The sequence below is a fragment of the Heptranchias perlo genome, chromosome 4, assembly GCF_035084215.1.
Source record: "Heptranchias perlo isolate sHepPer1 chromosome 4, sHepPer1.hap1, whole genome shotgun sequence".
Taxonomy (NCBI): domain Eukaryota; kingdom Metazoa; phylum Chordata; class Chondrichthyes; order Hexanchiformes; family Hexanchidae; genus Heptranchias; species Heptranchias perlo.
This window is the reverse complement of record NC_090328.1, coordinates 26,393,675-26,506,417: the sequence shown is the minus strand read 5'-3', so window position 1 is coordinate 26,506,417 and position 112,743 is coordinate 26,393,675. Positions and strand designations below refer to the sequence as shown.

At 43.7% G+C, this 112,743-nt stretch overlaps 1 protein-coding gene and 1 long non-coding RNA gene across 3 annotated transcripts; one reads left to right on the top strand and one right to left on the bottom strand.

Moving 5' to 3' along the window:
• Positions 1 to 11,447: 11,447 nt before the first annotated feature.
• LOC137320795 (uncharacterized) lies at positions 11,448 to 50,300 on the top strand. 2 transcript variants are annotated; one of them, XR_010962648.1, is made up of 3 exons: positions 11,448 to 11,723; positions 22,420 to 22,563; positions 50,001 to 50,300. It is a non-coding gene; the product is annotated as an uncharacterized lncRNA (long non-coding RNA). The 2 variants fall into 2 exon arrangements; XR_010962649.1 differs by lacking the exon at positions 50,001 to 50,300 and adding an exon at positions 42,155 to 45,213.
• On the bottom strand, positions 22,826 to 67,835 carry slc30a5 (solute carrier family 30 member 5). Its single transcript, XM_067982637.1, has 16 exons — positions 67,389 to 67,835; positions 62,557 to 62,679; positions 60,906 to 60,972; positions 50,222 to 50,307; positions 48,862 to 48,949; positions 41,259 to 41,346; positions 40,994 to 41,070; positions 39,686 to 39,856; positions 35,571 to 35,859; positions 34,385 to 34,593; positions 32,782 to 32,939; positions 32,105 to 32,234; positions 31,595 to 31,832; positions 30,044 to 30,270; positions 27,846 to 27,974; positions 22,826 to 24,989 (listed from the first exon to the last, which is right to left on the bottom strand). The coding sequence occupies exons 1-16, from the start codon at positions 67,457 to 67,459 to the stop codon at positions 24,819 to 24,821; spliced, it is 2,322 nt and encodes a 773-aa protein (XP_067838738.1). The 5' UTR covers positions 67,460 to 67,835; the 3' UTR covers positions 22,826 to 24,818.
• Between the last annotated feature and the right edge of the window lie 44,908 nt (positions 67,836 to 112,743).

The window sequence follows — 112,743 nt, the reverse complement described above, 5'->3', positions numbered from 1 at the left end:
AGGGAAGAGAGGGAGGGAGAAGGAGGGAAGAGAGGGAGGGAGAAGGAGGGAAGAGAGAGAGGGAGGGAGAAGGAGGGAAGAGAGAGAGGGAGGGAGAAGGAGGGAAGAGAGAGAGGGAGGGAAGAGAGAGAGAGAGAGGGAGGGGAGAGAGGGAGGGAGGGAGAGGGAGGGGAGAGAGGGAGGGAGAAGGAGGGAAGAGAGAGAGGGAGGGAGAAGGAGGGAAGAGAGAGAGGGAGGGAGAAGGAGGGAAGAGAGAGAGGGAGGGAGAAGGAGGGAAGAGAGAGAGGGAGGGAGAAGGAGGGAAGCGAGAGAGAGGGAGGGAGAAGGAGGGAAGCGAGAGAGAGAGGGAGGGAGAAGGAGGGAAGCGAGAGAGGGAGGGAGAAGGAGGGAAGCGAGAGAGGGAGGGAGAAGGAGGGAAGCGAGAGAGGGAGGGAGAAGGAGGGAAGCGAGAGAGAGAGGGAGGGAGAAGGAGGGAAGAGAGAGAGAAAGAGGGTGGGAGAAGGAGGGAAGAGAGAGAGAGGGAGGGAAGAGAGAGGGAGGGAAGAGAGAGGGAGGGAAGAGAGAGGGAGAGGGAGGGAGAAGGAGGGAAGAGAGAGAGAGGGAGGGAGAAGGAGGGAAGAGAGAGAGAGAGGGAGGGAGAAGGAGGGAAGAGAGAGAGAGAGGGAGGGAGAAGGAGGGAAGAGAGAGAGAGAGAGAGAGAAGGAGGGAAGAGAGAGAGAGAGGGAGGGAGAAGGAGGGAAGAGAGAGAGAGGGAGGGAGAAGGAGGGAAGAGAGAGAGAGAGGGAGGGAGAAGGAGGGAAGAGAGAGAGAGAGGGAGGGAGAAGGAGGGAAGAGAGAGAGGGAGGGAGAAGGAGGGAAGAGAGAGAGGGAGGGAGAAGGAGGGAAGAGAGAGAGGGAGGGAGAAGGAGGGAAGAGAGAGAGGGAGGGAGAAGGAGGGAAGAGAGAGAGGGAGGGAGAAGGAGGGAAGAGAGAGAGGGAGGGAGAAGGAGGGAAGAGAGAGAGAGAGGGAGGGAGAAGGAGGGAAGAGAGAGAGAGAGGGAGGGAGGGAGAAGGAGGGAAGAGAGAGAGAGAGGGAGGGAGAAGGAGGGAAGAGAGAGAGAGAGGGAGGGAGAAGGAGGGAAGAGAGGGAGGGAGAAGGAGGGAAGAGAGAGAGAGAGGGAGGGAGAAGGAGGGAAGAGAGAGAGAGAGGGAGGGAGAAGGAGGGAAGAGAGAGAGAGAGGGAGGGAGAAGGAGGGAAGAGAGAGAGAGAGGGAGGGAGAAGGAGGGAAGAGAGAGAGAGAGGGAGGGAGAAGGAGGGAAGAGAGAGAGAGAGGGAGGGAGAAGGAGGGAAGAGAGAGAGAGAGGGAGGGAGAAGGAGGGAAGAGAGAGAGAGAGGGAGGGAGAAGGAGGGAAGAGAGAGAGAGAGGGAGGGAGAAGGAGGGAAGAGAGAGAGAGAGGGAGGGAGAAGGAGGGAAGAGAGAGAGAGAGGGAGGGAGAAGGAGGGAAGAGAGAGAGAGAGGGAGGGAGAAGGAGGGAAGAGAGAGAGAGAGGGAGGGAGAAGGAGGGAGGGAAGAGAGAGAGAGAGGGAGGGAGAAGGAGGGAAGAGAGAGAGAGGGAGGGAGAAGGAGGGAAGAGAGAGAGAGAGGGAGGGAGAAGGAGGGAAGAGAGAGAGAGAGGGAGGGAGAAGGAGGGAAGAGAGAGAGAGAGGGAGGGAGAAGGAGGGAAGAGAGAGAGAGAGGGAGGGAGAAGGAGGGAAGAGAGAGAGAGAGGGAGGGAGAAGGAGGGAAGAGAGAGAGAGGGAGGGAGAAGGAGGGAAGAGAGAGAGAGAGGGAGGGAGAAGGAGGGAAGAGAGAGAGAGAGGGAGGGAGAAGGAGGGAAGAGAGAGAGAGAGGGAGGGAGAAGGAGGGAAGAGAGAGAGAGAGGGAGGGAGAAGGAGGGAAGAGAGAGAGAGAGGGAGGGAGAAGGAGGGAAGAGAGAGGGAGGGAGAAGGAGGGAAGAGAGGGAGGGAGAAGGAGGGAAGAGAGGGAGGGAGAAGGAGGGAGGGAGAAGGAGGAGAGAGGGAGAGAGAAGGAGGAGAGAGAGAGAGAGGGAGGGAGAGAGAAGGAGGAGAGAGAGAGAGAGGGAGGGAGAGAAGGAGGAGAGAGAGAGAGAGGGAGGGAGAAAGAGGGAAGAGAGAGGGAGGGAGAAAGAGGGAAGAGAGAGGGAGGGAGAAGGAGGGAAGAGAGAGAGGGAGGGAGAAGGAGGGAAGAGAGAGAGGGAGGGAGAAGGAGGGAAGAGAGAGAGGGAGGGAGAAGGAGGGAAGCGAGAGAGGGAGGGAGAAGGAGGGAAGCGAGAGAGGGAGGGAGAAGGAGGGAAGCGAGAGAGGGAGGGAGAAGGAGGGAAGCGAGAGAGGGAGGGAGAAGGAGGGAAGCGAGAGAGAGAGGGAGGGAGAAGGAGGGAAGAGAGAGAGAAAGAGGGTGGGAGAAGGAGGGAAGAGAGAGAGAGGGAGGGAAGAGAGAGGGAGGGAAGAGAGAGGGAGGGAAGAGAGAGGGAGGGAAGAGAGAGGGAGGGAAGAGAGAGGGAGGGAAGAGAGAGGGAGGGAAGAGAGAGGGAGGGAAGAGAGAGGGAGGGAAGAGAGAGGGAGGGAAGAGAGAGGGAGGGAAGAGAGAGGGAGGGAAGAGAGAGGGAGGGAAGAGAGAGGGAGGGAAGAGAGAGGGAGGGAAGAGAGAGGGAGAAGGAGGGAAGAGAGAGGGAGAAGGAGGGAAGAGAGAGAGAGAGGGAGGGAGAAGGAGGGAAGAGAGAGAGAGAGAGAGAGAGGGTGGGAGAAGGAGGGAAGAGAGAGAGAGAGGGAGGGAGAAGGAGGGAAGAGAGAGAGAGAGGGAGGGAGAAGGAGGGAAGAGAGAGAGAGAGGGAGGGAGAAGGAGGGAAGAGAGAGAGAGAGGGAGGGAGAAGGAGGGAAGAGAGAGAGAGAGGGAGGGAGAAGGAGGGAAGAGAGAGAGGGAGGGAGAAGGAGGGAAGAGAGAGAGAGAGGGAGGGAGAAGGAGGGAAGAGAGAGAGAGAGGGAGGGAGAAGGAGGGAAGAGAGGGAGGGAGAAGGAGGGAAGAGAGAGAGAGAGAGGGAGGGAGAAGGAGGGAAGAGAGAGAGAGAGGGAGGGAGAAGGAGGGAAGAGAGAGAGAGAGGGAGGGAGAAGGAGGGAAGAGAGAGAGAGAGGGAGGGAGAAGGAGGGAAGAGAGAGGGAGGGAGAAGGAGGGAAGAGAGGGAGGGAGAAGGAGGAGAGAGAGAAGGAGGAGAGAGAGAAGGAGGAGAGAGAGAAGGAGGAGAGAGAGAAGGAGGAGAGAGAGAAGGAGGAGAGAGAGAAGGAGGAGAGAGAGAAGGAGGAGAGAGAGAAGGAGGAGAGAGAGAAGGAGGAGAGAGAGAAGGAGGAGAGAGAAGGAGGAGAGAGAGGGAGAAGGAGGGAAGAGAGAGAGAGAGAGGGAGGGAGGGAGAAGGAGGGAAGAGAGGGAGGGAGGGAGAAGGAGGGAAGAGAGGGAGGGAGGGAAGAGAGAGAGAGAGGGAGGGAGAAGGAGGGAAGAGAGAGAGAGAGGGAGGGAGAAGGAGGGAAGAGAGAGAGAGAGGGAGGGAGAAGGAGGGAAGAGAGAGAGAGAGAGGGTGGGAGAAGGAGGGAAGAGAGAGAGAGAGGGAGGGAGAAGGAGGGAAGAGAGAGAGAGAGGGAGGGAGAAGGAGGGAAGAGAGAGAGAGAGGGAGGGAGAAGGAGGGAGAGAGAGAGAGAGGGAGGGAGAAGGAGGGAAGAGAGAGAGAGAGGGAGGGAGAAGGAGGGAAGAGAGAGAGAGAGGGAGGGAGAAGGAGGGAAGAGAGAGAGAGAGGGAGGGAGAAGGAGGGAAGAGAGGGAGGGAGAAGGAGGGAAGAGAGAGAGAGAGGGAGGGAGAAGGAGGGAAGAGAGAGAGAGAGGGAGGGAGAAGGAGGGAAGAGAGAGAGAGAGAGAGGGAGGGAGAAGGAGGGAAGAGAGAGAGAGAGGGAGGGAGAAGGAGGGAAGAGAGAGAGAGAGGGAGGGAGAAGGAGGGAAGAGAGAGGGAGGGAGAAGGAGGGAAGAGAGGGAGGGAGAAGGAGGAGAGAGAGAAGGAGGAGAGAGAGAAGGAGGAGAGAGAGAAGGAGGAGAGAGAGAAGGAGGAGAGAGAGAAGGAGGAGAGAGAGAAGGAGGAGAGAGAGAAGGAGGAGAGAGAGAAGGAGGAGAGAGAGAAGGAGGAGAGAGAGAAGGAGGAGAGAGAGAAGGAGGAGAGAGAGAGGGAGGGAGAAGGAGGGAAGAGAGAGAGAGAGAGGGAGGGAGGGAGAAGGAGGGAAGAGAGGGAGGGAGGGAGAAGGAGGGAAGAGAGGGAGGGAGGGAAGAGAGAGAGGGAGGGAGAAGGAGGGAAGAGAGAGAGAGAGAGAGAGGGAGGGAGGGAGAAGGAGGGAAGAGAGGGAGGGAGGGAGAAGGAGGGAAGAGAGGGAGAAGGAGGGAGAAGGAGGGAAGAGAGAGGGAGGGAGAAGGAGGGAAGAGAGAGGGAGGGAGAAGGAGGGAAGAGAGGGAGAAGGAGGGAGAAGGAGGGAAGAGAGAGGGAGGGAGAAGGAGGGAAGAGAGAGGGAGGGAGAAGGAGGGAAGAGAGAGGGAGGGAGAAGGAGGGAAGAGAGAGGGAGGGAGAAGGAGGGAAGAGCGAGAGAGGGAGGGAGAAGGAGGGAAGAGAGAGAAGGAGGGAAGAGAGAGAGAGAGAGAGTGAGAAGGAGGGAAGAGAGAGGGAGGGAGAAAGAGGGAAGAGAGGGAGGGAGAAAGAGGGAAGAGAGAGAGAGGGAGGGAAAAGGAGGGAAGAGAGAGAGAGGGAGGGAGAAGGAGGGAAGAGAGAGAGAGGGAGGGAGAAGGAGGGAAGAGAGAGAGAGGGAGGGAGAAGGAGGGAAGAGAGAGGGAGGGAGAAGGAGGGAAGAGAGAGAGAGGGAGGGAGAAGGAGGGAAGAGAGAGAGAGGGAGGGAGAAGGAGGGAAGAGAGAGAGAGGGAGGGAGAAGGAGGGAAGAGAGAGAGAGGGAGGGAGAAGGAGGGAAGAGAGAGAGGGAGGGAGAAGGAGGGAAGAGAGAGAGGGAGGGAGAAGGAGGGAAGCGAGAGAGGGAGGGAGAAGGAGGGAAGCGAGAGAGGGAGGGAGAAGGAGGGAAGCGAGAGAGGGAGGGAGAAGGAGGGAAGCGAGAGAGAGAGGGAGGGAGAAGGAGGGAAGAGAGAGAGAAAGAGGGTGGGAGAAGGAGGGAAGAGAGAGAGAGGGAGGGAAGAGAGAGGGAGGGAAGAGAGAGGGAGGGAAGAGAGAGAGAGGGAGGGAGAAGGAGGGAAGAGAGAGGGAGGGAGAAGGAGGGAAGAGAGAGAGAGGGAGGGAGAAGGAGGGAAGAGAGAGAGAGGGAGGGAGAAGGAGGGAAGAGAGAGAGAGGGAGGGAGAAGGAGGGAAGAGAGAGAGAGGGAGGGAGAAGGAGGGAAGAGAGAGAGGGAGGGAAGAGAGAGAGAGAGAGAGAGAGGGGGGGAGAAGGAGGGAAGAGAGAGAGAGAGAGAGGGAAGAGAGAGAGAGAGAGAGAGGAGGAGAAGGGGAGTGTGTCCTTTACACAGTGCAACCCGCCCGCGGTGCATTGGTGCTTCGTTTGGTTTAGGCCCCCTTGAAGAAAAGGGGAGGAGGCTAGAGTGTCACTTTATTTTAAAAAAACACAAATCAAATAAATAATTTTCATCATTCTGATGGGGTCAGTGATGCACTCCAGTCTGCACTGCGGTGCCCACCGGTCGCGGAAATAGGGCTCGCTGCTGCCTGGGGTTCTTCCAGCAAAACAAACGGCTCTCAAATCACTTTTAAATACACGGCGGCTCACTTCCGAGGACAGTCACGTATCGGGGTTGTGGAAAAGTGACCCCTCTACGCTGTACAAATAATTTTTAGAAGCTGAAAATCTGAAATCAATCATAATACTGGAACTTTCCTCCCCAAAAATAAGTCCGGTTAACATTTCGGCTCTGCACCCTTCATCGGATGCTCTGTTGCAAATAAATAAACCCTCAGTTCTGTTCATTATGAGTGCCTCTAAAACATTATCTGAGATTGCCATTCAATTTATTCCCATCAATCAGAATAAGTAACCACATTATTAGGCGTGAATTGTTCCAGGGTATTGTCGGGGAAAAAAATCACCGGGTTACTTTTTAAAGCTGAACAAATGATGCTGCTTCCTGTCTATAGGGAAATAAATAAATTTTGTATCAAAAGAAGTTTCAGTTCAGTGCATCGTCAGAGGTACTGTCTTTTGGATGAAACATTAAACCAAGGCCCATGGAAAAGATCCCTTGGTTTCAGAGTATCACAGTGGGGCCATTCGGCCCATCGTGCCTGTGCCAGCTCTTTGAAAGAGAACCTAAGAAATTGGAGCAAGAGTAGGCCTTACAGTCCCTCGAGCCTGCTCCGCCATTCAATAAGATCACGGCTGATCTTCTACCTCAACTCCACTTTCCCGCCCTATCCCCATATCCCTTGATTCCCTTAGTATCCAAATATTCATCGATCTCGGTCTTGAAAATGCTCAACGACTGAGCATCCACAGCTCTCTGGGGTAGAGAATTCCAAAGATCACAACCCTCTGAGTGAAGAAATTTTTCCTCATCTCGATCCTAAATGACCAACCCTTTATCTTGAGACTGTGGCCTCTAGTTCTAGACTCTCCGACCAGGGGAAACAGCCTCTCAGCATCTACCTTGGCAAGCCCTCTCAGAATTTTATATGTTTCAATGAGATCACTGCTCATTCTTCTAAACTCTAGAGAATATAGGCCCATTCTACTCAATCTCTCCTCATTGGACAACCCTCTCATCCCAGGAATCAATCTAGTGAATCTTCGTTGCAACCCCCCCCCCTCCCTAAAGCAAGTATGTCCTTCCTTAGGTCAGGAGACCAAAACTGTACACAGTGTTCCAGGTGTTGTCTCACCAGAGCCCTATATAATTGCAGCAAGACCTCCTTACTCTTCTATTCCAACCCCCTTGCAATAAAGACTAACATACCATTTGCCTTCCTAATTGCTTGCTGTACCTGCATGTTAACTTTCTGTGATTCATGTAAAAGGACATCAACATTTCTTAGCCTCTCACCTTTTAAAAAATATCCTGTTTTTCTATTCTTCGTACCAATGTGGATAATTTCACATTTCCCCACATTGTACTCCATCTGCCTCCTCCACCTTCTCGCCCACTCACTTAACCTGTCTATATTCCTTTGCAGCCTCTTTGCGTCTTCCTCACAGCTTACTTTCCCACCTAGCTTTGTATCGTCAGCAAACTTGGATACATTACACTCGGTCCCCTCATCTAAGTCATTGATATATATTGTAAACAGCTGAAGCCCAAGCAATGATTCTTGCAGCACCCCACTAGTTACAACCTGCCAACCCGTTTATTCCTACTCTCTGTTTTCTGTCCGTTAATCAATCCTCAATCCACGCAATGATTACCACCAATCCCATGAGCCCTAATCTTGTGTAACAACCTGTGTGGCATCTTATCAAATGCCTTTTGAAAATCCATATATACTACATCCACTGGTTCCCCTTTATCTACCCTGCTAGTTACATCCTCAAAAAACTAATGGATTTGTCAAACATGATTTCCCTTTCATAAAACCGTGTTGACTCTGCCTAATCATATTATGATTTTCTAAGTGCCCTGTTACCACATCCTTAATAATAGATTCTAGCATTTTCCCTACTACTGATGTCAGGCTACCTGCCCAAAGTTCTCTGTTTTCTCTCTCCCTCCTTTCTTGAATAGTGGGGTTACATTTGCTACCTTCCAATCCACGGGGACTGTTCTAGAATCTAGGGAATTCTGGAAGATCAAAACCAATGCATCCACAAGAGCTATCCAATTAGTCATAATATACAAAGAAGAGCAGGAGAGTTCTCCCACTGTCCTAGCCAACATTCTTTCCTTAACAAATAATACTAAAAATATTAATTTGCCATTTGTTTAATCAAATTTGCAGCATCTGCAGTTATTTACTTTTCATTTATTTCATTTGCTGTTTATGGGATCTTGCTGTACACATACTGGCTGCTGTGATTGCCTACATAAACAACAGTGACTACACTTCAAAAGTAATTCATTGATGATGATGTCAAAGGTGTTATATAAATGCAAGTTCTTTCTTCCCTAAACAATCTTCCCTACCGTAAAGATTCTTCCCTAGATGAAAGGGCCTGACACCACAGCAGATTGTGTCAAGCACTCCATATGCCCCAAACATGAATACAGGTATGAGCACCCTGTAAGCAGTGAGTTTGAGGAGGATGATTTACAAGTCACAAACAAGGAAGAACAGCAGAGGAAGATGAAAAATATGGCCCACAATGTATATCTGCTTGTATGGGGAAGGGATTGTTATCCTATTGGGTCTACCTTCAGATGGGAGTTAATGCAGGAGCAGAAGGCAGTGAGCACATCCTTTGAGCTTGCCAGAAGAAGCTTGCAGCAGCTGGTGCGGAGTTTGCAGCAGTGCACCTCCAATTTCACTCCATTCCCGTGTGAGGGATTTATGGAAATACAGAATGCAATGGAATGACTGGTGTCTTCATGGCCATTAACAGGGAAACCCAAAGCAAAAAGGGATCGAGTACAGATCAGCTTTCTCTTACAAATGTGATGACTGGGGTCATTGAGACTTTGGTTATGTACTTACAGTAGTCTGTTACTCCTGGACTTGGCAGGCTGGGAAATTGTTTGAAAAAAGCAGTGACAGTGGGTGTATCACGCATGGGAGAGACCAGATGGACTGCTCTCATGCAGGTTGTTATTTATCCAGCTGGGGGTGCCCAGTGTTGGGAGCATAACAGGAGAAGGATCCAATGAGATGGCTGCCTCTCAGAGTGGCAGCATAGCCTTCCACTCCAGCCAAACCTCTCAAAGCATTGCTGAAGTGCAGGTATTGCATTGTCAAAATGTGGCTCCAGCTGCTGTAGGACCAACACATCACCCTGCACCCAGAGATCAAGGCCATGGGCATCCTAACAGAGCTGCTCCACACAACAGCACAGTTCTTCTTCCCACTTGGAACATTTAAACACAGCCTTAGGTTATGAAGTAGGACAAACACACCATATAGTATCATTAAGGGGAAGGTGAGATTAGGGCTTGGAGCACATTTGCAATGTGAATAGCACCAAATAAACATTGCTCTTTTTATTTGTCTTTAGTGTCGATAGTGTTTGCCGGGTAAACAGATCGTAAATGCTAGGAGGAACTAAAAGATGTTAATTTATCTTGAGTGGAGGGAATGTGCAGCATGTTCTTAGATTACAGAGTATGGCTTTTCATAGCAAAAACAAAATTGGTCAGTGGCAGGATGCGTCTATTACGGGAAGTAGTTCTCGGTCACAGAGTTCCACACCAATCTACCTGCCCAAAAACTTATCCCTCTATGTCACCTTTCTGCTCTTTGTCATCCTCTTCCTGTGGGCCTCCTTGTCGTGCCGCATGCTCATTCCTCTTTGAGTGGCATAATTAAGCAGTATGCAGCAGGCGGGGATGATTTTGGGGACCTTGACTGGACTGTAGCATCCTGCCTGAGCGGTTCACACAATGGAATCGTAACTTTGACCATGGTGTGCTCCATAATAATTTGAGTGATGGCATGAGTCTCATTGTATTTTCTCTGCTGCTTTGTGGTCATTTCTATCTGGGTTCATGAGCTGTAAAGGGTAGCCCTGGTCTCACAACATCCAACTAAGGTCACAAAATCAATTTAACCATGTAAATGTAGGTTTGGCTTGCCTGCCGTGCAGACTTATCGGAGCGCATCAGGCAAGCTAACCTCCACACACATTTCTCCGATTGGCACTCCTGTCAAGCGAGACTGGGAGCAGAGTTTTAAAAATTTCAGGTTTATAATGCTTTCCTTATTCAGTTTCTAATTTAGGACTTCTGCACAATTTCAGGGTAATTTTACCGATTCACGTGCCTAATGCAAAGTTACGCCTGCCGAGAATGTATCTCAAGAATTTGGGCATGTTCATCAACCAGCCCCACAATTTTCTAACCATTAAAAATGGAAAATCATGGTGCGCATGAGCGTGGATTCCTGGTATGAGCTCCTGGCAGAGGAAGCTCTGTGCCAGGATTATGAATTTGTAAAATTATCCCTTATGCTTTGGTTTTACAATTGGTGATTTTTGACATCACTGCAATCTTTTTATGATGTGGAGATGCTGGTGATGGACTGGGGTGGACAAATGTAAGGAATCTTACAACACCATGTTATAGTCCAACAGTTGGACTATAACCTGGTGTTGTAAGATTCCTTGCAATCTTTTTAAGAAGAGTGGACCAATCAATCTGATATGTCCTTTTTATTTAAACATATTATTGTAAAAACAAGAAAGAATTGCATTCATCTTTTTAACTTTTTCCAACAATTTAAGGCCACATCACAGGCAGAATTTTGACTTCGAGCCGGGAAGGGAGTGGCGGGCGAGGGGGGCTGGGATGGGGGTGATTTACGGGTGAGAAACCAGGAAGGTAAGTTGGCAGGTTGCGATCATGACCTAATGAGGCCAATAAATTTTACTTCTGGGCTTTGCGCCCAGTAGCCAGCCTGATTGACAGGTTTGCTGGCTGTCGGGCAGGAAGGCCTGCGGTAGCAGGCCGCAGCCAGGGATCAGAGGGAGGGAGGGATCATGGGCCAGGGAGGAGATTGGATGGGCCGGGGGAAAAGATCAGGAGCCAGGGAGGGGATTGGATAGGCTGGGGAGGAGATTGGATGGGCTGGGACTTGGAGATCAGAGGACTGGGAAGATCGGGGGGCCAGGGAGGAGATTTGATGGGCCGAGGAGAAGATCAGGGGGTCAGGGAGGAGATTTGATGGGCCGGGGAGAAGATCAGGGGGCCAGGGAGGAGATTTGATGGGCCGGGGAGAAGATCAGGGGGCCAGGGAGGAGATTGGATGGGCTGGGGAGGAGATTGGATGGGCCAAGGCTTGGAGATCAGAGGGCTGGGAAGATTGGGGGTCTGGGGAGAAGATCGGGGGGCCGGGAGGAAGATACGATGGACCGGGACTTGGAGATTGGAGGTCGCTGGAGGTAGAGTGAAGAGTCAGAGCTAGGTGGGGGTCCACCGTGGTGGGCGGTCCACCATTTGGGGGGGGGAGGCCAATCGTGGGGGTCCTGTCGGCCAGGTGAGCTTGTTGGACCTGGATGAAGCATCCCTGCTCCTCCGGGCCCACAAGCAGTGCAATAAAGACACTCACCTCATGGATCCAGCCCTTCCTGCCTGAAGTGTATTGGAAACGATGGGAAACCCTAATAGGTAAAGTTAAATTCATTTTAATTTTCCATTACACAAAATATTAAGTACCTCAAGTATCTCAATGAGGTACATTGCCCTTTTAAGTATTGGTCCTCCAGCTTTAAGTGGGGGCGGGACTTCCTGGTGTCTGCTGTCCACACGCAGATAAACCAGCCTGGGTTAAACTCAAAAGTGGGCAAGTTGGAGCCGGGATGCGGTCCCGCTCCAAAAAGCTGTTATTTTAATCTCCCCCCCATTCTTGGGGGTTAAAATTTACTCTTGTGTTTCTCGCTTTGTAGAAACATTTCACACTGGTAAACCCAGCTAAATCGACAAAAAACAGATCGAAGGACTCAGGCTTGATTCAGTGATATCGGCCTCGTCCTCTTACACTGTTCCAATGAAGCTCACTGGAAACTCAAGGAACAGCAACTCATCTTTCGATTAGGTATTTACAACCTTCGGCAAACTACATTGATTTCAATAACTTCAGATCATAACCACTGCTCCCATTTCTTTGAACAGTAGGTGTTGGTAACGGTTCTGCTGTTGCCATTTACAGCTCCTCTGGATTCATCTTTTGTTTCTTAACTTGTCCCATTACCACCCTCCTTGCCTTGCGCCATCATCCCTTTTGTCATTTAATCACGCCTGCCCTCCACCCTATCAGAGACCTTCCCCTTTTGTTCTTTCCTCGCCCCCCACCCCCCGCCCCTTTCCCTGGCTCTGTACTTGCTTAAAAACTGTTTAATCTTCAACTTTTTCCAGTTCTGACAAAGGGTCATCGACCTGAAACTTTGGGCCCGATTTTAGCACCCGCTATCGGGTGCGTTCTCGGCGGGGGGGGGGGGCCTCAAAAATCATGAAATCCAGGAGCGGGACCGGATCCCGCCTCGATCCCGCCCACTTCCGGGTTCCCCGCTGACGTGCCGGCGTGCACGTGCAGCCCCCGCTGGTGGGAATCCCGCAGGCAATTAAAGCCAGCGGGATGCCAGTTGAGAGTATTTATTTAGCTATTTCAGGTCATTAACTGACCTGATTAAGGGACTGTGTGTGATTTTGGATCAACATGGGACTGTTTCCCACACTGGGGGAAACACTCCCAGATCGAATGGACATGTTGCAGCTGTCAGCCTGTGGCAGCTGCAAAGGTCCATTTGACAGGTGAGGGGGGGGGAGACCCTCACCCATTGCAGGAGGCCACTCTGTCACTTGGGACAAAGTTTGGCCTCCACCACCCTCCTCCTGACGGTCAAAGTCACCAACCTGCACTCTTATCCCGGGGTCCGGAGACATGTACCTACCTTGCGGACCCCCTCAGATGTACATCTTGCGGATGGGGGCCGCCGTAGCTGCAGTCATGACCTCCTTGGAGGGCGAACAGCATCACCAGCCTCACCAGCCACGCCGTCCACCTCTGACACGTGGAGCTCCACAACAGAGTGCTGTGACACATCCACCTGTACAGCAGGAGGGAGGGCGACCGCAGAGAGAGATGCGTCGCAGAGGGCACTACCCTCGCCACAGGGTCCACAGACCGAGGCTCAGCCTCCTGGACCTCTCTGAGCAGCAGTGCACACGGAGGCTCAGAGTCACTCGACATGTAGCCGTGGACATCTGCAGCCTCTTTCATGCCGAGCTGCTCCTGGCTGGCCCGTGCACCATCTTCCTACCTGTCGCTGTCAAAGTCACCACTGCCCTCCCGAACTTCTCCGCCACAGCCTTCCAGGGTGCAACCGGGGACATCGCCGATGTCTCTCAGTCGTCTGCGCAGAAGAGCCCTGCAAATACACCTACACCCACTCTGCAGTGACACAATGTGTGGCATCAGTTGTGGGTCCTCATAGTGATACCCAGGAGCGGGCATTATTGCACAAACCGGACAGGATTCGCGAAGGCATGGCAGTAGTGGTGCCAATATAATGTGTGATGTGAGTTGTTCTGAAATTCAATATAAGTAACAACCATGACAAACCCTCAAACACCCTTGTGCATCCCCTTCATGCTCATGACACGTTTGTCTTACGCTGCCTACTGCACATAAGTGATGCATGCCCGGTGGCAGGTTGAGTGAGGCTGGCCGTGAGAGAGATGCACGAGAGGGTGAGTATGGGATAGAGCCATGAGATTGTATGAGGATTGGGTTGCGTGGTAGTGGCAGGATGAGTACTGGCGAGGTGAGTAGGTGCAGGTAAGATGAGGATGGGGTTTGAGTGGGTATGAGGGGTGATGTGACAGAGTAGTGTTGGCAGTGCCGAAGGAGATGTGGGGTGGGGGCAGTGATGTGGCAGATGGAGTGTAGGGGAAAGACTATGTGTACTCACTTTGGCTGACCTACTGAGGTCATTGGAGCGCCTCCTGCACTGTGTGCAGGTGACCCCCTCTGCCACCTCGAGCCAGGCCTTCCTGGTGGTGGAGGCGGGCCGTTTCCTTCCGCCTGCCGGGTGGAAGATCTCCGTCCTCCCCCTCCTCCTCACCCCATGTATTGATACCTGGGGTGAGGCATCATTAAACTGGGAGCAGCCTTCCCCCTGGGCTGCTCCAGGCAGTCATCTTTGCTATTGGTTGCAGCATCTGTCAGTGGGGGATTGCCCCTTTAAATAGAGCGCCTCCAGCTGACAGATCTTACTGCGCATGCGCAGCCCGCCCGACGCGCAGATCAGCAGCGGGGAACCCGGAGGAGCAGGTAAGTGAATCCAATTAGTGGGTTGCCTGCTACGATCGCGCGGGAAACCCACTAATTTCACCGGGCGCGTTACCCACGCGCCCGCTTGCCCACCCGCCGAGAACCCGCACCCCTGCTAAAATCGGGCCCTTTAACTCTATTTCTTTCTCCACAGATGCTGCCTCACTTGCTGAGTACTTCCAGCATTTTCTGTTTTTATTTCAGATTTCCAGCATCCGCAGTACTTTCCTTTTGATTCAGTGATATAATTCCTGCCTCTGAACCTGAAGGATTCATAGCCCCACTCCAGAGACTTGGGCACATAATCTAGCCTGATACCTCAGTACAGTACTGAGGGAGTGCTACATTGATGGTGCCATCTTTCAGATGAGATGGTAATCCGAGGACCTGCTTGTCTCTCAGTTGGACATGAAAGATCCTATGGCACTATTTGAAGAAGAGTAGGGGAGTTTTCCCAGTGTCTGGGCCAACATTTATCCCTCAACCAACATCACTAAAAAAAAAGGTTGTGTGGTTATTATCTCATTGCTGTTTGTGGATCTTACTGTGTGCAAATTGGCTGCCTCGGTAACTACACTTCAAACGTACTGAATTGGCTGTAAAGTTCTTCGGGACATCCTGAGGATGTGAAATGTGTTATATGAATGCAAGTTCTTTCTTAAAACTTAATTTACACAAATATTTTAAAAACAGATCATCTTTTATTATCTAAATTAGAACAGAAATGATAGACTGGCAGTTAATGGAGAACACATCAATCTGTGATTAACATGACACACTCACTGCAGCACTTGTGAGTTATGCAACTTGAATCATTCAGTGGCTGACCAGCCAGATGAGATAGATGATGTGATTTATGAGGTGTGGTAAACACAGAGAGCCGTTTAAGGCGACAGTTAATCTTTTGACTGCTAAATGTTGGAGAGTGAGTTCCAGGAGATGTCTTGTAAATTAGATACTAGCTCGTAATCATGCTAGGATGATGCATATGGCAGTCCAGGGCCTTCTCCATGGCTGCCTTTCGCAAGCTTTCGTTTGCTATCTGTTTTATTTTCTCACTTTCTCCCTCCTTCACTTCTGTAAATTGCTTCTTCTATCTCCTTTCTTTAGTATTTCCCACTCTTTCCGTGCAAACCACACACTTCCTTTCTCTCTGTCTGTTATTCTCTCGTGGGATGAAATGCTGTTGTAGTGATATCGTAAACCCATTCTATCTGTATGGGTTCATGATTTTGCTCAAAATACAACAAAAGGAAGTCTTCATGAATGCATTTACAATGCCACCATGCACAAGTCCTAAAATTGTGAGACCCTGCTACCAGGGCAGAGTCTTGCTCAACTGGAGTGAAGATTAGAAAATTGGGTGTGGAGGTCAATTGATTCTAATGGATGGAAAATCAGCACAAGTCGAACACACTAATCTCCACACCTGATTCTCCAGGCTCACAATTTTCAGAGCTGCAGTGACCAAAGCAATTCTTCCCCTCTGTCTTCCTCTATTCCTCTCGTATGCCTTTTCTCTATATATCATATCATCGTAGTATCATAGTAGGTACAGCAGAGGAAGAGGCCATTCAGCCCATCCTGCCTGTACCGGCTCTTTGAAAGAGCTATCCAATTAGTCCCATTCCCCTGCTCTTTCCCCATAGCCCTGTAAATGTTTTCCTTTCAAGTATTTATCCAATTCCCTTTTGAAAGATACTATTGAATCTGCTTCCACCATACTTTCAGGCAGTGCATTCCAGATCAGAACAACTCGCTGCATAAAAAAATGTTTCCTCGTGTCGCCTCTGGATCTTTTGCCGATCATCTGAAATCTGTGTCTTCTGGTTACCAACCCTTCTGCCACTGGAAACAGTTTCTTCTTATTTGCTCTGTCAAAACTGTTAATGATTTTGAACACCTCTATCAAGTATCCCCTTAACCTTCTCTGTTCTAAGGAGAACAACCCCAGCTTCTCTAGTCTCTCCACATAACTGAAGTCCCTCATCCCTGGCACTATTCTAGTAAATCTCTTCTGCACCCTCTCTAAGGCCTTGACATCCTTCCTAAAGTGTAGTGCCCAGAATTGAACACAATACTCCAGCTGAGGCCTAACCAGTGTTTTACAAAGGTTTAGCATAACTTCCTTGCTTTTCTACTCTATGCCTCTATTAATAAAGCCCAGGATCCCATGTACTTTTTTAACAGCCTTCTCAACTTGTCCTGCCATCTTCAAAGGTTTGTGTATGTACACTCCAGGTCTCTCTCTTCCTGCACCCCTTTTAGAATTGTACCATTTAGTTTATGTTGCCTCTCCTCACTCTTCCTACCAAAATGCATCACTTCACACTTCTCTGTGTTAAATTTCATCTGCCATGTGTCTGCCCATTTCACCTCTGTCCATGTCCTCCTGAAGTCTGTTACAATCCTCCACATTGTTTACGACATTTCCGAGTTTCGTGTCATCTGCAAACTTTGAAATTATATCCTCTATACCCAAGTCCAGGTCATTAATATATATCAAAAAGAGCAATGGTGCTAATACCGACCCCTGGGGATTTTACACTTTCCTTTCCTTCTCACCTCACAGGGAGACTTAAGCCAAACCCAGGACTTAGATTCTCTGGTAGCTGCAGAAAAAGGATGGAGTGGTGGACCAGGGCCGACCACTGGGAGGGTGGGGCATCACAGGTCAGGAGGGAGCAGAGAGCTGGAGCCTAGGATGCAGCAAGAGGACTGGAGCCTGGGCTAGGACACATATTAATGATATGATCTAAACTCCAACAAATGCTATGAACACAATATTGCAAATTATAAAAGAAATGTAGGGCAGAAATGCTGAAACAATAGATACAAAGGTGCAGAACAGACGGGTGAGGACAACTTTGTTTATAATGTAACCATGGGGGTAATTTTAACTCGGAGCCGGGAAGGGGGCGGGGCTGGTCTAATCCGAGAAGTCCTTACGATTTAAACGTAAGGACTTCTTTTATTTTTTTTTGTTGGTTTGCCATTTGACCAGCCGGCCTAATTGACAGGCTGGTCTCAATTGGACAGGAGCAGAGCAAGGAAGAGGATGTGAAAAGGTATGCCTTCAGGTAAGTATGGATGGGGCGGCATGGATGGGCACGGGGGCATAGGGCACCTGTGGGCATGGGGGCACCGATGGGCATGGGGGTCTTGGGGGGGAGTGGGTTATTGAAGGAGTCAGTCATGGAGGGGAGGGATCGGGGGTCAGTCAACAGGGGGGGGGGGTGATGGGAGGTCATTGCTGTGGTCCGCGATCATTGGGTTAATCGGAGATTGGGGGGGGGGTCCTGCAATTGTTGGGGGGTCGCTGCAGGTTAGCTTGTTTTGCTGGGAAGCACTCCTGCTCGTCTGGGCCCACAGCAGTGCCAGAAAGGCATTTACCTGTGGTTTTGGGCCTTCTCGCCTCCTTTCGCATGGCGTGAAGGAGAAGGCCCGGGAATCCTGGCCCCCAGGGGTTGAAATTGGAGATTTGAAAATGGGAGGCCCGCAGCCTCCTTGAAAGGTTTTAGTGACCAACCCCTCTCCTGGGAGCGGGTTGGTTGCCCGCCCCGGTGAAAACCGGAAAATTGCAGGTTGGAGGCAGGTCTGAAATTGATGCGATTTTCAATGCCCCGCCCCCAACACACCCGTTTTCCAAAGTTAAAATTCTGCCCCATATCTATTGTCATGGTATATACAGTGAAACCTTCACATAAACTAAAATACAGCAAAACTCAGATTATAAAGTAAAACCAATAGCCAAATATACTCATTATCGTCCTATAGGGAGCTCCAAAAGGGAACAATATAGCACATTTTATTAATAGTGAATGAAAGAAAAAGAAATCGTAATACCTACACAATGGCGCCCATTGTGTAGGTATTACGTGGACTCCTAAGGACCCAAAATGGCGCACACACATTTCCAGCGTGATGTGCGCAGGACGCCATATTGGTAAAGGCGTTTGCGCACGTGCACTTAACGAGTGCCGGCAGCACGTAAAGTTGGGAGATTATGTGGTAGATCAGTATGCAACGCTGACTTAAAAGGACAGATGCTATTTTGGAGCTCTACTGTTTTAACCTCACACAGCTGAACAGGTCTTATAGGGCATGGAGGACCTCCCACCAGAGCTATTTAAAGGGATCATGCAAGAGTTACAGGTTAGTTGCTGGATTATTGCTTCTGGCTGCTGATGCATTTATACCTGTTTTTGGAGGTCTCCTATACTTGAATATTAGGACGAGGGGACATAGCCTAAAAATTAGAGCCAGGACTTTCAAGAGTGAAGTTAGGAAACACTTCTACAAGCAGAGGGTGGTAGAAGTTTGGAACTCTCTTCTGCAAATGGCAGTTGATGCTAGCTCAATTGTTAATTTAAAATCTGAGATTGATAGATTTTTTATTAACCAAAGGTATTAAGGGATATGGGGCTAAGGTGAGGTATATGGAGTTAGATAACAGATCAGCCATGATCTCATTGAATGGTGGAGCAGGCTCGAAGGGCTAAATAGCCTACTTCTGTTCCTATCTTCCTATGTTCCCATAATAAAGTTTCAATACTCTACAGGGAGCGGGCTGGCTAGCTGACAGGCAACAGCAAGGGCACTGACGGAGTGGGACAGGAATGATATCATCCTGCGAGAGGACAGCAGGTTCAAGTTCCATGGAGCCACTGCCACTTGCTGCCTCCTGTTATGCGCCACCTTCTCCTGCAAGAAAGCGGGAAGTGCGAGTGTCCTGCAAGATGTTTGGGTGATGTGGCTGTCATGGTTGAATACTGCCAGTGTGTGTGACCTGTGAGTTGTGGGTGTGCGGCTTGCAACAGTGGTAACGTGTGAGGGTGAGATGAAGCATCTGATTGGAAGAGTTGAGTACTGATTGAAATAGTTTGATGGAAGGTGATGGAAGGTGTAGTGCTGAGCAACATTTATTCAATGTTTTGAAGGAACTCAACAGTTTGTAAACATAAGTACGGGACCTGCACCTGTGTTTTATGTGTGCGATTTCTGATTTCCATTCAGACAACATTCAGACTTGTAACTTATATTTTGAAAATATAAGAGTCCTGCAAACTTTGAGCAGCCAAGGTGTTGCTCATTAAAAATTCCAGAGTTCCCAACGTCACCATATTGCAGCACAGATTCAGAGATCACCAGGCAGCGAGAATGTTGCGTGTCCCAGCGCCCGTTTTCAGGGTTTACTCAATTTAACCCCCCTTGTATTTAAACAACACCTTTCACATGCTCAGGATGTCCCAAAACACTTCCTAACCCCAATGACATACTTTTAAAAAGCCTAAGCAGGTCCATATATTTTGTAATGTCTTTTAAATGGTTACAGCAGTTGTATCTTTTTATTTATGTTTATATGAACAATGATTACTTTTCAGTTCTGAATATTAAAAATAGCAACTTCTGGAACTCTACTATTATACAAGTTTGGAGGGAGCTTTTTACAACTGCTGATTTTAAAATGTTTTACCAAAAGGTTCTGCTCAAAAGCATCAAGTATTGTTGCAGAGATATTTGGTAGTGAAGATGAAGAGATTAGAAGTTTAAACTCAAGACCCATGTGGAACACCACTCACCACATATTTCCAGTTTAAGAAATCCTATCCCTACCCTTTGCTTTCTATCCTCTAACCATCTCTCTTAATTCAATGAGCCATTATCTTTTCTGTAAGTGTTTTATGTGGTACTTTATCAAATGCTACTTGAAAATACACAAACAACATTCACCATTTTTTTTATTCTTACACTGAATCTAATTATATTTTGGTCACTGCCTCCCAAATATTCCCCTACCTTTAGATTTCACTACTGGCTCTGCTTCACCACCCACAACCAGGTCTTAATAGTGCTTTATGCCTTGTTGGCACAACAAATTGACTGAGAAAACAATCCTGAACACATGCAAAAAAAAAGCCCTCCCCTTTCTCACTACTATTTCTGTAACCCAGTCTATTTTTGGATAATTAAAATCTACAGTAATGACTCTATTGTTACTACTTGCCTCTCTAATTTATCTACAAAATTCATTCTCAATTTATTTTCCACTGTTGGTGATCTAAAATATACTTCCTTGCCATAAGTCACCTCAAAAAAAAATTCTGTTTAGACCATTTCTCTATTTATATCGTTACACTAGTACTATCTAATTAATACAGCAATTCTCCTTCCTTGCCCATTCTTCCTGGAATATGTAATTGTCAATCCTGTCCCAGATGCAGCTTTGTTCCTTTTACTGGTCATGATTTTCTATTTTAAGCAATGATTCTAGTTCCCCAATTTTGTCTCTTTTACTTTAAGAAAAAGAACTTGCATTTATTCAGCACCTTTCATGATCTCAGGACACTCCAAAACACTTAATAGCTAACAAAGTAGTTTTGAAGTGTAGTTGCTGTTGTAATATAGGGAAATGCAGCAGCAAATTTGCACACAGCAAGGTCCCACAAACACCAATGAGATAATGACCAAATAATCTGTTTTTTGATGGTGTTGGTTGAAGAATAAATATTAGCCAGGACACTGGGAGAACTTCCCTGCTCTTTTTCAAATGGTGCCATGGAATCTTTTACATTCACCTGAGGACAGACAGGGCCTTGGCTTAACATCAGTGAACAGAAGGCATCTGACAGTGCAGCACTCCCTCGGTACTGTACTTTAAAAAAATAATTCTCAGTATATGGGTGTCACTAGTAAGGCCAGCATTTATTGTCCATCCCTAATTGCCCTTGAGAAGGTGGTGGTGAGCCTTCTTCTTGAACCACTGCAGTCCGTGTGGTGAAGGTTCTCCCACAGTGCTGTTAGGTAGGGAGTTCCAGGATTTTGACCCAGTGATGAAGGAACTGCGATATATTTCCAAGTCAGGATGGTGACGGTGTTCCTATGCACCTGTTGCCCTTGTCCTTCTAGGTGTGGTAGAGGTCATGAGTTTGGGTGTTGCTGCAGTCCATCCTGTGGATAGTACACACTGCAGCCCCGGTGCACTGGTGGTGGATGGGCTGCAGATCAAGCAGACTGCTTTGTCCTGGATGGTGTCGAGCTTCTTGAATGTTGTTCCAGCTGCACCCATCCAGGCAAGTGGAGGGTATTCCATCACACTCCTGACTTGTGCCCTGTCGGTAGTGCAGAGGAATTGGGGAGTCAGGAGGTGAGCCACTCGCTGCAGAATACCCAGCCTCTGACCTGCTGTAGTAGCCACAGAATTTATGTGCCTGTTCCTGTTGAGTTTCTGGTCAATGGTGACCCCCAGGATGTTAATGGTGTGGGATTTGGCGATGGTAAGGCTAATGAATGTCAAGTGGAGATGGTCATTGCCTGCACTTGTGTGGCGTGAATATTACTTACCACTTATCAGCCCAAGCCTGGATGTTGTCCAGGTCTTGCTGCAGGCAGGCATGGACTGCTTCATTATCTGAGGAATTGCAAATGGAGCTGAACACTGTAATCATCAGCCAACAGCCCCACTTCTGGCCTTATGATAGATGGTCATTGATGAAGCAGCTGAAAATAGTTGGGCCTGGGACGCTACCAGAGTCCTGGGACTGAGACGATTGGCCTCCAACAACCACAATCATCGTCCTTGACTCTAGCCACTGGAGAGTTTGCCCCAATCCCCATTGACTTCTTGGTGCCATACTCGATCGAGTGCTGCCTTGATGTTAAGGGCAGTCACCCTCACCTCATCTCTGGAATTCATCTCGTGTCCATGTTTCAACCAAGGCTGTAACGAGGTCTGGAGCCAAGTGGTCTTAGCAGAACCAAAACTGAACATCGGTGAGCAGATTATTAAGTGCCGCTTGATAGCACAGGTGACCACGCCTGCTATTACTTTTATGATGACTGAGAGTAGGCTAACAGGATGGTAATTGGCCACGTTGGATTTGTCCTGCTTTTCATGGACAAGACATACCTGGGTAATTTTCCACTTTGTCTGAAATGTCACCCTAGATTTTATGTTTAAGTACTTGGAATGTGGCTTGTACCCACTAAGCTAAGGCCGACAAATACACATTGATCTACATGCATTTTAGTATGGATTCCCTAAATTCCTACAATGGAGACCTGGTTCTGAATTTTAGTTTGTCTACAACTAGGCAAGGTTAGCTTTCTACAATGGATGAATTTCAGTCATTAATGTGGTATATCTTGGCAACACATTGCCCATCTCTGATGCAGGAAAATAGATGGGACAACCCTACACTTAAAAAAACATGTCTCTAGTTGGCTAATATACAGCACTATACAACCTGCACTTGATAATGAAAGAATATTAAAAAAAAATTCTGTTTCTATCTGGTTTTAATTTCAATTAAAAAAAATCAACTTTAACACATCCTAGTGGATCTATTGTAATCATGAACTTATGACAAATATAGTGCTATGTCTAAATTGTGTGTTGACTTCTGACTATATAGGTAGCAGTGGCTACTATTCATACGAGTCTTAATGCTGTCATCAGGCTACTTGACAGTGTGGGCATAACTCATGGAAGCTGAGCCTATCCTTAACTGGAGTCTACACATGGGCATTTCCCAAAAGAGCTGCCGGATAGCAATCAGGAGCAGGAACCGTGACCAATTTTCTCCTCCCTTCCACAGGATTGGTAAGGCCTATTAAAGCAATCATGTTCTAGCAGCTAACTCTTGATACCTGAAGATTGAATCTGGAACTTTCCTGATTTGTTACTCATTGCATAAACTTGAAGTGTCATTGGGAAGCCACAGTTTAGAATCTCAATTTGTGGAATTATTGGATGGCTGCCATTGTTTTCGAACATAGCTTCCAGAACATATACCATATTTCTGTATTAATTTTTTCTCTTTAAAAAGCATGCCTTAAATACAAATACCGATTCAAAAAAATGATTAATCTTCAAAGTATATTAGTTATTACATTCAGCTCAATCTTTGCATTCTATGTGTGCTTTAGTTCATCAATACATAATGCCAATAAACTGAGATGATCCCATCATCCTTCACAATTGACCGTAATAGAATTATTTCGCTTACTGTCGACACAATTAGACAGATCATGCTGAATAGGTTTGAAAGTTTCAAAACAAACACCAATTACTTCATGGAAACAGGGCATGAAATGTCATAAGACAGGCTGTATAAATATTACCTAATCATAACTGTGGGCCAAATATACTTCTGAATGTTTTTCTACTACTATTAGGTACATAGAATTTGATCATAATATAAAATCTGAAGCAAGAAAACATTTGGGGCATCAAGCCCGCTCCATCCAGAGCCCATTCCTTCTCTTGCATCACCTATTGACCCCCTAATGTAAGGGGAAAATGATCAGTGATATGGATATCTCTATTCCTCAAAATCACTCTGCATCAAAAAAAAATCAATGAAAATTCTGATGCCAATAAAGAGCTTCGATACCTTTTCTTGTTTCATTCTAATCCAGGTACCTTTCCTTTTGCACAAACTCGACATACCCTGATAAGCTCCGACATTTGTAAGTGGGCAAGTATTGGGAAATAATGTCAAGTAATCCAAAAATTGCTGCAACTCAATGTTACTTTGTAGTTTTCTGCACTGCTGTTCCATTTGGGACCTCAAAATAGTACAAAACTGAATAGATGAAAGGGAGCTTAATACCTTGTTTACAGAAAAGGTGCTTCTATATTTCTGAAACACATTTAAAAGATAGCCATTTTCAGTAGCAACTAAAATATAGCTTAATGTCTTACCAAATGTCACAAAGAATATATTAATTGGTAGTTCTCATTTTAAGCTCTGAAAACTCCAATATCTGTTGCTTTAAAGAGAAACTTTCTCCATGGCTATCCTCGTAACTATAATATTAAAAGACTGGACTCTCAAAGGAGACTCAAGTTAAAATCCAGTTGGGTTTCTGCAGAGATTGATTCTGACAGGTTTGACTGGGTCATCTGGGAAAAGGTGGGAGTGAAATGGGAAACCCATCTCAAGGGCCATCACTTCCCTCCATTACCAAAGTACAACTTTAGTAGGTTTATCAAGAAGTGACTGACATCTATGGAGATATCAATGAGCCAGATAGTCCCACCCATCCAAGGAGAGCTTAGATTGAGGAAAAAAAACTAAACAAAATTTTAAATTGCATTTGCCCAGGCAACGGAATCCTGTAGATAATGAAGAAAAGTACGTTTACTGAATTCGGTAGGGTGGTTAGGTGTTTTTTTTTGTTTTTGCTTTATGAAACACCTTATTAAAAATATAGGCATAACAATAAATTCAGTATTTTCAACACACTCATCAATTCAGAGATACAAAAATTCCACAGGATTTGCACATGAAATAGGTGCAAAATATAAACAAAACAAAGACAAAACTGGTAACACCAGTTAATCGTTGGTCCATCATTAACAAGATAATTCCACACAAGACAAAACTGGACACAATTTTAAAAATGAGCACAAATCTCATTCAAATGGTTGAGTTTCTATGCAGTTCGATCCATCTTGAAACCACTATTTTCTAAAAAGTCATTTAGAACACCCATCTAATCTTTCCATGACATACCATGCTGTACATAAAGGAAATTATAAATCTAATACTTACAGCTGAAATGTAAACATCAGGTCAACATCCTGTATACACAATGTATTTAATGCTGAAATTTTCCATTTTACTGCTATTGAAAGTTCAGATCTAGTGTTCAAATTTCTGTTCACTAATCCATAACAAAGAAAAACTTCTTTTGTTTTTAAAAAGGAAAACTGTTCCAAATCAAATATATAATGTGTACAATTCTGCAAAGTTTTGTTTAATAAATATACTATATATAAAACCCTTGGTACATTGAAGTGTAGGCGCTCCTATTCTGTAGTTTCCAGGCAAAGGTTTTTCCTGGGTTTGGTCACATGATATAAGTACCATCTTTTAAATATTTTACGGCTTCCATTTGCTGCGTCATAGCGAGGATATCCTGGAAACCTGCACTTAGGCCCGACATATGCTGGAAGTACGACTCCTTCTCCACCTGAACTGACAAGTTGTTTACTCCAACATCTTTTAAAGCGGCTGTCACCTGATTGCAGTACAAAGAAATGATATAATCCATAAATGCAAGTTAAAATAATATTTTAAAATTCCTTGATAATACACTTTGTGTTTACGACAACTTCAAATATAAACACAGACAAAAATCTCTCAAGATTGAGCTTTATGTTTTAGACTAATCCTATTACCCAAAAGAACTTGAGGTTTTTTTAATCTATTCTCAGGGGATGGGTAATGCTGGTAAGGTCACATTTATTATCTATAGTTGCCCTGACGTGGTGTTGCTGGGCCTTCTCCTTGAACTAGTGCAGTCTGTGCACTGATAATTCTCCCATGATAGCGTTAAGTAGGGAATTCCTGGATTTTGAGCCAGTGATATATGTCCAAGTGATCAACAACTTGCAATTATGTAGTGCCTTTTAGGAAAGAGGGAGCGAGAGACAGGGCGAGCGGGGGAAGGATACGGCTGGGGGTGGGGGGTGGAGAGGAAGAAGATGACGGGGTGGGGGGGGGGGGGGGGGAAGTAGAGATGCATCTGTAGGAATCTGTTAGCGTTTGGAGGTACAGTTCCAAGGAGGTTTGATTCGCGATGAAACTTTTGCAGTTGGCTAGGTTCTGGATGAAGTGTTTCATTTGTAGGTAGTGGTTGTGGTCATATTTGGGAGTTGGATTTTGCGTGCCAGTTGCTTAAAGGGATAATCTGGCTCCAGTCAAGGGACGAGCTTAACCTGGCGATGTTTCTCTTGTGCTAGGTTTAGGATGCACCCATGGTGATTTAGTCTGAGGAGAGAGCCAATAGGACCTGTGGGATTTTCAGAGAAGCACAGGTATCTTTCCAAGCTGACAGGAATAAAGGAAAGCCAGCACAGATTTGTTAAAGGCATAATCGTGTTTAACAAACTTGATTTGAGTTTTTTGATGAGCTAACAGAGAGGGTCAATGAGGGCAAAGCGGTTGATGCGTGTATGGACTTTCAAAAGGCGTTTGATAGAGTGCCACATAATCAAAATTGAAGCCCATGGAATAAAAGGGTGAGTGGCACCTTGGATGCGAAATTGGCGAAGTGACAGGAAACAGAGAGTTGTGGTGAACGGCTGTTTTTCGGACTGGAGGAAGGTATACAGTAGCATTCCCCAGGGGTTGGTACTAGGACCGCCACTTTTTTTGATATATATTTGTGACTTGGACTTGGGTGTCCAGGGCACAATTTCATAAACTGCAAATGACACAAAACTTGGAAGTGTAGTAAAGAGTGAGGAGGATAGTAATAGACTTCAAGAGGACATAGACAGGCTGGTGGAATGGGCAGATGAAATTTAATGCAGGGAAGTGTGAAGTGATACATTTTGGCAGGAAGAATGAGGGGAGGCAATATAAACTAAATGATACAATTCTAAAGGGGGTGCAGGAACAGAGAGACCTGGGGGGTATATGTGCACAAATCTTTGAAAGTGGCAGGACAGGTTGAGAAAGCGGTTAAAAAAGCATATGGGATCCTGGGCTTCATAAATAGAGGCATAGAGTACAAAAGCAGGGAAGTTATGTTGAACCTTTATAAAACACTGGTTCGGCCACAGCTGGCATATTGTGTCCAATTCTGGGCAGCGCACTTTAGGAAAGCTGTGAAGGCCTTAGAGAGGGAGCAGAAAAGATTTACTAGAATGGTTCCAGGGATGAGGGACTTCAATTACGTGGATAGACTGGAGAAGCTGGGGTTGTTCTCCTTAGGGCAGAGAAGATTAAGAGGAGATTAAGAGGAGATTTGGTAGAAATACTCAAAATCATGAAGGGTTTAGATAAAGTAAATAAAGAGAAACTGTTCCCATTGGTGGAAGGGTTGAGAACCAGAGGACACAGATTTAAAGTGATTGGCAAAAAAAACCAAAGGTGACATGAGGAAAAACTTTTTTTTTTATGCAGCAAGTAGTTATGATCTGGAACATGCTGCCTGAAAGGGTGGTGGAAGCAAATTCAATTGTGGCTTTCAAAAAGGAATTGGATAAATACTTGAAGGGAAAAAAATTGTAGGGGAATGGGACTAACTAGATTGCTCTTACAAAGAGCCGGTACGAGCTTGATGGGCCAAATGGCCTCCTTCTGTGCTGTAACCATTCTATGATCCTATGAGTGTTGTCGCAGTCTGGAGCATTTCTCTGGAAACACACTCTAGCCAGACAAATCCACCCACACATCCAGATTGCCCCAAGGGAAGGTAAGAATGGGCCAACTGGGAACACTGTCTTAAACCATCAAAGATTCTCCTCTGCTTGACTGGGTTACAAAAGACTCAGAGGGCAACGACCTGGCATCTTACGAGAATCTCCTACACATCTCTCCAGCTCAGGTGAAACCTTCGGGACTACACAAAATTAGTCTTACCCTCTGAGTTTACCTGAAGCTGTATCAACAACTTCAATGTGTCATTATATTCTGTAGCTACTGTGTAACAAGACTACAGTAACCTCACAAAACGCAGGTTAAAAAAACTGGATTTGTTTTAATGCTTTATGCAGGGGGTACTGAACATGTGGAATGGACTACCTAAGGAGATACTAGGGCAGATGGTGTGTTTTTGATAGTATTAGCATTAGTTTTTGGGACTGCCCAGATAGACTTCAGTTTTTCGCAGTCCTGTACTTTCCCATGTTCCTATTCATTCTAGGCACTAATATAACATAGCACAAGATTTCTACAGCAAGGTATAAGTTATTGGATATGTCAGTAGTTGAACAAGTTTTAATTTACATAATAGTAGGTCATGTGACGGAAATAGCAAAGTTAAATAGTCAAGAAAAAGTGAGTGTACATTAAATTGTTTTATATTAATGCTTTCTTGAAAAGCACGACACTAGAAATGCAGTACATAGAATAAGCAGCACTATACCTGCTGTACAATTCTCTGCTCCACAACATCTGGCATGACCTGTACATGTATGGTTCCTGCTATCACACTGGCTGAGTGACGCCAGAAATGAGGATCTCGATAAGATAGAACACCTTCAATTTTCTGGATCTGAAATCATTTGTACATTCAGAAAACAAATTTACTCATTTCTTTTAAACATATTCAGAGACTTCTGAAATTTTCAAAACTTTACTACTTGAACTGTAATGCACCAATGTCTTTGTGGAGAGGGTAAATAGAGCAGTAGGAGAGGATTCAACCTTGTATGGTGGGAGAATGGAGAAAATATACCATTCAAGTTTAAATCCTCTCCCACCACTCTATTTACTCTCTCCACAAGTACATTGGTACATTACAGTTCAAGTGAAGTATATCCCTTTGGTATAGCATTCCTTTCTTCCAGAATTTGCTCCAATGTCCCAAGAATGTGAACCATTCTCTCCTGCACCAGCCTTGCAGGAATGAGTTGACCGTCCTAATCATTTCCTTCTTAACCTCTCCAGATTGTGGCATGGAAAGAAATCTGGAGATTACTACTCTTGAATCTTGGTTTTCCATCTGATACCTAATTCCATAAACTATCTCTGCAAGACCTGAAACATACTTCTTTCTACATCATTGGTTTCAACATGGACCACAACTTTTCGGTACTCTTTCCTCCCATCCCAAATATTTTCCACCTACTCTGTGATGTGCTTCATCTTGGCACCAGGGAGGCAACATGCTACTTGGGACTCTGGTTATGGCTATAAAAATAAAGGCTGTTTATTCTCCTGACTACAGAATCTCCCACTATCACCACTCTCCTAGTATTATGATCTACCTGCCTCCCAGTGTTCCTCAGGAATACCCTCCTCTAAGTCACTGACCAGCCCACAGTTGTCAGATACCACGGATCTATTTGACAGCTTCGATAACTCAGGGATTTCCTACAATTCTGTCTCTCTCTGTTGATCCTGCAGATGGCCACTGACCTCTCTTTCTACATAATCCCTGCATCCTGAACGGTTTAGCACTGCATTTTGAGTGACCACAGGGAGGGGGAACATTACTATTGAGAAGGGTGTGTACGCAAGAAAAAAATACATTGAATGTAAATTTAACTAATCTTTTTTAAAAAAAATTCTCCTACTAATTGCCCTACCTAGGACCAATCCCATTGCTTTGTCAGTGAACTACTTCATAATGATACTGCAGATCAGCAATGTTAACAGTCCTGGATGCTGAGTTGGAAGCAACAGCAATATTAAAATTCATGACCATTCAAGCCAATCTAAACAACTAATATGGCTAGCAGCTGTTTGCTGCCTTCTAGAGTCATGTGCTGGCTATTCAGAAAGTTGAAGTATGGATTATATTAACTAAAGTTTCTAAGTAGATTACTGTTTTAAAAAAAACTGTTAAAAAAAATTTCCCTGATGGTAACATTTTCCTTTAATGTTACCAAAGTGATACATTGTTATTTTTTGATGTTGACTGAAGTATTCAAAGTATAAAGATGACCACGGGTTTTAGGTCATTCAGTTATGATGGCAGGTTGAGGAAGCTAACTCTATGCATGTAGTTAAAGGGAGGGATAATGAACAATTTTTTTTTTAAAAAGGTAACCATTAAGATGTATTTAGAAGCACTATAAGAAATGACCAGCAGAGAATAATTACAAGACAAAAACAAAACTGAAGAAATACCTTCTTCATATTTTTTGAGTTGTCAACTTACAGAACGGACTGCCATCTGTGTAATAAATGCTGACTTGGTCAAAGCATTCAGAAGGAGCTGGTTCAATTCTCAATTCAGTAGTATGTGGAGGAATATGGGTTTAAAGTAGGGATAAGATTTTTTTTAAAATGGCTAGCTTTAGTTCTGAATCAAAACTTGGATGATTGAACAGCCTAGAGGGGCTAAATATGTTTCTCGCTCCTGGTTTCATACATCCATTTATAAAAATGTGAAACAACTGGCAAAAGTCCAATAACAAGACTGCCTACAGCTATTGCAAAAAAAAATCACTACATGTACTAGATCACTGCTGTGTAATTTGGCAACTTGACTTCACTATTACATGCAGTCATACTGCCAGTAATCACTGTTCAATGTTGCATTCAGCAACTATGGCATTTTATGATAAAATATAAAATTTTCTGTAGTTGGATGCTAGGAAGGAAACAGATTCTGACCTTATTTAGAGCACTACTGAGTTGTTTCTCATGTTCTGGTGGGGTCCGTAGCAGCAACAACTGACAAGCATCTTTCATAAGCGGGATGACACTTAGAAATATTAACACAGCAATGAAGAGGGAGCAAATAGGATCAGCAATTAGCCATCCAAATTGACGAATTAGAAGAGATGAGATGATTACTCCAACGCTGCCCAATGTATCCGCCAGCACATGCAGAAATACTCCTGCAACAGAAAATTTATTACAAAGGGATGGAAAAGACCAATGAAGTCTATTTGACAGTCTAATGTCTGGGAAATATGTTCCATGATACCCGTCTACCCCTCCATCAAAATAGTGCCACGGGATCTTTTACATCCACCCGAGAAGGCAGACTGGACTTCGGATTAACACCTCATCCGAAGGACAGCACCTCCAACAGTGCAGCACTCCCTCAGTATTGCACTGGAGTGTCGGCCTAGATTCTATGCTCAAGCCTCTGGAGTGGGACTTGAACCCACAACCTTGACTCAAGAGTGCTACCAACTGAGCCACGGCTGACACCTTCAGGATCAATGTAATATTCTTCCAAAATAATCAGTGACATCATCAAGCAGTATTGAAATGATGCATCCAATATTTAAAAATAAACTTAATTTCCCAATGGCTTAGTGGATTTATCCAATGAGTTGCTGAGTTATACAGACACTTAGGAGAGAGTCATCAGCTTCCGAGGAGAGAGGGAGGGGGGGAGAGAGAGAGAGAGAAAAGAAAAAATGAACTTGCATTAAATTAGAGACTTATCATCCTCTGGATATACCAAAGCACTTCAATTCCAACTAATTACTTATGAAGTAGTCACTGCTATGTAGACAAAAAAGTGAACTCCTCAGCTAAGTGGTAAATAATACACTTTTACATTCTGGTAGATTTTTTTTTGAAGGGTGAAACTTCTTCTTTAAAAGGGATTTGTATTTTTCTCTTTCCCAACGGGAGTGGAGCGGCGACCCCTCCCCATTGTATCCGGCCAGCCCCCCTGGTAGGGGACTGAGAGTCAGGCTAATGACCTGGCCACATAAAGGATCTTCATTACAGAAAAACCCAGAGCATGTTCTGCTGGATGTAAATGCAGTGGAAGGAAAGAGCCGTTTTATAAGCCATTAGGCACACGAGAGAGAAGTTGAGCTCTTGAAAAGACCTGGAATCATCTTTAAAATACACAAAAAAGTAGCCTAGCTGATAATCTAATGTCTTGGTAACATGAAATACTTGGTAATACACCCTTTTAGAAAAAAAAAGGTTTGGGGAGCAGGCACGTGAGTAGGATTAGATTAGATGGCTCGCAGAAAAACACCGGCAAATGTACTGTTATGCTGTAAAATCCTATGATTCATGGCTCTTAGTTTAACTTGAGTGCTCTTACACACCAAACGACTTCATAAAAATAGGGTATAGCCTTTTCTTATAAATGCATTATAATGGTTTTTTAAAAAAGCATGTTTTATGCCTAAATTACTATTTTTATGGTTATATTCGGCAGAAACTTCTTCAACTGCACTAACACTTTACCTCTCATATTAGCATTCATTCCTCCTCCTGAAGATCCATGGGAGTGCCCGTGGTTGTGACTGTGGCTGTGGCTGTGGCTGTGGCCATGTCCTCCATGTCCGTGGTCGCTGTGAGAATGTCCATGCCCGTGGCCATGCTCATGTGAAGGACAGTTACTTCGAGAACCGCCATGGGAATGGGCGTGGCTAAAGGCACAGATACCAATCAGGTTCACTATAAGACCCCCAATGGAGACTGGCTGTACAAGATTAAGAAAAATGCAAAGGAATAAATACAGTTCATTGCAATATTGGAATTAATGCCTGTTTGAATTTACAATGAAAGACATCAACTTCTGGAATAAATATGCTTTATACTGAAACTGATTATATCACAACACAATATTCACTGTACAGTATTAAATAATAATCTTGAAATCAAGAATTAAATACTACTTCTACTAAACTGGTAAAGTAAAATCATAAAAACACTGCCTATACATACACCCAAGAACTGTTAAGGAACACCCACCGTTAACATTTCAGTGTCTATGTCTGGAGGATCAAAGACTCTTGCCACAGACTCAACAAAAACAAAAAATGCTATAACCATTAGGAAAAGTCCGTTAATAAATCCAGACAAAATTTCAAGGCGACCGTATCTGCAGAGAGGAAAAGAAAAATAGTTAAAATTTAATTTGTTTGATAAATCACTATCAAGATCAACAAGTATTGTAATTACAATACCAGGATCAAATACAGTATTCTACAAATGTAAATAGAGTAACTGCACCATCATGTCATATTACACGTCACAACACTCCATTTTGATATAGCAATTTGAGACCAATTTTTCAATAATGTGCTTAGCAGGGTTTCATGTTAATGCTGCAACATCTATGCCAAAAAATGTCTCACCACACTACCAATAAGTAGATTAACTGGTCATTCATCTCATTGCTGTTAGTGGGAACTTGCTGCCTGTGAAATGGCTGCCACATTTCCCCACATAACAACAGTAGCTGCACTTCAAAGTGCTCAATGAACATGAAGTGCTTGGAGATCCTTCTGAGAGTTGAACTAAGGCACCATAGAAATGCAAGTTTGTTCATTACCCTTTTGTTTTTAAATTGTGAAAACAATACCACTCTTTTCTATACTTGTACGCATTAGTGTTAAAGGGTAAAGATCAGCATTAGGAAAACTAACCCATAAGAGTAAATTCGAGTTGCCTTCCATCTGGTCATTAGGGCTGCAAAGAGGCCCAAGACTAGTGCTGAGCAGTCAAATAGCATGTGGAAACCATCAGAGATAAGGCCAAGGCTGTTTGTCCACACACCATAGAACAATTCCACAAATGTGAAGGCCTAAAACAGAAAGAAAAAATGCCTCTCAATGGATTGTTTGTTCAGATCCAGCTTAATGCTGAAGAAAATTGCTCATTCTATGAATTACAATTTTTATTTTCTTACAAATAACTGAATTACGACCTTAAATATCAGGAATACATGATGCAATTGGGCAAAAATGTCACAAAATATCTCTAGGAAGAGTCAAGGTACAACTACCAGAAGGTAATCTTCTTTACAACACCACAAAGATCACCTACTTCCATCTCCGTAACATTGTCTCCCTGCATCCTGACGTCAGCCTATCTGCTGCTGAAACCCTCATACTTGCCTTTATCACCTCAATATTTGATTATATCCAGTGCTCTCCTCAATTACCTTCCATCCTCCATCAACGTCAGTTGATCCAAAACTCTGTTACATGTGTCCAATGCCACACCAAGTTCCAGACGTCTGTCATGCCTGTCCTTGCTGATCCAACACCTTAAATTTTAAATTATCAGCCTTATGTTTAAATCCCTTCATGACCCCACCCGTTCCTATCTCTGCAACCACCACCACCATCACACCCCCACAAACTTCTGTGTTTCTTGTCACTTCTCTATCTTTGTTCCAAAGTTGATGGTTGTCCCTTGGACAGCATAGGCCCCACATTCTGGAATTTCCTCCCTAAACTCCTTTGACTTTCCGCCCTCCCCTCCTTCAAAACCCTTGTTTAAACCCACATCCTTGATCAAGCTTTTGCGTTCATTTTTCCTTTGGTTTTTGTGAATTGCCTTGGGACATTTTTCTCGGTTAAAAGTGTTATATAAATGCAAGTTGTTGCTAGTGCTGCTGCATTTGTTCACTCTTCCCAATAAATCATATGATCTCAAGGGGTTACTGGAGTCAGAAAATGCCTGGAGATCAGCTGAAGCAGCCTTTTAAAAAAAATTATTGAAGAGTCTAGGTAGAGAACTAATGCCATAGTGCATCATGGTTGAAAAGAAGTTAAGACAAGGTAAAATTGTATTTTTAAATTTGTTATTGGGATGTGGGTTATACTGGCACGGCAATGTTTATTGCTCATCCCTTGTTGTCCTGAAGGCATTAAGAATGATCAACACATGGAATATAATGAAAATCTGGAATTATTTAAGAACCAGTTAGATGATGCAATGGGGGGACCTTGGGATCTTTTGATGGATGAACCATGATGGGCTGAATGAGTTTCCTCATCCATAATTATCTGGTGATGGGGCTCAATATAACGTGTGCAATGAATGACAATGTTAAATCGCAGCAAAGTTTAAAAAAACAAAGTCAATTTCCAAACCAAAGTTCTGTAACCCAAGCAAGATTCTGGCTCATACATTAGCATCTTATTCAAAGTTGCTTAATGGCATCTCCTTGTTCATAAAATAAGAAATGTTCTGTTATTTCAAATGTGGAAAAAGAAAACCATGAAAACGTGAAATACTCACTAGGTTAAGGCAGAGGAAGTAGAAGATCTGTCTAGAGTCGTACTCTTCCAGGATTTGTTTCAAAGACTCTTTGATAAACCTGGGCAGTGACTGGGAAGTATGCTGCAAGGCATCACCCATGAAGTTATACAGTGGGGTACCTTCAGGTGAGTAACCAACTAGGGTACCCTTCTGGCCTTTCTTGGAAGGCGAGGATAAGATGCTGGCAGCTGGGGAGAGAAAAACACAGGTGAATTAAACAAAATCCTTTTGTAATTCAATCTTTACGAAGGTATGCATATTTGTCACATTTTTTTCAATTTCTCTAAAACTTGAACTTTCCTATTTCTGTGATCAACACTGACTGTCCATAAAGGTGAGGTATAAAAAAAGTCCCAAAGCTCTTCAAATACAACAAATTACTTATGAGACTGGCAAGGTCCCACAAACAATAATGTGATAAATGACCAGTTAATCTGTTTTTTGGTGGTGGTGTTTGAGGGAGGAATGTTGGTCAGGAATTCTGCATCGGACCACAGCAATACCTTATTTTGGGTGCTGAGGCACACTCCATGCAAAGAAAAACAAAGTTTTCCAGAAATTACATTCCTGAATTTCACCACAAAATTTTTCCCCTTCAAAAAAATACTTGTCTTGTGCAATTACACAAATGGTTGTACTCAGAGGAAAATTGAACAGATCATAGCAGTTAACTTACTATGAAACTAATGACTTCTGTGCAAATATTTCTCAAAAACTAATGATCTGAAACTTTAAAAATAATGGAAACAAAATGCTAAAAAATTGGAGATTTTTTTCCATTGGAATAGAGAAGGTCAAAGAGGATCTAAGAAAATTGTTCAGAATTAAGAAGAGTTTTAAATGGATAAACAGTGAATGATTGTTTCCACTGGTTGCAATTCTCTGGGTAATAAGGACAAAGGCTAAGGATGATCACTAGAAGATGAAGGGGTAAGTTAGAAGAAATGTTTTCACACATGAGTTAATAGCACATCATTTAAAGGGAAATTGCCTAAGGGTTGAAAAAGAAAATATAAAAAGATATAAAGAAAGGGGAAGGAAATGGAATTCAAATGAATAGCTCCAGCTAAAAACCAAGCAATGGCACAAGCACAATGGGCCAAATAGCCTCATTCTGTGCTGAAGTTTCTATGATTTTACGATGTCTGAAAACAAGAGTACTCACCTAGTATAAAGAAAATGGCACTAACCACCACTCCACCTGACAATACATGCTCAGTACTGTGCTGCAGGGTTTGTTTGTTGATCACACGTAGCTGATCAGTTATTGGATGTGTCCAGAAATTAGCAAGAAGTAGGGCACCAAAAAAGACCAGAATTGAACCATATTGTGCACACTTTGAAGCTTCCATCTTGGCTGAACATATAGATTCCACATAGAAGTCCAATATTAGCACACAGAAGATGACAGTCCCAAATGGCAGGATAAGGGAAGACCAGGATTCTATTTTACTCTATAACACAAAGATAAAATATCTAATAAGGTCTGTGTCATTATTATTAAAGTTACTATAACAGGGCACTGTTAGAGCCATAATTCACTGTAAATTTCAACGGTGCAACGCTATACACGATTTGGCTATTGAAAGTGCATCTGTTTGAATTATCTATAAATAAAACTTTTTTCTCTAGTTTTTTTTAAGCTAGACTGGTCCCTCCAGGCAGATGTGCTGCAACTGATCATAGATCTACCCAAGAAAAAGGTCTTAAAACATATCTTATTTTAACAGTACAAAAACTGCACTCATGCAAACATGTTTTTTTATTGTATGTGCAGTTTGAAAACTTTCTTTAGATATGTTTTCATCCATATATAAAAGAGTCCCCACATCCCAAATGTGTATGGCTAGGTGGTTTTATTTGGGTGCCATGGTTCTCCCTCCTAGAGGAGGAATAATCACTTCCACAGCAAAAATGGCTAGTTTAACTAACAGAAAGTACTGTGTTCATATTTTCAGAGCTGCCTTTTAGTGCAAATCTAAGAACAATGCAGACATTGCTTTAGCTCCTGGGCATTTACAGCCAGTGAACTGCCAAAATGTACACATAATTTTAATGGCGTCTCTTAATACTACCAGGTGCCCTTATTTGCAATTCCCAATTTGAGGCGTCTAATCATAGAAAATTTATGGCACAGAAGGTGGCATTCCATCGTGTCTGTGCCGGCCGAAAATGAGCCACCCAGCCTAATTCCACTTTCCAGCATTTGGTCCGTAGCCTTGTAGGTTATGGCACTTCAGGTGCATATCCAGGTACTTTTTAAATGAGTTGAGGGTTTCTGCCTCTGCCACCTGTTCAGGCAGTGAATTCCAGACCCCTACCACCCTCTGGGTGAAAACATTTTTCCTCAGCTCTCCTCTAATCCTTCTACCACTTACTTTAAATCTATGCCTCCTGGTTATTGACCTCTCTGCTAAGGGAAATAGGTCCTTCCTATCCACCTATATCAAGGCCCCTCATAATTTTATACACCTCAATTAAATCTCCCCTCAGCATCCTCTGTTCCAAAGAAAACCCCAGCCTATCCAATCTTTCCTCATATCTAAAATTCTCCAGTCCTGGCAACATCCTCGTAAATCTCCTCTGTACCCTCTCTACTGCAACTACATCCTTCCTGTAATGTGGTGACCGGAACTGTACGGAGTACTCAAGCTGTGGCCTAACTAGTGTTTTATACAGTTCTAGCATAACCTCCCTGCTCTTACATTCTGTGCCTCGGCTAATAAAGGAAGGTATCCTGTATGCCTTCTTGACTACCTTATTTACCAGTCCTGCTACCTTCAGGGATCTGTGGTCATGCACTCCAAGGTCCCCCACTTCCTCTACACCTCTCGGTATCCTACCATTTATTGTGTACTCCCTTGACTTGTTTTCCCTCCCCAAATGCATTACCTCACATTTCTCTGGATTGAATTCCATTTGTCACTTTTCTGTCCACCTGACCGGTCCATTGATATCTTCCTGCAGTCTACAGCTGTCCTCCTCACTATCAACCACACGGCCAATTTTTTTTATCATCTGCAAACTTCTTAATCATGCCCCCTACATTTAAGTCCAAATCATTAATATATATCACAAAAAGCAAGGGACCTAGTACTGAGCCCTGTGGAACCCCACTGGAAACATCCTTCCAGTCACAAAAAGACCCGTTGACCGTTACCCTTTTCTTCCTGCCACTGAGCCAATTTTGATCCAACTTGCCACTTTCCCTTGGATCCCATGGGCTTGTACTTTTTTGACCAGTCTGCCATGTGGGACCTTTTCAAAAGCCTTGCTAAAATCCATGTAGACTATATCAAGCGCACCAGCCTCATCGACCCTTCTTGTTACCTCCTCAAAAAATTCAATCAAGTTAGTCAGATACAACCTTCCTTTAGTAAATCCGTGCTGACTGTCCTTGATTAGTCCGTGCCTTTCTAAGTGACGGTTTAGCCTGTCCCTCAGAATTGATTCCAATAATTTGCCCACCACCGAGGTTAGACTGACCGGCCTGTAATTACTTGGTCTATCCCTCTCTCCCTTTTTAAACAACGGTACAACGATGGCAGTTCTCCAATCCTTCGGCACCACGCCTGCATCCAGTGAGGATTGGAAAATGATGGTGAGAGCCTCTGCTATTTCCTCCCTTGCTTCTTTTAACAGCCTGGGATACATTTCATCCGGGCTTGGTAATTTATCTACTTTCAAAGATGCTAATCCCCTTAATACTTCCTCTCTCACTATGTTTATCCCATCCAATATATCACACTCCTCAACTACAATCTCTGCATCGTTCCTCTTGTTTGTGAAAACAGATGCAAAGTATTCATTAAGAACCATACCAACATCTTCTGCCTCCATACATAGGTTACCTTTTTGGTCTCTAATAGGCCCTACTCTTTCCTTAGTTATCCTCTTGCTCTTAATGTATTTATAAAACATCTTTGGGTTTTCCTTGATTTTACTTGCCAATATTTTTTTATGCCCTCTCTTTGCTTTTTTAATGTCCTTTTTAATTTCACCCCTGCACTTTCTATACTCCTCTAGGCTTTCGGTTTCTGACATAAGCTTTCCTTTTTTGCCCCATCTTACCGTGTATTCTCCTTGTCACCCAGGGGGCTCTAGATTTGGCAGTCCCACACTTTTTCTTTGTGGGAACTTGTTTACTCTGAATCCCTTGAATCTTCCCTTTGAATGCCTCCCACTGCTCTGACATTGATTTACCTCCAAGTAGCTGCTTCCAGTCCATTTTTGCTAAATCACTTCTCAGCTTAGTAAAATTGGCCTTTCATCAATTGAGAACTTTAACTCCTGTTCTATCTTTGTCCTTTTCCATAACTATAATCTAACTGAATTATGATCACGACCACCAAAATGCTTTCCCACTGCTACTCCTTCCACCTGCCCAGCTTCGTTTCCTAAAACTAAATCCAGAACTGCCCCCTCTCTTGTTGGGCCTGCTACGTGGTATCTTTCTTTTAAATTGTGATTATTGTACAGCATACGAACATAAGTACAGGACGTGAAATTACCCTGCGGTTCATCTGGCTGGTCTTAAACACCAATACCTGTCGATCGTCAATTCCCACAAATACCAATTTAATCCTTCCTTAAACTGTCTCCACTGTTTCCCGGGAAGTCTATTCTCCATAACAATGTGCACTTATATGCTGCCTTTAATGTAGAAAAATGTCCCAAGGCACTTAGCCGTGAAGGAAGCAACAGACACCAAGCCTTAGCGAAAGAGTTAGCTCAGTTGACGAGATAGGTTCTTGAGAAGGCTTTTAAAGGTGGAAATAGAGGTAAAAAGGTGACGGGATTTACAGATGGAGTTCCAGAAGGTAGGGCCAGGACCGTTAAAGGCTCTGCCACCAATGGTGAAATGGAGAAGGGGGATTCAAAGGCAGCCTGAGTCAGAGAACATGGGAGAGGATGGAAGACTGGAGATGATTGCGTAAGGTGAAGGTGTGTACAAGGGTTTTGACAGCAGTGGGGGTGAGGTAGTGGCAGGGGCAGAAGCAGGTGATGTCATGAAGGACGAAGTAAGTGGTTTTGGTAATTTTATAGAATAAGGGGTATAAAGCTCATCTCTGGGTTGAACAGGACACTGAGATTGCGCACATCTTGTTCAGCCTGCGTGAACAGTCAGGGAGCGGGATGGAGTCAATGACAAGGGAACAGAGGTTTTGCACGATGAAAATGATGTACAGTTTGTTATAAGCCAAGGTGGCTTAATATGCATAATTTGTTATAAGCCAGCAAGCCTCTTTGCCCTGGTAAATGTATTCTATGCAGTATTACCTCTGTTGTTGCAGTCAATATGATTACCCATGGAAACAATAAGAGGGTTGAAATTAGAGTAGATAATGTATGCAGGCGTTTGGCTCCACCAACATCCACGGACAGCTTTCTGGAGGCTGTATGAAAACCAACCTTGAAACACAATGACATCACGAGTAATAAAACCCCACCCTAAAAGAGACAAATTAAGAATTAATGAGATGGAGAATTTCCATTGACATTGATCTTTGAAAAAGAAAATGCAGGATGCAAATTAAAGTCCCACATACTGAATCTGGACTGGTTTTTATGTTTCTGTTTCTGAAACAAATGACCACAGCCCACCTTAAAAAATGCTATTTTTGCCATCTCTTTAGGTCTAGCACTTTGTGCATCAGTCTCTGGCTGAGACAGTGGAGTGGCAACCTGATTAGTCCTGATTTTTACTAATATCATTTTTAACTAGCTGCTGGGAGGTGAGCAAAGGTGACTAGGATTTGTAGGAGAACATTCAGTGCTTCCCCTGAATGGGATGGCCAAGATAGGTAGCTCCTCACACAGGAAAATCAATGGCACAAATCTGCACCCTCCCATTCTATAAACAGAGTACTGATTGCATAACTATTTTAGCTCACTAGGCTAATTCGTGCACCGGAAAGCTAGTCATATGAACAGCTGGAGAGAACTACAGATATCACTAGATTCATTAAATGTATTAGGGCTGACCCGCCACAGTCAACACCACGCATGGCCAATTATATTTTAACTGTGGTATGGCAAAATGGTCTCCTACTATAGATTGAATGCATCAGTTTCATACTCATGGAAATGAAGCTTACCCATACTTCATAGTGAGAGTGAAATCACTCTGTTGTTACAGTAGGTTATACAGCTTGAGATTTCACTGAGCAGTATGCAAGCTCTGACTCCATTAGTACAGAAATGACTCTCAACTTGTAAAGGTACTGGGAGGGAACAGGGGAAACAAATAAGAAAAAAGTAAACAGTGAAAAACAGGCTGGCTACGATGCCCGCCACACTTTACCTAAACCCTATAGATAACACTGAGTATGCCACGTATACTATGGAAATGGTAAAATATTACATATTTTTTAAAAACTAAGTTTTAGTAGTTGGAAAAAAATCAGAGGTTGGTTTCGAAATTTCCAGTATTAGACCTCATTTGACAATTTTGAATATTTAAATTAAAATGTGTAAAATGCCAGTTGCTTAAAATGTTTCAGCATTGACTTTATTAGGATGACAGACCATTAATATGAACAAATTGCTAGCTGATGCCATCCATGCTATTACAAGAAAATGCATTACCTTGTGATCTGCTACCCCAAGAAGAGCGATGGCTGTGTATAATGCATGGGTTAAAGCACTGTCATGATGTCCCTCAGCTACATGGCAGAATTAGGTCAAGAAACAAAACATACTTGAATTTAAAATACTGTCTCAATAACTCAATCATTTCATCATTCAACAGCAAGGTAAAAGATTTGTTGTCCAATTAATGAAAAAAATATAAACATACATCTTACACACACACACACACTCAACACTGTAGTTATTTAGTCAAAAAGGATACGGTGTTCAGCCATCTTGGCCATTAGGTCATCATTGTCAAACAATAATAAACAAATGACAGCAATAATGAAGAATGCAGCTCCTCTTATCTATTGATGGGAAAAAAGTTTATCTATTTAGATTAATAAATTGTAAATTCCCCAGTTTAACTTTACTAGAAGAAATTCTTTAAAGCAGTGGCTTTCAAACTTTTCTCGTTAGAGGACCCCTTACAAATATTGACACACTCATAGGGATCCCTTGCCCTAAAGACTTCCAAAACAGCACCTGCTGCAGAAAGGAAAACAGTGCTTTAATGGAGAAAACATTATTAGTATGCAGCAACTCAAATAATGTGCTAGTAAACTGATAATACAGAAATCTTATGAGCTTGTGTAATCCAGGAACCCTTCAAAGGCCCCTAGGGTCCAGGATCCGTAGAATGAAACCGTATGTTTAGACTACTGTTTTCAGTAAAGAATGCTCCCCTAATGGCTGAGTAAGTTTAACCAGTGAGTTGCTGAGTCATACAGACCAGGTAGATCCCTGTTCTGTGAAAAGTTAGTTGATCTCGGCTAAGATAGCAATGCGGCAAAGCAATTGACCAGAGTTTCGCGCTTGACTGGTATCCAGTGAACTCTCCTGGAAGTGTACATGTGGACTTTGGGTGAGGAAAGGATCAGGCACGATGTCTTTTCATGTTGAACAGTTTAAATACTCCAACTGTCTAGGCTCACACATGAAAAATAGCTACTTGGACAAAATAGTGGAGGATTGGAAGGAGTCTACATCTTCAGGAGAACGAGGAAGAAAAAAAGAATATTCAATTCAGAAAAAATAAATTAAAAGGATATCCAGCCCTTTCATTGTTCAGATAATATTTAAATTGAGATGATCTATTACTTTTTCCATCAACAGATCGAGGGAGCGGGAAGCCTCTTAGTGAAGTACAGGACAACACCCAACAGAAAACGCAACTGGCATCATAAACCATGTGTCCAAAGCTTGAATGCTTTAGGTTATGTGAATTTTTCAACTGGACATTACCTTGAAGTTTGATGAATGACACCCCATATTATCCATAAACCAGATGTTCTCTTCCACCTAGAAGGACAAGGGCAGCAGGTTCATGAGATCACCATCATCTCCATGTACCCCTCCAAGTCATAGTGGGATATATATCGTTGTTCCTTCATTATCACCGGGCCAAAATCCTGGAACTCCCTACCTAACAGCATTGTGGGAGTACCTTCACCACAGACTGCATTGGTTCAAGAAGGTGGCCCATTAACTCATGGGCAACTAGGGACGGGCAATAAATGCAGGCCTTGCCAGCGACATCTAACCCCGAAGAACGTTTAAAAAAAAACTTACCAGTTACATTGGATAATGAATTGGATTTCTTTGCCACTAAGATTAAGACAATCCATTCAGATGCCTCTACTGCTACTCCTCCCCCACATCAAGCCAAATCACCCCCCAGGCTTCCCTTGCCTTGAACCCTGGTCTCTCTCTAGCTTCTCTCCCATTTCCCCTCATGCCCTCTCCAGCTTATCTTGATAATGAGAACTACTTTCTGCTCCAGGTGACCTCATTATTATTGAACTTCTGTCCACTCAATTTCCCTTCCAGGCCCCCATGCTATCTGACATTATAAATGATTCCCTCTCCTCAAGTACTGTCCCTCTCCCTTTCAAAACCGCTGTCATCACCTCCTTCAAAAAACACATCCTTGACCCCTCTGTTCTCGAAAACCACTGTTCCATCTCCAATCTCCCTTTCCTCTCCAAAGTTCTTGAACAGATTATATTTTCCCAAATCCATACCCACTTTCATGTAGCTCCCTGTTTGAATCTCTCCAATCAGATTTCGGACCAGCCACAGCATCGAAAGGGCCCTAACCAAAGTCACAAATGACATCCTTTGTGACTGTGATAAATGATCCTTCCTCGACCTCTGCAGTCTTTTGACAAGGTCACCCATACCATCCTCCTCCAGTGCCACTTCTCCATTATCCAGTTCAGAGGACTGCCCTTGCTTAGTTCCACTCTTACCCACCCAATTGTAGCCAGAGCATCTCTACAAATCTCCACTTCTAGAGGCCCGCAAATATCTCTTCTTCCTCATCTGAGATTTCATCCACGGGGTCAGCCTCCACATGTACGCAGACAACATTCAGCTCTACCTTTCCATGATATCTATCCATCCAATGCCTTTGTGTTGTCAGCCTGCTTGTCCAATACCCAGTCTTGGATGCAATTTCTTCCAGTTAGACACTGGGAAGGCTGAAACCATTGTCTTTGGCCCCCAGCACAAACTTCGCACTCTTGCCACCAATTCCATCAATCTCTCTGGTCACTGTCTTAGGCTGAAGCAGACTGCTTCCAACCTCAGTGTCCGATTCAACCCCAAGATGAGGTTCTGAATCCATATCCTCTCCATTACAAAGACCACCGACTTCCACATCTGCTACATTGCCTGCCTCTTGAGCCTATATACCACTGAAGCCCTCATCCATGCCTGGTCACCTCCAGACTTAACTATTTCAATGCTTTCCTCGCTAGCCTCCCATCCAACACCCTCTAAACTTTAGCTTATCCAAATCTCTGCTGCCCATATGTTATCCTGCACCAAGTCTCGCTCATCCATCATTCCTTTTGTTGTTGGCCTACATTGGCTCCAGATCCCCACTTTAAAATTCTCAAATTCGTATTTAAATTCTTGCGTGGCCTTGCCCTTCCCTATCTCTATAACCTCCGTCAGTTCCCTAGACTTTTCCGTTACTCTAATTCTGGCCTATTGTGTACCCTCCCCCTCTCTTAGCCCCAGCATTGGCGGTCGTGACTTCAGATGCCAAGCCGCATTACTTAGAATTCCCTCCGCCTCTCTCTCACCCTTTAAGATGCTCCTTAAAACCATCTCTTTGACCAAGCTTTTGGCTACCCTTCCAAATATCTCCTTTTGTTGATTACATATCTGAAGTGCCTTGGGATGTTTTCTACGTTAAATGCACTAAATAAATGCAAGTTGAATTAATCGAAGGATTTACCACCCAGTGCATTTATTTTTATTCGTTCATGGGATGTGGGCGTCGCTGGCGAGGCCGGCATTTATTGCCCGACCCTAATAAAGTACAGCTGGCAGCACTCTCAAGGCTTGGTCAGATGGTAGTGGGCACGAGCCCCACACCAAGAATTGAATGTATAATATAGGTTAAGCGTCCAGTGCAGTTCTGAGGCAGTGCTGCAGACAAAGGTTTCATCCTTCGAATGAGATGTTAAAATGTGATCCCTATGACACTATTCCAAAAAAAAACTTCCTCCCTCGACCAACACTACCAAAAAAAGAAAGAAGCAATGAAGAGCCTTGTATATCTTGATGCAGAAATAACACACACTATCCATAAATACAACTGTTAAACTTGTACTTGATTATTAACAGTTTGTAATTGGTCCCAGAAAATGAGGACGTTCTTCATACTGGAATATCCAAATAGAATGAAGAAAATGAAACATATACATTGCATTATGAAAGTACAGAACACAGTAAAGGCAGTAATACAACTGCAATGTTTGGATGATGCATTACTCAACTTTTGTTCATACTCTCTGAATGTGTTACATGTGGTTACAATGAAAATTATTCATGCTGAATTAATAGACAGGAAACTAATTAATGTACAAACCATAGCATCCTGATCAATTTGAGGTCTCATATTATACCATTATGACCATTAGAGGGTAGACAATGATCTAATTATTAAGATGCAGTTACTGAACTTGTCCAATACATTAAATGTTCACCCTACTAGCCGATAAGATTTCAAGGATTTAATAATTTAGCAATCTCTCATAATGCCATTTTACTTATCCACTATTCCACATTTGGTTGTTGAACAGTTATGAATGATATAATTCCTCAAAACAAGTCAATCCATTGAAATTAACATAAATGTACTTTAATTGAAATAAATTAGTTGACAGATTTTATACTTGTGTACTGTGTAGAATTCATGCTTACCAATGCCAGATACTGATTAATGTGACATTTATTTCTCTCTCACAGGTCTAAATTAGGCTGATCATATGACCATTTACATGAATTAAATGATGTGAATGTTTGCACGCCTCGGTAAACACATAATTCAGAAAACCGGTTGTATTGACATCCACCACTGGAATGCAAGAATTCTTCAAAATGGCAGCTAAATTAAGTTTATGGGCAATTTTACTTTTGTAGTTTTAATAAAATATTTTTTTAGACCTAAATATTTGTAACTACCTCTAAAATAGTGAAATACCATATCAAAAACAAAAGTTCTCCACTTTTTTGTTTTAAATTTAATGTAGTTACTTAGCCTTATTCCAACAGTTTATAAAGAAATAGTTCAACACACACACTTACACAGTTTCTAGAATCCTTTCACCGCCACAAATGCATTTGCTCAATTAACATAAACTCCAGAAACCATTTGCATAGAATCATAGAAAGGTTACAGCATGGAAGGAGGCCATTTGGCCCATCGAGTCCGTGTCGGCTCTATGCACGAGCAATCCAGCTAGTCCCACTCCCCCGCCCTATCCCCGTAGCCCTGCAAATTTTTTCCTTTCAAGTACTTATCCAGTTCCATTTTGAAAGCCACAATTGAATCTGCCTCCACCACCCCCCCAGCAGTGCGTTCCAGTTCATATCATGTGGCAAATGAAATTCAATGTAGATAAATGTGAGGTCATCCACTTTGGATCAAAAAAGGATAGAACAGGGTACTTTCTAAATGGTAAAAAGTTAAAAACAGTGGATGTCCAAAGGGACTTAAGGGTTCAGGTACATAGATCATTGAAGTGTCATGAACAGGTGCAGAAAATAATCAATAAGGCTAATGGAATGCTGGCCTTTATATCTAGAGGACTAGAGTACACGGGGCCAGAAGTTATGCTGCAGCTATACAAAACCCTGGTTAGACCGCACCTGGAGTACTGTGAGTAGTTCTGGGCACCGCACCTTCAGAAGGACATAATGGCCTTGGAGGGAGTGCAGTGTAGGTTTACTAGAATGATACCCGGACTTCAAGGGTTAAGTTACGAGGAGAGATTACACAAATTGGGGTTGTATTCTCTAGAGTTTAGAAGGTTAAGGGGTGATCTGATCGAAGTTTATAAGATATTAAGGGGAACAGATAGGGTGGATAGAGAGAAACTATTTCCGCTGTTTGGGGATTCTAGGAGTAGGGGGAACAGTCTAAAAATTAGAGCCAGACCTTTCAGGAGTGAGATTAGAAAACATTTCTACACACAAAGGATGGTAGAAGTTTGGAACTCTCTTCTGCAAACGGCAATTGATGCTAGCTCAATTGCTAAATTTAAATCTGAGATGGATAGCTTTTTGGCAACCAAAGGTATTAAGGGATATGGGCCAAAGGCAGGTATATGGAGTTAGATCACAGATCAGCCATGATCTTATCAAATGGCGGAGCAGGCACGAGGGGCTGAATGGCCTACTTCTGTTCCTATAACCACTCGCTGCATAAAAAAGTTTCACCTCATGTCACCTTTGGTTCTTTTGCCAATCACCTTAAATCTATGCCCTCAGGTTCTTGATCCTTCCGCCAATGGGAACAGTTTCTCCCTATCTACTCTGTCTAGACCCTTCATGATTTTAAATACCTCTATCAAATCTCCTCTCAATCTTCTCTGTTCCAAGGAGAACAACCCCAGATTCTCCAGTCTATCCACGTAACTAAAGTCCCTCATCCCTGGAATCATTCTAGTAAATCTTTTCTGTACCCTCTCTAAGGCCGTCACATCTTTCCTAAAGTGCGGTTCCCATGAACCGGACACAATACTCCAGTTGTGGTCGAACCAGTGTTTTATAAAGGTTCATCATGACTTCCTTGCTTTTGTACTCTACGCCTCTATTTATAAAGCCCAGGATCCCATATGCTTTTTTAACCGCTTTCTCAACCTGCCCTGCCATCTTCAATGATTTGTGCACATATACCCCCAGATCTCCTCTGTTCCTATACCCCTTTTAGGACTGTGCCCTCTAGTTTATATTGCCTCTCCTCATTCTTCCTACCGAAATAGAGAGTCATAGAGTTATAGAGTCATAGAGTTATACAGCACGGATAGAGGCCCTTCGGCCCATCGTGTCCGCGCCGGCCATCAGCCCTGTCTACTCTAATCCCATATAGAGTCAAATGTATCACTTCGCATTTTTCTGCATTAAATTTCATCTGCCATGTGTCTGCCCATTTCACCATTCTGTCTCGATCCTCTTGAAGTCTATCACTATCCTCCTCACTGTTCACTACACTTCCTAGTTTTGTGTCATCTGCAAATTTGGAAATTGTGCCCTGTACACCCAAGTCATTAATATATATCAAGAAAAACAGTGGTCCTAGCACCGATCCCTGGGGAATACCACTGTACACCTCCCTCTAGTCTGAAAAACAACTGTTCACCACTACTCTCTGCTTCCAGTTACATAGCCAATTTTGTATTCATGGTGTTACTGCCCCCTTTATTCCACGAGCTTCAATCTTGAAGACAAGCCTATTATGCGGCACTTTATCAAACGCCTTTTGAAAGTCCATATACACCACATCAACCGCATTGCCCTCATCTACCCTCTCTGTTACCTCATCAAAAAACTATCAAGTTGGTTAAACACGATTTGCCTTTAACAAATCCGTGCTGGCTTTCCCTAATCAATCCACACTTGTCCAAGTGACTGCTAATTCTGTCCCGGATTATCGTTTCTAAAAGTTTCCCCACCACTGAGGTTAAACTGACTGGCCTGTAGTTGCTGGGTTTATTCTTGCACCCTTTTTTGAACAAGGGTGTAACATTTGCAATTCTCCAGTCCTCTGGCATCACCCCCGTATCTAAGGATGTTTGGAAGATTATGGCCAGTACCTCCGCAAATTCCACCCTTTCTTCCCTCAGCAACCTAGGATTCTTCCCATCCGGACCGGGTGACTTATCTACTTTAAGTACAGCTAGCCTTTCTAGTACCTCCTCTTTATCAATTTTTAGCCCATCCAGTATTTCAACTACATCTTCCTTTACTGAGACTCTGTCAGCATCTTCTTCCTTGGTAAAGACAGATGCAAAGTGCTCATTTAGTACCTCAGCCATGCCTTCTGCCTCCACGAGTAGATCTCCTTTTTGATCCCTGATCAGCCCTACTCTCCTCTTACTATCCGTTTACTGTTTACATGCCTATAGACTTTTAGATTCCCTTTTATGTTAGCCGCCAGTCTATTCTCATTCCCTCTCTTTGCCCCTCTTATTTCCTTTTTCACTTCCCCTCTGAGCTTTCTATATTCAGTCTGGTTCTCATTCGTGTTATCAACCTGATACCTGTCATTTTCTAGTATATATTACCGTTTTCTGATTATGAAGAGAGAATTTTAGAAAATGGAAAGATCACCAAGTTATACCATCATTTGAGGACAATTTGCTAGGCAGAATCTAATGCAGTTATGAAAATGTTTAAGTAACATGTGTCTATTTATCTTATCAAATTTATTTTAAAAATTACAGAATTTATTCCCTAAACATATTCTTCATGTTTTTCTAACAACAGAAATTACACAGACTGCATTAGTTACTGATGCACAGTACCTTTGCTGGGCCTCCATCAGAGCTTGTGAACAGCACGCCAAGCAGTGAAATGACAACAATATCACTATGTTCAAACAGAAGTACTGTTCTGTCAAGAGAAAATATAAGAATGGACATTTTTAATACTCCAAGTGTTTCATTATCAGAGCAGAGCAGTTCCAAATCACACTGGCATATCAACACACTGTACCACAGAATAGTGGAGCAGGTTCACATTCACATCATTTTCCAAAAAGATAAAATCTGTGATTTCAACTGGATTATCATAGGAAAGCCTCAAATGGATGTGAGGACGCTTCCCTACAGGAAGGAAAAGAATGTTAAAAAACAAATCAACCAAAAAAACAAAACTTGCAAATTTCCTTGTACCCTGCTAAACAAGAGGCATTTGCAAAAGCCTGCAAGCAAGTCATGCTCCTCGGGCATGGACAGATGCATGGCACAAGAGGACCTAGAACTGGGGGCTGGGGGGGTGGGGAGAAGAAACTTACAAAAAAATGGCAAGAGTCACAAAACTAGGAGAAATTCTAGTTTAACAACTTTGCAGCATTCATATAGCACTGCAGTGTTTCAAAACAGAAATCGCTGCAGTTTCCCACTTATGCATTTATTAGCCTACAAATTTCCTGAATGAATGGGAGGAAAATCGTGGGCTGGCAAGCGCACAAGTGGAAAACTCTGGGCTTTAATTCTAATGTCCAAGAATATGAATTAAAGAATGAGTTAATAGGTCACAATTGTATTTATTAACTAAAAACATTAAAATCTATCTTCCAGAAGCTGTACAACACAGAATGTGCGACAATATTTCAAAAGATGGGTGCTCCATCTAAAACAGCTAAGAACTGAAACAATTAATCGGTTAAGCTTGGTGGATTCAAGTGACAGACAGTGCAGAAATTCAAACCTATGATTTTCTGGCTAGAGACGAGCTAACTGCACTTACTTGTTTTAATGCGTTTTTTTTATTCACAGGATAACTCGAGAAATAATTCAAAACTTGGGATAGATTCTAAATTATCATCCTTAAATATGACAGCTTTTAAATTGGTCAATAAAAATAATATAAAATGCAAAATCTGCTATTACAGGTTATTGTAATTTTAATTTCTCATTGTCTCCTTTTTTTTTGCTCCTAGGCTTCCATCAATTTTGCTCTGAACCATCCACCAAAAGACAGTCAACAATATACCCAGTGATGACCCTCGATTTTCTTCCTTCACATGGGAAAAACCTGGTCTGCACACAGTGCTTCTCCATTATGTGGCTGAGACCAGGGCAGTGTCAATATTACGTCATAATTCCAAGCATTAGGACAAAAACTGAGAATATTTTCAGTAAATAAAAAGTTTTCATTTACCTCAAGGGGCCACAAAGCGTGAGTCCAAAGAACCACAATAGCAAAATAATGCAACCAGCAACTGCATGTTTACCAATCTTGACCCACTGCAAAAAATAAAAATATACATTTCAGGAACGTAAAGACAGCTGTTGTGCATTTTCATTTAGCTCAGTCTGTACGAAAGTAGATTTTACTTCTAATAGGTTAATGATTACTATATAAATCACTGCAATTGATGGTATTTCTTCAACGAAGTACGCCTACTGCATCAGCTCTTTGACAGAAGGTCACGACTAGTTAATCTAACAACCATAACTTGGCAGGCCAGCAGTTTTAAAGGTCAAAATATGAGGCTTGCCTCAGGTGGAAAGTATTTGAAATCTTCTAGACTAGTGGAATTTTGCTAAAGCTAAATCTAAATCAAAATCTGATGCTTGCCTCAGGTGGAAAATATTTTTGACACCTTTAGACCGATGAGGTTACCAAAGCTGAATGGAACTTAGGATTTCTTTGACAAGTGTAGCTCTCCAAAGCCAAAAAGACACCACTCAATTTTGCACAGGGAAATCCCTGTTTCAAAAATATCAAAAAAAAGATACTGTATGTTCTTATAACATAGCTTCACTGTTAAGATTATTTCACAGGCTATTGCTTTCCATATAAATACATGGCTTGAAAAAGGGCACAGAAGGAATATCATCAAAATTGGCTGAAGATACCAAATTAGAAATATTGTAAACAGTGAAGAAGATTTCCATGAATTGCAGGAGGGTATAAGGGAGTGGGCATCCTTGTAATGGGACACATTAAACTCAGTGACTTGGATTGGGACAAAAAAAAGGCCTAGATTCTGCAGCACAACTGCAAAGGGGCAGCACTAACATTATTTTATCTTATAGAAAATTTAACCTAGAGATGGGAAATGTTCAGCTTTATAAAAGTGTAGGCAGGACTGATAAGCATCAGAATTTGCAATACTGTTTCAGAGATTAATTAAACAAAGAGAGCACTGTAAAGAGAAATATGAGGAGGTAATTATCTTAATCAGATCTGCACACTACATAAAATAAATGAACTTCTGCTAAAAATGACATGGGCTAATGCTCTACTGGAATGATTTTTTTTTAAATGAAACTAATTTCTACACTATAAATAGTTAAAAAAATATTATGCAAGCAAGACAAGTTGGGTTGGCCACCTTTACTTCTAATTATAAACCCACACTACTTCAAGGTAAAACCTTCATTTGCCTGGCTCCCAAAGGAAGCAACAGAATTATCTCCCATGGGGACTTCAGGGTTTATGATACCCAAAATAAATTAGAAGCAAGGTAAAACGACAGAAGATCAGTGGGAGGTGTTCAAAAAAGAATTTAACGTGATACAGAACCGGTTTATACCCATAAGGGGTAAGAGCTCTACTAGCCAAAAAAACCAGCCATGGACGACAAAAGTGGTAAGGGACAACATAAAATTAAAAGAAGACGCATACAAAATTGCAATAGCACATATCCTGGCGACTGGGAGAGATACAAAGAACAGCAAAGGGTGACAAAACAGATAGTACGAGCTACAAAAGGGAGTACAAAAAGAGACTTGCAAGGGATATCAAAAGTAACACAAAAATTTTTTACAATTATATTAGCAAAAAGAGGGTGGTCAAGAGCAATACGAGCCCCTTAAAAACTGTAAATGAAAATAAGGAAATGGCAGTTAAATAATTACTTTGCATCAGTATTTATATGGCTGGTCCAGTTAAGTTTCTGGTCAATGGTGACCCCCAGGACGTTGATGGTGGGGGATTCGGCGATGGTAATGCCGTTGAATGTCAAGGGGAGGTGGTTAGACACTCTCTTGTTGGAGATGGTCATTGCCTGGCACTTGTCTGGCGCGAATGTTACTTGCCACTTATCAGCCCAAGCCTGGATGTTGTCCAGGTCTTGCTGCATGTGGGCTCGGACTGCTTCATTATTTGAGGGGCTGTGAATGGAACTGAACACTGTGCAATCAGCGAACATCCCCATTTCTGACCTTATGATGGAGGGAAGGTCATTGATGAAGCAGCTGAAGATGGTTGGGCCTAGGACACTGCCCTGAGGAACTCCTGCAGCAATGCGCTAGGGCTGAGATGATTGGCCTCCAACAACCACTACCATCTTCCTTTGTGCTAGGTATGACTCCAGCCATTGGAGTGTTTTCCCCGATTCCCATTGACTTCAATTTTACTAGGGCTCCTTGGTGCCACACTCGGTCAAATGCTGCCTTGATGTCAAGGACAGTCACTCTCACCTCACCTCTGGAATTCAGCTCTTTTGTCCATGTATGGACCAAGGCTGTAATGAGGTCTGGAGCCGAGTGGTCCAGGCGGAACTCAAACTGAGCATCGGTGAGCAGGTTATTGATGAGTAAGTGCCGCTTGATAGCACTGTTGACGACACCTTCCATCACTTTGCTGATGATTGAGAGTAGACTGATGGGGCGGTAATTGGCCGGATTGGATTTGTCCTGCTTTTTGTGGACAGGACATACCTGGGCAATTTTTCACATTGTCGGGTAGATGCCAGTGTTGTAGCTGTACTGGAACAGCTTGGCTAGAGGCACAGCTAGTTCTGGAGCACAAGTCTTCAGCACTACAGCCGTGATGTTGTCGGGGCCCATAGCCTTTGCTATATCCAGTGCACTCAGACGTTTCTTGATATCACTTGGAGTGAATCGAATTGGCTGAAGACTGGCTTCTGTGATGGTGGGGATATCGGGAGGAGTCCGAGATGGATCATCCACTCGGCGCTTCTGGCTGAAGATGATTGCGAATGCTTCAGCCTTGTCTTTTGTACTCACTTGCTGGACTCTGCCATCATTGATGCCCTAACTATAATCTTCCAAGAAAGGTGAGAGGGGGAACTAGGGAATTATAGATCAGTTAGCCTAACATCTGTTGTCAGGAAATTACTAGAGTCTATAATTAAGGATAGAGTGATTGAACACCTTGAAAATTTTTAGTTGATCAGAGAGAGCCAGCATGGATTTGTAAAGGGCAGGTCATGACAAACCTGATTGAATTTTTTGAAGAGGTGACTAAAGTAGTGGACAGGGGAATGTCTATGGATGTTGTTTATATAGACTTCCAGGAGGCATTCGATAAAGTCCCTCATAAGAGATTGTTAGCTGAAGTTGAAGCTCATGGAATTGAGGGCAAATTATTGACCTGGTTAGGAAATTGGCGGAGCGGCAGGAGACAAAGAGTAGGGATAATGGGCAGGTACTCAAATTGACAGGATGTGATCTGTGTCCTCAACTATTCACTGTATTTATTAACGACTTAGATGACACAAAGATAGGCAACTTTGTAAGCACATGGAAGCATAAAATAACAGAGTGATATTAATAGATTAAGTGAATGGGCAAAACTGTGACAAATGGATTTCAAAGTAGGCAAGCGTGAGGTCCTCTACTTCAGACCTAAAAAGGATAGATCGGAGTACTTTCTAAATGGTGAAAAGCTCGAAACAGTGGAGGTCCAAAGAGACTTGGAGGTCCAAGTACATGCCATGGACACATACATAAAATAATCAAAAAGGCTAATAAAATGCTTGCCTTTATATCTAGAGGACTAGAATACAAGAGGGTAGAAGTTATGCTACAGCTATACAAAGCCCTGGTTAGACCACACCTGGAGTACTGTGTTCAGTTCCGGGCACCGCACTTATAGAAATATTGACCTTGGAGGGAGAGCAGTGTAGATTTACTAGAATGATACCTGGACTCCAAGGGTTAAATTACGAGGGGAGATTACACAAGCTAAGGTTGTATTCCCTGGAATGTAGAAGATTAAGGGGTGATTTAATCGATGTTTTCAAGGTATTAAGGGGAACTGATAAGGTAGATAGAAAAAACAATTTCCGCTGGTTGGGGAGTCTAGGACTAGGGAACATAGCTTAAAAATTAGAGCCAGGGCTTTCAAGAGTGAGGTTAGGAAACACTTCCACATTCAAAGGGTGGTAGAAGTTTGGAAAACTCTTCCGCAAACGGCAGTTGATGCTAGCTCAATTGTTAATTTCAAATCTGAGATTGATAGATTTTTGTTAACCAAAGGTATTAAGGAATATGGGGCTAAGACGGATATATGGAGTTAGGTCACAGATCAGCGGTACAGGCTCGAGAGGCTAAATGGCCTACTCCTATTCCTATGTTTCTATAATGTGGAGATGCCGGTGATGGACTGGGGTTGACAATTGTAAACAATTTTACAACACCAAGTTATAGTCCAGCAATTTTATTTTAAATTCACAAGCTTTCGGAGGCTTCCTCCTTCCTCAGGTGAACGTTGTTGGATAACAACGTTCACCTGAGGAAGGAGGAAGCCTCCGAAAGCTTATGTTTCTATAAGTGTTTTAGTTTTCTTGGAAATAACCCATTTATTCTCTTTCAAGAGTCAAAAGTACTCACCAATGACTCACTTTTTAACAGCATTGCCTTTTTGGACTCAAAAATACCTAGAGTGTAGAAGGTTTGTCATCAGTCAGAGGACTGATCTTAATATCTTATTTTTCACTGCTTTACTCATCAACTGTTATGCAATTCTAGAAGTAGATGTTAAACCGAGGCCCTGCCTACCCTCTCAGGTGGACTTGAAAGATCCCAGGGCACTATTTTGATGAGTTCTCCCCAGTGTCCTGGCCAATATTTATCCCTCAACCAACATCATTAGAACAGATTAACTGGTCATTATTGCTGTTTGTGGGATCTTGATGTGCACAAATTGGCTGCCACACACAATGACCATACTTCAAAAGTACCTCATTGGCTGTAAAGCATTTTGGGGTCGTGAACGGCACCATATAAATGCAAAATGCAAGTCTTTCTTTCTTTCAGTCGCAGCAAAACCAGTCTGCATGCATACACTGGTGCTGAAGGAAACACAACTTTAGAGATTACCAAATAACTTGGAAATTCTGTGGACTGCATGGACAGGCTTGGTATCTGTGATATTGTGCCATGGTGTAAGTAACAGAAAACACTGCAACATGTAGATTTTTTGGCATAGCTAGATGTGGGAATACTGGATTATAGATTAATTTAAAGTGTTCACACTCCTATTATCGGTCGCTACAATCCTTCTGTGACAACTAATGGATGTTTACTCATTAATAAATCTGCATTAGTCAATTTCCTTCACTGATGCTCTTTCTCTATACGTAGAAGCAGTACACATGTATGAAGAAAAAGTAAAACAATTGAAATTTAGAAGCTACTTATCCAAACCGCACCAAATTAAATTAGGTAATTTGAATCCTTTTACCCACCCTCGTCATAAGAACTGGACTGTTGATAGGAATTGGAGCATTCTTTATACAATATGCACTATGACCACATTCTTTATTGTTTAATATCATATCCATCAATATGCTACACATTTCAGTTGATACAGTACAGAAGGGCACTTTGACAGTATGCACATCACATTGGTTATATCTAACTTGTTGATCTCAATTTATTAACAGTATTTTTTAAAACTTTAATGGCAATTTTACATTGAGTTTACAGAACAGAAAACAGGCCATTCATCTGAACTGGTCTATGCCGGCATTTATGCTCCACACGAGCCTCCACCCTCCCTACTTCATCTAATCCTATCAGCATACCCTTCTATTCCTTTCTCCCTTGTGTGCTTATAGCTTCCCCTTAAATACATCGGTGCTATTTGCCTCAACTACTCCTTGTGGTGGCGTGTTCCACATTCTTACCACTCTTTGGGTAAAGAAGTTTCTCCTGAATTCTCTATTAGATTTATTAGTGACTATTTTATATTTATGACCTCTAGTTTTGGACTCCCACACAAGTGGAAATATTTTCTCTATGTCAACCCTATCAAACACTTTCATAACCTTAAAGACCTCTATCAGGTCACCCCTCAGCCTTCTGTTTTCTAGAGAAAAGAACCCCAGCCAGTTCAGCCTTTCCTGATAAGTATATCCTCTCAGTTCTAGTATCATCCTTGTGAATCTTTTTTGCACCCTCCCCAATGCCTCTCTATCTTTTTTATAATATGGAGAACAGAGCTGTGCACAGTATTCCAAGTGTGGTCTAACCAAGATTCTGTACAAGTTGAACATAATTTCTCTGCTTTTCAATTCTATCCCTCTGGAAATGAACCCCAGTGCTTGGTTTGCTTTTTTTTAAGAATCGCCTTATTAACCTGCGTTGCTACTTTTAGTGATTTGTATATCTGTAGCCCCAGATCCCTCTGCTCCTCTACCCCATTTAGACTCTTATTAACCAAGCAGTATGTGGCTTCCTTATTCTTCCTACCAAAATGCACCACCTCACACTTATCTATATTGAAATTCATTTGCCAACTACATGTCCATTCTGCAAGTTTATTAATTTTTTCTGGTGTTTTTACGCATTCTTCCTTTGTATTAACTACACCCCCCAATTTGGTGTCGCCTGCAAATTTTGAAATTGTACTTCTGATTCCCAAGTCCAAATCGTTAATGTAAATTGTGAACAACAATGGTCCCAGCACCGATCCCTGTGGAACACCACTTTCCACCTTTTGCCAGTCTGAGTAGCTACCCTTAGCCCCTACTCTCTGTTTTCCATTTTGTAGTCAGCTTGCTATCCATTCTGCTACCTGTCCCCTGACTCCACATGCTCTTACCCTAGTCATGAGTCTACAAGGCCTTTTGAAAATCCAAATATATTACATCAACTGCATTACCCTTGTTACTTCTTCAAAGAATTCAATAAGGTTGGTCAAGCATGACTTTCCCTTCTGAAACCCGTGCTGACTACTCATGATATTTGCATGTTCTAGATGTTTTCCTACAAGTTTGAGTAAAGATTCCATTATCTTTCCTACCACTGACGTTAAACTAATTGGTCTATAGTTCCCTGGACTTCTTCTATTTCCCTTTTTAAATATAGGAATCACATTAGCTGCCTGCTGGTCCTGACACTACTCCCTTTTCTAATGATTTTTTATATATATGTAATAGTGCCTCTCCTATCTCTTTCCTAACTTATTTTAATATATGCAGAGGCAATCCATCTGGACCAGGTGTTTTATCCTCTCTAAGTTTGATTAGTTCATCAATTATCTCCCCCTTTCTATCTTAAATGTCTTTATATCTTTTTTGATCTATTTTTCTAATGTCATGCCCACCTTATTAGTCTCCCTGGTAAATACTGAGGCAAAGTAACTATTCAATATATCTGCTATTTGCATTTATCTTGCACATCCCTTTGTGGCCAATATCTTGATTTTTCTTTTGCTATTTATGTGACTGTAGAATACTTTACTATTTCTTTTGATATTTCTTGATAATTTAATTTCGTAGTTCCTCTGCTTTCCTAATTTTTTTAAAAAAAACTTCTTTCCTAAACTCTTCGTACTCCCTTTTGTCATCCTCTCCTTTATTATCTAGGTACTTAAGAATATGCCTTGCTCTTTAGTTTCAATTTTACCTTTATCTCTTTATTCATCCATGGTGTTTCATTATTGGCTAGTTCTTTTTTTAAAAAAAAGAGGAATATATTTCTCCTGAACTCTACTGATCATTGTTTTAAATATGTCCCACTGCTGTTCTCTCTCTGTGTCTGTCATTTTTTTTTCCAGTTTACCTTCCCTAGTTCCATTCTCATCCCCTCAAAATTAGCTTTATTCCCCAATCTATTATTTTGGTCTTTGTCTTACTTATGTCGTATGAGGTTGTCCTACGAGGCGAGATTGAGTACAGTGGGCTTATACTCTCTGGAGTTTAGAAGAGAGGTGATCTCATTGAAAAATACAAGATTCTGAGGGGGCTTGACAGGGTAGATGCTGAGGTTGTTTCCCCTGGCTGGGGAGCCTAGAACTAGGGGGCATAGTCTCAGGATAAGGGGTTTAAGACTGAGATGAGGAGGAATTTCTTCACTCAGAGGGTTGTGAATCTTTGGAATTCTCCATCCCAGAGGGTTGTGGATGCTCAGTCGTTGAGTACAGACTGAGATCGATAGATTTTTGGACTCTAGGGGAATCCAGGGATAGGGGGACCAGCTGGGAAAGTGGAGTTGAGGTTGAAGATCAGCCATGATCTTACTGAATGGCCGAGCAGGCTCGAGGGGCCCTGTGGCCTACTCCTGCTCCTATTTCTGTTGTTTTTATGTCTTTCTCAATCATTATTTTAAATCTTATTATGTTATGATTGCTATTGCCTAGATGGTCCCCTATTCTGGTTCATTTCCCATTACTAGGTCCAGCAGTGATTCCTCTCCTGTTGGGCTTCTCTCATATGGGTAAGAAAGGAGTCCTGTACATGCTGTAAAAACTCCATTCCCCTTTCCCTACCTCTTCTTGCCAGTTTATTTGGGGGTAGTTGAAATCTCCCATTATTATTATTTGATGTTTTTTTTACTTATTTCAGAGATTTGCCTACATATTTCTTCCTCCACTTCCCTTCCACTATTAGGTGGTCTGTAGAATATACCAATTAACATGATCGATCCCTTATCTTTTGTCTCAATCCATATGGATACTGTTTCTATATTAATATTATTTATATCCTCTTTTTATTGCCATTATGTTGTCTCTAATTAGTACAGCTACCCTCCCACTTCTTCCTTCCCTATCCTTTCTAAATACGTTATATCCTGCAATATTTAACTGCCAGTCCTATTCTTTATGTAGCCATGTTCCAGATATCCCTACTACATCTGGCTCCTCACTATGAATTGTTTCATCCAGTTCCCCCGATTTGTTTTAGAAGCTGTGCACATTGCTGTACAAACAATTTAATTTGTTTTTAATATTTTAACAGTCATTTTGTACTTACGTTCTATAACTGTATTTGTTCCCTGATCATTTATGTTACACTTATTCCTTACCTTGGTCTAATCTTTACTCTCATCTCCTATTTCTTTTATCTTCAAAATTATGTTATTTTCAACAGATCCCTCCCCCCGTCTTACTAGTTTAAAGTCCTATCCACAGCCCTATTTATCCTTTCCACAAGGACACTGGTCCCATTCCAGTTCAGGTGGAGCCCGTCCCAGTGGTACAGCTCCTTCCTGTCCCAGTACTGCTGCCAGTGTCCCACGAGCTCCCTCCTTCCCACACCACTCTTTCAGCCACGCATTCACCTTCCTGATCTGTCTATCCCTATGCCAATTAGCATATGCCTTGAGTAGTAATCCCGGGATTATCACCCGTGAGGTCCTGTTTTTTTTAATTTAGTTCCTAACTTCTGGTATTCTCTTAGCAGGACCTCCTCCCTTTTCTTGCCTATGTCATTGGTCCAAACATGGACCATAACAACTGGATCTTCCCCCTCCCTTTCCAAGGTCATAGAGTCATAGAGTTATACAGCAGTTGCTCCGAGAAACCCTTTATCCTTGCACCAGGTAGGCAACACACCCTCCTGGACTCTCGGTCGCGACTGCAGAGGACACTATCTATCCCCCTGATTATCGAATCCCCTATGACTATGACCTTTTAATTCTGCTCCTCCTGCCCCCTTGGACTGCTTCCTGCTCGACAGTGCCATGGTTAGCATTCTGGCTGTCTACCCTGTAGCCTACATCCTTATCCTCACAGATCCTGTGGAAAGGACCAGTGTCTGCGGGACCTCCTTCTCCCCTTGGTTCCACTTACCCTGCTGACTATCAGTCACACTCTCCCCTTCCTGTACCTGTGCTTTCCCCTGAGGTGCAACTATTCTGGAGAAAATTATCCAAAAATTCCTGCCCTTCCTTTGTGTCGGGAGTGTCTGTAACTCGCACTCCAGCTCAAGGACTCTGAGTTGGAGTATCTCAAGGCAGAGACATTTCCTGCAGATTTGGAAATCTGGGACAATCTCACTGTCCACAAACTCCCGCATATCACAGTCCTGACACATAGCCTACACTGCCATTTCTAGTTTTTATTTATTTATTCGTAGTAATTTAATTCTAGATATAATACAATTACTTGAAATCTAGATTATATTTAGTAGATGGATTTAGCTTCATTTCAGATTAACTTGCAAGTAAGTAGTCCTGCTTTTTGCTTATTAACTTCTTTATTTTAGTATCCCTTTAACACCTATTTATTAATGTACACCAGATTTTTGTTTAATGCAATTTGGATCCTTTAATGTTGGTATCCTCTATTTAGTTAACTTTAATTTTATCCCCTTGGATCTAATTAATTACTGATTATTTATTTATCTATTTACTGTTGCCCATTGGTTTAAATTACTTAGCCCCTCCTTCCCCGCTGCACCTAATTTCCACTCACCAAATTCCCGTCATCAATCTGTTTAGCAAATCACTGCATTTAGTAGATTCACCTAACTCTCACCAAGCTCTGTGCTTAAATTTTGTGTAGCATTGTGATTTCTCCCAGCATTCCTTCCATCTTTTCTAATGAGATTAATGCCAAATTGTGGGTTATATTGTGCTGTTAACTTGTATTCACTAATAAATGAGATGATCTCAAATAACTATTTAAAATCCTTATGAAGAATAGATATTCATTCCATTAGTGGACTACATTTTAAAGCAATGGCCCACCCACAATGCAACAACAGTGTCCTAATTCACTGCACCAAATCCTCCATTGACAGGATTGATATAAATTAGTGAAACTCACTTAGCCAATTGCTAGGTATAAATCCAGATGAGGCTAGATCAAGTCATGGTTAATGACAGCTGCAGTTATCATCTTGAAATACAACTTAACTCACCTGCCGTCTTGAGATTGGTTTGCCAGAAGAAAACGGTTTTTGAAATAAAACCAAGAATATTGCAGATCTGACAATAAAGAGAATAGAATGAGTAACTTAAGGATAGTCTCATTTTCCAACTTGGATCAATAAATAGATAAATAAAACAGGAGATGGACATGGGCTTCACCATCCTTCGCTATCAGCTGAAAAAGTTAGTGGATATAGGGGAATTAATTTAAGGGGAAAAGTTTTTTGATAGTTATCAAATACCTTTTCCTCTTAAATTAATTCTCTCATATCCACTATCCTATCTACAGTGGTGATTGATGAACCCAGGGGTCTGCTGCAGCTATATGTAATAAGTGCTCTCCACAGATGTATATCCTCCTTCCCACAGAAGATCTGGAAAACCTGTCCCTCTGGCAACCCCAGGTGCAAGTATCATCACGAGTTTAACCCCAATCTCAAAAGAGCCCCTCCAGTTTGACATTTTTCTATTTCTCACACTAATTCACTCCTGGCCCTGTCAGAGTGACACTGCCAACTAATGTAAAATTAGGGGCTTTGTATGTAGGATTGAGAATGCCAAACTCATTCACATAGGACGCTTACAACCAGCAGACAGAGGAGACTTTCATCCCACCAGTCTAAGTTGGAGAGGTGAAAAGCGGATGTCTAACCCACTGTGCCACCCTATTTTTTTCTAATTAGGCCAGTCACAGTTTACTAGTTTTTGTCCACCAACAGATTTTAGTAAAAGCTATAACACGATGGCAGATAGCATAGAAACAATATTATCCTCAGCCTTTAAGGGCTAAGCAAACCCCCCTTACTCTGCCCTATGGCTCACAGGCATAAAAATATATGCTCTTGAAAAGGAGGCTAAAATGCAAATAAATCATTTACAATGAGCAATTGCTTTATTTTGGCAGATATAATATAAAAATCATGTATTACCAGAAGAATGACTAATATTTAAATTCTTCACTATTATGACGTTTCTTTGCTACAAATGCCATTTTTCGTGTTGGTAAAGTGAAGGAATCATTCCTGCATAATCCCATGCACTTGAAATCTGATTTTGTTTCCCAGGCAGGGCAAGGTATAATGATGTCTAGAATAGGCTCATGATTATACCCATCACTGTAGCTGACCTAGTGTCAAAGTAGGAGGAAGTTGGAACTCTATCGTAACTGCATAGAATTTTTTTTAAATGGAACTGCAGGAAGGATGAAAGGATATTAAATTGCATTTAAAAAGAAATTCGACTCCTTTAAAGTTATTATAAAATCAATGATGATTTAGAAGTATCACATGATCCATTTTTTCCACTAAGTTCCACACTCTTTTGCGCAGGATGTCCAGATACTATGATGTCAAAATGAGTTCACGCTCCCTTCCTTGTTATTGCCATTATGAAAAATGATTGTGATGACAGATCAATAGAAAAATCAAAGAGTTTTCAAACAGACAGAATCTTTCTCATTTCTAAAAACGATTAGCTTTTGTGAATTTCTACAATACTGTGATTACTAATAGAGATTAATACATTTTTAAATGACTGTATGGTTACAGAATCGCATAATATACCCAACCAGTTGTTAGGTCTTGCAAAAACAACCTGCAGCATCTATAGGGTGATTTTTAATTATTTTCATATTAAACTTACCCCAACTGGATTATGAAGACAAACTGGACAATATGGACGACTTTAAGGAGGTCGTATGATTCAAAAATTCCAATAACCTTAAAGAACTTAGCCAAGCACAGCAGTGTGATGTACCGAGTTAACCTGCAGCAAAAATGTCAAAAACAGATTAGTATTTATTATATAACCTTGAATTATTGGTAAGACAAATACCAAACCACAGTGATGCTCATATTTTTTTGAACTGCAAGTACAGGTATTTCCAAAGCCACTATCCGGCTTATTTTTATACTGTACCCCCTCGTTAGACAGTCATTTTCTCTCCTTTCAAAATGTCCCAATCACAGCACACTCTACTTCTCTGTTGGAACATAAGATACCTGAGGTCTTTGCCCGTGGCGCTCTTGGAGTGCCAGAGATACTTGGGCGACTTGCATGCTAATTCTCTCTCTACCATTGTGGGGGAAAAGCCTTTATGCTTCCACGTAGCACCCTCCCTTCTTGATAACTCAGGTAGGATTAGGAAGGTCAGATAGGGAACTGTGGGTGTTAACCCTTATCCTATGTACAATATATTTAAATGATTGTCAAAAGCCCGGAGTTGAAAAGCATTCTGCCCACACTGCTTTTGTGAGGTAGCACAATGATATGAAACATATTGCACCAATCAGCCAACTCTCGTCAGATTGATAAAGCTATTGTATTTGAATAGAATTTATTGTACTTTCCCAGCAACTGAGCAGCAGAAATAGAACATGCAGAATCATGGGCCGTAGCATCATTTTGATTTTAAAAAAACTATATAAAATATGAACCCAGGCATTCAAATATCAAGGGTATTAAAATAGACGAGGAAATTGCAGATGCGCAAGTCATAATTTTCCAAAGCTCTCTAGATTTGGGAACTGTGCCTGAGGGAGAAACAAGGTAACTCTTTACAATCTATATTAACGATTTGGAGGAGGGGACCGAGTGTAACATATCAAAGTTTGCAGATGATACAAAGATCGGAGGGAAAGTAGAGAGTGAGGAGGACATAAAAAACCTACAAGGGGATATAGACAGGCTGGGTGAGTGGGCGGAGATTTGGCAGATGCAATACAATATTGGAAAATGTGAGGTTATGCACTTTGGCAGGAAAAATCAGAGAGCAAGTTATTATCTTAATGGCGAGAAACTGGAAAGTACTGCAGTACAAAGGGATCTGGGGGTCCTAGTGCAAGAAAATCAAAAGGTTAGTATGCAGGTGCAGCAGGTGATCAAGAAGGCCAACGGTATGTTGGCTTTTATTGCTCGGGGGATAGAATATAAAAACAGGGATGTATTGCTGCAGTTATATAAGGTATTGGTGAGACCGCACCTGGAATACTGCATACAGTTTTGGTCTCCATACTTAAGAAAAGACATACTTGCTCTCGAGGCAGTACAAAGAAGGTTCACTCGGTTAATCCCGGGGATGAGGGGGCGGACATATGAGGAGAGGTTGAGTAGATTGGGACTCTACTCATTGGAGTTCAGAAGAATGAGAGGCGATCTTATTGAAACATATAAGATTGTGAAGGGGCTTGATCGGGTGGATGCGGTAAGGATGTTCCCAAGGATGGGTGAAACTAGAACGAGGGGGCATAATCTTAGAATAAGGGTCTGCTCTTTCAAAACTGAGATGAGGAGAAACTTCTTCACTCAGAGGGTAGAAGGTCTGTGGAATTTGCTGCCCCAGGAAGCTGTGGAAGCTACATCATTAAATAAATTTAAAACAGAAATCGACAGTTTCCTAGAAGTAAAGGGAATTAGGGGTTACGGGGAGCGGGCAGGAAATTGGACATGAATTTAGATTTGAGGTTAGGATCAGATCAGCCATGATCTTACTGAATGGCGGAGCAGGCTCGAGGGGCCGATTGGCCTACTCCTGGCTCCTATTTCTTATGTTCTTATGTAACTACAGACCTGTCAGTAGGTCTGTAGTTACCTTAGCATCAGCTGTGGAGGAGTTACTGAAATCTATCATTAGGGACAGGGACAGAGTGACTGAGCACTTGGACACTATGAGCTGATCAAAGAGAGTCAGTGTGGATTTGTGAAGGGTTTAATCTAGTTGAATTTTTTGAGGTCACCAGCATGGTGGATAGGGGAGTGTCTATGTATTTTGTCCATATGGACTTCCAGAAGGTATTTGCTCAAGAGATTATTGGGAAAAATGAAAGTGTACACAATTGGAAGCAACCTTCTGACATGGGCTGGCAATTGGTTGGGAGGTAGAAGACAGAGTAGGGATAAAAGGAATGTTCTCTGATTGGCAGGCTGTAACAAGTGGTATTCCCTAGAGACATGTACTGGGGCTGCAGCTTTTCACTATATATATCTCAATAACTTGAATGAAGGAATAGAGTTGTACATCCAAGTTTGCAGATGACAGTTAGGAAGCACAGTGAGTTCTATAGATGGGGGCAGGAAATTAAAAAGGAACATAGACAAATTAAGTGAGTGGGCAAAACTGTGGCAGATGGGAGTTCAATGTAGAACAGTGTGAGGTCATCCACTTTGAATCAGAGAAAAACAAATTCGGATATTTCCCTAATGGTGAGAGACTAGGAGCTGTGGAGGAGCAAAGGGTTTTGGGGGTCCATGTACAGAAATCACTAAAAGCTAGTGCACAGGTACAAAAAGGCTAATGAAATGTTATCCTTTATCTCGTGGGTTGAAAAGGTGAGGAAGCTATGCTTCAGTTGTACAGAGCCTTGGTCAAACCCCATCTGAAGTACTGCGTTGTTTTGGGCACCAAGCCTTGGAGGGGCTACAGCGCAGATTCACCAGAATGGTACTAAGGCTTGAAGGGTTCAATTATGAGGACAGGTTGCATAAAATTGGCTTGTATTCCCTTGAGTTTAGAAGGTTCAGTGGGGTGATCTAATCGAGGTATTTAAAATGATTAAAGGAATTGATAGAATAGATATGAAAAAACTACTTCCTCTGCTGGGGGAATCCAGAACAAGGAAGCATAATCTTAAAATTAGAGCTAGGCAGGTTAGGAGTGAAATCAGGAAGCACTTTTTCCACACAAAGGGTAGTGGAACTCTGAAACACTCTCCGCAATAGGGTATGGATGCTGGGTCAATTGAAATTTTCAAGACTGAAATTAATAGATTTTTGTTAGGTAAGAGTATCATGGAATATGGAGCAAAGGATGGTAAATAGAGTTGAGGTACAGATCAAACAGAATGGCTGAACAGGCTCAAGTGGCTGAATGGCCTGCTCCTGTTCCTATATTTCTAATTTGTTGGACTCTAACTTTAATCAGTGGTGCTTCTTGATTTGAATTTACTTTATTCCACACCATCTCCATTTTTGTGGGTTTTATATTTTGGAATAACTTTTTGAATTATTGAAAACTGATGTTGCTGTCAAAAGAAGCTCCACAGCAGCATCTCCAGAATAAATTAATTGCATAACACATTGTTTGCATTTAAAAAAAAATTTCCCCCCACAAAATTATATTTCTAGAAAAGGGTAAAATAAAAAATTCTTAAAGTCTGGGCAGAATGTTTGTTAACTCTAGACTACTGACAAGTGATTAATTCTAAGCTATACAGGGCAAAAATCTATGGTTCTATATATTTAAAGGAAAAGCAGATACAGGACTCTGGCAAGAGAGCAGGGTAGTGTTATTAGCTACGGATTGCTCCAAAGAGTCGAGCCATTACAAACATGATGGGCCAAATAGCCTCCTTCTGTGCTGTAAACTTCTGTTTCTATCTGAAACTAAAGAGACTGCAGATCTAACAAATTTTACTCAGTTTTGAAGATATGATTCAGTCTGACATTTGTCATCATTAAACACAGCTCCATATATTTAAATGAGTTTGCAATCTGTGTCACTCTAAATTTATCTTCTTCTTTCAGAAGGTGGTCAGACTGCTGTTCACTATCATTTACTGTTTTTATTCCATATTACTTTCTTATTTGCTCACCATTTCCTCCTTCCTCCCTCTTCTAAAGTTACTGACTCCTTACTGATGTGCAGTTCCACAGGCACCCTACAATATCATACCAAAATGGCCATTCTTTAAGTGAAGCCTCAGCAATGTCAGCAAGCTACTCAACTGTAGGGGCCATCACAGCTGACCCTGATCCTGTCCTCACCCAATAACCACACGTACACATGTCTGGTACAGGTTACTCGACAGAGACGAAGAATCCTACCTCATACAAGAGGTAATGTGCAACAGTATGATAGTGGTTAATCAGGGCCAAAGTGGTCTCCTGGGCTAATTCTGATCACTCAAGGGGGACAGAGAGGAATTTTCCTGATTGCTCCCCCCCTATCAGCCAGGGTTTTTATCTGGTTTTTCACCTCTCCCATGTGATTACATGTCGGGGTTGGAAAGTAAAAAGAAAAAGACTGGTATTTATGTCGCTCCTTCACAACCTCGGGATGTCCCAAAGTGCTTTACAACCAATTAAGTGCAGTCACTGTTGTAATGTGGGAAACGCGGCAGCCAACTTGCACACAGCAAGGTCCCACAAACAGCAATGTGATAATGACCAGATAACCTGTTTTAGTGATGTTTAGTACGTATATATTGTGATGCACAAGTCATCACATTTGTGTGGGACACAGTAGGTCTTTTCCTGTACATAATTTTTCATGTTCTGAGCCCTTGCCTCTCTCCTTAACCCAGAGATGCTGAAGCCCATTGTAACCCCCATGACAGCCTGGTTGAGATGAACTAATCAGCACAGAATAGAGATTGGACCTGGAACCGATGCAATCCCTCACTGGAGCGTTTGCAATTGCACGAGTTTAAACGTGTTTAGTAATTTGTGAATTATTGACCGTCCCCTGACACTTTTACCTGGAGTTGGGCACGTCCACGGGGCCCAGCCTGGCGCTGGAGATGATGTTGCTGCTGTATTTCTCCTCCATCCTCCACCCTCGGGATAGATCCACTTTATATAGTTTCCGCTGCCGGCTCTTCACTACATAATCCCCGCGCTGCCGCTCGCTGCCCTACCGATTCGCCATTCACATTCACAGCGGCAAACGGGGGAAACAGGCCCGAAACCTGCGGCTGGGGTGTTTGTGCGGGCCCGCTATTGACTCAGTGCTGCCGGGCGACCCCCCCGGCGGATCCTTCCGCTCTTCCCCCAACCCGGAGGGCAGCCACGTCATGCGACTGAATCAGGAAGGTACCGAGAGTTCGGGCCTCACGCAGCCCAGACGGCGAAGGAGGGAAGGAGCAGCAACTATCACACGAAACACCGAGCCTGGCCCAACGCCAAGACCACCACCTAGCAACGGACCGGGGAATGCTGCCGGCCGGCCTCCTCACATTCCGCCCCCTGCTGGCCGGCGCCTTCCGGCCTCCTCACATTAGGTATGAAAATACTCAGCAGGTGAGGCAGCATCTGTGGAGAAAGAAACAGAGTTAACGTTTCAGGTCGATGACCTTTGGTCAGAACTGGAAGAAGTAAAGATTTAACAGTTTTTAAGCAAGACACAAACTGAAGTCCCACCAGAGAGAAGAGCAGAACTTGCTCATATTATGTCCCCTGCTGGCCGCCACCTCCCAATTTCCACGGACTGCGCCTCCTGATGGAAACGAATTCTAGGCTTTCCCGCACAACGTCACCTTGCCAACTGGCTCTAACCAGTCAATCCTTTTAGGAACAGGAGTAGGCCATTTAGCCCCTCGAGCCTGTTTCACCATTCAATGAGATCATGGCTGATCTGTGACCTAACTCCATATACCTGCCTTAGCTGCCTATTTTTTAAATTTGTTCATGGGATGTGGGTGTCATTGGCAAAGCCAGCATTTATTGCCCATCCCTAATTGTCCTTGAGAAGGTGAAGGTCTTGTGAAGGTTCTCCCACAGTGCTGTTAGGAGGGGAGTTCTAGGATTTTGACCCAGCGACAATGTAGGAACGGCGATATATTTCCAAGTCGGGATGGTGTGTGACTTGTAGGGGTACGTACAGGTGTTGTTGTTCCCATGTGCCTGCTGCCCTTGTCCTTCTAGGTGGTAGAGGTTGCGGGTTTGGGAGGTACCATCCACAGGATGCACTGCAGCAACTTGCCAAGGCTTCTTCGACTGCACCTCCCAAACCCGCAACCGGAATTATAGTATTATAGAATTATAGAAAGGTTACAGCACGGAAGGAGGCCATTTGGCCCATCGAGTCCACGCCGGTTCTATGCAAGGGCAATCCAGCTCGTCCCACTCGCCCGCCCTATCCCTGTAGCCCTGCAAATTTTTTACTTTCAAGTACTTATCCAGTTCCCTTTTGAAGGCTATGATTGAATCTGCCTCCACCACCCCCTTGGACAGTGCATTCCAGATCCTAACCACTCACTGTGTAAAAAAGTTTTTCCTCATGTCACCTTGGGTTCTTTTGCCAATCACCTTAAATCTATATCCTCTGGTTCTTGACCTTTCTGCCAATGGGAACAGTTTCTCTCTATCTAATCTGTCTAGACCCTTCATGATTTTAAATACTTCTATCAAATCTCCTCGTAACCTTTTCTGTTCCAAGGAGAACAACCCCAGCTTCTCCAGTCTATCCATGTAACTAAATTCTTTCATCCCTGGAATCATTCTAGTAAATCTCTTCTGTACCCTTTCTAAGGCCTTCACATCTTTCCTAAAGTGCGGTGCCCAGAACTGGACACAATACTCCAGTTGTGGCCGAACCAGTGTTTTATAAAGGTTCATTATGATTTCCTTCCTTTTGTATTCTGTGCTTCTATTTATAAAGCCTAGGATCCCATATGCTTTTTTAACCCTTTCTCAACCTGCCCTGCCACCTTCAACGATTTGTACACATGCACCCCCAGATCTCTCTGTTCCTGTACCCATTATAGAATTGTGCCCTCTAGTTTATATTTTCTCTCCTTGTTCTTCCTACCGAAATGTATCACTTCGCATCTTTCTGCGTTAAATTTCATCTGCCACGTGTCCGCCCATTTCACCAGCCTGTCTATATCCTCTTGAAGTCTATCACTATCCTCCTCACTGTTCACTACTCTTCCAAGTTTTGTGTCATCTGCAAATTTTGAAATTGCGCCCTGTACACCCAAGTCCAAGTCATTAATATATATCAAGAAAAGCAATGGTCCTAGTACCGACCCCTGGGGAACACCACTGTATACCTCCCTCCAGTCTGAAAAACACCTGTTGACCACTACTCTCTATTTCCTGCCACTTAGCCAATTATGTACGTATGTTGCTATGGCCCTTTTTATTCCATGGGCCGCAATCTTGATGATAAGCCTACCAAGCGGCACTTTATCAAATGCCTTTTGAAAGTCCATATACACCACATCAACTGCATTGCCCTCATCGACTCTCTTTGTTACCTCATCAAAAAACTCTATCAGGTTAGTTAAATCGATTTGCCTTAAACAAATCCGTGCTGGCTTTGCCTAATCAGTCCAAGTGACGGTTAATTCCGTCCAGGATTATCGTTTCTAAAAGTTTCCCCACCACTGAGGTTAAACTGACTGCCCTATTGTTGCTGGGTTTATCCTTACACCCTTTTTTGAACAAGGGTGTAACAGTTGCAATTCTCCAGTCCTCTGGCACCACCCCCATATCTAAGAATGTTTGGAAGATTATGGCCGGTACCTCTGCAATTTCCACACTTACTTCCCTTAGCAACCTAGGATGCATCCCATCCGGACCGGGTAAATTGTCTACTTTAAGTACAGCTAGCCTTTCTAGTACCTCTTCTTTATCAATTTTTAGCCCATCCAGTATCTCATCTATATCTTCCTTTACTGAGACTCTGGAGATTAATCTTTAATTCCAGGAGACTTCAGAGCAATTCTGGAGTGTTGACAACCCTACCCATACTGCCCTCCAACAGGCATCTCACTCACCTTTATAAATAGAGGCATAGAGTACAAAAGCCAGGAAGTTATGTTGAACCTTTATAAAACACTGGTTCGGCCACAGCTGGAGTATTGTGTCCAATTCTGGGCACTGCACTTTAGGAAGGATGTGAAGGCCTTAGAGAGGGTGCAGAAAAGATTGACTAGATTGGTTCCAGGGATGAGGGACTTCAGTTACATGGATGGACTGGAGAAGCTGGGGTTGTTCGCCTTAGAGCAGGGAAGGTTAAGAGGAGATTTGATAGAAGTGTTCAAAATTATGAGGGTTTGTATAAAGTAAATAAAGAGCAACTGTTCCCACCGGTGGAAGTGTAGAGAACAAGACGACACAGATTTAAGGTGATTGGCAAAAGAACCAAAGGCGATATGAGGAAAAACTTTTTTACGCAGCGAGTAGTTATGATCTGGAATGCATTGCCTGAAAGGGTGGTGGAAGCAGATTCAATCGTGGCTTTCAAAAAGGAATTGGATAAAGTGAAAGGAAAAAGTTTGCAGGGCTACAGGGAAAGAGCGGGGGAACTGGGACTAACTGGATTGCTCTTACAAAGAGCTGGCATGGGCTCGATGGGCCTAATGGCCTTCTTCTGTGCTGTAACCATTGTATGACTCTATGATTTTATGGGGGAAAAAATTGGATAAGGGTCCGTTCTGGGCAATGTTAGCACCCATGCCTGACGAACCCTGGACAGGCAAGATACAAGTTTGGTCCTAAGGGAGCATTTACCTGCAATCGGCGTTCCTTTACAGGTCTTGCATGTGGAATCAATGCAATTTGCACTTTCCACCACCAGAGAGAGCTCCATCTCTTAAAGGGAGAATGTTTTTTAGAAATCTCTTAAAGGTAGCTTGTACCTGTTATTTGCACGGAGTCTGAATGGAGATCAGACATCGCACACATAAAACACAGATGCAGATCCCATCCCTATGTTTACACACTGATGAGTTATGTTAAAACATTGAGTAAAGGTTGCGCACTACTAAATCCCACATCCTCCAATCTGCATGCCAGACCTCACCAATCTGCCGATCCGAGTTGGTACCAGGCCTGCGAGAGTACATGCACCAAGGTTCTCTGTTGATGCACTAGAGACCTTGGGTGCAAGAGGTGGACAGAAGGAGGGACATCCTATATCCACAGTGTGGGGGTGGGTGCAAGAGGCCCTCCAGACATATACTCAAAAGGCAGTGGGAGGCAGCGGGGGATGAAGTCAATGCCAGGCGCACAGCATCATGAACATGGATGCAGTGCAGGTAGAAGTTCAATGCTTTCACATGAGTGGTCAAGGTGAGTGAGGTCAACTGTCAAGTGATGTCTCATACCAACTGCACCACACACTACACCCCCACCTCCCACATACCAATAAACTCTTTCCATCAGTACTCAACTCTTCCAATCAGATGCTTCCTCTCACCCTTACACATTACCACTGTTTCAAGCCGCCCACCCACAACTCACAGGCCATACACACTGGCAGCTATTCAACCATGACAGGCACATCATCCAAGCACACGTCCCGCTTTCTGCGCCATCTGCAGGAGAAGGTGGCGCATATCAAGAGGCAGCAAGTGGCCGTGGCATTTAGCCCCTCGAGCCTGTTCCGCCATTCAATGAGATCATGGTGGACCTGTGACCTAACTCCATACACCTGTCTTAGCCCCATATCCCTTAATACCCTTGGTTCACAGAAATCTATCAATCTCAGATTTAACATTCACAAGTGAGCTAGCATCAACTGCCGCCTGCAGAAGAGTGTTCCAAACATCTCCCACCCTATGCATGTAGAAGCATTTCCTAACTTCACTCCTGTATGTTCTGGCTCTAAATGTTAGGCTATGTCCCCGCGTCCTAGTATTGAAGTCCAGGAGACCTCCAAAACAATGACAAGTGTCTCGGCAGCCGAAGGCAATAATCCAGCCACTAACCTGTAAATCCTGCATGGTCCCTTTAAATAGCACCGGTGGAGGATCCTCCAGGCACTCTAAGACACGTTCAGATGGTCGGGGTTAAGTCTGTGCGTTGAGTTGAGCGTTAAGTCCCAAAAGGGTGTCTATCACTTTAAATCAGCGTTGCACACTGATTGAAGCCATTTTCTCCCTACTTTACATGATTCCAGCGTTCCTTATCTGCGCCTGCGCTAACTCCTATACCAAGATGGCACCTGGCGCACGTCATGCAGGAAATGTGCGTGCGCATCCAAGATGCCATCTTGGATGTCGGAGAGGCCGTGTAGTGCCGAAACAACGAGCGCTGCACGGCCCAATTTAGCCCCGTATGATTCTTTGCCTGCTATTGGGAAATTGCTTTCCTATGCCACCAACAGGCAATTACCCCACCAATGTTACCTAAAGGCAACCTGGTCTCACGGCTTTCACTACCACAGGAAACTCTCTTCCACAGCTCCCTACTCACCACACCCTTAGGCCAACTTACTTACTTTTTAAATAAAAAGCAAAAAACTGCAGATGCTAGAAATCTGAAATAAAAGCAGGTCAGTCAGCATCTGTGGAGAGAACAGACTAGTTAATATTTCAGCTGTGAAAGATATTACAGATGAATAGCATTTAAAAAGGAACAGAACAAAGGGAAGGGGATAGGAAAATACACACACATGGGAAAATAAACAGGTGACCTGTAAAGTACTTAAGTGGAAAATAGGAGATGGTTAAATGGCAGATGTGATATTAGCACAACGCAATAGGAGGTGTAATGAAACATAATGAAAATGTGGCTGACTCTTAAGTTGCCCTCTGAAGTGGCCTAGCAAGCCACTCAGTCAAGGCAACTGGGGATGGGCAATAAAGATTGAAGCCATTGTCTTTGGTCCCCGCCACAAACCCTGTTCCCTACCCACCGACTCCATCCCTCTCCCTGGCCACTGTCTGAGGCTGAACCAGACCGTTCGCAACCTATGCGTCCTATTTGACCATGAGATGAGCTTTCAACCAAATATCTACTCCATCACCAAGACCGCCTACTTCCACCTCCGTAACAACGCCCATCTCTGCCCTTGCCTCAGCTCAGCTGCTGCTGAAACCCTCATCCATGTCTTGGTTACCTCCAGACTCAACTATTCCAATGGTCTCCTCTCTTCCATCCACCATAAACTTGAGCTCATCCAAAATTTTGCTGCCCATACCTTAACTTGCACCAAGCCACATTCTCCCACCACCCCTGTGCTCGCTGACCTACATTGCCTTGATTATAAAATTCTCACCCTTGTTTTCAAATCCCTCCATGGCCTCGCCCCTCCCTATCTCTGTAACCGCCTCCAGCCCTCCGAGATCTCTGCGCTCCTCCAATTCTGGCCTCTTGCGCATCCCTGATTTTAAGCGCTCCACCATTGGCGGCCATACCTTCAGCTGCCTAGGCCCTAAGCTTTGGAATTCCCTCCCTAAACCTTTCTGCCTCTCTACCTCTCTCTCCTCCTTTAAGACGCTCCTTAAAAACTACCTCTATCACCAAGCATTTGATCACTTTCCTAATACCTCCTTACGTGGTTTGGTGTCAAATTATGTTTGATAATGCTCCTGTGAAGAACCTTGGGACATTTTACTACATTAAAGGCGCTATATGAACACATGTTGTTGTTGTTGTTGTTGTTGTTGTAGTAGTAGTAGTAGTAGTAGTAGTAGTAGTAGTAGTAGTAGTAAACGCTGGCCTTGCCCACATCCCGAGAAAGAATTTTAAAAATGAGGGAAATTAAGGAAATTAAAGACATTGACGAGACAGAGGGAACGTGTGAATATGTCAGAATGTGGGGGATAAGGCAGGTAGAAATAGAAGCACAAAAGGCTGTCTTTTACGCTTTCCTTTACGTAATAATTGCATTCTCAGACTGCTCGCATGCAATTTACTCTCCTGTGTTACCTTTAGACTACCTGCTTCCCTTTGTTCCCAACATAAGTTTGGGAGGGAGAAAGTACTTTTGGCACAATGGCCTCCTACCTAAACATTTTTTCCTTGAAATTGTACCAACTTGGTTGGAGAAATCCTCATTCTCATTTTAATTCCTTTTCTCACCCTCATGGCAACCCAATATTTTGGTTTGCAAAGGCTGCTGGAGATATATATATACCTGTTTGATGCTGAATTACAAAATGACTGTACTGCTGAAGTAACTTTATAAGTTTCCTTTGGTTTTGTGGTTAAGTTTTTTTACTAGTTGTGCCCCTTTAAAAGGGGGACACTTTTGATTGGTTTTTGGTTGGTGAAACTAGGGCAACCCAATATCTCCTTACGGATTATTTTAGATAGGATACTGTTGAAGTCATTGGAAATAAAAACCGGGGGGAGATGTAAAACGGGCTGCCGATTTGCTATCATCTCTTTTATACTATCGCACAAAGTCAAAATTACCCCCAAAGTCTCCACAAGGCAGGCAACAGTTAAAGAGCTAAAAATGTTAAAATGGTGTACTTTTATTTGGTAGATGGCTGATGGTAGAATGTCAATGTTAATGATTTTACCACCAGCATACTATTCTTTTAATTTAGCATTTAGTTCTGATTCTCAATTACCCATGCAATTGCCTATGTACTTCTAATAGAGAAAAATTCTAACATAAACATATTATAAAGGAATCGTAATGCAATTATAAGGTTCTGATGATTTTGTAAACAATGAGGTTTATGAATTTCAGCAGAGTCCTGGGATTGAATTATTGCTTTAAATACACTGCTAAATATTTATCATTAAGATTACCTTCCCCACTCATCTTTGGTCACCCCTGCACACAGCACCATTAGGCAGCTACAAAGATGGGTCGGTGACCTACACTCAAGCTCCTGCTAACAATGTTCTGTAATTGTTGCTGCAAGGTGCATTATGGCAGATTGGTTTTTCCTCAATCCCTGTGGGGAAATGCTTTAGTCTCCACTTAGCAGCTCCCCCGGTCATCCAGCCAAGATCCGGAAGATGGAGGGGGAAGAAGAGAATTTGCAGGCATGAACCCACATCTTACTATTTCATGACAAAGTAATTGGAGCATCAACACAATAATGTTTCAACGTGATAAAAGTGAATATTATTTACATTAATTATAACAACAATTTACATTTCTTTGGTTCTCATATGCAGGAAGATGTTATCAAAGTACTTGAAGATAAAACAGCAGACACTGTGCAAAAGGTAGAAAGGGAGAAATGGAGAGGGTTACATATGTTAGTTCTAATAGTGGATTTCATGCAACGTTGCTTATGGTAAGCTCATTGATGCACTGCTATAGCATGAAGTCAGAGTACACAGAGAACGCAGAATGTATTATTCCATGCTGACTTGGAGCTGTGTTTAAGTTGTCCTTTGGAGCCCACTAAATCTAATTATTACAAGTAAATACGGCTTGATGTAAATCAGAGTTTAAATGTAAATTTCTGACTCTAGGTTAGAAAAAACCCAGCATGCAATGATTGTCTTTCTTTCTCTTTTTTACATACTCTTAGCATTTTGGTGCATGATGCCTGAAGTGTGACATTTCAAGTGTGATATGGATGCTTGCAAATTTTTTTTTATATAGATAGATTAGTACATACAGTTTAAATTTATAGAATTGATTAGCATTTGCATAGTACCAAGTCACATGTTGGTAGTGCTAACATTTACATTCAATGAATCAAGGTGAGACATATTAGTGCTGGAGAATGGAACACTCTTCAACTTTTGGCAGCCAATATCATATCATGCATTCTTGGGTCAGAAAGACACAGTCCAGCTGCATAATAGAGCTCCCTCTACTGTTTCCCAAAACTGTGCATTAATTTTGGATTGAAACCTAAATCTCAGATTTCACCAATGGATGGTGCACTAACTCACAGTCCTCCACTTATTTAAATTGCTGTTAACAAAGGGGACCAAAAGACAGAGAACTAGAAATTTAAAATAGCTTCATGACAAGTTATTAAAATTTGATTGTTGATGCTTAAGCAGCCCATAATTTCTAACCTTAATATACGCAAATGGGATTTTCAAAAAAGTGGACAAAACCTTCATGAGGGAGCCAAAAACTGATTTCACATGAAGACATATGGAGGGTGAGATTGAATTCAATGGAAAAGAAAATTGGGTAGGTTATTAAACGGGATGCCAATTCGCTATCACCCGGTTTTGCGCTACTATCCAAGACCAATTTCACCCCAGGAGGTATTAAAAGAGCCATCAAAGTATATATTAAAATAAAATGAATAGTTGTAAAATCAAATATTATTCTGATGTTATATTTTATACCACAGCTGGACTGCAAACTAAATACTTGATGGTAAGCCATTCAGTATGGATTTTTTCTCACTTGTGGGCAAACCCTACACAACTCACTTGTTATAGAATCATAGAATCATAGAAGTTACAACATGGAAACAGGCCCTTCGGCCCAACATGTCCATGTCGCCCAGTTTATACCACTAAGCTAGTCCCAATTTCCTGCACTTGGCCCATATCCCTCTATACCCATCTTACCCATGTAACTGTCCAAATGCTTTTTAAAAGACAAAATTGTACCCGCCTCTACTACTGCCTCTGGCAGCTCGGTCCAGGCACTCACCACCCTTTGAGTGAAAAAATTGCCCCTCTGGACCCTTTTGTATCTCTCCCCTTAAATCTATACCCCCTCGTTATAGATTCCCCTACCTTTGGGAAAAGATTTTGACTATCGACCTTATCTATGCCCCTCATTATTTTATAGACTTCTATAAGATCACCCCTTAACCTCCTACTCTCCAGGGAAAAAAGTCCCAGTCTGTCTAACCTCTCCCTATAAGTCAAACCATCAAGTCCCGGTAGCATCCTAGTAAATCTTTTCTGCACTCTTTCTAGTTTAATAATATCCTTTCTATAATAGGGTGACCAGAACTGTACACAGTACTCCAAGTGTGGCCTCACCAATGCCCTGTACAACTTCAACAAGACATCCCAACACCTGCATTCAATGTTCTGACCAATGAAACCAAGCATGCCGAATGCCTTCTTTACCACCCTATCCACCTGTGACTCCACTTTCAAGGAGCTATGAACCTGTACTCCTAGATCTCTTTGTTCTATAACTCTCCCCAACGCCCTACCATTAACGGAGTAGGTCCTGGCCCGATTCGATCTACCAAAATGCATCACCTCACATTTATCTAAATTAAACTCCATCTGCCATTCATCGGCCCACTGGCCCAATTTATCAAGATCCCGTTGCAATCCTAGATAACCTTCTTCACTGTCCACAATGCCACCAATCTTGGTGTCATCTGCAAACTTACTAACCATGCCTCCTAAATTCTCATCCAAATCATTAATATAAATAACAAATAACAGCGGACCCAGCATCGATCCCTGAGGCACACCGCTGGACACAGGCCTCCAGTTTGAAAAACAACCCTCTACAACCACCCTCTGTCTTCTGTCGTCAATCCAATTTTGTATCCAATTGGCTACCTCACCTTGGATCCCATGAGATTTAACCTTATGTAACAACCTACTATGTGGTACCTTGTCAAAGGCTTTGCTGAAGTCCATGTAGACTACGTCTACTGCACAGCCCTCATCTATCTTCTTGGTTACCCCTTCAAAAAACTCAATCAAATTCGTGAGACATGATTTTCCTCTCACAAAATCATGCTGACTGTTCCTAATAAGTCCCTGCCTCTCCAAATGCCTGTAGATCCTGTCCCTCAGAATACCCTCTAACAACTTACCCACTACAGATGTCAGGCTCACCGGTCTGTAGTTCCCAGGCTTTTCCCTGCCGCCCTTCTTAAACAAGGGCACAACATTTGCTACTTGTTCTGAATGTGGGGCTTGTGAGCTTTTCAAGCTCTTGCAATAGATTCCACATTCAGCAGCTTGTGGTTTGGGACTCCAGCTGCGACTGAAGCAAGATATTAATGGATGTCAAGACTTGAACAATCGATGTGCTTACCATGTAGGCAGAGTTACTGTGAGGGCGGCATTGTGTGCCACTCATCCCTCAGGTTATTCCCAAGACAAAAGTGTCCTTCACAACATGCGAGTTCATTCAGTGGGCAGTTTAAGATAAAACATATACTGAAATATTTTTCTATCCGCCCACAAGCCAAAAGTGCTGTTATTGGCTGGTGTTGGATTTACCTGCAACAAAACCACCAAAAATAAGCACACTACTACCAGCCCTGAGGAAAACTGTGCCCGTTGCGTCCTTGCTTTAGATATAAAATGGATTAATTTTTGAGCAGACATAACCGAAACAGCTCAGCAGTTTTTACATTTCTGGTAAAAAAAAATTCCAAAGCTGAAGCCCATGAAGATAAAAATGGATTACTGTGGAACAGTGACACCTGTGGATTAATTGATATAAATTTGATAGATAGTTGTCATTGGGAATAAATGTGGATGTTTTGCCAGTTTGATCGGTGATAATTCAAAGTATTGAAAGAACTGAATGGTGCCAAGCATAAACACAATAATATATAACAGATGTGCCAACTCTGCAGTGGTCTGTTCCTATTTTGTCTTGTGGCTTGCCAGGAGATGTATTTCAACAATGTGGGATTTAACCTCCTTCATCCTGCCTCCCAAAATTCCACGGCAGGTTTTTCTTCCAAGTGTCAGAGACTTTTTTATTTGAAAAATGCAGTCGAAGGGCCAAAGCTTGTGGTGCAGAATATCACTAACAATAGCTTGCATTTATATAGTGTCCTGAATGTAGGAAAACATCCCAAGGTGCGCGACAGAAGCAGTAATCAGACAAAAGTGGATGCCAAGATATTGGGGGGGTGGCGAGGGCGGGGGTGGGGGTGGTACCAAAAGCTTGGTCAAAGAAGTGGATTTTAAGGAGGGTCCTGAAGAAGGAGAATGAGGTGGAGAGCCAGCGGGATTTAGGGAGGAAATTCTAGAGCATGGTGCCTAGATAGCTGAAGGCATGGCTGCTATTGGTGGGCCGAAAGGAGAAGGGACGCAGAAGAGGCTAGAGTTGGAGGAATGGAGAGTTTTGCGGTGGTGGGGGGGTGGGGGATTGTATGTTTGCAAGAGGTTACAGAGCTAGGGATGGAAGAGGCCATGGAGGGATTTAAGCATGAGGCTGAGAATTTTAAATTGATGGCATGAGGGACTGGAAGGCGACAACACATTTAAGAACTTTGAAGAGGAAAGGGAAGTTGGAGATGGGGTGGTAGTTTGCAAGGGTAGAAGGATTGAGGGTGGGCTTTTGAGGAAGAAATGATGATGGCAGATTTGAAAGGGAGGGAGACATTACCCGAGGAGAAGGAACCGCTTACAATGTCAGCTAGCATAGGGGCCAGAAAGGGAAGTTGGGTGGCCAGCACTTAAGTGGGAATGGGGTCAAGAGAATAGGAGATGGGTCCCAGGGGACAAGATGAGCTCGGAGAGGGTGTGAGTGGAGATAGAAGAGAAACTAGAAAGAGATGTATGTTCAGGGCTAGGGCAGGGGTGAGCCTTGTTGGGCAAGGGGAAGGGGGGAGGCACCAAAGGCAGCAGAATGGATGGTCTCCATCTTAGTGACCAAGAAGTCCATGAGCTCCTCACACTTGTGGTTGGAGGGGGCGGGGAGAAGGGTTTAAGGAGATGGTTAGTAGCGGCAAAAAGAAACCGAGGATCATCTTTAATCTCCAGGATGATTCTGTCGTAATGGGAGGTTTTGTAAGAAGAGCCTGAGGCCTGATATGGTTCAGTTATATCTGGTGATGAATGATTGTGCACCAAATGTGCGCTCATTAACCTTGAGAGACCAAAGATGGGGGCCACACCAAGGGGATTGACCAGAACAAAGGTTTTGCTTGGGACAAGGAGTGGTTGAGCAGAGCAGATTGATGGCTGCAGAAGTATCAAGGCGAATGGGGGTCAAAGTAGAGACAGAGACTGCAGATAACAATTTGCAGAGGATTTAGAACAGTCATACAATTGGGCAGACAAATGTCAGATTAAATTTACTAGTGACAAATGAAAAATATTGAGTATTAGAACAAAGAATGAGCAACATTAGGTATATAAATAGCACAGGAAACTTTGAAAAGGATCTGGGCCAACAGCAGATTTGCTACTTTCCATGCCAAGGCAATGTGGAGAAGCAATTTAAAAAAGCAAATAAAATGTTAGAATTCATAGCCTGATCTTACTGGGGTACTATGTGCAATTCTGGCCACTACGGGGGTAAAATTGGTCTTGGGCAGTAGTGCAAAATGGGTGATAGTCAATCGGCAGCCCGTTGGACACCCCGCCCGATTCTATTTTCCATTGAAGTCACTGGAATCAAAGACGTTCAGGAGTTGCAGATACAGGTGCTAGGCTGAGTGAGTTTGGCTAGTCAGTTTTTTTCCATCCCAGCACTCCATCATACAGAACCCTTACTATTTACAGATTTAGGTGCCAGCCAAGAGTCACAGTGAACCTGTCTGCCAGGAATTCAAGCTAGGTCTTCAACCTTTCCGTCTGCTTCCGAATCATACGCCTCTAGACCAAGCCATATGTTTTTACACATAACTGTAAATATTTGTGGAATATACTGAGTGTAGCATAGATATGTCAATAATAAAGTAGTCTTCCTAGAGGCTGATTTCTATGTATAAGGGTGTAGTTATACTAAAGGTTTGAAATCAGTGGTGTTTAGAATGATATGTGGCTGGCAGACCCAAGTCATACTGTGGAGTCTGCATCAGTTTCTGGTCAAAGATCTTGGGCAGGATTTTAACTGGGAAAAACGGGTGGGTTGGAGGCGGGGGGGGGGGGCTTTGAAAATTGCAACAATTTCAGACCTGTCCCCAACCCGCCCATTTCCGGTTTTCACCGGGGTGGGACAAGGGGCAGGCGACCGACCCGCTCTCAGGAGACAGGTTGGTCACTAAAACCTTTTAAGGAGGCTGCGGGCCTCCATTTTGAAAGGTTTTGTAATTTCAACCCCTGGGGGCCGGGATTCCCAAACCGTCTCCTTCACGCAGTGTGAGAGGAGGCGAGAAGGCCCGAAACCGCAAGTAAATACCTTTCTGGCACAGCATGTGGGCCCGGATGAGCAGGAGTGCTTCCCCCAGGCCCAATAAGCCTACCTGCAGTGACCCCCCACAACGATCGCACCCCCCCACCATCGATTGCAACCCCCCCCAGCAAGCACGGACCCCTGCGATAGCCCCGGATCCTGACCCCCCCCGCCTCGGTGACTGACCCTCCGGTGACTGACAGCTGATCGCCCCCCCCGTGACCCCCAACCCCTCCCCCATGACTGACTACCCGGTGACTGACTTCCCCCCTCCACAATGACTGAACCGTGACCCCCATGCCCTCCAGTACCCCAGTGCCCACTGATGCCCTTGTGCCCACCTGTGTCCCCATGCCCACCTATGCCTCCATGCCCCCTGGTGCCCCCATGCCCACCCATGCCTCCCCCCATCCATACAATCTAAGATTTACCTGAACACTAACCTTCTCATGTCCTCTTCCTTGCTCTGCTCCTGTCCGACTGAGGCCAGCCTGTCAATGAAGCCAGTCAGTCAGATGGGAAACCGACAAAAAAAAAGACGTCCTTACATCAAAATTGTAAGGATGTCCGGGAAACCTGTACTTCCGGGTTTCCCGTCCGCGATTTGATCCCCACGCCCCCTTCCTGGCTCCAATCAAAATCCTGGCCCTTGTGTTCATTTATATGGTAAATGACCTTAACTGATGTCAGTGGCGTGTAAAATCGAGCAGTGTCTGTCCGACCCGTTCCTGCCTGGTGGCTTAGATTAAAATCAGGGCTTAAGTCTTTTTCATGTGTCTCATTTCTTTAAGGATCACATTGTAGAACGACACATCTTTTTTACTTTTACTGTGGCGTTCGGGCTGATCAGTTGATGTGAAAGTATACTATGTGTTTTCAATTTTTTTACCCATAGAAAGAATAACAACTTCTGCAGAAAAGCTAAGAGTTACATTTTCCTCTCTGGAAGAAAAGTGGATGTGAGTAAACAGCTGAACACAACTGGGGGAAAGTGGTAATGGACTTTTCGTCTGATTCTACTGCTATTCTGTCTTACCCCATCTCAAAATATATGAAGGAAATAAGTAGAAAATAATTTTACTTGTTAAAACTTTGTTAAAGGTCAAGGAAGAGAAACTTGTGCTAAATTGCACGGGGGAATAAAAATAAAAAGTGAGATCTGCGTCAATGCAGTTAGTGAAGGGCAAAATGTTACCAGAACACTAACGAAAGTGCAGTGAAAATGCAGGTTTCCATCCCTACAACATAGGCAGATTGGCGATTACCTGTTATCCCACAATGCAGCAAGATCTTGAGGACAGACCCAAGAACATAGAAGATGTACCACTCGCAAAACAAATTATCCCAGGCAGTGGATCCATCTTAGCAGATGAGGCTGTGAGATGTTTTGTGCCGACAGATGTAGACTATTATTCCATCAACATGGAACTTACATTTCTATTTATATTACAGCACTGCCTCTGAAGGCAAAGCTCTAAGGTAAAGAGTTTATATGTTGTCCAAGTCTTGGTAAACCTGTGTGCAAGCACTCAAACCGGTAGAGTATTCTAAAAATGAATCTTGCAGATGTGTATTTAGTCCTGTGTAAGGATCAAAAAATATTTCTTGGTTTTAAAAAAAAACAATCTGTTGTATTAGCTCATAACAAATAATTTTTTCTGGGCAATTATGACCTTTTGATTATAGAATCATAGAATCATAGAAGTTACAACATGGAAACAGGCCCTTCGGCCCAACATGTCCATGTCGCCCAGTTTATACCACTAAGCTAGTCCCAATTGCCTGCACTTGGCCCATATCCCTCGATACCCATCTTCCCCATGTAACTGTCCAAATGCTTTTTAAAAGACAAAATTGTACCCGCCTCTACTACTGCCTCTGGCAGCTCGTTCCAGACACTCACCACCCTTTGAGTGAAAAAATTGCCCCTCTGGATCCTTTTGTATCTCTCCCCTCTCACCTTAAATCTGTGCCCCCTCGTTATAGACTCCCCTACCTTTGGGAAAAGATTTTGACTATCGACCTTATCTATGCCCCTCATTATTTTATAGACTTCTATAAGATCACCCCTTAACCTCCTACTCTCCAGGGAATAAAGTCCCAGTCTGTCTAACCTCTCCCTGTAAGTCAAACCATCAAGTCCCGGTAGCATCCTAGTAAATCTTTTCTGCACTCTTTCTAGTTTAATAATATCCTTTCTATAATAGGGTGACCAGAACTGTACACAGTACTCCAAGTGTGGCCTCACCAATGCCCTGTACAACTTCAACAAGACATCCCAACACCTGCATTCAATGTTCTGACCAATGAAACCAAGCATGCTGAATGCCTTCTTCACCACCCTATCCACCTGTGACTCCACTTTCAAGGAGCTATGAATCTGTACTCCTAGATCTCTTTGTTCTATAACTCTCCCCAACGCCCTACCATTAACGGAGTAGGTCCTGGCCCGATTCGATCTACCAAAATGCATCACCTCACATTTATCTAAATTAAACTCCATCTGCCATTCATCGGCCCACTGGCCCAATTTATCAAGATCCCGTTGCAATCCTAGATAACCTTCTTCACTGTCCACAATGCCACCAATCTTGGTGTCATCTGCAAACTTACTAACCATGCCTCCTAAATTCTCATCCAAATCATTAATATAAATAACAAATAACAGCGGACCCAGCACCGATCCCTGAGGCACACCGCTGGACACAGGCATCCAGTTTGAAAAACAACCCTCGACAACCACCCTCTGTCTTCTGTCGTCAAGCCAATTTTGTATCCAATTGGCTACCTCACCTTGGATCCCATGAGATTTAACCTTATGTAACAACCTACCATGCGGTACCTTGTCAAATGCTTTGCTGAAGTCCATGTAGACCACGTCTACTGCACAGCCCTCATCTATCTTCTTGGTTACCCCTTCAAAAAACTCAATCAAATTCGTGAGACATGATTTTCCTCTCACAAAACCATGCTGACTGTTCCTAATTAGTCCCTGCCTCTCCAAATGCCTGTAGATTCTGTCCCTCAGAATACCCTCTAACAACTTACCCACTACAGATGTCAGGCTCACTGGTCTGTAGTTCCCAGGCTTTTCCCTGCCGCCCTTCTTAAACAAAGGCACAACATTTGCTACCCTCCAATCTTCAGGCACCTCACCTGTAGCGGTGGATGATTCAAATATCTCTGCTAGGGGACCCGCAATTTCCTCCCTAACCTCCCATAACGTCCTGGGATACATTTCATCAGGTCCCGGAGATTTATCTACCTTGATGCGCGTTAAGACTTCCAGCACCTCCCTCTCTGTAATATGTACACTCCTCAAGACATCACTATTTATTTCCCCAAGTTCCCTAACATCCATGCCTTTCTCAACCGTAAATACCGATGTGAAATATTCATTCAGGATTGATGACTTAATTTCAGTTGTACCTATTTAGAAGGTATTTATTAGAGCTGATTTTGAGGTACTGTACCAATGTGATAATTTTAAATTTAGGCCATAGGTCCCAAGTGCCAAGTAACAGTAGATGTGAAATGTAATCAATAACAATATCATTAGCTTGATGCAATTTGAAAAGATAGTAAAACAAATAATTTATCCTGTTTATTAAAATCTGTTCCACTGCAAAATATGTAGAAATACTAATGTTTTTTAATATGTCACCATGGTAATCAATTTAGAACCAATTGATTCCATTTTGTTATCTTAAAGTGATAGAGGATTTTAATACAACATGGTCCATTGCAAAATCATGTATCACACTTTTCATTATTACCTGAAATTGGCAATAACACTTGAAAGGAAATTAGATTTCTATTTGTCCTGTTTTAATTATAACGAATGATCCAATGTAGTGAAAGCTGGTATCATCATTGTTGTAAGAATGGAAGGAGAGATTAGCTGCTACAGGTCACAGCTTTCTTCCCCTTTTCTTTTGTTGCTGAGATGCATTTAGCTACGCTCTGAACAGGAAAATCGACAATGATCTGAAATGGAGCCACGCATGGGGGAGCAGCACGACAGCTCGAGTGGTTGACTGTTTGACTTCTGCTCAGAAGGCTTCTAGTTTCAGTCCTGTGATTTGTCTGTCAGTTCAACATGCTCAGCTCAGTTGTTTGATTTATGTCAGTTCTTAACCAGGCTGTTAGCCAATGATGAGGAATTTTCTCTTTGGTTGGGGGAGGGGAGGGGAGGGGAGAGGGGGGGAAATAAAATCCCAGACTTTTGCTGATTCTGCTTAAACTGAACTGCAAATGCATTGAAGCTTCCTGCTCCTTGTATTTTCACTGTGTTGAAATCAAGACGCATTGCACCATCTTCTACTCTAAATCATTGCTTGCCAGGATCTCAAAAGCATGGAACTCTTTACCTCATTCAATCTTTTCTTCCAACTACAATTTTTAGCCTTTCAAAACCCAAGTTGGCATCACCTAATATCTATTTCCTCATCTACTTCATCTTCTACCTTACTCTTTTCAAACTTGGCGGTGCCCTTCAGGATTGGTCTTGGTCCTTCGCCTAAGTAGCTCAATAAAAAATAACTACATCTCCTGCTGGCTGCTCACTATGGCATTTATTACAAGCTCGCTTCAAAGATTGGAAGTGTGCATGCCCTTTATGCTGCCATTAGTGGAGTCACTGGTGTTTAATCTATTCAAATGATAAATTGCCAGTGGAAGAACAGGTAGATCATAGAATAATAGAATCATAGAATGGCTACAGCACAGAAGGAGGTCATTCAGCCCATTGAGCCCATGCCGGCTCTTTGTAAGAGCAATCCAGTTAGTCTCATTCCCCTGCTCTTTCCCCATAGCCCTTCAAATTTTTTCCCTTCAAGTATTTATCCAATTCCTTTTTGAAAGCCACGATTGAATCTGCTTCCACCGCCCTTTCAGGCAGTGCATTCCAGGTCATAACTACTTGCTGCGTAAAAAAGTTTTTCCTTATGTCACCTTTGGTTCTTTTGCCAATCACTTAAAATCTGTGTTCTCTGGTTCTCGACCCTTTCGCCAATGGGAACAGTTTCTCTTTATTTACTTTGTCTAAACCCTTCATGATTTTGAACATCACCATCAAATCTTCTCTTAACCTTCTCTGCTCTAAGAACAAACCCAACTTCTCCAGTCTATCCATGTACTGAAGTCCCTCATCCCTGGAACCATTCTAATAAATCTTTTCTGCACCCTTTCTAAGACCTTCACATCCTTCCTAAAGTGCAGTGCCCAGAATTGGGCACAATACTCCAGTTGTGGCCGAACCAGTGTTTTATAAAGGTTCAACATAACTTCCTTGCTTTTGTACTCTATGCCTCTTTTTTTTAAAGCCCAGGATCCCGTATGCTTTTTTAGCTGCTTTCTCAACCTGTCCTGCCACCTTCAAAGATTTGTGCCCATACACCCCCAGATCTGTCTGTTCCTGCACCCTCTTGAGAATTGTACCATTTAGTTTATATTGCCTCTCCTCATTCTTCCTGCCAAAATGTATCATGTGTCCGCCCATTCCACCAGCCTGTCCATGTCCTCTTGAAGTCTATCACTATCCTCCTCACTGTCTAATACACTTCCAAGTTTTGTGTCATCTGCAAATTTTGAAATTGTGCCCTGTACACCCAAGTCCAAGTCATTAATATATATCAAAAAAAGCAGTGGTCCTAGTACCAACCCCTGGGGAACACCACTGTATACCTCCCTCCTGTCCGAAAAACAACCGTTCACCAATACTCTCTGTTTCCTTAGCCAATTTCATATCCATGCTGCCACTGCCCCTTTTATTCCATGGGCTTCAATTTTGCTGACAAGCCTATTATGTGATACTGTATCAATCGACTTTTGAAAGTCCATATACGCAACACCATCTGCATTGCCCTCATCAACCCTCTCTATTACCTCATCATAAAACTCTATCAAGTTAGTTAAACACGATTTGCCTTTAACAAATCCGGGCTGGCTTTCCTTAATTAATCCACACTTGTCCAAGTGACGATCAATTTTGTCTCGGATTATTGTTTCTAAAAGTTTCCCCACCACCGAGGTTTAATTCGATAGCACCTCCCAAACTCCCGACCTCTACCACCTAGATGGACAAGGGCAGCAGGCACATGGGAACAACACCACCTGCACGTTCCCCTCCAAGTCACATACCAGCCCGACTTAGAAATATATCGCCGTTCCTTCATCGTCGCTGGGTCAAAATCCTGGAACTCCCTTCCCAACAGCACTGTGGGAGAACCATCACCACACGGACTGCAGTGGTTCAAGAAGGCGGCTCACCACCACCTTCTCAAGGGCAATTAGGGATGGGCAGTAAATGCTGGCCTTGCCAGCAACGTCCACATCCCATGAATGAATAAAAAAAGACTGACTGGCCTGTAGTTGTCAGGTTTATCCTTACACCCTTTTTTGAACAAGGGCGTAACATTTGCAATTCTCCAGTCCTCTGGCACCACCCCAATATCTAAGGAGGATTTGAAGATTATGGCCATCACCTCTGCAATTTCCACCCTTATTTCCCTCAGCAAGGTAGGATACACGCCATCCAGACCGGGTGACTTATCTACTTTAAATACAGCCAGTCTTTCTAGTACATCCTCTTTATCAATTTTAACCCATCCAGTATTTCAACTACCTCCCTTTTTACTGTGACTTTGGCAGCATCTTCTTCCTTGGTAAAGACAGATGCAAAGTACTCATTTAGTACCTCAGCCATTTATTGCCCAACCCTAATTACCCTTGAGAAGGTGGTGGTGAGCCGCCTTCTTGAACTGCTGTAGTCTGTGTGGTGACGGTTCTCCCACAGTGCTGTTAGGTAGGGAGTTCCAGGATTTTGACCCAGCAACAATGAAGGAACGGCGATATGTTTCCAAGTCAGGATGGTGTGTGACTTGGAGGGAAATGTGCAGGTGGTGTTGTTCCCATGTGCAGGTGGTGTTGTTCCCTTGTCCTTCTAGGTGGTAGAGGTCGCGGGTTTGGGAGGTGCTGTCGAAGAAGCCTTGGCGAGTTGCTGCAGTGCATCCTGTGGATGGTACACACTGCATCCATGGAGCGCCGCTGGTGAAGGGAGTGAATGTTTAAGTTGGTGGATGGGGTGCCAATCAAGTGGGCTGCTTTGTCCTGGATGGTGTCAAGCTTCTTGAGTATTGTTGGAGCTGCACTCATCCAGGCAAGTGGAGAGTATTCCATCACACTCCTGACTTGTGCCTTGTGGATGGTGGAAAGGCTTTGGGGAGTCAGGAGGTGAGTCACTCGCCACAGAACCCCAGCCTCTGACCTGCTTTTGTAGCCACAGTATTTATATGGCTGGTCCAGTTCAGTTTCTGGTCAATGGTGACCCCCAGGATGTTGATGGTGGGGGATTTGGCGATGGTAATGCCGTTGAATGTCAAGGGGAGGTGGTTAGACTCTCTCTTGTTGGAGATGGTCATTGCCTGGCACTTGTCTGACGTGAATGTTACTTGCCACTCATCAGCCCAAGCCTGGATGTTGTCCAGGTCTTGCTGCATGCGGTCTCAGACTGCTTCATTATCTGAGGGGTTGGCAATGGAACTGAACACTGTGCAGTCATCAACGAACATCCCCATTTCTGACCTTATGATGGAGGGAAGGTCATTGATGAAGCAGCTGAAGATGGTTGGACCTCGGACACTGCCCTGAGGAACTCCTGCAGCAGTGTCCTGGGGCTGAGATGATTGGCCTCCAACAACCACTACCATCTTCCTTTGTGCTAGGTATGACTCCAGCCACTGGAGAGTTTTCCCCCCGATTCCCATTGACTTCAATTTTACTGGGGCTCCTTGGTGCCACACTCGGTCAAATGCTGCCTTGATGTCAAGGGCAGTCATTCTCACCTCACCATTGTTGAGGTGAGAGTGAACAATGGCTGAGCCATTGTTTACTATCCCGGGCAAAAGCTCACTCTGATTTCCTGTCAAAGGAGATTATGGGGGTGAATTTTTGCAGGGGTTCTCCTGCATGTCCTTCATAACTTCGACAAAGACTTCAATGAAGAGCAAAATCAGACGGGGTGTAAAATGGATATCCAACCTGAACCTGACCCCCTTCCCGCTGTGTGAGTTAGCTTAAAATTAGGACTTATATCTTTGGCCATGTCTCCGCCCATCTTAATTTCTCTCCTATTCTGATGCTCGGTTGTATAGCTTCTTGGTATATTGTGCTACATTAAAGGAGCTATGTAAGTATAAATTTTTGATGTTGTAGGCTTGGCAATTGAATAGCCTACTGACACTCTGTATGCTCATACTTAATAATAATGACCATTTGGACAGTGACTAGTATCAGTGGAACTGGGTCTTCAGGAAAATAAGAGTGGAAAGGAGTAACACTGGTGGGGGCAAATGAAAAAAGTACAGACTTAATTAAAAAAGTACAATTTTCAACATTTCTGAGTTGTTGAGTTGATTAAGTTACAAAATTTCAGCATGTGCTTGATTAGAAAGATAAATATACAGTATTCCTAATTTTTAAATTCTAAGACGAACTTCCGAAAAGCAAAATCCAGGCGGATTAAGAGTTCTAGCCCTGTGACTCATACTCTAAACACTGCAGAACTGTAAATAAATATTAGCAGTACCAAAAAATGAAGACCTCAAAATGTATTTAATATTTATATTTAATTTAGTGTATGTATTTATATTTCTGTAATATTTACAATGTCAATGAGTCACATAACTCAAAATTTAAACTAGGGCTTTAAATTTCCTTGATGTCAGTTACACCATTATTGCACTGGAAAGTTACACTGTTCACCAGCAGAGGGAGTTACACGCAAATGTCCTAAGCAATTTAATTAGCATATAAACTAGTGTAAGTACTGGTGTGATTCATGTGTAAACCAAGTGTAAGAGCTGAATCCCCAGTAAACTTGAGTAGAATATTGGTGTAACTATTTAAAAGCACTCTGCACACTGAGTGCGGCACCAAGGAGCCCTAGTAAAATTAGCGTCAATGGGATCAGGAGGAAAACTCTCCAGTAATTGGAGTCATACCTGGCACAATGGAAGATGATTGTGGTTGTTGGAGGCCAATCATCTCAGCCCCAGGGCATCACTACAGGAGTTCCTCAGGGCAGCGTCCTAGGCACAACTATCTTCAGATGCTTCATCAATGATCTTCCCTCTGTCACAAGGTCAGAAGTGGGGCTGTTCGCTGATGATTGCACAGTGTTCGGCTCCATTCGCAATTGCTCAGATAAGTGGCAAGTAAGTTTTGTCCTACACAAGTGCCAGGCAATGACCATCTCCAACAAGAGAAAGCCTAATCACCTCCCCTTGCCGTTCAACACATCACCATCGCCAAATCCCCCACCTTCAACATCCTGGGGGTCACTATTGACCAGAAATTCAACTGAACCAGCCACATAAATGCCGTGGCTACTAGAGTAGGTCAGAGGCTGGGTATTCTGTGGCGAGTGGCTCACTTCCTGACTCCCTAAAGCCTCTGCACCACCTATAAGGCACAAGTCACTGCTGTAGTTCAAGAAGATAATCCACCACCACCTTCTCGAGTAATTAGGGATGGGCAATAAATTTCCTCATTCTTTTTCGTGCAATAATGGCGTGAGTGCTGAAGATAGTGAGGAAATTCAGGGCCTAGGTTGCCTGGCGTCCTACACAAGGGCACAAAGTGGAGAGTATCATAGCTGTGAAGAATAATGTAGGAAAAGTGGTCAGAGGAAAGTACGCAAGCTGTCAAAGACCAAAGGGCAGCAATAGAGTAGCAGGAAGGTGAGAAAAGGATCTGTACCAGTCTCGCCACATTTAACATGACGCAGCAAAACCAAGTCAGGAAATGAAACACTCCACTGGTGGCAACACAAAGCCTTAGTTTTGCTTCTGCTTCTTTTTTTGTTTCTGGTATTACTGCCACTACTTCGTGTTTGTCCTGCTGTTTCTACCAGATTTTTACAGAACTTGATATTCAAAGTGAAAGTAGCTCCAAACCACTGTTCTAGTGTCGGACATCCAATCTTTTTCTTGCATTTTGTCTCCTGCCAAATGACAAAATAATTTCTATGTTTAACTATTAAAATCTGGAAAAGCGAAGCAAATTTCAAACTGAAAAGGTTACGTAAAATAGGACAAGTCATTTCCATGCTTAGGCACTCTGATATATGACATAGTCAGTTATATAACATTGTAGTTTGCAGTTATATGTGCAAAAACTGTATTTGCCTACATTGACAATGCTAAAATACTTAAACAAAATAATACTTAAATACCTAAACAGAATAATCATTAGTGCCCATAAAATCATTGTGAAATGTTAACCTTGTTATATTTGTTGGAGTGCTCAGGTGACTGCAGGTATTATCAAGATAAATACACATAGACATCATAAAGAACAATGGTATCATCCTCAATGACATAAGTGCCTGCAATACAATTAGAAAAATGGAATCAAATACTTGAAGGTTACAAAGCTGAGTTGAATATGTAATGACTTTTTTGCATTACATCACCTCCTGACAACGATGTGGAGATGCCGGTGATGGACTGGGGTGGACAAATGTAAGGAGTCTTACAACACCAGGTTATAGTCCAACAGTTGGACTATAACCTGGTGTTGTAAGAATCCTTACTCCTGACAACTGTACAATTGTGTGAATTTTCTTTGTTTACACTGAAAAGGCCTTATATTCATTTCTTAATTATTAGATATTCTAACATTTAAGGATGAAGATTTTGCAGATGATTATTGTTTTGCCAACACCTTTGAAGTTAAAGGTTTCTAGGTGATCATCTCTGTGGGGCACAATCTACTCATCCAATTTATTCACAAAACCATAGGCAATTTTCAGGCAAATACACCAAGTTCAGATGTACATTAGGGTCACATAGAGAGTTCTGATTGCTCTCCATCATCAGCAAAAAGCATTAAGTTACCAATAAGTGAACTGAGATAACTATTCCATTGTCTCCTGAGACTTAAGCCAATCTTTATCTCAATTCATGAATTGGAGAACCGAGAACTTCTTGCTGACTTGGAAAGGGGATGGGTTTGTTATGGACATCCGGAGGGGAATTTTAACCCCCAAGAACGGGTGGGTTGGCGGTGGGTGGGAGGTGAAAATCGAAGTTTTTTTTGATCGCGACCGCAACCCGGCTCCAACGCACCCACTTCCGGGTTTAACGTGGGCGCATTTGGATGAGTGCGCGAAACGACTCGCCGAGGTCGTTAGTGGGGCAAATAACATCATTATGAGATGTCAAAGGCTCTTTTTTAATTGAATTTAACATAAGGTCAAATTTAACTTCTCCAGTGTGGGTTTCCTGGGCCTTCTGATTCTCGCGTGTGAAAGGAAGGCGCGAGAGGCCAGATCATCGGGTGAGTGGCTTTATTGCACTGCTTGTGGTCCAGGAGGAGCAGGTGTGTTTCCTCCAGGCCCAACAAGCTTACCTGCCATGATCGGACCGTCACTATTGGTCTACCCTCACCCCGTGCCCGAACCCCTGCCAATGTCCAAGACCCCTCCCTATCTCCAATCACCAACTCCTCTTCCAATATCCTCCACAGTCTCTTCTCATGATCATTTCAACGGTGCCCCCTCCTCCCCCCCATTCGTCTCCATGGCTCACTATCTCTCCCCCTCTCCTCTCCGATCCCCGGCTGCGGCTTGATATGGCAATTTTTTATCATTCTATTAGGTCGCGATCGCACATTCCGACCCGCTAACTTTACTTCTCCTGCAGTCTTCCCAGCTCCAAGTCAAAATCATGCCCCTGTATTCTGTATTTCTCACTGTTGCTAAAAGTTAAATTCTCAATGATTGTTCTTGACAGCTATACATTGAGATAACTGCTTTGTAGATAATACATCTATTATCACCTTTTAGCATTGCTAAGGTTTTTGTTAAATATACCAATGTCTCTCCATTGTAGCCTCCATTTTGCAGTTTTCTGCTGCTGTGATATTCTCCTTTAGACAGAATAGGACGGTGAGAACTGATTTCTCCATGACTGCTGATAGTGCCATATTGCGATCAGCTGACAGGGGGTGCTCTCTGACATTGTGGGGTGATATCTCTGTCAGTCTTTCCTGCCTCAAAAGCAGAGCATTCTACCATCACAAAGAATTCCATTTAGTAGCATGTCCACAAATTGGAAAAACATGTTCACTGGGGTAGCTTGAGTTTCAATGCTATTCCAGCCTGGGACTCGATAATCTTGGGTGTCCAGCAGTCTGTTGCTCCAGCAATGAAACATGAAACAGATTGTTTTAAAAAAGATTGATTAAAAAAAACATTTTACTTATTCCCTCCTTCCAAATTATTTGATACTTTATTTTCTCCTTTTGAAATCACACTGGATTACACATCAAAGCCGACCTAATGGACTAGGCAGATTTCCTAAGGCTTTGGAAACGCTGCACTTGATTCACCAGCTATGAGGTGTCCAAGAGTAGCTCAGATGACTCACTTACCAGTTTTCCATTCAAAACCTTCCTTGGCCCATGCCAGAAAGTAGGTCTAAGAGCTGGAATTTGTTGTATGGGGCTCATGCCATGCAGTGAGATAGATAAAAGTTAAACATGCAAATTCGATTTGTGAACAAAGTAATTTAATTGTCTTAGCATTAATCCGCCTTTTTACTTGCTCAATGGCTAGGAAGCATCCTTTACTGTGAGGATTTCAAAAATACGGCAAGCTCCTTTATCCAACCTCCTGTTGTTTCCTTTTTAGACCTTTGCTCAGCTTCAGCTCTTTAAATTTCTCAGGCCTGGAGGGCTGGAGAAGGTTTGAGGCATTTAGATCTATCAGGGAGCAACCTTTTTACACTAATCTGGAATCAACCTTTACGAATCCACCAGGTCTAGGACGTTTAAAGAGCTGAGGCTGAAGCTGTTAAGTTTTCCCACAAACCAGGCAAAGACTCCAATGAAATAAAAACAGAAAATGCTGGAAAAGCTCAGCAAGTCAGGCAGCATCTGTGGAGAAAGAAACAGAGTTAACGTTTCAGGTCGATGACCTTTTGTCAGAATTGGAAGATGTTAAAAGGGAGAAACTGGGAGAAGGGAAAAGAATCATAGAATCATAGAAAATTTACGGCACAGAAGGAGGCCATTCGGCCCATTGTGTCCGCGCCGGCCGAATATGAGCCCCCCAGCCTAATCCCACTTCCCAGCACTTGGTCCATAGCCTTGTAGGTTACGGCACTTCAGGTGCACATCCAGGTACTTTTTAAATAATGAGTTGAGGGTTTCTGCCTCTTCCACCCTTTCAGGTAGCGAGTTCCAGAATGCCACCACCCTCTGGGTGAAAAAAATTTTCCTCAGCTCCCCTCTAATCCTTCTACCAATCACTTCAAATCTATGCCCCCTGGCTATTGACCTCTCTGCTAGGGGAAATAGGTCCTTCCTATCCACTCTATCTAGGCCCCTCATAATTTTATACACCTCAATTAAATCACCTCTCAGCCTCCTCTGTTCCAAAGAGAACAACCCCAGCCAATCCAATCTTTCTTCGTAGCTAAAATTCTCCAGTCCTGGCAACATCCTCGTAAATCTCCTCTGTATCCTCTCTAGTCCTTACAGGAAGAGGGGTGGGAGGAAGTGTAATCAAGGTACCTGTGGGAGTCAGTGGGCTTATAATAGATATTGGTTGACACCCTAGCCCCAGAAATTGATTTAGAGATGTCGAGGAAGGCAAGGGAAGAGCCGGAGATGGACCATGTGAAGTTGAGGTAAGGGTGGAAATTGGAAGCAAAGTTGATAAAATTTCTCAGTCAGGGTGAGAGCAGGAAACGGCACCAATACAGTCATCAGTTACTGGAAAAAGAGGTGAGGGAGGAGACCTGAGTAGGACTGGAACAAAGAATGTTCCACGTATCCCACAAAATGGCAGGCATAGCTGGGACCCATACGAATTCCCATAGCAACACCTTTTATTTGGAGGAAATGAGTGGAGTCAAAGGAGAAGTTGTTCAACGTAAGAGCAAGTTCAGCCAGGCGGAGGAGGGTGATGGTGGATGGGGACTGGTTGGGCCTCCGTTCAAGGAAGAAGCGGAGGGCCCACAGGCTGTCCTGGTGGGGGATGGAGGTGTAGAGGGACTGGACATCCATCGTGAAAAGGAGACGGTTAGGGCCGGGGAACTGGAAACTGTTAACATGGCGGAGGGTGTCAGACGAGTCACGGATGTAAGTCAGAAGAGACTGGACAAGGGGAGAAAAAATAGAGTCAAGATAAGAGGAAATAAGTTCCGTGGGGCAAGAACAGGCTAAAACGATGGGTCTACCGGGGTAGTCCAGTTTGTGGATCTTGGGAAGGAGGTAGAAGCGGGCTATGTGGGGTTGGGGGACTATAAGGTTGGAGGCTGTGGAGGGAAGATCTTCAGAGGAGATGAGGTCAGTGACGGTCTGGGAAACAATGGCTTAATGTTCGGCTGTATGGTCATGGTGCAAGGGGAGGTAGGAGAAGGTGTCAGAGAGTTGGCATTCAGCCTCCGCAAGGTAGGGGTCTGTTCACCAAACATCAACAGCACCGCCCTTGTCAGCAGGTTTAATGACAATGTCAGGGTTGGACCTGAGAGAACGGAGTGCTGCATGTTCAGAGGGAGGTAGGTTAGAGTGAGTGAGGGGAGTAGAGAAATTGAGACGGCTGATGTTACACCAGCAATTTGCAACGAAAAGATCAAGAGAGGGTAAGAGGCCAGAGGGAGGGGTCCAGGTAGGATGAGAATTCTGAAGTCGGGAGACAAGGTCCGCTGTGCAGGGGAAGACTCCTGGCCAAAGAAGTGGGCGCAGAGGCGAAGGCGACAGACGAAGAGCTCAGCATCATGTCAAGCTCGAAATTCATTGAGGTGGGGGCGTAGGGGGATGAAGTTAAGGCCTTTGCTGAAAACTGATCATTCAGGGTCAGAGAGGGGAAGGTCAGAGGGGATAGTGAAAACACGATAAAGGGTCAGAGGAAAGTGAAGGGCCAGAAGGATCAGGAAGGGTGTTGGCATCTCAGAGTTGTTGAAGCTTGCATCCTTGACACCTGAAAGGAAGACAAAAAGTTTTTTGTTAAAGCGCCAGATGAGGCGAAGGATGAAATGGAACTGCGGACCAGGACAGCTCTGAAAGAGTGAGTCGGTGCTGCTGAAGAAAGACATCGAGAGTATGAATGCGGTGGTGCATGGCGTGAGCATGGATCTCAGGAAGCGGCGACAGCAGTGGTTTGAGGAATGCTGAATATCATGGAGATATCTGTAATCCTGCTCTCGCCCCGCACTGGAAAATTTCATCAACTTTGCTTCCAATTTCCATTCCTCCCTCAGCTTCACATGGTCCATCTCCGACTCTCCCCTTCCTCGACTTCTCTATCTCCATTTCTGGGGATAGGCTGTCAACCAATATCTATTATAAGCCCACCGACTCCCACAGCTACTTTGATTACACTTCCTCCCACCCTGCTTCCTGTAAGGACTCTATTCCCTTCTCCCAGTTTCTCCCTTTTAACATCTTCCAGTTCTGACGAAAAGTCTTCGACCTGAAATGTTAACTCTGTTTCTTTCTCCACAGATGCTGCCTGGCTTGCTGAGCTTCTCCAGCATTTTCTGTTTTTATTTCAGATTTCCAGCATCTGCAGTATTTTGCTTTTGAAAGACTCCAATGACCCTAGGAATTACTGACCTATCAGCCTGTTGAGCTGCCTTGGAAAGCTGCTGGAGAGAGTCAGCACATATTGCCTCCAACAACACCTCGAGAGCACTGACTTCTTCAATTCAGGTGAAACAGGATTCAGGAGTGGAAAAAAACACCTGTGACAAACTTGCACATCCTCTGAGCCTCTAACAAGAAAGTGTGCATAATGGCAGTGTTCCTGGAGATGAAAAATGCTTTTAGCAAGATTTGGCACAATGGTCTGTGATGCGCCATCTTTCAGCTCAACATCTTCAACTGAGCTGATTCAATGGATATCGAATTTACTGGCAGGGTATTCAATTGGTGTCAGAATGGGCACAGCCATCTCCACTAATGGCAGGAGTTCCCCAGTGCTTAAGCCTACAACCTGGTGCACTGCAAATCAGCTACAAATTAAGAGGCTATAAATAACCCAGAACTGAGCAATAAGGGCAGTGTATTGCCTCCCATGTTTTATCTATTCAACCGATCTGAACAACGTCTGTGGACTCCAAACAATGGAAGAAAGGCTTCTGAGATTCCACTAGAGGTACCTGTAGAAGACAAGGACTAATCCATCATTGATAGAGGAAGGACAGAACCCACCCTGGCACATATGCAACATAGCACTGTCTGTGGGCCTGCAGAAGGCAGCAAACCTTAGAAACATTCAATCACAGAGGTATCACGGTGTAAGCTCAGCTAATGGCACTGGAATCCACATCCTGGTCAGATAGACTGTTACAAATTATAGAATATCTGATATAAGAAGGATGTAAAATAAACAATAAACCCGAGATCATCCTTAGCAAGCTCCCAGTATATCTAGCATGGCTATACAAGTTTACAAATTTTACAAACTCCCTATCCAAGAAATTTAAAAAAAATGTTTCCTATTAGGATGTCCAGTCCATTTACCCTCTCCATATACTCTTGTGGAGGCCTTTATGCCTCATCTCTCTCAGCATGATGGGAGCCACTATTATGCTGGGTCCCCCTCCATGGCCAGGACCAGGAACTCCCGGCTTAGGGAATCCCCACACCTGCACCCCAGGTGTTGATGGTAGAAGTCAATATGGGAAACTCCTACAGACCTAATATAACCGGCTCTCCCCCGTGGGGGATTTATTGGTTCCTGTGGGAGATTGATAGAAACTCCACGGAATTTTCAGGCCTCTAACTTTTCTGCCAATTTTTGGAATTAGTGAAGGGCCACTAACCTGTACATGAATAGCAGAGGCGGCCCGTCAGGTGAGGCAAGTGAGGCATCGGCTCACCTAGAATTCTGTGCGTATGTACACAAGCAGGGAGCTGATGTCGTTGTCGGCACGCAGGTGTACAGAACCACCTTTTACACTGCACGTTAATTTGTAATTACTAAAAGTATTGGATTATGACCAGTGAAATTGGATGGGATTTTGTTGCCAGAATCGAGTACTGCTGTTCTGACCTCTCTGCCAACTTATACCTTTAAGCACATAATACTGTCTTTAATTAACGTTAAGAAAATCCAAGGGAAATGTGACTAAACGCAGAACAGTTCTTTCATTCATCCTTTGAGTAGTGCACTTACTTGGACACTGTCAAGAATACTCTGTTATAATATAAAGTTTTTAAAAATTAAGGTTGGTGATGGGATTCCATAGAAAGGGTATGGTAATTGCCATGGTAACATGCTGGCTTGGTTAGGCATGTATAGCTGTGCCTCACCTGTCAAAAGGTCACCAGTGGTCACTGATGCATAGAATCAGTACTTTTGTAGGCACTACTTTCCCATAAAGTTCCACTGCAGGCTCAACACAGGCTAACAGTGTGCTATCTCAGTGGAATCCCATCCATCGAACTATAAGTTTAAATACTGTTCCCATGGAAGGTTCTCTGCCCACCAGATTTTGTTGTCACCTTTCATGAGGTTGCCACCTCAGGACCCTATGCTGATTGCAGAGCTGTCTCAACTCTCTAGCCATCCCACTGTGCTGCCTCAGGTTTCAATTTGCCATTGTATTTCTTTCCTCAGACTTCCACAACCACTATGCTGCCACCTCAACTCGCTATCCATCCAATTGTGGAAAGATCAACTTTCTGTATTCAGTATGGAGACTCTGAGTTTTAAGGGAGTTAGAGGTCTCCAACTTTTCTCTGTGTTTCTTTCAGTTTCTGACTAGCGAAGCTTTGCACAGGAGAAGTTTGCAGCATGCCATCTTCTTCTTGACTGGGCCCAAAATGGCTTTCTGCCTACCACTGAGTGCAGCAGCCATATTTCCATCAGGAATAATAAAATAGATGACAATCCAGAGTGTCCAGAGCTAGCAGTAGGGAAATAGGTGTGGCAGTGAACCAAGAACAGGGTGACGATAAAGGTACTGGGGCTATGTACCACACCCACCCACAGAGACAGACTGACATCTATAATTGAAACAAGACAGCTGAAAAAAATGTACACCATTGACAAACAGGAGTCAAATCCACAGATATGCAAGATAGCAATAAAACAAATAAAAACAATTGAAACAAATGGAAAGGGAACAAAACAGTTCATTAAATTGTGGATAAAATGATAGCAAAATTCTAAAAACGGAGGGCTATGAACAGTTCCTCCTCAAATAATAAAATGGCACCTCCAACAATATGAACATCCTTTAGCGTGTTAGGCTAGGCTATGTGTTGAAGTTCTGTAGCAGGGCTTGAATCCGGAATCCTCCTGACTTTGAGGTGAGCATGCCAACAACTGATACCAGAGATCAGAGGTAATGCTGAAGAACTATTTTAGCTTGGTATAGGCAGAAATCCTAAATAAAGACACAAGGCCTAGATGTTTCTACTTGTGAGTGTTTAGGTTATAAATCAGCAGTGAACTTGTTGCCAATGCCCAAGCATGTGGAATTTTCTATTCTCACTATAGTGGGGATTCCACTGGCAGTAAGTTAAACCATTCAATCAAATAAAAGTAATAAAGCAAATTAATCAATTTGATGAGCAGGAATTGAGCCTCTTTTGATCTCTTAAAATAAGACCAACAGTGTTTGTGTTGGCAGTAAGCACTGGAAAATGCAGGCTGCCAGGAAACACTGCTTTTCGTGAGATTGAGGTAGACCTCATTATTCATGAAGTGTTAACATGGCATTAAGCCATGTTTAGCACAAAACATAATCCCCTTATCCCTATAGGGTGAAGAGCTCCCTGAGGGAAAGATAACAAAATTAGTAAATCCTGCCTTAAAGAACCAAATGGCATCATACAAGATTCAACCATTTGAAGAAATTTGATTAGAGAGTAAATAGCTTTGAACTATCGGTTCAGTCGAGCAGCAGAAGGGAATCCCAGGTACTTCACCAAGGAAAAGATTAGGGTTGAAATTCATGATTTCCAAATGATGCTTGCATGTGATCTTATGTGAAATGGGGAGATGTGAAATGTTTTGCAAGTCCATCTACTTCAGAATAGCAGTTGCACTCTGGCCAAAGTTAAGTCCTGCACATGAACTAATCACTGGTGTGTTAGAAGTGTATGCCAATTTTTTTTAGATTGTTACTACTATTCATTCTGATTTTCCTAAAACCAAAAGGAAAGACTGCTCTAATTAAGAAAAATATGGATATTGAAGGACCAAAAAACAAATAGAGACCATGGGGTAGAAATGGGACTTCGTTGCACCCATTTGATGGATGCATTTGGGTCCAGCCATTTTTCAGGCGCATTTGGCACCTGCCTAAATCAGGCATTAGGCCCCTTACATATATAAATGATCCATGGTCCCAGCAGCACAGGAGCCATCTTGTTGGATGGAGACACTTTTTTAAAATTCATCAAGTTAAGGGGATTAGTACTGTAGAATGGAACACAGTCCATTTAGGGCACCCAGTGTAGATACAGCACAGTTAAATGCAGAGTAAAGTTCCTTCCACTCTCTGCCAACAATGGGTGAGGATTGCCTCCATTTACTATGTTTATAAATAATGAAGTCTCCACTATCACAGGTGCCTGTCTTCAGTCAATTCGATTCACTCTACATGACATCAAGAAATGGCTGAGTGCACTGGACACAGCAAAGGCTAAGGGTTCCACAACATCCTGGCTGTAGTGCTGAAGACTTGTGCTCCAGAACTAGCTGTATCCCTAGCCAGTGCAGCTACAACACTGGCATCTACCTGACAAAGTAGACAACTGCCCAGGTATGTCCTTTCCGCAAAAAGCAGGACAAACCCAACCCAACCCCACTAATTACCGCTTGATCAGCCTACTCCCAATCATCAGCAAAATGATGGAAGGAGTTGTCAACAGTGCTGCCAAGCGATACTCACTCACCAATAACCTGTTCAGCGATGCTCGGTTTGGGTTCCATCAGGACCACTCAGCTCCAGATCTCATTGCAGCCTTGGTCTAAATATGGATACAAAATCTGAATTCTGGAGATGAGGTGAGAGTGAGGTGACATCAAGGCAGCTATGACTGAGTGTGACATCAAGGAGCCCTTGTAAAACTGAAGTCAAGGAGAATCATCGGGAAAACTTTCCAGTGGCTGCAGTCATACCTAGCACAAGGGAAGATGGTTGTGGGTGTTAGACGCCAATCATCTCAGCCCCAGGACATTGCTGCAGGAGATCCTCAGGGCAGTGTCCTAGGCCCAACCATCTTCAGCTGTTTCATCAATGACCTTCCCTCCATCATAAGGTCAGAAATGGGGATGTTCACTGATGATTGCACAGTGTTCAGTTTCATTCGCAATTCCTCAGGTAATGAAGCAGTCCGTGCCCGCATGCAGCAAGGCCTGGACAACATTGAGACTTAGGCTGATATGTGGCAAGTAACATTCGCGCCACACAAGTGCCAGGCAACAATCATCTCTAAAAAGAAAGAGCCTAACCACCTCTCCTTGACATTTAATGGCATTACCATTTCTGAGTCCTCCACCATAAACATCCTGGGGGTAACCATAAATGCCATGGCTATTAGAGCAGGTCAGATGATGGTTATTATGTGGAGAGTGGCTCACCTCCTGATCCCCCCCAAAGCCTCTCCACCACCTACAAGGAAAAATTCAGGAATGTAATGTGTGCCAGGATATGTGAAGCTGCAACAACACTCAAGAAACTTGGCACCATCCAGGACAAAGAAATCGACTTGATCGGCACCTCATCCACTAGCCTAAACATCCACTCCCTCCACCACCAGCATATTGTGGCTGCAGTGTGTACTATCTACAGGATGCACGCAGCAAGTCGTCAAGGCTTCTTCAACAGCATCTCCCAAACCTCTAACCTCCACCACCTAGAAGGATACAGGCAGCATGGGAATACCATTACCTCCAACTTCCTCTCCAAGTCACACACCATCTTGACTTGGACATATATCGCCGTTCCATCATCGTAATAAGGTCAAAATCCTGGAACTCCCTACCTAACAGCATGTGGGAGCACCTTCACCATATGGACTGCAGCAATTCAAGAAGAAGGCAGCTCACCACCACCTTCTCAGGGCAACTAGGGATGGGCAATAAATGACAGTCTTGCCAGCAATGTTCACATCCTGGGAATGAATAAAACATGTTGTGCAATTTCACTGCATGTAATAGAATCAGTAGGACTCCTCCTCCAATGTGCCTCCACTCCAGCCTCAGAAGAGGACTTCTTGTTGCACCAGGGTAACATTTTCCATTTCGTACACCAACCAACCTCTGGCCTTTCTGAGTGAGATTGCCAATTTAGTGCCAGGTTTTGTGTTATGCGTGCTGACTGGGAACTCACTTGACATATGTAGCAGACAGAGGGAACATTCATCTTTCATTCTGGGTTAGATTTGAACTCTGGTCTCGGAGATGAATAGCTGGCATCTAGCCTTCCACTGTGCTATCCAATCCCTGAAGACGGTCACAAATATTCTTCTGCCTTAATGAACACCTCAAAAAGTAAACTTGGAGGGGGAAAAAAAACTGTTTTAAAAAAACCTGCTGCTCCTGTGGCTCACCTCCTGTATGATATAAAGAATACGCCACAGTGATCAGAACCAGTTCTGCCTCATTTAGCAAGTTGAAATCCATGGAAAGATATTTGGTTCTGGTACACCAGACAACACTACATGCCACCACACATGTGAATACATGATTCAATTTGTTTACTTCAAGGAAATAAAACTGGCAAAACCTTAGTGGAAAATGACTGAAAATGTAGGAACAGACATGCCATGAATAGAGAGCATAGATAGATTAGGATGCGGAAAATACCTTAGTCACGAATGACCTAAGTACTCACTGATAAAATATTTTCCATACCTCAATCACTAACATGTCCATCTCCACAAATATTTTGGAATTTAATTGTATTTTTTCCAAGAGTAAAATGTTCATCTAGAAGAGTGTTAATGGTTAGATTTGCAGATGACTTGGTAGCAGAAAAGCCACAATATGTTGGTGCTCACAGCCCCACCATGAAGGGAAAACCAAGCTACACATTTTTATTTCTTTATGAGGGTACATACTTCCTCTTCTCTTCGTCTTGTACCAAAGCACCGGGTTACTGACCTGCTCCCAGGTCTCTGCCAAAGCTGCTCCCAGCCAGCCACCAAGAGGCGCTCAGTAATGACTTGCCTTATCCTTCCCTTGTAGAAAGGTACCTATTCTTGAGTGTCAGTTAGGTTCAGTGGCCGTACTCTTGCCTCTGAATCAGAAAGTTGTGGGTTCAAGTCCTATGCTATGGGGTAAATTTTAACCCCCAAAAACGGGTGAGCTGAGGGTGGGTGGGTCCTAAAAATCCTCTGTTTTCAGAGCGGGACTGCATCCCGACTCCCACGTGCCTACTTCCGGGCTTGTCCCAGACGCGTTTGGATGCACGCATGCTTCTGACACCTGGCTGGTGGGATGATTTAAAGGGTCAATTGAGGTATTTAAACTACTTAAAGCTGTTTTGGGTATTGACCGACACAAACCATTTTGACTTACCCTGAATGTGTTTCCCGTGGCCTCTGAAACATGCCATGGAAACAGAGGTGAGTTGCAGCAGGCTATCATTTGGACCTTTAAACCAGTGATTGAAACATCTGAATAAAAGGTGAGTTTTTGCAACAGGGTAATCAGTTCTCTCAGACAAACCTTAGACTGGGAGTTCTGTGTGTTTAGACTGAGATTTCTTGGTTCATACTCAGAATTCTGGTGGTGACACATATTTACCTACATTTTGGACCCCCTCAAACTGACAACATCAGGATGGAGGGGGTGGGAATGCAATGGAGTTATTCTACAGTACATCTGAAGAGGAGGCACATCACCATCCGCAGCAGGCAAGCCATGCAGTTCTGGGAATTGCAGCTCCACAAGACAGAGGTGCACCTCAAGGACCTGCAGAAGAGCAGAGAGGGGACCAACGGAGGGGCTGACGTCACAGGAGGCACCACCCACGAGAGGGTCTACAGGCAGAGGTTGAATTTCCTGGACCTCTTTGAGGAGCAGTGTCTACGTAGGCTTGGATTGACTCGCCAGGTGGTCGCAGACATCCGTGTGCTCCTTCATGAAGAGCTGCTCCCGGCTGGGCTTGGTGGCCACGCATTGCCCGTCGCAGTTAAAGTCACCACTGCCCTCAACTTCTTCGCCTCTGGATCCTTCAACAGGTGACATCAACAGGGTCTCTCAGTCGTCTGCACATAAGACAGGGGATGGATGGATTGTTTGCCAGGGCATCAGGCTACGTCAACTTCCCCTGCAACGACATCAGCCAGACTGAGAGGGCAGTGGGTTTCCACTCTCTGGCTGGCTTCCCATGGGTCAAGGCGCAATTGATTGCACACACATAGCAATCCGAGGACCTGCAAATGAGCCAGGACTGTTCATCAATCGAGAGGGATATCACTCCATCATTACGCAGCTGGTTTGCGATCACCGGAAGAGGTTTCTGCAGGTGTGTGCCAGATTCCCTGGCAGCAGCCATGATTCCTTCATTTTGCATGAGTCCAACATCCCAGATCTCTTCCACGTACAAGACAGACTTACAGGCTGGCTCCTTGGAGACAAGGGATACCCCCTGCAGACATGGCTTATGACACCTGTAAGAAACCCCACCAGTGAGGCACAGCAGCGGTTCAATGACAGTCACATCATCACCAGGTCTGTCATTGAACAAGCCATAGGAATGCTGAAGGTGCGCTTCAGATACCTGGATCGATCTGAGGGATCCCTTCAGTGCTCACCAGCGAGGGTGTGCAGAATAATAGTCGTGTGTTGGGTCCTGAACAACATCGCTCAACAGAGAGGGTTGCAGGTGGAGGAGCTCCCATGCGCTCATGAAGCATCCACATCTGCCGGCAACATTGAAGAAGATGAGGAGGAGGAGGAGGACAAAGATGGGCAACCCATCAGCAGAGCAGCGGCACACATGGCAACTCGTGATGCCAGGGAGTCACTCATATCTGATAGATTCTCATGATGAGATCTGCAAACTGAAGATAGTGAACTACTCAGATCGCCTGGAACAACCACCATCATCACCGGCCCCCCCTCCATTTGCGCAAGACAGTCCTTCAATCACGGATACACCCATTGTAAACGCACCCAATGGGTGGCATCAAGTCTTGGAGTTCATGTTGAAGCACATGCAAGGGCACTTTCACAAAAGGGCATCCAGAATGGACAAGTCGTGTCAGTAACAACAATAATAACATTTAATGTGCATGTAAGAAAAAACAAATATAAATGAAAAACATGACATCTCGACCGACGCCCTTGTGCATACCCTTGGTGATTACAAAACCTTAGCCTTCCTCTTCCGACTGCTTCTACATGGTGCATCTCCTATGGCTTCAGCAGAGGTAGTGGCAGGTTGCTCAGGTCCCTGCCCTGACTGCTAAGATGCTCTCGGCCAATGACCTCTGGGTTTTGGAGTCTGTGAGGGCATCGCCAAAGACTGCTCCACCTGCACCTGTGCAGGGGCAGACTCAGCCATCAGATGAGGAGGCAGCATTGCTGGTACTGGTTGGGGGGGGGAATGGGGAGCAACGGGTGAGATGTGGGAGCGCTTTGAGTGGAGTCCCCACTTCCATGTCCCCTTTCGCCATTATTCCTCTCCTGGGCCAGCACCACATCACTCCTACCACTCTGCTGGACAAGTGCTTGGAGCACATCTGTGAACCTTTGTAAGGCCACGGCTAAAGTATGTGTCTGCCTGTTTAAGGCGGCAGAAAAGTTGGCACGGCCGTTTCATGGCCTGAATGGATTCATTTGTGAACTGTGCTTGAAGCTCAATGGAAGCTGCCATTCTCCCCATCGCAGACATTCCCGCACTTACCTGCGACAACAATCCACTAATGCTGGAGGTAGACTCCTCCATCCTCTCCGCTATTATGGACAGTGTGCATGGCACGTCTTCCAGTACCTTGCAGCTGTACCTCTATCATTCTCATTCTCAACGATGGCCCCCAGGGTTCAGCATCTGCGTCCAGTTGAGCAGAGCTTGGAGAGGAGTGCGCCCACCGACGCGGACTCTCCACAGCTGCCCTGCCACCAGTGTCTGGTCGTGCTCACTTGTGAGTGTTGAATCACCAGATGACAACCCAACTATCTGCCTAACAGGACCCACCAAAGTGTGAGTATCTGCGCAGGTGCATGGCTGGATGTGATGTGACTGTGAGCCCTCAGAGGACTGGATCTCCTCTGAGGAATTGCCCTCATCCATGTCGCGTGCCTCTTCATCCATCCTGGAAGGCCCTCGAAGAGAACATAAAGCAATATTAAGAATCATGGCAGAAGTTAGTTTGCAATGAGCATACTGAGGTGTGCAAAGGGTCAATCATTGATAAGATCAATTCATGATGTGTGTAAGGGATGTTAAAGTTCTATCATCAGCCGTTTGTGGAGTGCCATCTCCGATGGCCAGGCATTCCATCGTGCGGCTGAGCTCCAAGGTCTCCTCCTCCGCCTCTATCAGGGGCACTACTTGTGGTGGTCCCCTTCCAGAACGACTCCTCTCTTGCGCATTTTGCACTCTTTTCTCTCACAAAGGGAGAAAGGACAGACGTGTGATTGAATGACGCTGACGGGGTCACCCGATAGATGCATTGCTTTGGGTGAGGCTGATAATGAAAGCGATGCATCAGAGGGTGAGTATCAGACAGAATCATCACATCAGGATTGGGGTGAGTTGGAGTGGTGGGTTCACAAATGGAGAGGTGAGGAAGTGCACAGAAAGTGAAGGTAAGTTGATAATGAACTTTAAGTGGGTGTGAGGAGTGCTGTGATGGAGTAGGCTTGGCAATACAGAGTGAGAGGGGGGTTTGTGAACGTGCAGGATGTAGGTGAATCAGTAACTGTACTCACTTTTCCTGACGTGGTTAGGTCATTAAAGCACTTCCTGCGCTGCACCCACCTCCTTGTGATGGTGCTCCTGATGCTCACCTCCTCTGCCACCCCGAGCCAGGCCTTCTTGGTGGCAGAGGCAGGGCGCTTCCTTCTATCACCCAGGTACAGTATTTCCCACCTGCTCCTCACATCAGGCTTGGGGTGAGTGGGAGTTCACAAATGGGGAGTAGCAACTCAAGCGAAATGCCAGCAGCAACTCAAGTGAAGTCAGTAAACCTGAGTGCTGGCCTCGTCCTTTGTTGCTCCATGTCTTCAAATTCCTTCTTTCTCCCTCTTTGGCTGTGGAGCGCTTTGGGACATCCTGACGATGTGAGAGGTGCCATATAAATGCAAGTTCTTTGCTTTCTTTCCGGAGTGTCTCTTTGCAGCAAGGCTGAAATTGGGAACGCAACAGAATGTGTGAATTAAACCTATCACCCTCTACTATATGATGCTATGAATTGTTGCTCCAGTGTGTTGCACCACTATATTGCCAGGGTGATTGTGTAGTCTCAACTGTGTGAAGCCCACACTGCAAGGTTTGCCTGGCTGTGGTGTGAAAGGAGGCATTTTTTTAGGATGGGGCAAACTGCAAGGACAGTTACGTAGAAGAGCTACTTGCTGACAATGGACTTAAGAATGGCAAGAATTATCTATAATGATGCACTCTCATCCCTTAACATGGGGCCAGAATTTTCTGGAACGGGGCATCTCGCCCGATTCCTGCACCCTTCAGCTCAAAAATGGTTTGCCCTGTAAGTTGCTGGAAGTGCAAGCTGACAATGGCAAGGTGAGGGTAACAGGGCATCTGGCACCTTGGTCAACAACGGGGCCAATAGTCCATCTCTTTAACCAATGAGATTTAAGGATTGAGAAATAAACAGAGGAAGGACTGAGAAGGAGGGTGAATTAGAGTGGGTGAATTCAATGTCAAATCAGGTACAGAAAGAAAAATAAAGAGAAGGAAAGGAAGATTGAGTTAAGAGAGAGACAGAAAGGAAAAATAAGAAAAAAAATGTAAAAATTTTAAATTTGACATTTTTACATTCTCCAACAACAATTTACTATCTGAAGGAATGAGACGCCACACTTTTAATTGTTCACTTTCTGGAAAAGGGCAAAGATAGAACATGAGTTAAAGTTCTCAATTGGGGAAAAGCCAATTTTACTAAACTGAGAAGTGATTTCGCAAAAATGGACTGGAAACAGCTACATGAAAATAAATCAATGTCAGAGCAGGGGGAGGCATTCAAAGGGAAGATTCAAGGGGTTCAGAGTAAACATGTTCCCACAAAGAAAAAGGGTGGGACTGCCAAATCTAGAGCCCCCTGGGTGACAAGGAGAATACAGTGTAAGATAAGGCAAAAAAGGAAAGCTTAAGTCAGGCACCAAGAACTCAATACCACAGAATGCCTAGAGGAGTATAGAAAGTGCAGGGGTGAAATTTAAAAGGAAATTAGGAAAGCAAAGAGAGGGCATAAAAAATATTGACAAGTAAAATTTCGGAAAACCCAAAGACGTTTTATAAATTCATTAAGAGCAAGAGGATAACCAAGGAAAGAGTAGGGCCTATTAGAGACCAAAAAGGTAAACTATGTGTGGAGGCGGAAGGTAATAAATACTTTGCGTCTGTCTTCACAAAAGAGGGGGACGTGCAGAGACTGTAGTTAAGGAAGAGGAGTGTGAAATATTGGATGGGATAAACATAGTGAGAGCGGAAGCATTAAGGGGATTAGCATCTTTGTCAGTAGATAAATCACCAGGCCCGAATGAAATGTAACCCAGGCTGTTAAGAGAAGCAAGGGAGGAAATAGCGGAGGCTCTGACCATCATTTTCCAATCCTCCCTGGATACAGGCGTGGTGCCGGAGGATTGGAGGACTGCTAACGTTGTACCGTTGTTTAAAAAGGGAGAGAGGGATATATCGAGTAATTACAGTCCAGTCAGTCTAACCTCAATGGTGGGCAAATTATTGGAATCAATTCTGAGGGACAGGCTAAACCGTCACTTAGAAAGGCACAGATTAATCAAGGACAGTCAGCATGGCTTTGTTAAGGGAAGGTCATGGCTGACCTACTTGATTGAATTTTTTGAGGGGGTAACAAGGAGGGTTGATGAGTGTAGTATGTTTGATGTAGTCTACATGGATTTTAACAAGGCTTTTGAAAAGGTCCCACTTGGCACACTGGTCAAAAAAGTACAAGCCCATGGGATCCAAGGGAAAGTGGCAAGTTGGATCCAAAATTGGCTCAGTGGCAGGAAGCAAAGGGTAATGGTCAATGAGTGTTTTTGTGATTGGAAGATTGTTTCCAGTGGGGTTCCACAGGGTTCAGTACTAGGTCCCTTGCTTTTTGTGGTATATATTAATGATTTGGACTTAAATGTAGGGGGCATGATTAAGAAGTTTGCAGATGATACAAAAATTGGCCATGTGGTTGATAGTGAGGAGGAAAGCTGTAGACTGCAGGAAGATATCAATGGACTGGTCTGGTGGGCAGAAAAGTGGCAAATGGAATTCAATCTGGAGAAGTGTGAGATAATGCATTTGGGGAGGTCAAACAAGGCATGGGAATACACAATACATGGGAGGATACTGAGAGCTGTAGAAGAAGTGAGGGACCTTGGAGTGCATGTCCACACATCCCTGAAGGTAGCAGGACAGATAAATAAGGTGGTTAACAAGGCATACGGTATACTTTCCTTTATTAGCCGAGGCATAGAATATAAGAGCAGGGAGGTTATGCTGGAACTGTATAAAACACTAGTTAGGCCACAGCTTGAGTACTGCGTACAGTTCTGGTCACCACATTACAGGAAAGATGTTATTGCACTAGAGAGGGTACAGAGGAGATTTACGAGGATGTTGCCAGGACTGGAGAATTTTAGCTATGAGGAAAGATTGGATAGGCTGGGGTTGTGGGGTTGTTTTCTTTGGAGCAGAGGAGGCTGAGGGGTGATTTAATTGAGGTGTATAAAATTATGAGGGGCCCAGATAGAGTGGAGGGGAAGGACCTATTTCCCTTAGCAGAGAGGTCAATAACCAGGGGGCATAGATTTAAAGTGATTGGTAGAAAGATTAGAGGGGAGCTGAGGAAAACTTTTTTCACCCAGAGGGCGGTGGCATTCTGGAACTCATTGCCTGAAAGGATGGTAGAGGCAGAAACCCTCAACTCATTTAAAAAGTACCTGGATATGTACCTGAAGTGCCGTAATCTACAAGGCTACAGACCAAGTGCTGGAAAGTGGAATTAGGCTGGGTGGCTCATTTTCGGCTGCGCAGACACAATGGGCCGAATGGCCTCCTTCTGTGCCATAAATTTTCTATGATTCTATGATTCTGGGCCAGAGAGGTTGATTGGCAGTCATTAACAACTATCACATCATTAGAAGGGTACTTACGCTATTAATTACTAGACTTAACTTTCAGTGGCAATTTTAATGGGCAATTAACATACAAATGCAGCAACTTCATGAAGCTTATGGGGAGGTTAAGCACAAGATGCCGCTTTTGCGAAGCTAACGGCGGAGCAGTGCAAATCGGCCAGCAACTTGTGGCAATTCGCAATTCTCAGGGTATCTCTTACTCGCCACAAGTTGCTGGCTGATTTGCACATTAATAACGGCGTGCATTGTTCAGACACTTAATTTTTCAGCAAATTCCGGCCCATGTGGTGTTGTCAAATATTTCTGTATGGGTGAACTTGTACAAGTATTGACACAATCCTTGGGGCCCCTTGCAAATACTGTATTGGCACATTCCCAGCGATCCCTACGAATACTGAAACACTCCCGGGGACACCATGCAAATATTATCACACTCCCGCGGATCCCTGAAAATACTGACCCACTCCCGAGGATCCCTGAAAAAACTGACATACTCCGAGGGATCCCTGTAAATAATAACACACTCCTGGGAACCTTGGTCTTAACATCCAAAAGATAGTTCCAGCTACCCAAAGGAACAGAGCCATATCATTGCAGAAAACATTATTTATTGCATGCAACAACTGAAATAATGTACCAGTAAGTCAACAAATACAAAAAAAAATGGCATACAGAATTCTTGTCCCCACATGGACAGAAATCTGATGGCCTCATGGACCCTCTAGGATTCCCTTGGGGACCCCAGTTTCAAATGTTATGGCTTAGCTGAGCACAATGAGATCTAAGAATTACAGTCTGTTTTGTCCAGCAGCTTGTTTAAATTAGAATAATTTGAATATCCCTCATCCGGACTCTGTTAATCCAAATTAACCACCAGGGGGCTACAGACTAAAGTTTAAATACTCAATCACGTACATTAAACATTGCCCAGCCGTCATTAATTGTCTGGTACACTGGGAAATTATTCAAAAGATAAAGTTTACTTTATTAATGAAATAGTATCATAGGCCCCGATTTTAACTCCAAGTGGGTTTTGGGTGGGTGGGCAGCGAGGTGTATGCGAAACTCATTCGCTGCACCAGAAAACAGGCCTGGGGTATTTTAACTCGTGGGCCTTGTTATAATCTCACCTTGGGCTTCCCACTCGATTGACTGACCTGCCAGGAAACCTGATTTCTGACACGTGAACCAGAGGCCTATTTAAAGCAGGCGTGCATCTCTTAAAGAGAGGTTGCATTGGCTTTTGGCTGATTGTGTTTTGGAGTGGTGGAGGAAGAATCTGATCCAGGATGTGTCACAGGCAAGCCCCCAGGTTCTCCAAAGCTTTCCTCGAGGTTCTGCTGGAAGAGGTCAGGGTGAAGAGGAAAATGCTCTTTCCAGCCAGTGCCAGGAGGATCCGATAAACGAAGTCGACCGGGCATGGAGAGAGATTGCTGAGATTGTCAGGTCTAGGAGCATCATCTCCGGTACAGGAAGCACTTATACCAGGTGGGTTAGTTGCCAAAAGGTCAGGGCCACATTGATGGCACCCATGTTGCCTTCAGGTTGTCAAAAAACAACCACACTATGTATATGAATTCATTCAATCATTGTGCAAGTGGTCTCGGAATACCAATAATGCAAGATATCCTGGCAGCAGCCACGATGCTTTCACCTTGCGATAGTTGACAGTGTGTCAGCTATTTGAAGGAGAAACCCTACACAAAGCAAAAAGGAACATAGAATCATAGAAAGTTTTAGCACAGAAGGAGGCCATTCGGCCCACCGTGTCCGTGCAGGCTCAAAAAGAGCTATCCAGCTTAATCCCATTTTCCAGCACTTGGTCCGTAGCCCTGTAGTTTACGGCACTTCAAGCGAATAGCCAAGTACTTTTTAAATGAGTTGAGGGTTTCTGCCTCTACATGCATTGGCATAGGGCAAGCACACAGTAGCAAGGGCACTGCTGTGTGTTGCAGCAGAGGGACAGTTGTAGCAGCTGTTAGTTACTGATTGAGTGTTAGCTGGTAGCTAGAAGAACCCTAATATTGTTGGGATGAACATGTACTGTGTCCAGAGAGCATTC

What these genes read in the sequence shown, in the direction of transcription:
- slc30a5 (XM_067982637.1), bottom strand. Translation starts at nt 67,459, where the DNA reads ATGGAGGAGAAATACAGCAGCAACATCATCTCCAGCGCCAGGCTGGGC. An exon ending in TGCCATTTTCTTTATACTAG is followed by an intron (nt 34,594 to 35,570) that starts GTGAGTACTCTT and finishes TTCTCTCCCCAG; the next exon opens with CTGCCAGCATCTTATCCTCG. An exon ending in AATGAATGCTAATATGAGAG is followed by an intron (nt 30,271 to 31,594) that starts GTAAAGTGTTAG and finishes TTTCTGTTGCAG; the next exon opens with GAGTATTTCTGCATGTGCTG.